This window comes from Phocoena phocoena, chromosome 6 (genome assembly GCF_963924675.1).
Source record: "Phocoena phocoena chromosome 6, mPhoPho1.1, whole genome shotgun sequence".
Lineage (NCBI taxonomy): Eukaryota > Metazoa > Chordata > Mammalia > Artiodactyla > Phocoenidae > Phocoena > Phocoena phocoena.
The window spans coordinates 86,979,957-87,124,135 of record NC_089224.1 but is presented as its reverse complement, the minus strand read 5'-3'; the positions used below and the strand labels follow the sequence as shown (position 1 = coordinate 87,124,135).

Below are 144,179 nucleotides of genomic sequence, written 5' to 3'. Positions count from 1 at the left end.
CCAAAACTTCCATAGGAAAGGAAAAGATGCATTTCCCATCACCCATTCAATAGCACACTATTTACAAGTCTTCTTTTTCAGATTCTTAGCTTTTCTTATAGCTAGGGGATTTTCTGTCTTCACTTTTTCTCCACTAAATATTGAACCTGTCCAGCCTTTCTTTTCTTTGTTTCCAGATCTTTTCCCCATCTCTGTATAATTTCCTGTTCTTATTCAGGAAAAGTTAGCCTGGTTGCTGCTCAAATAAGCAAACCTGCATACCCGCAGGCATCACTTCACTCAGCAAATACAAAGCCCTCCAGTTACTAGAATCCACTCTTCTAGCAAAACATTGGAGAGTTGACTAATATATATTTTTTTCTTTTCTCATTGGCATTGGATACTCTGTATATGTACTTATAATCAATCAATATGAAGTTTTTAGTTTTTAATTTCCAATATTTATTAGAGACAGAAAAGCTTAATTAGAAGACATTGCATTTCATAGATGTAAAATTATCATTCCACTTTTATTTTGGAAATGAAAATGTGTAAGAACTTTAAAGTTAAAAAACACTGTGCAGTTTGATATTTTTAATATGCCTGTGCTATTTCTATAGCCATATGCTTCATCCAGGAACATGGCACAATGGTCAAAAAGCGAAGTGGCATTAATCAAGAATGGCACCTTAGTAAATTTTTTAAAAAATTGCTAAGGAGAGAAAACTGTGATTTGCACATTTCTAATGAATTTGGGCATTATGCAAATAAAACACAGTAGTTCTGGCTTCTGATTTCTAACAAATGTATTCTGTACCCTGGCGGAATAGTTATTGCTTTTGGGTATGCCGCAATTCATTTTTCATTGCCCAAAATTCTGTAGCCTAAAATGAGAGGAAAGGACATCTTTCCTCATGAGGGATCGTGATGACAATTTCTTTTTTTTTTTTCTAAACATCTTTATTGGGGTATAATTGCTTTACAATGGTGTGTTAGTTTCTGCTTTATAACAAAGTGAATCAGTTATACATATGTTCCCATATGTCTTCCCTCTTGCGTCTCCCTCCCCCCCACCCCCCCATCCCACCCCTCCAGGCTGTCACAAAGCACCGAGCTAATATCCTGTGCCTTGCGGCTGCTTCCCCCCAGCTATCTACCTTACTACGTTTGTTAGTGTGTATATGTCCATGACTCTCTCTCACCCTGTCAAAGCTCACCCTTCCCCCTCCCCATATCCTCAAGTCCGTTCTCCAGTAGGTCGGCGTCTTTATTCCTGTCTTACCCCTAGGTTCTTCATGACATTTTTTTCCTTAAATTCCATATATATGTGTTAGCATACGGTATTTGTCTTTTTCTTTCTGACTTACTTCACACTGAGTGACAGACTCTAGGTCTATCCATCTCATTACAAATAGCTCAATTTCATTTCTTTTTAAGGCTGAGTAATATCCCATTGTATATATGTGCCACATCTTCTTTATCCATTCATCCGATGATGGGCGCTTAGGTTGTTTTCATCTCCGGGCTATTGTAAATAGAGCTGCAATTTTTTTTTTTTTTTGCGTTACGCGGGCCTCTCACTGCCGCGGCCTCTCCCGTCGCGGAGCACAGGCTCTGGACGTGCAGGCACAGCGGTCATGGCCCACGGGCCCAGCCGCTCCACGGCATGTGGGATCCTCCCGGACCGGGGCACGAACCCGTGTCCCCTGCATCGGCAGGCGGACTCTCAACCACTGCGCCACCAGGGAAGCCCACATGATTCTTTTTGAATTATGGTTTTCTCAGGGTATATGCCCAGTAGTGGGATTGCTGGGTCATATGGTAATTCTATTTGTAGTTTTTTAAGGAACCTCCATACTGTTCTCCATAGTGGCTGAACCAATTCACATTCCCACCAGCAGTGCAAGAGTGTTCCCTTTTCTCCACACCCTCTCCAGCATTTATTGTTTGTAGATTTTTTGATGATGGCCATTCTGACTGGTGTGAGATGATATCTCATTGTAGTTTTGATTTGCATTTCTCTAATGATTAATGATGTTGAGCATTCTTTTATGTGTTTGTTGGCATTCTGTATATCTTCTTTGGAGAAATGTCTATTTAGGTCTTCTGCCCATTTTTGGATTGGGTTGTTTGTTTTTTTGTTATTGAGCTGCATGAGCTGCTTGTAAATTTTGGAGATTAATCCTTTGTCATTTGCTTCATCTGCAAATATTTTTTCCCATTCTGAGGGTTGTCTTTTGGTCTTGATTATGGTTTCCTTTGCTGTGCAAAAGCTTTGAAGTTTCATTAGGTCCCATTTGTTTATTTTTGTTTTTATTTCCATTACTCTAGGAGGTGGGTCAGAAAGGATCTTGCTGTGATTTATGTCATAGAGTGTTCTGCCTATGTTTTCCTCTAAGAGTTTGATAGTTTCTGGCCTTACATTTAGGTCTTTAATCCATTTTGAGCTTATTTTTGTGTATGGTGTTAGGGAGTGATCTAATCTCATACTTTTACATGTACCTGTCCAGTTTTCCCTGCACCATTTATTGAAGAGGCTGTCCTTTCTCCACTGTACATTCCTGCCACCTTTATCAAAGATAAGGTGTCCATATGTGCGTGGGTTTATCTCTGGGCTTTCTATCCTGTTCCATTGATCTATCTTTCTGTTTTTGTGCCAGTACCATACTGTCGTGACAATTTCTTAATTATAATTGAGGATCTCTCTGAAAATGAGTAAGTGGTATATAAGTTATTTAACTCTATAGTACTTTCAGGGTAAGGAAAAAGTGGGCTCTTTTAGTTCTCCTTATACACTATTTTCAGGTAAAGGCTAGACTATCTGCTATAGCAAACAACTTCATTCTTTCAGAGGCTTAATTAAAGATTTATTTCTCACTTATAATCTAGAGCACATCAGATGGAGAATTCTATTCTCTGTGGTCATTTAGGTCCCCAGGCAAGTATGTTCTCCGTCTTCTAGGACCTCGATGTCCTTTTTTGGCTCCCAATATATGATCAAGAGACAAAGAGAGTGTGTGTGTGTGTGTGTGTGTGTGTGTGTGTGTGTGTGTGTGTGCCCTCGCGCACGCATCTGAAAAACAGAGGGAGAGAAAGGGAAGCATTCGAGGTTTAGAAACGGCCACCAGGACTGGAAGTGGTACCTCACATGTGTTCATCTACATTTCCTTGGACAGAATTCAGTTGCAAAGGCTCATTAACTGTCAGGGGGCTGGGAAAGATACTCTGTCCGTGTGTTCAGAAACACAAATATTGGTGAGCAACACTTTTCTATGCCACAAGGTCACTGTCAAGACACATGAAAGACTCCCCTCAACATTTCCTGGGATACTTGGCAGTGCTAAATCCATACAAAAAAAGATGTGGAGAGGTTTGGTAGTCATTTAGTTTATCACCACCACCCTACAATTTTTTAGCTACCAGAAAAAGAAGAAAGGGATATTGAGATTAAAAAGCCAGTTAGTGGTAGAGTTGCAACAGTAACCCACGTCTCTTGACTCCTAATTCGGCGTTCTTTCCACCATACATACCATGAATCTTCACAGAAATTAAAGTATTGGCATGTGGTCTAGAGATTTGATTTAGAATGGTATAACTCTGGAAGACAAAATGAGAGCCAAGTGGCTAAAGTGAAAGATAAATGATTTATGCTCAATCTATAATATATAGTTGGTCCAAGGGAGAATGGGCTGCCTAGTAAAATAATAAATTTACCATGAATGGGGTATTAAGTAAAAACTATAAGAACATTGTCTGTTTTCATTTTCCTTTTGTGGTCAGAAGTATAAATATTTTATGGTTGTGTCTATAAGAAAAATGTTCCATCCTAATAAAAAAGAAGATCTTTCATGACAATTGCCTGTCTGCTTGATTTTTAAGAAGTCCTTGGTCTATTCATTCTCTCTCATACACACACACATGCACACACACACGTTGAAACTTTATCTGAAGTGACCAAAATCAAAGTCAAAGATGGCCACATTACTCGAGTTGCAGGGAAGATAAATGGATAAAAGCCTCAGTTCTGCCCCAACTCCGTGTTGGTCCTGACCAGCGCTGGACATTTTGCAGGTATTTGGTGCCATCAGCCTCACCAATAATGGGCACTGAGAGAAAAGAATTAACAAGGGTTTTAATTCTTCCCATCCCTCCTCTGGAACATGAAGGCATTATGGTTCTTACCCAGTATCCTTATAAACACTCTGATGAGATCCACTAGCAAGAAGATAAGTTCTTACCTATGAATCTTTTTGCAAAATATACCTGATCTCTCTGGATAGCTTATTTTAATTAAGCCTAGAATTTTATGGATTTATGGAATGCGGATACAGAGGCTCTCTACCAACCTAACAGAATATAGAAGCTAAAAAACCCCAAACTTGAATGGCCCTCCTCTGTGCCAGTCTGAACTACATGCTGTTGGTGCTCATCCCTCTGAACCAGAGCACGTCTTGGTGTAGGAAAGGGGACTTCACAGAGCCTTGTCTAGTAGATTCAGGACCTTCTAGAGCCTCCTATTAAGTTTGTGGCTTCTTTGTGCTTATATTTTTTGCTTATGTTTAGTAAGTTTTGATGCAGTTATGATCTGTGATTTGTGTGAATTTGCTTTGAGAATTCAACCTTGTTTCTTTTAAATTTCAAGCAATAAAGACAAATTTGATTCCAAGATACAAAAAGTGAGTCTCTCAAATTGTAAAGATAATACACTAGATGCCTAAAATGGTATATTCATCCTACTTTGTTCCTTAATAGAGTCGTATAAATGAGATGTCACTCTTTTTATCATCTCATTAAGGAAACGTCACATATTCATGAATTCATAGAGTAACAAAGAAATAACAAGACTTGGGAATTTCGATCAATGATTAATAGGCTGCATGAAAGTGAGTCTGTCTACCATCTGGAGCTACCCATCCCATACAACAGCCACAGATGGCTAAGGAGCATTTAAGATGTGGCTGGTCTGAATTGAGAGATGCAGTAAGTGTAAAATACACACTGGGATTTTTAAGACAGCACACAAAAAAATGAATGTAAAATATCACTATTTGGTCATTTGTTGGAATGATAATATTTTGGATAGATTGGTTTAAATAAAGGACATTAGTAAAATTAATTTACCTTTTTCTGAACTTTCTTTAGTGAATCTACCAGAAAATTTAAATTATATATGAGGCTCACATTATATTTGAGGTTAGCATTACAAAGCATAAGTTACATGGTCAAGCTTCTGGATTAACGGAATAGCCCTACTCGTATAAAGTTGCTACCACCTAAAGAATAGGTGGTAGAGTATAGTGATTAAGAGATTATTCTCTGGCATGGTTCATTGCTCAGCTGTATCACTTATTAGCTGTATGACCTTGGGCAAGTTACTTAAATTTTCTGCGCTTCATGTCTCTCCTCAGCTAAATAAGGATAATAATAGTACTTATGCCATTGTGTTTCAGTGGCTGGCACAGTGTAGGTAGTCAATAAATGCTATTCCTTGTTATTATTACCCCTACACCGGTTCTGCATAACAGCTCCTCACAAATGATACTCAGACCTTGACACAACAGATGCTTATCTCTCTGTTATTTAGAGTAGAAGACAACCTAATATCAACAGTAGGGAAATATTACATATATTATGATTTATTAAGATGCAACAATTAACATAATTATAAATTCTAATAAGTATCCCATTTACGGAAAATTGCTCTTAGAAGTATGACCCCAATCAAATTACTTTGCTTCTTTGTGATTCACTTTCTTCATCTTCGAAAATTTAATAATTAGACAAGACATTTTATTTAAAACATTAAAAATATTGTCTAGCACTAAGGCAAACTAAACATATGTTAGCTGTTAGTATGTAGTTACAAGGAAATGAAATGTAACATTATTAGAGCATATTTGAAAAAATGGGGGAAAATCACTCATTATTACATCTTCCGAAACATTTTTGCTATTTTCTCAGGCTTGTCCATGTATACTCCGATTGTTAACATCATTCTAATTAGAGTGTGCTTATGAACCACTTTGTAAAGACAACTACAAAGTGAGTCTATGCTACAATCTTTACATTTAAAATGTATATACATAGTTCCAAAACATGAAGGAAACAGGTAAACTGCCTGAGTTATTGGGCTACAGGGGTTATTGAATGATTTTCTTCCTTTCTAATTTGGGTTGATGTTGTTAGTGCAATAAGGAGAAAAAGTTAATTCTTAAAACTGATACTGCTAGAAAAGCATTGACTCGTGAAGAATCCCAAAGGACAAAACATGATTTCCTCTACACTTCCTACCATCTTATTACCTATCTACTTGTGAATGAAGGTGGTTAAGAAATCATTTCTTTTCTGATAACACATTTCATGTCAGACTTTCAGAACAGAACTACTGTATTTGAACAACAGTAAATTTGAAAAGCAATTTCAAGGAGACCATTCACTGGAGCAAGGACATGTTTTCCCATAATATTCTAATCTGCCATCATGATTGTTTGTCCATCGAAAGCAAATTAATAAATATCTTAATCCACCTGGCAGCCATTGGTTTCATCAACAGAATGACCTCCATTACAAGTGTAGCTAAAGTGACAGGGCTCTCGTCATGGATAACAGTAGCTGTGTGTAATGACAGATACTGATAATATCTTTTTAAATCATATTCCCCAATCCATTGTAAGCTATCCTTTCTTGATTCCACTTAGCAGGTGCATTTATTATTAAGTCTGTGCTCTCTAAATGGGAAAGGAAATATCCCATAGTGCCCTGCACTGCTTAAGTGCACTATATTTATTATATCATTTAGCTTTAACAATAGCCGTTGAGATAATTATTTGCTTTTTATAGATGAAGACATGAAGGTTAAGCTGACATAGACAGTAAGCATTATAACCAAGGTATTAAAACAGATGCGATGGCTCCAAGGATCCATTATTTTTTCAACAAAAAGATCAATAAGCATTGTTACTTGTGAAATTGCATGATCACATCATTAGGTGTGAATTTCATAGTAAAAATACTACTTTAGAACTTTTAGGTTCACATAGAATAATGGCAGTCATCTTAATCTGGATCTTTCCATATTCTCAAAAAAACATACAGATCAACAAGAAAAATAAAACTACCTATGGCCTACATGTACAGCTTAACTAAGAAAGAATTGTATAAAAATACAATTTATATGTAGGTATATAAACATGCATTTGAAAATTTCAGGGCCTTCTTCATAGTTCATCTTGAAGCTGAGAGAAAGGAGAATACTGGCAAGAAAAAAGACAGGTGAATCCCACCCAGAAATACTGAGAATACACTCAAGACCTCAAATCAGATAAGACTGGAGACAGCAGTCTTGGGAAAACACCACTTCTAGGGGAAAGAGCAATTCTTGGAGGCCAAGTGGTAGAGGGAAAGAATCAAGCAAGCGTTACAAATTAAGCGTCCTACAGAAAAAAATGTGTATCAGAATCCAGAAGCATCAACCCTTCCATGGACAAAAAGGCATCCAACTAGAAAAAAAAAAAAAAAACATTTCACTGTACCAAAAGAAGAGGAATCTCCTGAACAAAGAAACCTAGGAAACCATCCAAATGCTACACCTCTTTTTTTTTTTGCCTTTGTTATTTTTTTTTAACATCTTTATTGGAATATAATTGTTTTACAATAGTGTGTTAGTTTCTGCCTTATAACAAAGTGAATCAGCTATACATATACATGTATCCCCGTATCTCCTCCCTCTTGCATCTCCCTTCCACCCTCTCTACCCCACCCCTCTAGGTGGTCACAGAGCACAGAGCTGATCTCCCTGTGCTATACGGCTACTTCCCACTAGCTAGCTATTTTACATTTGGTAGTGTATATATGTCCATGCCACTCTCTCACTTTGTCCCAGCTTACCCTTCCCCCTCCCCATGTCCTCAAGTCCATTCTCTACATCTGCATCGTTATTCCTGTCCTGCACCTAGGTTCTTCAGAAACTTTTTTTTTTTAATTCTATATATATGTGTTAGCATACGGTATTTGTTTTTCTCTTTCTGATCACTTCACTCTGTATGAGAGACTCTAGGTCATCCACCTCACTACAAATAACTCAAATTCATTTCTCTTTATGGCTGAGTAACATTCCATTTTATATATGTGCCACATCTTCTTTATCCATTCATCTGTCAGTGGACACTTAGGTTGCTTCCATGTCTTGGTTATTGTAAATAGAGCGGCAGTGAACATTGTGGTACATGACTCTTTTTGAATTATGGTTTTCTCAGGGTATATGCCCAGTAGTGGGATTGATGGGTCTTATGGTAGTTCTATTTTTCATTTTTTAAGAAACCTCCATACTGTTCTCCATAGTGGCTGTATCAATTGACATTCCCACCAACAGTGCAAGAGGGTTCCCTTTTCTCCACACCCTTTCCAGCATTTATTGTTTGTAGATTTTTTGATGATTGCCCTTCTGACCGGTGTGAGGTGATACCTCATTGTAGTTTTGATTTGCATTTCTCTAATGATTAGTGACATTGAGCATCCTTTCATGTGTTTGTTGGCAATCTGCATATCTTCTTTGGAGAAATGTCTATCTAGGTCTTCTGCCCATTTTTGGATTGGGTTGTTTGTTTTTTTGATATTGAGCTTCATGAGCTGCTTGTAAATTTTGGAGATTAATCCTTTGTCAGTTGCTTCATTTGCAAATATTTTCTCCCATGCTGAGGGTTGTCTTTTCATCTTCTTTATGGTTTCCTTTGCTGTGCAAAAGCTTTGAAGTTTCATTAGGTCCCATTTGTTTATTTTTGTTTTTATTTCCATTTCTCTAGGAGGTGGGTCAAAAAGGATCTTGCTGTGATTTATGTCATAGAGTGTTCTGCCTATGTTTTCCTCCAAGAGTTTGATAGTGTCTGGCCTTACATTTAGGTCTTTAATTCATTTTTAGTTTATTTTTGTGTATGGTGTTATGGAGTGTTCTAATTTCATTCTTTTACATGTAGCTGTCCAGTTTTCCCAGCACCCCTTCCCTTATTGAAGAGGCTGTCTTTTCTCCAATGTATATTCTTGCCTCCTTTATCAAAAATAAGGTGTCCATATGTGCGTGGGTTTATCTCTGGGCTTTCTATCCTGTTCCATTGATGTATCTTTCTGTTTTTGTGCCAGTACCATACTGTCTTGATTACTGTAGCTTTGTAGTATAGTCTGAAGTCCGGGAGCCTGATTCCTCCAGTTTCGTTTTTCTTTCTCAAGATTGCTTTGGCTATTCAGGGTCTTTTGTGTTTCCATACTAATTGTGAAATGTCTTGTTCTAGTTCTGTGAAAAATGCCATTGGTAGTTTGATAGGGATTGCATTGAATCTCTAGATTGCTTTGGGTAGTATAGTCATTTTTACAATGTTGATTCTTTATTTTAAAGTCTGTTTTATCTGATATGAATATTGCTACTCCAGCTTTCTTTTGATTTCCATTTGCACGGAATATCTTTTTCCATCCCTTCACTTTCAGTCTGTATGTGTCCTTAAGTCTGAAGTGGGTCTCTTGTAGACCGCATATACATGGGTCTTGTTTTTGTATCCATTCAGCAAGCCTATGTCTTTTGGCTGGAGCATTTAATCCATTCACATTTAAGGTAATTATCGATATGTTTGTTCCTATGACCATTTTCTTAATTGTTATGGGTTTGTTTTTTTAGGTCTTTCCCTCTCGTGTGTTTCCTGCCTAGAGAAGTTCCTTTAGCATTTGTTGTAAAGCTGCTTTGATGGTGTTGAATTCTCTTAGCTTTGGCTTGTCTGTAAAGGTTTTAATTTCTCCATCAAATCTGAATGATATCCTTGCTGGGTAGAGTAATCTTGGTTGTAGCTTTTTCCCTTTCATCACCTTAAATATGTCCTGCCACTCCCACCCGGCTTGCAGAGTTTCTGCTGAAAGATCAGCTGTTAACCTTATGGGGATTCCCTTGTATGTTATTTGTTGTTTTTCCCTTGCTGCTTTTAACATTTTTTCTTTGTATTTATTTTTTGATAGTTTGATTAATATGTGTCTTGGCGTGTTTCTTCTTGGATTTATCCTGTATGGGACTCTCTGCACTTCCTGGACTTGATTGACTATTTCCTTTCCAATATTAGGGAAGTTTTAGACTATAATCTCTTCAAATATTTTCTCAGACCCTTTCTTTTTCTCTTCTTCTTCTGGGACCACTATAATTTGAATGTTGGTGCATTTAATGTTGTCCCAGAGGTCTCTGAGACTGTCCTCAATTCTTTTCATTCTTCTTTTCTTTATTCTGCTCTGTGGTAGTTATTTCCACTATTTTATCTTCTAGGTCACTTATCCGTTCTTCTGCCTCAGTTATTCTGCTATTGATTCCTTCTAGAGAATTTTTTATTTCACTTATTGGGTTGTTCATTATTGTTTGTTTGCTCTTTAACTCTTCTAGGTCCTTGTTAAATGTTTCTTGCATTTTCTCTGTTCTACTTCCAAGATTTTGGATCATCTTTACTATCATTATTCTGAATTCTTTTTCAGGTAGACTGCCTATTTCCTCTTCATATGTTTAGTCTGGTGGGTTTTTTCCTTGCTCCTTCATCTGCTGTGTGTTTCTCTGTCTTTTCATTTTGCTTACCTTACTGTGTTTGGGGTCTCCTTTTCTCAGCCTGCAGGTTTGTTGTTTCCATTGTTTTTGGTTTCTGCCCCAGTGGATATGGTTGGTTCAGTGGGTTGTGTAGGCTTCCTGGTGGAGGGGACTGGTGCCTGTGTTCTGGTGGATAAGGCTGGATCTTGTCTTTCTGGTGGGCAGGTCCATGTCTGGTGGTGTGTTTTGGGGTGTCTGCAACCTTATTATGATTTTAGGCAGCCTCTCTGCTAATGGGTGGGTTGTGTTCCTGTCTTGCTAGTTGTTTGGCATAGGGTGTCCAGCACTGTAGCTTTCTGGTTATTGAGTGGAGCTGGGTCTTAACGTTGATATGGAGAGCTCTGGGAGAGCTTTTGCCTGTTGACATTACGTGGAGCCGGGAGGTCTCTGGTGGGTCAATGTCCTGAACTCGGCTCTCCCACCTCAGAGACACAGGTCTGACACCCAGCTGGAGCACCAAGACCCTGTCAGCCACATGCCTCAGAAGAAAATGGAGAAAGAAAAAAAGATAAAAGAAAAGAAGGAAGGAAGGAAGGAAGAAAAAAGGAAGGAAGGGAGGAAGAGGGGGAAGAGAGGGAGAGAGAGAGGGAGGGATGGAGGGAGGGAGGGAGGTCCCGTCCCTATTCTTTTGTCTCTGTTTTTTCTTTTTTCTTTTGCCTTAGCCAGGTACGTGGGGATTTTCTTGCCTTTTGGGAAGTCTGAGGTGTTCTGCCAGCGTTCAATAGGTGTTCTGTAGGAGTTGTTCCACATGTAGATGTATTTTTGATGTATTTGTGGGGAAGAAGGTGATCTCCACATCTTACTCCTCCGCCATCTTGAAGGTCTCCTCTCTACATCTCTTATCTACATGCACATGACACTTCTGTTCTGGGGAATATAAGTTATTTAAAAATTAGCAGAAAATAGCAGAGTACATACATATAAAGTTAACATAAGGAGAAAAAAAGTTCAAATCAAAGCATTTCAGCTAATGAAAATTCTTCCCAAAATACTGACCACAAATCAGAGAAAGGCATAACATTTCAACTAAATTGAATATTCTGAAACAAAATTATGTGCAAATACGAAATTCATAACCAAAGAATTTACAGAAAATAACAGAAAAGAGCTTGTTTGTTGAATGCCTTAAAAAAATTAAGAAAAAGAAAATCTCTAAGAAATTAAGAATAAATTACAAGGTGTACTAGAGAGAGTGGATTTTATTAAACATACAATGAGAAGATTTCAGAGACAAAATAAATAGAGAGAGGATAGTAATAAAAGATGGAAGAATAAGTTCCAACATATTTAAAATTGAATCCTTGAAGAAAAATGAAACAACACAATAAAACTAATGTTTAAATCTGTAGTCCAAGAAATATTCCAAAAATAAAGGAAAATCTGAATCTCTATACATACACAGCCCAGTGTGTAATCTGAGAAAATTTACCAGGAACAATTAACTCTAAGGCATCCTGCTAAAAATGTGGACCTTAAAGTTAAGAGAACAAAATCATCATAGAAAGCAAACAGTTTGGAACTAGACTTACTTACAAACAGCAACATACAAAGCAAAGCAAAGCTGACATTTTATTTTAAAAAAACTCTCAGCAAGAAGTTGTGAGCCAATTATCTTATACCTAGCCAAACTGTTCTTCAAGTGTTAAGATTTAGAAAAATATTTTAAATATACAAGCACTCAGAGAATAACACTCATGAACCCTTTATAAGGAAAGAGCTACATCCAACCAAAAAACAAAACAAAACAAAAAGACTGGGAAAACTATCAAACGGGCTTATTGTCAGATTGTCAGCTTTGAATATATTTATTTTTAGACCCAAGACAAATACAAGATGTAAGACCAAGAGAAAAAGAATATTATGTGAATGTTATAAGTTTGAATGATGAGGAAATAAAAACTGGTGAAGGAGGGGAGAAAGGAGAAGGTATAATAAAATCATTAACTAGAGCATCCAAAATATATAGAAAGTCAAAGGATACCACTTATGCACCAAAAAACAGAACCTTGGAATAATGAAGCAAAATCTGAATGACTAAATAGACAAATCTACAGTTGTAACCAGGGAGTTCAATAATTCATAGAATAAGCAAAGGTAAGATCAGTAAGGATATAAAAGATTTGAATAGTATCAATCAATTTTACCTAATACAAAATTATAGAACAGTCCATTCATTAATAACAGAATACACGTTCTTCTCAAGTGCATGCAGAATATGTACCAAAATTGATTATATTCTGAAAGATCTCTAATTAATGATCTGAGAGGCCACCTTAAGAATCCAGAAAAACAACAGGATATGAAACCCAATGTAAGAAGAACCAACATGTCAAGTTGTACAAAACATTCTATTGGGAATTTTGTTGTGATTGCATCCAAGCTGCAGATCAATTGGGAGAGAGTTACATCTTAATACTGAATCTTCCAATCCACAAACGTGACCCATATCTCCGTTTATTTAGATAATCTTTACTTTTTTTCAGCAATGTTTTAGTATTTTTTGATAAGGGATTCTTAAATATTATTTGGAGTTTTTGATGCTGTTGTGAATTAAATTATATTTTTATTACTTTTTCCAAATATTTGTTATTAGTATCTAGAAACACAATTGACTTTTATGTTGACCTTGTATCAGTGACTTTGATAAATTCACCTGCTAATTTTGGATTGGTGGGGTTTTATTTACAAATTTTTTTCTGTATCTACAAATTATAAATATTTTTGCATATATCATATATTTCAGAATAGACATTTTAAGACTGCCAAAATATTTCCAGAATGCAAACATATGAAAGTCTAACATTTTCATTAACTTATTATAAATCCATACTATTATGTTTCTCTTAAATATAATGCATTTGAAAATACATTATCCCACAAATTGAACTAAATAGTGCACTCCCAGGTGAGACTTTAATCTGAGTTCCAGTTTAAACTCTTGTTATGTTTGGAACATTAACAGAATAGGGAATAGTTATTATCTTTTGTATTTTGTGGGAAGTATTTTAGTAATATTATTTAAGATATTTGATCATATCCAAAGATTAATGATATCTACCAATTTCCATCACCCCCAAGAGTTACATAGGGACTAGAAAGTGTTCAACAGTAGACAATTGAATGAAGAGCAAAAAGGAATCATTACTGAGTAATAAATTCGTTAATAGCCTTAGACTAAAGACAATGAAAAAATGATTACCAATGGTGATATTTACTCCAGTTAAACTATCATTTTTCCTATTTGCATATGTCAAAATTTATTTCTAATGAGAAGGGTTGGATTCACTTAGAATCTGCTAAGTATCATAAAAAAGAATATGAGCCCACTGGCCTAAGTACAGGGCGTAAGATTGACACGTAATACTGTTGCTTAAATGCCAATTCTTAAGTGCAGCACTGGAAGAATGGTTTCAAATACCTCTCAGTTAGCTTTGTGCTCACTCCATCAACGTCCCCTCCCTGTCCACACCTTTTTTATCCCCTTTCTTTCTTCTCTCTTTATAGTCCCTCAGATTTCCTCATCTAGACATTACACATCTCTCTTACTGTTTCTAGATTCTCACCCAATCAATCCACCTTGAAAGAGTCTGAAACACAAGTTGGCCATGCCAGTAACACCCTTACCTACAATCCAAACTCTGTAGGCTAGCAAATCAGGTCTTAGTGATCTGATTACTGCCCATCTCTACAGTTTCTCCTCCTTTCACTCCTTAAACACAGACTTCACAAGATATATCCAAGTGCACAGTTATCCCCCAAGAGATGGGTAGTAGAATTGTCATATTTTCTTTTTTCTGTTTTGATCAAGAAATGTGATTTTTCTCCCTTTTGAGAACAAATACAAAAATGATGTTTCAAAATATATGACAATGACTTTGCATATGTCTGTCAATTTTTTCACTTTCGTCCTTAGAGTTACAATTTTTTCCCTCTAAGATTTTTGTGCGTGTTATGGTTAGGAATTTCCTATTGCCTCTCTAAGGATATACTTGTCTGTCCTAGTTTCTTCCTCAAGAGCTAATCCTTCCCTCAGGAGTGTGGCATTGCCCATAAGCTACAACTATTATCTCAGAGTAAAACAGAAATCATAAACTTGTATAACAGAAAATGCATGCCACAATAATGTGTAGTTAGAGGTTGACGGGGAATTGGTAGACATTGTATTTCTTTGGAGTTACTTGCTGGTGTTTCTGAAAATAACTGGGTTTCACATTTGACCTGCTCAAAGTAATTCAGTCTGCTTAAGAACAATTATTTCAATATACACGAAGCATCCTTGTATATTTTATGATTTCACAAAGACACTCAAAAGAATTGCAGAATTTTAATCACAGGCATCGTCACACTCTTCCAGAGTAAAGGAACTCTAAGCAGTTTCAAATTAGCAACTTCAAGAACACAAAGCCATTCCTTTCTTTTGAAATTGAAGAATAGTTGATTTACAGTATTACAGTAGTTTCAGGTGTAAAACATAGTTATTCAATATTTTTATAGGTTATGCACCATATAAAGTTATTTTTAAAAATTGGCTTATTCCCTGTGCTGTACATTACATCCTTGTTACTTATTTATTTTATTCCTAGTAGTTTGTACCTCTTAATCCCTTTCACCTATCTTGACCTCCACCCACTCCTTTCCCCCAGGTAACCGCTAGTTTGTTCTCTGTATCTATGAGTCTGTTTCTGTTATATCTGTTGATTTGTTTCATTTTTTAGATTCCACATATAAGGGAAAACATTACAGTATTTGTCTTTCTCTGTCTGACGTATTTCACTAAGCATAGTACCCATCCATGTTTTCACAAACGGCAAAATTTCATTCTTTGTTATGGCTGAATTTTATGTATATTCTTTAGCCGTTCATCTGTTGATGGACACTTAGGTTGATTCCATATCTTGGCTATTTTAAATAATGCTGCTATGAACATTGGGGTGCATATATCATTTCAAATTAGCGTGTTTGTTTTCTTTGGATATATACCCAGGAGTGGAATTGCTGGATCAAATGATAGTTCTATTTTTAATTTTTTGAGGAATATTCATTCTGTTTTCCATAGTGGCTGTAACTATTCACATTTCCATCAACAATGTACTAGGGTTACCTTTTCTCCACGTCCTTGCCAACACTTGTTATTTCTTGTCTTTTTGATGACAGCCATTCTGACAGGTGTGAGGTGATATCTCATTGTGGTTTTGATTTGCATTTCCCTCATGATATGGGAAGCTTGGGAAGCTGCAAGTTGCATCACTAAAAAGTTTTTTAATGCTTATCCAGATCAGTCCATCTTAATGTTTATCTCATAAAGGACTTTTCAAAGTTCATTACAATGATTGTTTATATGTATATCTTTTAACTGTTGAACTTTTTGTTTAGCAGAATGGCTAGCAAAGTAGAAGTCCCTAAAATACTTGTTTATTGTGAAATGAAATAAATTACCCTGAGAACTTAGACATAAAATCACCCTCTGAAAGAGTTTACTAAGAATCAACAACAAATTGGATAAGAGAGGCAGGAACAGAAGTGATCAAGCCTAAAAGTAGGTTTATAGATGTGTTTCTAAGAGAAGCTTGGAAAACACTCAGAGCTAATCATGGAAACTGGGATGTGTGCTTAAATTTGGACTGTAACTAAATAAAGCCTGGGATAAAGATTGTCCATGTGCATCTTCACCAAAACTGAGGGCTGAATGTCTCTAGCAGCAGTCCTTCCTCCCAGGGGTCCTGCTGAAGCTGCATTGTCTATTTGGATCAGTACTAGTTTGCTATCACAAGCAAAGGCTGAATCTGGCAGAGCAATTACCTAGAGAAACCAGAAGCCAACTGAGCTTAAAGGGTACAAATTATCATGTTTAGGGATGAAAACAAAGTCAGAGACAGCATCTCAGCTATCAAACCGAGTATGGGGTTGAATACACAAAGGGAAGTAGGCAGCCTAGAGCCATAAAGGCACAGGACAGAAAGTGAAATTGAAGAATTGAAGGAGGGATTGGAAAAGGCACACGAAGATTCTTAACTTTACCTATGGTAAGGGAAAGAGTTTCCCAGATCATTCTTCTCCTGGGTATTGGGTCTGCTGTGTTTAGGTCAGTTGGCCTGAGTTAAATACTTAGTTGTGAGATGAATACTGAGAGCCTATCCTAGCCATCCTACATAATTTATAATTAACCAAACTTGTCAAACCAAACTTTAAGACAAAGAGTATTACCTGAAATAAACAGGGTATTCAATAAGGATAGTGGGGTCAGTTCATCAGGAACACATCAAAATAATAAATGTGCAATGAAAGTGTTCTGTATTTTAATTGAAATGATAATTAAATGGGTATACACATTTATTTATATTCATCATATTTTGCAGTTAAGATCTGTGAATTTCATTTTATATCAAGTTTACTCAATAAAAGTTTTACAAAATAGACCAATTTTCAGCTATAATAATCCTAATAATTTAGCATATGCCATGAAATAGATATGGATGTGTTAAAGGCAGAGGGAAAAGAGAACTATTTTAGTCCTACCTGGAGAGGTCCCTCTGACTCCACCCCCAGACTTTAAGAAACGTGAAGTCAAAGACTTTATGAATCCAGTTTATTCCTATATATCTAATGCCTAGCACAGGGCTGATGCATAACCAATCAGTAAGTATAGAGTATATACTGACTGATCAGGGTGTTCACCTATCTGCCTAGTTTCTTAGGGATAACTTTCTTCAGATTCTTGAAGATAAATTCTGTGCTTATCCTGTGTCAGTGGTCAGGTGGACGTGAGTCCTGCTGTTCGCTGTTTCTGAAATTAGATGCTCACCCTTCATTGTCTTTAAAATGTAGCAGGTTTCTGCACACCTATGTTCGCTGCAACATTATTCACAATAGCCAAAATTTGGAAGCAAACCAGATGTCCATTAATGGATGAATGGATAAAGAAAAAGTGGTATATACATACAATGGAATATTATCAAGGCTTAAAAAAGAAGATTCTGCCACACGCTACAACATGGATGAAACTTGAGGACATTATGCTAAGTGAAGTAAGCCATTCACAAAAAGACAAATACTGTAACATTCCACTTTTATGAGGTACCTAAAGTAGTCAAACTCAGAGAAACAAAGAGTAGAATGGTAGGTTGGGGGAGGGGGAATAGGGAGTTACTGTTCAATAGGTGTAGAGTTTTAGTTTTGCAAGATAAAAAAGTTAGTTCTAGAGATCTGCCGCAAACCTATCTGTAGGGCAGGAATAGCGACATAGATGTAGGGAATGGACATGTGGACACAGTGGGAGAAGGGGAGGATGGGGCAAATAGGGAGATTAGGTTTGACATAAATACACTACCACATGTAAAACAGATAGCTCGTGGGAACCTGCTGTATCGCACAGGGAGCTCGGCCCGGTGCTCTGTGATGACCTAGATATGGGGGAAAGAGGGAGAGGGAGGTCCAAGAGGGAGGGGATATAGGTATACATATAGCTGATTCACTTCATCATACAGCAGAAACTGACACAACATTGTAAAGCAATTTTATTCCAATTTTTAAAAAAAAGTGGACATACTTAACTCTATTGAACTATACACTTAAGAATGAGTAAGGTGTTAAATTTTGTTATGTGATTTTTAAATCACAATTAAACTTTTTTTAAATGTAGCTAGCTCTTTCATGTCTCATGTTACAGAGAATGTAAAAGCAAGTTGCCAGCAAAGACATCTGTCTCAGGTATTTACTTTAGGATAACTTCCTTTACCCACTGACCTTGACCCTCTGTGTTCTTGGTGTCATATTTCTATGATTCTTTGTCTCTGTCCTCCAATTCTCAATGTATGATCCTGGCCCTTTCCCATGTTTTTGTGTCTTTTCTGACTTACTGCTTGTTAGCTGGATCCCCACCATTGCTTGTCCCTTGTGGACTCAGCATACTCCTTTGACGCTAGGAGCACCAGAGACCTGAGTAAGAGACACTGCCTCTATGTGGCAAGGCCTGTGAAATCCCCACTGCCTTGGTTACCCATCCCATCCCTCCAAAGGGAGGTTGATAGAGGATTTTGTATCTGGAAGCAAAATGGGCCCAACGCAGACATGTGATCTTAAATCCTTGTAACAACTGTGTAAGCATCCTTCAACAGAGAACGTTCAGATTGACCAGAGACCTATGCTCAGAGACACCTAACAAGGGTATAGTTCTTGCTATAGAAGAGGACACAGCATGTCAAATGTTCAGTTTTGGAGTCAGAGAGCTCTGAGTTCAAATCCCAGCTCTGCACTTACTTAGAAAACTCTAACCAATCTCTAAGTCTTTCATTTTCACCACCAGCATGGGTGTTATGAAGCCAAGCAGACAGGAATGTGATGAAAATAAAATAACATTATATGAAATATGCACTTAGTAGTCATTGTAACATGGTAGATACTCAATATTTTTTCTTAAATTTTCCTTTTAATTTATAGGGAAGTAAGATCAGGTTTGGGAAACTAAGGTACCTAGGTCAGAGCAGAATCAACAGCAAGCAGTCTCAGCACAGAGATGCAAACATTAGACCAATCTCCTCCAGCCTCCCCCTTCCATTTGACTAAAGTCATTTCTGAGTCCAGTCAATGAGAGGACCTGATTCTGGGATAATCTGGGCATTTAAAATTGCTTAGCATTTATGAAATTCATTGTGTCACATTTTGAGTTTGTAAGTGTTAAGCTTTATTCCATGTGCCTCACAGCCAGGAGGTTACAGGGCATCATTCAGCACTTACTATGCCATCATATAATTCTTGTCACATCATCATCACATGATCACAGGGGGTGAGTGAGGTTTCTAACAGCCTGGCTAAAGGGTTTGTTTCATGGATGAACATCACTGGGGTCATCTAAGGGTTCTCTGCAAGAGTTAATTCCTTCAACCTGTGCCCCAGCCTGGCCATATGGTCCCAGAATCTCTGGGAGGATCTTCCCCAGGCAAATGGCACAGGGTCAATTCACAAAGCCAGTATCTTTAGCACTTGGAGATATAGAATGTAGCTGATTCATTAGACTAGTGGTGTCAGGAGCAAAAAGAAACCTCTAGCAAATCATAGATAATGAAATGACTTTGACACTTACATGCAGGCATTTTATAGAGATTTAAGGCAGGTACAAAAAACAAAGAGAAAATGAAGGAGTCTTTGTCTCTTTACCTCCTCCAAGTCTTGACCAGCTCCCAAAAATGACATGTAACAAAACAAAACAAGCCAACGGCCAATCAGAAAAGTCATAGGACCTGTAAAGTGCTATTATAATACTGCAAATTAATAAAGGAAGCACAAGTATTGTGAATTGGTAAAGAGATAAATAAAAGAAATATGGACTAGCCTAGCAAGAATATAATTCACAAAACTTAATGTGTGAGGCCCTTGCTGCTGTTTTGACAAAGACATGTATTTGGAAGGTATTTTCTTCCTTGGTTTTAGAAGAAATTAAAGAAATGTTAGGGGGAAATAAGCCACAATTGCCCTCCCTAAATAATCTGTTCGTCATATTTTACCATCCAGTGTTTATCTTCATACACCATACTTTAGAGTTGTAATCAGTGTAAATGACATTTTACACTGACAATTCAATTACTGTGCTAACATAGCAATTTTTCCATATGACTAAGTAGTTTTAAAAGTTATTTTCTCCTTTTCTTCATACTTTTATTTATTCTTACTTTAATCTCTCCAGTGAATAGGAGATAGTCCTACAAAATTCAGTGGCTTGCCACATCTGAAAAAATGTAGGGTAGTTGTCAGGGGGACAGGGTGACATCTCTTCCATAAGTAAAAACAAATGATGACATGGTGCATCTTCTCCCACAAAGGAGGAAGCCCAATGCCTGGCAAGCCACTTTAGGTTCTGGAAGTAGCATTTTTATACCTAAGAATACTACTACTCAGGCCCACATACTATAAATGTAAAAACAAAAACAAAAAAACTACCATCTTTGAGTTGGGCCCAGAATAGGAAAATCTGCAACAGAACCAGGTGGTGGTTCAGGAAGTCCTGCCGTGAAGGCAGTAAAATCTGCCAGACTCTACGGTAGGCCACAAAGATGCTGTGTGGAGTTTGTGGCAAATTCCAGTGGAAGAATCACAGTGAAGTCACCTTGGAAGCAAAGACACCTAAGCTAAGAATAAGAAAGTTAATTAATTAGAATTAATTATCTCCACTAAATTGTATGAATCATAGCTTTTAATATGAAATTTTGTCATAAGATTTTTTTAAAGCCCCAGTAATTGCCTTACTGGACCCTCAATCTACATGTCTATTTATTCCTCTGACTCCTACTTATTTCTCAGATCTAAATTGAAATTTCACTTAATCATAGAAGACTTTTCTGACCCTGCCAATTTAAATGATCTCATCTCCAACTCATCCAGAGTTATTCTCTCTCTCATAGACCCTATTATTTTCCTTCATAATAACAATCACACTTGGTAATTATATTTGTGTGTGTGTGTGTTTTATATCTATACCCTTCTATATCTGTGCCTATATATAAGCATCGTGAAAGCCGTAATCATCAAGTCTGTTTTATTCACTGCCATATACTCAGTGCCTAGCACAGTGCCTGGAAATAAATAAATATGGAATGAATGAAAGCTCAAAGACTTCTTTTCTCTTTCGTATGAAGCTTTCTTGTAAATAAATATGATAAAGTTCACCAATTTAATGGAAATGGAATATGAACTTGTTATAATTCTGGCTCTCATGGAGCTTTCATTCTAGTCATGGAGCCTTTTTGAGAATGTAACATCTAAACTAATTATTATCTAATTATTAGATAGAGGCCTATCCTGAAAAAGGGAAGTGGTGGAAGAGAGCATATTATATATAGAGATGTTAGCAAAGGCAAAATTCTTTGGTGGGACCACATTTGGCAAATGTGATGAACAGAGTGGTCCAATGGGTTTAAAGAACATAGTAAGTAGATAATTATAGAAGATGAGGCTGGGAAGGTAGGCAGAAACAAGATCATGTGGGATCTTCCGAGTTTTGGTAAGATGCTTTTACTTTATTGTAAGTGAAGTAGAAGATCATAGCAAGTTTTAAGCAGAGCAACAATACCTAATTCAAATCTTTACAATGCTATTCTTCCTTTATGGAAAATAGGTCGGGATAAAAGTGGATGGAAGGGGCTTCCCTGGTGGCGCAGTGGTTGGGAGTCCGCCTGCCGATGCAGGGGACGCGGGTTCGTGCCCCGGTCCGGGAGGATCCCGCGTGCCGCAGAGCGGCTGGGCCCGTGGACCGTGGCCGCTGGGCCTGCGCGTCCGGAGCCTGTGCTCTGCAACGGGAGAGGCCACAGCGGTGAGAGGCCCGCATACCGCAAAAAAAAAAAAAAAAAAAAAAAAGTGGATGGAAGGAGTGGAAACAAGGGCACCAATTAGTAGACTGTTGTTTCAGTGTAGGAGAAATACGATGGCGTTAACTAAAGTGATAGTTTGGAGGCAGAGAGTCAAGAGAGGACTTAGTATACGTTTTCAATTCTAACATGAATTGAAGGTGGGTTGGTTGTGAGACAATGAGGGAAAGTAAAGAATCAAAGATGATTCCTACATTTTCGGATCAAGAAATTAGGTGGAGGGTGGTGTCTTTTGTTGGGAATAAGGGTAGTTTTGGTTGGAGGCAGAGTCAGAAATCAGAAGTTTTCTTTAGGGCATATGTTAAATTTGAAATGCTTATTAGAAATCTAGCTGGAGATGTCAAGTAGAAGCTGGGTAGCTGAATTTAGAATACAGGAAAGAGATCAGAGCTGTAAAGATACATAAGGAAGTAGTCAGTATGTAGTTGAAATCAAGGAGGTATGAGAAGAGAAAAATAGGGGAAAGAGCCAAGGTTGGTGGCCAAGCCCACTAGTATTTACAATTCATTGGAAGAGGAGACGCCAACAAAGGAGACTGAGAGCAAACCCAGGATAACATTGCATCATAGAAACAAAGAAAATAATTTCAGGAAAGAAAGAGCCATTTAGTTGTCAAAAACTATTAAACACTTGAGTAAAATAAGGACCATTGGATCTGGCAAACTGGAGACCATTGGTAATCATGGCAGAAATAGTTTCAATGGAATAGAAAGAATGGTAGCTCTATTAGAGTAGACTGAAGGAGATAACACCTTAATAATATTGGCAATATCACTACTCCACTCTAATACCTATTCAGCAGATTAGATATTTAGTCAATAAATTCACCATTCATTTATGCAGTCATTTAACAGTTCTCCCTAGCAAGAAGCTAAGATTTCCAGGTAATTAAGGGATGGTCTCTGTCCTGAAGATATTATCTTTCAGGCACCTCATAACTCTCAGGAATATATCATTAAGTTCTGGAAATTTTTCTAATATATTTGTTCAATTTTGTATCTGCCAAAAGATGGTTTAAAATTTTACCTCCCTGATGCTTTATTCAGGAAAAAATGAAGCTAAAGCTTGATTTAGTCATACACCTTTTCAAATTCTTCAGCCTGACAGAGTGTTTTCATTCATTTTATAATGTCTTTCCACGTTTAATATATTAAAAAATCTTTTTATGAGTTTAAATGAAGTAGAGGATAGCTATTCATACTCATAACTTCTTTAACAAGTTTTCTTTATTTGCCCCATATTCTAGTCCTAAATGACTTGACAGTTTGGGGTCAATAACTGACTAAGAATAGATTCTCTTCTTCAATTCACTAGTTCTTCAATAACAGTAGAGGATTCATTACAATGAATGAGTTTCTTAGTGCAGTAATTAGAGAGTTTGATATTGATTTCCCATGCTGTGACAATTGCTGGCATTTCTGTGACAAAAATAACCATTATATTTAGAGAATCCTTTAAATACTTAATGGAAATAGAAGTTTGAGGCACAGATACATCCATTATTATATCAGAAGTAGTTAAAAAATTTTTTTCCCTTTACCACAATCCAAAGATACAGTACTGACTTGAGATACAGGTTAGAATGTTCTTTCATGCTATTTTACTTTCAAAATGGAACTTGTTTATCATTATCACTGATACAGGGTTAGGGTTTTGTTTTTTTTTTAATGTCTATCATACAGAAATTTTAAAAGTGAAAGAAACCCATCTGGTGATCCCACCATCCAGAAATAATTGCTGTTAATATTTTTATATATAATCCCTTGTAAATACTTTCCTATGCTTATGTCTTTAAATTTAATGCCTGAGAATAGATCTGGCTGTTACAACAACACTTCTTCATGCTTTTCAGGGACTACTTTGTTAAATTGATTTTCCTGTTTTCAAAGAAAATGTTAGTTTCTGTAGAAAATTTAAGTGCTACAGAGTAAAAAGAAACCCCCTCACCATCACTACCACTAATCTTATCACCCAGCTGTAAGAAGAGCCAGCATCAACATTTGGGTGGTTATCCTTCCAGAATGCATTTTACATTTGTAGTTAGCTTACATTAGTAGAGATTTTACTGTGGATAATTTCATATAGATTAAATCATATGCATACTATTTTGCAGCTTGTGATATCTTTTTTTTTTTTTTTTTTTTTGTGGTACGCGGGCCTCTCACTATTGTGGCCTCTCCCGTTGCGGAGCACAGGCTCCGGATGTGCAGGCTCAGCGGCCATGGCTCACGGGCCCAGCCACTCCGCGGCATGTGGGATCCCCCTGGACCGGGGCACGAACCCATGCCCCCTGCATTGGCAGGCGGACTCTTAACCACTGCGCCACCAGGGAAGCCCTATGATATCTTTTAATAGAAATGAATGCAGAGTATATGTGCTTCTGTGGTTGTAAGTTATTTAATCAGTCATTTATTAATGAGCAATTAAATTCTTTTCAGTTACTTTTTTTGCTATTTCAAGTTGCAATGAACATTCTTGAACCTTCGCATTTGCACTCTTGTCAGTTTATCTCCTTTTCTCCCTTTAATCTCAAACTAGTTTTCTCTTAAAATATGACTCAGGTGTTCTTGCCATTTAAATGATATGGCTATAAATACATAGGGTGTTAATGATCTGTCTCGGGATGTTCTCGACCCCTATATCTCCCCTTGGTTTTCTTTTCTGAGGAAGTCAGTGGGGTCAGATGGGGTCACAAAGTATCATCTAAATGAGTAAGAAGGAAAATAGGGCATTACAACCCCATCCTGTGAGACAAATGGGTACACAATGAATAATTCCATTTATATGAAATTCTAGAAAATGCAAACAAATCTATAGAGACAGAAAGCCAATCATTAGTTGCTGGTGATGGTAGAAGGTGGGAAGAGCAGGGCAGAGGGATTATGAAGGAGATGAGGAAGCTTTTGGAGGCGATGGATATGTTCATACTCTTGATTGTAATGACAGTTTCACAGGAGTATGCATATGCCAAAACTTAGTAAATTGGACACCTTAAAAATGTGCAGTTATTGCATGGCAATTATAATGACAAATTATTGATAAACCTGTTAAAATATGACAAAAGGAATATTAATGAACACTGAGAGCTTTCAAATATACACAGTTGCTAAATTATCAACTAATATTACATAGTTACATTTTGCTTTTAAATTTACAAAGAACTTTAATTGCATTTCCCCATTTGATCCTCACAACAGTTTTGTTGAGTACACTGGACAGGCATTCTAATCCCATTTTACAGATGAGAAAACTGAGACTCAGAAAAGTTAACTTGCCCAAGATCAAAAAGCTACAATGAATTGGGTCTAGACTTTTACCTATGCTGTGCTGACCTTCCATTCTGTGCAACTTTTTTTTTTTTTTTTTTTTGCGGTACACGGGCCTCTCACTGCTGTGGCCTCTCCCGTTGCGGAGCATAGGCTCCGGACGCACAGGCTCAGCGGCCATGGCTCACGGGCCCAGCCGCTCCACGGCATGTGGGATCTTCCCGGACCGGGGCACGAACCCGCGTCCCCTGCATCGGCAGGCGAACTCTCAACCACTGCGCCACCAGGGAAGCCCTGTGCAGCTTTTATGATATCACATTGTCTTCCCCTCACCGCTTACACCTTTGAGCCCTCATTTTCAGGATCTCTAACTTGATACTGCATTAGGTAGTATACCGATTTGGAGCTATCATTATAGAAAAATCAATACCAAAACATACACAGTTTTTACCACCAAAGAATTTACAGCAGGGACTCAAAGATATATTTGTACACCGATGTTCATAGCAGCACTATTTATAATAGTCAAAAGATAGAAGCAACACAGGTGTCCATTGATGGATGAATGGATAAAGAGAAAATGGTATCTACATGTAATAGAATATTATTCAACCTCCAAAATGAAGGAAATTCTGACACGTGCTATATCATGGATGACCCTTAAGGACATTATGCTAAGTGAAATAAGACAGTCACAAAGGGAAAACCGTTGTATAATTTCATTTATATGAGGTACCTAGAATAGTCAAATTCATAGAGACAGAAGGTAGAATGTGCTTCCCAGAGATTTCAGGGAGAGAAGAATAGAGACATTGTTTAATGGGAACAGAGTTTCAGCTTTGTAAGATGAAAAGAGTTCGGGAGATGGATGTTGTGATGGTTGCACAACAATGTGAATGTACCTGGTGCCACTGAGCTGTACACTTAACAATGGTTAGGTGATAAATTTAAGGTTATGTGTATTTTACTATGGTTTAAACAAAATTTTAAGGTGAGGTTTTTAACATACTCTTTATATTTATTTGGAAACTCAGAGACCTAGAAAGCATGTGTGGGCTTATTACAAAAAAGAATCCCAAAGCGTCAGTTATTTACTTCGTCGCTGTTGTCAAAATGCACTTCTGAGACATAACATAACCTGTTAGCAAAATCAGGCTACAGAGAGCCTATCTCCATACAGAGAGGGAATGAAATATAGCGTATGAACTGTTCTCTGCCTCATGCCTGCACTCTGACTGGAAATCCCATAATTTGGAGCCTAGCTGAATTGGAAAAGTCAACTACTGTAGTTGGTCAGTTCTACCACAATTTTTAGCTGTAGTCGCCCTTCCTGTTTTCCCCTCTTGACTCCATCTAGTTCATTCTCTACATAGTAGCCAAAGAGCTTTAAAAATACATTATGGCATTATGCTAAGTGAAGTAAATCAGATTAAGACAAAGACTGTATAATTTCACTCATACATGGAATCTAAAAAAGCTAAACACATAGAAACAGAGAGTAGAAGGGTAGTGGCCAGGGGCTGGGGGTGGTCAAAATGGGGAGATTGGTCAAATGGGAAAAAAATTTAGCATAAGTTCTGGGGATATAATGTAAAGCATAGTGACTATGGTTAACAATACTATATTATATACTTGAGATTTGCTAAGAGAGTAGCCCTTAAATGTTCTCACCCCCCTCACACACACACACACAATGTGGTAACTAACTAACCTTATTGTGGTAACCATTTTGCAATATATATGTGTATTAAATCATAATATTGTATACCTTAGACTTATATAATGTTATATTCAATTACATCTCAATAAAGCTGAAGGAAATACATAATTTTATGTAAAGTCACTGCCTAATGGCTTCGTATTTTGTGTAGAATAAAATCTAAACTCTTACTGTGTCATATAAGGTGCTGCACCACCTGGTCCTCACTATCTGGTCCCTTTGGAGCAGCTTGTAGCACTCTCTGCCTCTCTAGCATCGCCTAGACCACTGACATTCTTTCTTTTTTTAAACACGTCAAGGTCCTGCCACAGGGCATTTGCACATGCTATCGCCTTGCTTGAAAGGCTCGTTTCTCCACTTTTCAAATGTATTCTTCCTTGTCCTTTGGATCTCAAATATTACTTCTTCACAGAAGTCTCTCCTGAATACTTATTTAACATGGGCCCACCCATTATTCTCTATCTCTGTTCCCTCTTTGTTAATTTCATGACGTTTAACACAATTTGTAATTATGTCATTAGTTGTTGACTCTTTTTCTGTTTCCCCTGACTTGAATCTAAGCTGTTGAAGGGCTGGAACTATATTTGTTTTGTTCACTATTAGCCAGAGCTCCTAGAAGAAATTTGGCACATAAGAGCAAATCAATAAAAATTTGTTGAATGATTGAGTGAATAAAAGCAAAAATTAAATACAACCTAAATACCCATCAATAGAGGAATAGGTTTTCTATAAAATACCATTCTATTGTTTAAAAGAATGAGAGCTATTCCTACATAGTATTGTTAAATGAAAAAAGCAGGTTATATAACAGTGCATTCATTGCAGTAATATTTTTAATAAAAATGTGTATTTATATGTGAGTATATATATACCTATATGTATATACGTGTGTGTATGCGTGTGTAATTCAGAGCACCTACAGAGGAAACTATTAACAATAGCTGAAGAAGGAAATAATACTGTAGAAGGGTGGGAACTGGATGATGAGAGACTTTAGGTTTTTTTTTTTTTCCTTTAATTTTGCTAGAGTGAATTTTTACTTCTGTGAGTACATTCATTTTTTTTGTATAATTTAAAAATTATTGGGTTTCCCTGGTGGCACAGTTGTTGAGAGTCCGCCTGCCAATGCAGGGGACACGGGTTCGTGCCCCGGTCCGGGAAGATCCCATATGCCGTGGAGCGGCTGGGCCCGTGAGCCATGGCCGCTGAGCCTGCGCGTCCAGAGCCTGTGCTCCGCAACGGGAGAGGCCACAGCAGTGAGAGGCCCACGCACCGCACAAAAAAAAAAAAAAAAAAAAAAAAATTATTATATTTTTGTTTTCTGATACCTTTATTTAATATGTTCAATTTAATTTGGGAAATTGGATAATCAATAGGTGTGAAAAGTTACCAGAATCCATATATGGTGCAAATGGGATGCTATATGTAGAGATTAAGTCATTTCAAGCCCCTAAACTAAAATTGTTAGGTAAGAATAAATTGTCAATGTTGGAAACACTAGGGGTAAAATAAGTACACATTTTTGCTCATTCAAGAAGATAAGTTATGTGCTATTGTCATGAGATTTCAGGCCTGAAATATTGATTTTTTATACCAATAACGAATTAATATATTTGAGAGTTTCACATTTTATTCAGCAGTGCTGCAATTGATCATGAAAACAGAGACAAGACATCAGAAGATTTTACAACCAAGAAGAGTTGTGTCCATTCATTCGTACACTTGATCAGCTCTGTCCCATTTACTCAACTTCCAAAAAATAAGCAAACAAAAAAAAAGAGCTTTGTCTATTTTTATAGTCTGTTGGATCAATGTGGGAAGAATGCATATATCCTTTATATAACCGCCAATTCAAACGGAATTGCAGAAATGCAATTCATGATTGATTCCTGAAAGAATTATCACAAAATATAGGTCAGAGGGAACCTCAAGGATTCCATCCCACTTCCAGCATTTGGAAACGTGCACTTTCTCGCCCAGAGGAGGCACAAGTGCAAGACAGCTTCAGGCTCTCAAGGATAAGCATCAGACAGCCTTGTAGACTTTGCAGTTTTGAGCTTGAGGCCACTTCTTTTTCCAAGTTCTGCCTTCAACTTCTTTGCCTTAGGAATTAGAGTCTTTTCCTGCATCACTGTCACCTTTAACATTGTCATCACCAACAGATATGCTTCTTTTCCTAGCCTGGCTGTAGAGTGGAACACAGTCTCCCAAGAACCTACTTTCCTTGATGTTCTGAAAAGAGTGTAGTCTCTGTACCCTTGGGCATGAAACAGCTCAGCAACAATGCCTCAGAGTCACAGGCAGAGCAGGAGTGGTGGAGGAGAGCATCCTATGGTGTACAGGAAAGATGGTGGTATAAAACCATGATATACAATTTTAAGTCTCCATCGGTTCCAATGGGCAATTTCCAGCTCAGTCTGGATGGCCACCAACTCATTAGTGTTGAGTTCCATGAACACAGATTTCCAACAGGCATTTTCTTATTGAGACAAGTTGAATATTAAAAGTATTTTCTCTCAATTCCTGATTATAGAAAGAACAATCTACTTCCTCACTCCATGATCCCTGCATCTGACCATGAAATAAAGACTATTATTCTCTTGAAAGTATTAGGAGAAACTATTCTGGCCTCCCCCCCTCACTCATGCTCCCCACAGAGGGAAGGTCTTAACTGAATGGGAGAAGGTCACCAGGGTCACTGGCTTCTGTAAGGAACATAAAGGTTATGTTCATATATTCATTACCTTCTCCTCTCCTGGCCCCTCCCTGCAGTAAGCCTAGTAGCTGATTATTTACCAAAAATAGAGCTGAAGTTTTGATCCTTCCAAACTCTATTTCTTAATATGTTCAGAAACGTAGAGGAGAAAGGTCTCCATAGAAATATTCATTGCCTTCATGGCTTAAGTCTCAGATTGATGGATGTCTGAGTAATGTGGATGTTTGAGACCGAATGAGGTAACAATACATTTAAGTAATGTTTATTGAACTTAGCACAGAAAAGACACTTACCAAACAAAACTAACAAAAGAATGAAGATAGCTCATATTTATTTAGTGAGCATAAACTAAGTGCAAGATGCACACACAATTGGTAACATACCACATCAATCAAGGTCCTTTCCAGAAACGAAATTCTACTCAGATGGTTTCAACTCAAGCGTCTTTAATAAAGGGACTATTTACAGAGGACTGGGCAAAGTTCAGAGAACTAACCATGGATGCTGAAGCACCCAGGAGTAGAAATAGGCAAAAAGCATTCATTATGATACTTAGGCCTGAAGGACACAAGGAAGAATGGCCCAGTAAGAGCTGGCACCCTGGAGGAGGGGCCGTGGGACAGAAGGAGGAGGGTCAGATCTATTGCCGTAATTTGCCAGAACCAGGACACTTCAGCAGAGAGAAAGCAAAGAAGAAAGACCAACTGCTTCTCCTTTTCTCCTGTCTCCTTTCAGCGTGTTGCACTGACCAGAAGCAACCAGAAACTAGCCAGCCAGGGAGTCTGGGTGATGCAATGTGTAAGGATCAGCCTTAGGGCACAGAAGAGGGTACAAAAGGATAGAGAATGGGTCAGTCAGAGCAAAGAGGGGAGACAGAAAATGGAAAGCAGTCAACACAAATGTGTAATAAGAATTATCTTAATTTTCAAAACTATCTTGTGAGATAAATACAGTTATTCTCATTGTAAACGTTAAAAAAAGTGAGATTTAGAGATGGTAAATAAATTGTTCAATTCCTGAGTCCACAGGCTTAATAACTAAACTATTCTAGATGCAGAGTATATGTCCCAAAATGTTTGCTTCAATAATTAATTGATTAAGTAGGAGCTATATTTGATGTAATTAGGCATGCATTGTCTTTATGAATATAAGCTAATTAACCATAGTAATTATTGGTCTGTAAAAGAGTGATGACTTTTCTCCCCTGAGATACCAAATGCCACTTAATTAGAATTAGGAAACAACTGAAGGAACATTCAGGATTAGAGTTGAAAGGCAGAGGGAGCAGAGATTCACTAGAAACGAACTCTGAAAGGCAGGTTCTATCTCAGGCAGCCAACAGAGCATAAGTCCTCACTGAGTTCCCACAAGCATCTTTCCTCCTCATACCTCCGGTGTGATTTAGGCGAACAGTGTTAATCTAGTGCCTGAGCACACAGTTCATGCCCCGACTCTGAGCTCTTCTATGTGCTATTCCCTGGGCCTGAAATACCTTTCTTCCCTTTCTTTTCCTAATCTTATTTTTCAACTTATTTTTCAAAGCCATCTCCTCTGTGAAGTCCTCCCGAAGGCTGGGGATGTGTCTTGCACTCCTGTGTACTCCTCATGCCTTACAAATAGCCTGAAACATATAAGACACTCCATGAATGTATTTAAATTAATTAAACTAAGGAGAAAATAAGAATTGGGTTCTGAAGATTGCAGACTTTGGGGGAAAGCAATATAGAGAGACACAGGACTAAAATGGGGTAGATATTAGAGGTAGATCAAATTGAAATAAAGAGCCGTCAATAAAGCTAATTTCCTATACAGCACAGAGCTGAACTCTGTTCCCTTGAAACTGCCCACAGCACCATGTGGATGTCTGCTCAGTGTCTGCCACCCAAGGTCTCCCTGTATATCTCTTTGTTACTTACTGTTTGAAGAATTATGCACATATGTTTCTTTACCTTTCTCATCTTTATATTTTATCTTCTCTCTTATAATTTATAGCTAAAGTTGCATTGAATCAGTTTGATCACAAATATACATTATTCCTTCCCTAACAGAATGGCTACATTTTACTTTTATTTTTTAAAATTTTAAAGATCTTACTGGCTTTATTCAATGATTCATGAATCAGGCAGCATCCAACCTAACAGATGGAAAGGAGCTCCAAGGAGAGTATAGGCGGAAGGGAACACGAACAAGGATGTTCTACTAGCAAAAAGTAGATTGGCAGCAATGTCACTTTCCTTTAAGGGATGGGGTCTATCGGGCAGGTTACTTAACTAGAGCTGATTACGCGATTCCTGATTGACTGGTTTAAGATTGCATTTCTGGGAGAGCCGAAACTGTAATTAAGTCTCAGTTTGGTGAGGTGGGGCTTAGCATAAGTGACTCCATTTGGGGCCTGTTGTCTTGTTTCTATCAATCCCCACCCCCCCCTTTTTTTTTGGCCACACCATGCGGCTTGCGGGGTCTTAGTTCCCCAGCCAGGGATCAAACCCATGCCCCCTGCATTGGGAGTGCAGAGTCTTAAACCCTGAACTGCCAGGGAAGTCCCTCAATTCCCCCTTTTTGATGAGACTCTCAGTCTGAGATGTGATCAAAATTTGGCATTGTTACTCCCAGCTACTGCTCTAAAGTTCTCTTAAGCTTTTGCTGAATCTCTGGTGTTTACAGGTCGCTACACTGGGTTCACATTCTTTAAGTCAGTCATTATCTTCATTCCTTTTCTGATGTTCTAGTTTTAGGGAAATCTTTTGCTTGCTGGTTAGTGGTTGCAAACATGCATTTGAAGATTTTGAGAAAATACCAAGCCCCAGGGAAACTACTGTGATTATCATAAGCGGGATAATTCCTAATATCTGGCATGTACTTTGGAGCAGAATGGCTACCTTTTAATATAACCTTTTTATGAGTCATTATTCATCTCAAATTTAACATTATTAAAAGCTTCTTTTGCTCCCAACTCCACCCACCTCTCCCCACACCCAGATTTATATGGAGTTGATTGCTTTGTTAGCTAAGGCATCAGACAAGGCATGGGAAGAGGCTAGGATGATGAATAAGATATGGTTTCTGACACTAGGAAGTTTGGGCTGTAGCAGGAAGAGTAAGAAAAGATGTGCAAGAATTGATCTAAAGAAAATAATTTTCGAGGTGCAGAAATAATTGCTAGGGTATAAAGAGATGAGAGAACTCACTTCTGATAAGGAGAATAGGAAGGGCTACACGAAGAATACAACACCTTTTTATTTTTATCCAGTTTTGAAATTGCCATAGACCTTAAGTTTATGAACCAAGGAGCAGACAGGAGAATGATGGGTTTTTTCCTACCTCTTTTAAAGGGATTAGAAAAGGAATGGTGTTCAAATTTAGGGTGACACTGGAAGAAAGGGGGACACAATGCATGCCATAGAGGGATGATTTATAAAGTTGTTGAGTTCAAGGGAAGCAGATGTTCAGAGCCTAACATGACTCAGGAAAGACATAAATCTCTCCCCTTTCCACCCTGGGCCACTACATTGCACATCAAGAGGTGCCATACACGTCATATTCTATGTACATGTGAAACAGTCAGGAGCCTCCAGGAGTCTTTTTCCTTATTGCTTTCTCATGAAATTTTAATATCACAGATATGCTGTGTGTCTTTTATGTACTGTACATATATCTGTGCTTCACACCTAAGAGAATAAGATTTTTTGTTCCTTCCCTTACCTGCCCCCCATCAAAAAGAACAAATTTTCACCCTCTTGGGAGTGGTATCATCTGTGTTGAGAATGCTTGATGGGAAAGCATTATCTATTCATGTTACAGGGGACATCTTTGTAGACCATAATGTGACTGGTTCTGCTGGAGGGGAGAAACCCAGATCCCCCATACCACTTCGAATCTCCGGAGAGATTAGACAATAATTAAGTGATCCTATGACAGGCAAATTTGATTTTGAGTCATTTTAATTTCAATCTCAAATATTAGGTTATCTTAGTTGACATCTAAGTCACACCACAGGTACTGAGAAGAATTCCCACATCTTTACAAGGCTGATGAAACTTTCCTGAAAGACTGTAAGTCATCCATCACATGGGCTTTTGAATGTGTAGCAGACTTTAATGAGGGATTAAGGCTGCTGCTCGTCCTCAGACTTTCCCACTTAGGACAGCCCCCCTCACTTCCTGATTCTGCATCTCAAGTACCTTCACGAAGATTCATTACTGTCATTATTCTGAACTGGCAAAGACTTTGACATATCACTTTCATTCTCACTTTCCTACGAAACTTTTTCATAGAAGAGGTGAGTATAGAGATTTCTTTTCTTTTTTTTTTTCATTTTAACAGTTTTAAATGAAAGTTGTATACAAGATTACTTCATTCCTGCATCTTCTCAATTGTTTCTTCCTTATATTTGCCCTTTTCCTTTCCTACTTGGCGAGATTTGACTTTACGTTCGAGGATCTTTTTGCGGTCTCTGTCCAGTTTTAGTCTGGTGATAACTACCTTGCTGGGTTGAATGCCCACATGGACAGTTGTGCCATCAGCCTTCTCCCACTGCACTCGTTCAGTGTAGATGACATACTTCTTCCTGTAAACTTGGACTACTTTGCCAATTTGCTGCCCTTTGTAGTGCCCTTGTACAACCTGAACTTCATCGTCCTTCCGGATGGGCATGGATCGGACATTGTACTTCTGTCTCAGCTCTTTAGAAAGAAGGGAAGACATAATCTTCCTGCGAATGTGGGAAGGCTCATCGAAATGCCTTTTCTGGTTCTTGCTTCGGTCAGAAGTCACAAAGGGATTGAACTTCATTTTGGCCGCTAGCGCTTCAGCGATGGCCACAAAAGGGCGAGATTTATTTTCTTGCTGATGTGAATTGTCTCCCAAATACACAGAGATTAAAATGTGAGAGTGGTTATTGTTCATTACAGTTTTATTTATTTTATTTATTTATTTATTATTATTTTTTTTTTCTGTGCGCGGGCCTCGCACTGTTGTGGCCTCTCCTGTTGCGGAGCACAGGCTCCGGACGCGCAGGCTCAGCAGCCATGGCTCACGGGCGCAGCCGCTCTGCGGCATGTGGGATCTTCCCGGACCGGGGCACGAACCCGTGTCCCCTGCATCGGCAGGCGGACTCTCAACCACTGCGCCACCAGGGAAGCCCTATTTTATTTTTTTAATTAAAAAAACTTTTTATTGTAGTGAAGCATATAACATAAAATTTTCCATTTTATCCATTTTTAAGTGTACAAATCCGCGGCATTAATTGCATTTGCACTGTTATGCAACCAATCATCACTATTTCCAAAATTTTTTCATCACCCCTAGCAAAAACTCTGACCATTAGGCAACAACTTCCCATTCCTCCCTCTTCCCGTCTTTAGTAATCTCTATTCTACTTTCTGTGTCAATTAATTTGCCTATTCTAGACATTTCATATAAGTGGAATCATACAATATTTGCCCTGTTATCTCTGGCTTATTTCACTTTGAGCAATGTTTTTAAGTTTTATCCATGTGGCAATATGTACAAGAACCTTTTTATACCTGAATAATATTCCGTTGTATATATATCCTGCATTTTGTTTATCCATTCATCTGCTGATGGACACTTGGGTTGTTTTCATCTTTTGGCTACTGTGAACAATGTTGCAGTAAGCATTGACATACAAATACCTGAGTCCTGTTTTAAATTCTTTGACATATATACCTACAAATGCAATTGTTGAGTCAGGTGGTAATTCTACGTTCAGGTTTTGAGAACTGTTTTCCACCATTTTATATTCCCACCAGCAATGTATCAGGATACCAATTTCTCTACATTCTCACTAATACTGTACTCTCTTTTGTTTTTTATAACTATTCTACTGGTTGTGAAGTGATAGCTCATTGTGGTTTTGATTTATATTTTTTCTGATGATTAATGATTTGGAGCATCTTTTTAAAAATTATGGTAAAAAACACATAACGTGAGATATCCCCTCTTAACACATTTTTAAGTGTACAGCATTAATTTTGTACATAAGCATAAGCACAACGTTGGACGGCAGAGCTCTAGAACTTTTTCATCCTGTGTGACTGATACTCTGTATCCATTGAACAGCAGCTTATTTCCTCCTTATAGTTTTAAATAACATTTTTTTCCATTACGGGGAGTCATGTGTCATTATAGATATTTTAGTTAAAAATTGAAGAGGTTCTGTTTGGGATTGCTAGCCAGATTCTCTGTTTTGTTTTTTCTTCCCATTTTTCAGGTATTGTTCTTTGTAATGCCAAACAACAGCAAAACGCTTTCATTTTTCTTTAATCGAATGATCTGTCTTGAGAATAAATTGGTTTTTCAAGGGCCTCTTCAAACATTAAGACTCAGTGGTCACATTCAAGTTTATTAAATATAAAGAAAATTCTCACATAAAACACAAATCTAGACTCTGAAACCCCTAAACCTCTGACCCTTGGAAGATGTCAGTGGACCAGGTTCAGGTGATAATCTAGAACCATGGCTGATATTTTCACCAGCCATTTGCCTCTTCGATATTAGCCAGAGACCTGGTCTACACCATACCCATCAATCTCCTTTCTTGCCTCGATTTTTGTGACATTTGATTACTATAAGGTTGGGAGATTTTATCGCATAAAGTTTAAAGGACGTGTCCACATTGGAAAGGGACACAAAAGTATCCAAGAAACTCTCCACTTTAAAACATCCAGCATTTCGTACCGTGTTATTCCTTCCTTATCCCCTAAAGACAGTTCTGATTCTATCGCGCCAGGCCTTCAGTAACTTCAAACTGCTGTCAGCAAAAAGTAAAAATTCTGGGCTTCCCTGGTGGCGCAGTGGTTGGGAGTCCACTTGCCGATGCAGGGGATGCGGGTTTGTGCACCGGTCCGGGAGGATCCCACATGCCGCGGAGTGGCTGGGCCCGTGGGCCGTGGCTGCTGGGCTTGCGCGTCCGGAGCCCGCGGCGGGAGAGGCCACAGCGGTGAAAGGCCCACGTACCACAAAAAAAAAAGTAAAAATTCCTTAGCATGACATACAAAGTCATCTCAGCCTCATCCTATCTACATTTATGAACTCATTCCAAGCAAGCCTTTCTCTTACTTTTCCTATGTTACTGGGCTTTTCTAAACTAGACTTTTTTTTTTCATTTCTCTGCCTCTCTGCTTGTCATTCCTTCTGTCTAGAAATTACTTCTCATGCTGACCACCAACAATTAACACCTGACACCTCCCTTAACAAGTGTTTACATAACTAGTCACCCTTCTCTAATGCCCTCATGCTTTGCATGTATCTCCTTCACAGATCTTCTCCAATTTAATTGCAGTTATTTGTATGCAGGTTCGCTCCTGCTAACAGGCAGTCTCTTTTTAAGGGAATGGACAGTGCTAACTCGGTAAAGTGCTTGTGACACTATGCATTTATTTATTTATTAGGCTGAACTATATAAAACTGCTGATATTTAACCATTTTGACCTACAAAAATGACAATACTTATATTAATAATGACCTACCTCATTCTAAAAATACCTCTCAAAATCCTGTCGAAAATACACTGAGACAGACTGTGCTCACCAAACATTGCATTTGAACCTCTATATTTCCTGGCTCCCTTGCTACTGGTTAGGGCCTTACAGCCAGGCCTGGTCAATAAAGCAACAAAAAGGTGAACAGAAGCGTGTCCCTTGGTGGCTGAAACAGTGAAAATAGCATGTGCATCTTCCCAGGTGCTCTTCTCTTGCTGTAATGACCAAAGTGACTGCATGCTCCAGACAGTGCAGCTACATATGGTAAAACTTTTTACCTTGGGCTGGTAACTGACACATGGCACAAAGGCCTACACCAACCTATAAGGTACATAAGCAAGAAATAAACCATGGTTGTGTTAGGTCACTGGGATTTCAACTTTAATTTCTGGCTAATCTTACATACAAACAAATGAAACAAAATAGACAAGGAAATGAGGGAAAGGGACATAAAGATAGAGAAATAAAGACAGGACAAGATTAAATCCAAAGTTTAATAGAGGGATAGACTGGGAGTTTGGGATTGACATGTACACACTGCTTTGTTTAAAATAGATAACCAACAAGGACCTACTGTATAGCACAGCGAACTAAAAAAAAAAAAAAAAAAAAAAGATTAAACCCGAAGTGCCAGCCATTGCCTACAAGAGGTATGATAGGTATTTGATTTGAGCTTCCTTGTGGTCCCCAAAAAAGAAGAAACACCATCTCTTGCAAAGTTCAATGTCTCCAAAAAATGAAAGCTTATAACAGCGCTTTAAATTCTGGATAGATATTGAATGAATGAACTTCTTACTATCATTATTTATGTGTATACCATATATCAGGAAAACAGAGAATAGCAACATTAGCTCTGGAACAATTAAAAGAGTCTTTATCAGAGTGGGGCAGAGAAACCTCTCAACTGTGCTGAGCCTTGCCTAACACTAGATCAATTACTTTTCTGTCTCCAGAGGTATTAACCTTGAATTGCCAATTAGCAAATGATTCTAAACAAAAGGATGCTGATGTTTCGATAAACCACTCACTTTGTGCATGCATCTTTAATATGTTCTTTTTAAAAATACCATTTTAGACAATGTTCAACTGCAGGTTAACAAATCCACAACAAAGGATTTTACATTAAAAAATTCTTAGCTCAGAGGTGAGAATAACACCTCCAATAATTTTGTGAGAATCATAGGTCACAGAGACTGACAGTAAGATATTAATAACTTTATTCTGCAAACTTTTGCTGAAACTAAGACAGTAATTATCTGAGTTGTTATCTCTTCAGTTACACGTTTCCAAATTAAGATATAAAGGCAAAATAGTTATGCACTAACAATATGTGTTTGTATAAGCATTTGAATTAAAAGGCTTGTGAGATTATGGATCATTTTCATTATCTTCTTTATACTTTGCTTTTTTCAAAATATTTAGTAATAAGCTACATTATTTTTATAATCAGAGAAATGCATTTTTAAATATATAAAATTAAAACATTTTGGTGTTTTGATCCAGCCTGTTCTCAGTGCTATCTACCCACCTCTCTTCCTCATTCACAGCCTTGAACTTTAAAGACAGGGATTATATCACACTTGCCACTTAACACCCCCTTTACTACCTCTATCTTTCAAAGCTTGAGGACAGAAACTCTTGTTATAAATAAGCTGGATAGGTCTATAAAATACAAACACCTCTGCATTCCCACTGGCAAAGTTCTTAGAGGAGACCACTCCTAGTTTACTTGTAGATACTCCTGCTTCAGCTAGCGTGCCCCAGCCTCATCCTCAGCAATGCAATGTCCCTGTCTGTTTAATGCAATCTGTTATCTCTTTGCTCAAAGCCAAAATCATTCAAACTCTTTCTATGCCCTTTTTATCCATTACTGAAGCTACACTATTCATTTCCAGAAATGCACCTCCAATTCTGTTACCCTCTTCAAAGCACATGGCATCTCTGCATGGCAGTCAACTTCTCATACAATGCTTTAACAAAGCAGAGAGAAGAATATGAGTCCTTTTTCATATTAGTTGATATAACATCTGGAACACCCATATTTTCATTTGGTGTTCAATAAGCAATTATAAAATCAGTCTATCAATAAGTTATACCATATTACAATAATCTCTTGCTCTATCGGAAACTTAGGAAAATAAAAGGAACACCTCTGTTCAAACCATTAGACCCTCCATGTTTTGGGTAGACAACATTTGTGTGTGTTTCACACACACACACACACACACACACACACACACACAATCCTCCAGATAGGGCTGAGTAGCTCACCAAACAGTCCTCATTTTGTCCTCCTGAATCTCCAGTTTCAGTTTCTCCTGAAGTGTAGTATCGCAAGTAATTTGTCTCTGATCCAAAATAAAGTCTCTATACTTCCAAAGTTCAGGCCCTTTTGTTTCCATTACTCCTGAGAGCCAATTTATCGCTGCTACAAAGGAGCTACCTGGCTTTTCCCAGAAGAAATGCAAAAGACTACATCATTAATACTTTGATAGAAAGAGGTGGCAGTATATTTAGTTCACACATCCTTCTGGAGGGCAGTTTTGTGATAAATACGATGTGTTAAACTTCTGCATAAACTATGACCACCAAATTTTACTTCTAGTAATTTATCCTAAAGAAATAATAGTGGATGTGTGCAAAGTTTGCTTGAAAAATGTTTATTATAAAATTATGATGTTTCTAGAAGAAAATATTAACAGCTTTTAGTTCAAGATTAACAGCTTTTATTTCAAGGTAATATGCTTATGTCTTTTATCTTCTTCTTGATAGGTTTTAAAAATATATATGAATGTTCCTATAATAAAACTGTAATCAGACATAAGAATTCCGTTTTCTGATCTGAAGATAGGCCTTGTCCACAGGCAATCAGCAGGACTCAGTGACTGATTCAAATAATTTCACCTTTCATGTAAGAGTTTTCCCTCCAGAATCAGAAGAAGGGTGTTGTCAACCCAAAATTCATTTAGGAAGTATTCTAAAGTAAAAGAAGGCCACTAACCCACACTGCTGTAACAAGCAGGTTGTTTTAGAAAGTCACTTCCCACTTGAACTGTCTGCATTGGGAACTAATTGGGTTTGATTTACTACGTGTCTCAACAGACCTTCCAGCTCACAGGCTAAGCTGTTAGGTTTGCCTTGAAGTCAGTAAACCTTGGGTCCCTCTAGTTCTCAGTCTGGGCCTTGGGCATCATACAAGCATCATTTACCTTGATTGCCTCAGTCAGCGGCCTTTCCCTTTAACTCACTAGAGCTTCTGGGATATTTTCTTTTTATTCTCCACAATAAAATATCTTTCACAATTGAGATCTCAGAGCCTCAGATAAGAAACCAGTTAAGGTACCTTAGGCCATTTTTCTGTACCTTGAAAAGATATTATTGCTATGGTCTATTGTTTTCTTTCAACAAAATTTCCTCTCTGAGATCCCTGTGTATCTCTTGGTGCCTCTGATTATTCCTGATTTTGAATAGCAGCATTATAAATTTAATACAATAGATATATACTGAGAGTTTATGCCACTATTGCTTTGGAGACCATGTGTGTAAATTGAACTGGTACCCCAAATTTATAAAATGTTACCTTCTAAATATGAGGCCAATGTTTTACTTTCAATATTTATTTTACATTAGAATTGCTACAATTCACTTAAGAGGCAACTTGGTATGGAGGAAATAACCTATTAAACATTTAAGTCATAGGTTGGATCCTGGGTCTGTGGGTTCTAGCGAGTCCCCATAGAAGAAACCCCTATATGAACCATGTAACAGCTTGAAACGTCTCATTTCTGGGAAGGCTTGCATGCTATGTATTTTAAGAGAAAAACATGCAAGACAGTAGTAGAACTACCACTTGAGGAACAGGCACCTGAGAATATCACAAGACATCACTTCTGAAAGTGCTCCCCAGCCATCCTTGGAGGCAAAGCCCTTGCTAGCTAACAAAGTGCTTTATGAATGCCAGAATGTTCAGCAAGACTGGTGGCTCCCTGGAAGTAACTGAGGTTGTAGCAATGATTAGGACAACTTTGGAGCCTTGGGCTATAGCAACAAAGGTATTAAGTGCAGGCCTTCATGGAAGACATACCTATGTGGTCGTTGACTGAGGTTCCCACAGACACTGAACAGAGTTCAAGGAGGCTGTAAAATCATGGAGGTGATATCACAGAGTTTGGCACACAGTAAGAAATCAGCATTCATTTTCCTTCCCTTCTCATTCTGAGATTACTTTATGTCTAATATTTACTGTATAATTTACCAATAGCTTTTCTCCCTGAAGCCCCCAAGAAAAATATACTGCATCTTTCTCTAGAGTTATCAAAAACTCTTCTCTCAGCTGGATACCCTGTTATGTTTTGGGCTAAGAAGTGGGAAAAAATGGCCTTTGGAGTCAGAATACCTGAATTTTTCCTCTTTTACTGTTCTCTAAGTTTTAATGAATATCTGTGTTAGAGTATTTTTCTCTTATATGAAGAGAACATTGATTATACCAAAGCTCCTGAACCTTGCTCCGTCCAGAATATAATGAGAGTAGCTACCGTGTGATTATTGCTGCCATTCTCATTTTTCAGATGAGGAAAATTTGGCTGTTAAAGGTAAAATACAACTGGACCAGGGTCACGTAGCTAATAGGCAACAGAGTTGGAATGTAAACTTCTGATTCTGAAGCTTATGCTCATATCCACTATGCCATACAGCTCCTCAGCAAAGATGGAAACTTATTCTCTTAGGGAACTATCAAATAATAAAAATCGACTGAACCAAAAGTCACCTTGCTCATTAAGAAGTACACACAATATAAAAATGATAAATCAGTTAACTTTTTTTTTACAACCTCAGTGTTCCATGAGAAAACTAAACTCATCAATCTTCCTCCCAACTAATCTTTTCAACATTAATAATTTCCTAAAGTAAATTATGAACTGGGAATTAATTTAATGAGCTTTTCTTCCTAATGACATAAGCCTCATATCATTGTAGTTTCCAAAGCAAATTGCCATTTAAGTTATCAAAAGATGTGGACTGCAGCCTTCTATGGAACTCGGAGTTAAAAACAGAATTTAATAATTAGAATTTATCATTGAAGTGGACACTTTTCATTCTCAAAAAAAAAAGAAAAAAATTAAGTATGTTAACATAGCCAGCAGCCTCATTTCCTTAGCAATATAAGGATGTTTGTTTCTTGTCGTGTGTTACCTGCACCACAAAACACATGCTGCCAATATGAAATATGGCTTGTATACATTTTTAAATACACAATTATAATTTTCAATGAGCCCTGTACAAGAGGTATACTGCTTCATGTCATTTGCATAAAATGTCAGTCAAACTGACAGCTAGCTCACCCTTTTTCTGTCCTTGATGCAGAGCACAGAATGCTAAATCCCTCACTGCCATTAGTGATGACAATCAGAATAAAAATCAGTCACCCACTCTTAACTAAAAGAAGGAAAAATTTAATTACCTCTGATTTGTCAAATCATTTCACAGAGTAACGATACCATTAATAAACCATATTAGGCCTACAAAGGGACCAGAATTCCTACCATAACATTTATGGGCAAGCCATTATATTTGAGGAAGAGGAGGATTAAATAAAAAGGTTTGGAGACTTTTTAAGTATATTAGTACTTGAGAAGGATTAAATAACTTGAAGTATCATCTTTCCTGTACTATTTGTTCATTTGTATTTTAATACCCACTCTGGACAAGATGTTTTGATAATGGGAATGAGCAAACAGTTTAAAAACTTGAGTTCTCTCTATGCTTAGGGATGAGCAATTTGCCACAAGTTTATAGGAGAGGTGGAACTATGATGGTGAGGGATCTTGAAACATATAAGGAACGGCTGAGGAAACTGGATTTACTTAGCCTCAAGAAGATTCAGCAGAGGACATGCTAGATGCTTTCATTTATTTAAAACTGTCATGTGGAAGTGGATTAATAAACAAAACAAAGGCAAATTGTTAGAAGACACAAGGAGGAGACTTCGTAAACATCAGAGTGGTGCATGTCTGCTCAGGATACCGCTGGAAATATCCAAACATAAGTCGAGGCTGAGAACACTATAGGGGGCGAAAGTATTGTACACAAGAAAAAACTAGGTAGATGGCCAGTAATGTTTCTTTCATTTCTTTCAAAACTAGGTAGATGGCCAGTAATGTTTCTTTCTTTCTCTCTGTTCTAGAGCTGAAAAAGACACAGACATGAAACTACCCAAGAATAATTTTAGAAGCATATGACAGAAATTAACAAATGCAAAAGAGAAAAATTCACACTGAGTGTGAAGTATTGTCACAGGCTGGGTTTCTCCAGAAGGTGACTGTAAGGCTGAGTTTAGTTTGCCACATGCTCATCAAGGAGCTTTCCTGGGGACAATCCCTGTAGAAGGGACGGAAAGGAAATAGGATTGAGCAGAGAGAAAGGTCAAGCTAAGAATTAGGACCAGTGACAACCTCCACCTACTCCAAAAGTTTCTCTGGAGCTCGAATACCCCTTAAGAGTTGTCCTGAGTTTGGCCAAGATGGCCAGGCCTCCATACAATTTTATCAGTCATTCACTGGATGTGATTCCCAAACCTTGAGCAAGGTCACTCCCTGCAGTTGAGGTCAACCCTGAAAGAGCAGACAGCTGAAGCCTGTCAGCCAGCAGCACTTCCAACAATTGGGGCCATAGTCCTGCACTGAAGGGAGATCCGGGGGACATATCATAGTGTCCACCAAATCCACCCTTTGTGCAAATAGCATCCAATTTCTCGATAAACAATCTGCAAGCAACTTCCATAAGATTCTAGCAGGCCTCTCTTCTTAAATGAACTTTATAGCGGAGGAAAGTTAGTGGGACAAACTACAGCCCCTGCATCGGATCTCAGAGCCACAGCTGGTACTCATTGTCTCCCTCACAGCAGACCAGCACTCTCCATTCTAGAGGCACCATCGGTAGCAATGTTAGCTCACTTAGCAGTGGTAAGTAAAAATCCATATTCTTGGGCACAAGCACGTACCCCTTTGCACTGTGTGCCTCTTGTGGTCAGGTCCTGTGAACCAGAAGAGTCAGGGATGCGGGGCTGCCGAGGCCGAGGGCACCCAGGTGTTTCTCATCCCAGGATTCCCATGTCGACCCTCAGCCCCCACTCTATCCCCGAGATCCTGCAAGATTGGCTTCCTCTAGAAAGAGTGGTTGTGGCGGCAGCACCGCGGGCTCGATTCTGCCCTTCTCTGAGCCTCCCTGACACCTAGCGCGTCCTCTCCCTGCCCCTCCAGCAGGGCCCGTACTTACTCCCCGCTAAGCTACAAAGCGCACCCTGAGGGCTCCTGTTTGCGTTCCTGGGAAGCGCCACACTCCACCGCATTGCCCCCACCAGGCCCTGGGCCCGGCCCTCACTCGGGGTATTCAAAAGAGGGGAACGTTTGCTGACGGGGAGGCTTGGGAGAAGGAGCCTGCTGCCCTATCGCGGGGTGCCGGCGGTAGGGCTGAGTCAAAAGGAAGAGCGGTGCTCAGACGCCATTCTGGGGAAGGCTCTAGGAGCAGGCAGCGACGGTCTCCTGGGACGAACTCAAGACCCCTCGCAGCTGCTGGGAGGAGAAGCTGCCCCGAGGATGCTCTAAGCCCGTGCTGTTGGATTGCTGCGGCGGCATTTGACCCTGCTAGAGGTAAGCCTGTGCCGCCGCCGGTACCCTGGGGCTTTGGCCCCCGGCGCACTGGGCAGCCTGGAAGGGGATGGACTCCCGTGCTTGCCTGTGCTGGTCTCTGCCGTGACCAGGTCTCAGAGGTTCCTGCCCTCGCACTCCCACGGGGACCAAGCCTTGTCCCTCTCTCTCTGTCGGGCCCATGGGACGGCTACCGTCGCAGTGTGACTCTGACCGTTGGGTCAGGGGGAGTTTGTTGTGGGGAAATCCCTTTGCCATGGTCTTCTGAGATTGCGCGGGTACGGGCGAGGGCAGGAGGGAGAGGCTCTGTGTAACAGTGGTGGACTACGTGCGGCGTGTGCAACAGCGGGCTAGCTCATCAGGGACCTGTGCTTGATTCTTGATAGAGCATTTTTATCATAAAAAGGACTGTTACGGGGCCCACCGGACTTCAGGCGAGTCTGAGAGAACTGAGGTGATGATGTACAGTTGAGGCTGTAGTCGCTTGGTGCCCCGCGGTGAGGTCCTCCATCTCAGCAAGGGCGCGCAGGGAATTGTTTCTCGGAAGATATTAAAGTCTCTGCTGCAGGTGGTATGGCCTTGCTCTATGGTTCTGGGTTGTGAGTATCCCATTGGGAGGTTGTCATAAATTCCACACGGTATCATTTCCCGCAGCTGGTAATGCCACAGGGCCTGCCTGGTTTGTTTTAAGTAGCAAGGCTGCTTCCATTGTAGCCTGGCCTCGCTGCAGAGCTTTTCCTCTTTGGGTCCCACTCAGAGCTTCCATGTCATTTGGTGTACATGTCAGTACAGTGTTCCCGGTTATTGAATGCCCTGGAATCTGAAGAGCCCTACCAGTCGTCGTGCCTGTTTCTTTGTATTGGGAGGTGCAAGATGCAATAATTTATCTTTTACTTTGCAATGTCCTGGAATGCCCGTGCCCACTACAGATTCACTGATGTGGCCTACCCCTGAATTGTTAGGGTTTATCTCCCCCTCTCTGGAGCACAGGTATCTTAACAAGGTCTCTGATATGCTAGCCACTTCTCACTCATCTCGCCCAAATAGCACGCGGTCATTGATATAGTGGATCAGTGTGGTATTTTGCAAGAAGTTAGACTAAGCTCTAAATTTATACTGTTGCCTGTTATCTGAATTCAAACTATTTCTGATCCCCTATTCCGATAGTCATGGGAAAGAGTGCATTTGATAAATCAATGGCTATATTCTGTGTACCTGGGGCTATTTTAATCTGCTCAAGCTAAGATATCCCACCTGGCATGGTAGTTGTAATTAGGGCTATTCCTTGGTTGACTTTGCCATAGTCTAATGCCATTTTCTAGAATCCATCTGGTTATTGCAGGGGCCAGACTAGTGAAGAAAGTGTAAAACTGGCTGGAAACACCAACTCTGTATTCTGTAGATTGTTGAGTGGCGTGCATCTCCATCAGTCAAATGGGATGTAGTATTAATTTTTTTTTTTTTTTTTTTTTGCGGTATGCGGGCCTCTCACTGTTGTGTCCTCTCCCGTTGCGGAGCACAGGCTCCAGCCGCGCCGGCTCAGCAGCCATGGCTCACCGGCCCAGCCGCTCCGCAGCACGTGGGATCTTCCCGGACTGGGGCACGAACCCGTGTCCCCTGCATCAGCAGGGGGACTCTCAACCACTGCGCCACCAGGGAAGCCCTGTAGTATTAATTTTGACTTGCTGTGTTGGAAGGGAGTTTTACAGTATCAGAAGCTTCCCTTTAGAATTTCACACCATAACACCTCTTACCCCACAGGCCAAGCATCCATTGTAGGTGTTGTGCCATTACCAAGGATGCGTATTCTGACTACATTTGGGACCGGAAAAATGACCACTGGTGGGTTCAAGCACCCAGTGAATCCTTTGAGCCAGTTTTCATTTATTACCTGGCCTCTATGTGCCCCCACTTTGACAGATCATGATGACACTTTAGACTTCCAGGCATCAATTTAATTCAGACTCTACCCATCATTCCATAAAATGTTTGGCTATTTACCTTCCCCTAGGACACAATTTTCCTAGCACATAATTGGGTCTTCTTTGTTAATTTAGTCTGAAAATATTTGTCTTTTGGTGTGTTTATACTATTTTCATTTAATGTAATTATTTATATATTTGGATTTTGGCTCACCATTTTCTTATTCTCTTCATCTTTTTTTTTTCTGTTTCTTGCCTGATTTGTGGATTATTTGAATATGTTTTAGTATTCCATTTCAATTTATGTGGCTTTTTGATTGTATGCCTTTATTTAGTTTTCACTAGTGATTGCTGTAGGGATTACACCTAATTTTTCAGTCTACTTAAAGTTAATATTTTACCTCTTCAAGTGAAATGTAGAATCCTTATGGCTATATAGGTGTCTTTACCCTACCTGCTTTATCTTGCAGTTGTCATGCATTATACATAACAGGAAGTTGTGGGGAGGGAATAGGACATGAACAAGAAAGTAAGAAACTAAAGAAGAAAGGCTAGGCAAGAAGGAGCAGTGAAAAAGTACCTAGCTTCTTAATGTTGATAAGTTCTACTAACAGAAAGACAAATTCAATTCTTAGGGATTTTTTTTGGAGAAGTTTTAAATGAAATTAAAGCTCGTGTTTTCATTCCTCCTATCAAATGTAAAATATCTACACTAAACAGGCTCCTTATTTCATTCATCAGTATGCTGCTTTTCAGTTTTGGCCATGGCTAAGAAAGGCTTGGAGGCTGACAAGTTGGGATGGGGGTGGTGCTTTGGAGAAGATATGTATGCTTAAGATCAGAAGACCCATCAAAAACCCCATCAGACAATTTTATAATTTTTGCTTCCAATAGTCATACGTTTTAAAGAACTAAGGAAGTTTATTTTGTATATTTATTTACTGTTTCTGTGTTTCTTCTTTCCGAAGTTCCAAGTTTCCCTCTAATGTCATCCTTCTGCCTACATAACTTCTTTCTTTTAGAAAAGGTCTCCTGGAGACAAATTCTCTTTGTTTTATTTCATCTTAAGATGTCCTTATTTATCCTTTATTTCTGAAGGCTATTTTATCTGGATATAAAATTCTGGGAAGGTAAATTTTTCTCTTTGAACTTCAAAGACATTTTCCCACTATTTTACACCCCTCATGGTCTCTGGTGAGAAATCTGAGGTAATTCAAGTTGGCATTCCCCTATATGTGATATGTTGCTTTCCTCTGGCTAATTTCAAGATTCTTTTCCTCATTTTTAGTTTTTGTAGTGTGATTATGATGTATTCGGATGTAGTTTTCTTTGCATTTATCCTGGTTAGATGTCACCAAATTTCTTGTATCTGTTTAATTATATCTTTCACCAAATTTTGGAAATTTTAAGCCATTGTTTCTTTTCTTTTCTTTTTTTTTTTTTTGTGGTACGCGGGCCCCTCACTGCTGTGGCCTCTCCCATTGCGGAGCACAGGCTCCGGACGCGCAGGCTCAGCGGCCATGGCTCACGGGCCCAGCCGCTCCGCGGCATGTGGGATCTTCCCAGACCGGGGCACGAACCCGCGTCCCCTGCATCGGCAGGCGGACTCTCAACCACTGCGCCACCAGGGAAGCCCGCCATTGTTTCTTAAAATAAACTTTCTGCATTGATTTTTCTCTTCTGTCTTTCTGGGACTCCACTGATGTATATGTTAACTTTCCAATCTGAAAAAAGTTTCAGTTTGGAAAATTTCAGTTGTTCTGTCTTCAAGTTAATTCTTTCCTCTGTCATATCCATTATGCAAGTAAGCTATATGTGCTTTTTGTTAATTCCATTATTGTATTTTTCAGTTCTAAAATTTCCATTTTTTCCCTTCTTTATAGTTTCTACTTCCTTTTTGAGAACTTCTATCTTCCCATTCATTTCAAGAATATTTTCCCTTCATGAGGCATGGTTATAATTTCTGCTTTAAATTGTTTGATAACTCCAGCATCCGAGTCATCTCAGGGTTAGCATCTGTGAATTTTCTAGCATCTGTGAGTTTTATTAAGATTTTACAGGTACTTGTATATCAAATACTTTTCAATTGTATCCAGAACTTTTTGAATATCGTTGTTAAATTCTTCAGAGAATGTTGTTGGCATTTTGTTTTAGCAGCAACCAACCTCGTTAGTTTCAGATGCAAGTCTTGACCTGTATCTTGTGGGCTATAGTTTACATGTCAATGTAGTTTTCAAAGTTTATACAGTGCTATTTGTGCCAGTCTGGGAACTCATCAGTGGTTTAAACTCTAGTGTAACAGCACATCTCAGGTTAATTCCATGCTTATGCAGTTTAGAGGATAAGCCTGCGGCTTTATAGGGATCCCTTACTACAGATCCTTCCTCTCTGTGATTTCCCCCATGCTCTCTGACTTCAGGAGATCCTTTTTGCTGACCCTTTAGCCACTGGGCTGAAGTTTTAGTGTCCTGTTCTGTTATTCACTTCCTTTTATTGGGTCTACCTCAGCAGCAAACTGGTGAGAGAAAAAAGAGAGAGAAAGATAACCTGAATTTCCCCCACACTCTTTAGACCACAGGAACTTCTTTTCTGAGTTCTTTTTATCAGAAAGAAGAATTTTATCTCATAGTTTTAGGTGCCTGAGTGGCCACAACTCCTATACTTGCTATGCAACTGCAGCCTCCTGACTGGGGCTTGCATAAGGCTGGGCTGGGTGAGTTTTTTTAAAACTGGAATTTCCTATGCAAATCAAACCCACAATGAGATATCACCTCACACTCCTAGGAACTCCTTTTATTAAAAAGGCAAGAAATAACAAGTATTGGCGAGGACGTGGAGAAGAGGGAACCCTCATATACAGTTGGTGGGAAGGTAAATTGATGCGGTCACTGGGGAAAACAGTATGGGGTTTCCTCAAAAGAATTAAGAATAGAACTACCATACAATCTAGCAATTCCACTTCTGGGTATTTATTCGAAGAACATGAAAACACTAATTCAAAAAGATATATGCACCCCTGTGTTTATCACAGTGTTATTTACAATAGCCAAGATATGGGAACAACCTAAGTGCCCATCAATGGATATGAACGGATAAGGAAGATATGGTATACGTTTATATGGTGGAACACAGCCATAGAAAGATAAAATCTTGCCATTTGCAACAATATGGATGGATCTTGAGGGTATTATACGAATGAAATAAGTCATAGAGAGAAAGATAGATACTGTATGATTTTGCTCATATGTGGTATATAAACAAGTAAACAAAAAAACAAAAGTAAATAAAACATAACAAAAACAAACACATAGATACAGAGAACCGAGTACTAGTTCCCAGGGGTAGGGGCTGAGAGGAGAACGAAATGGGTAAAGGGGGAAAACTGTATGTTGACAGATGGCAACTTAATTTTGGATGGTGAGCGTGCTAGTGCATACAGAAGTCAAAATATAATGTTGTACACATGAAACTTATATAATGCTATAGACCAAAATTATCTCAATAAAACCAAACCCACCTCCACCCCCAAAAAATTAAATTTCCTGTACAGCTATTCTATAGGGCTCCCTTTCCTCATTCTCTGGACAGAAAAAGAGAGAATTTCTTGGTGATTTTTCTCACAGATTTGGGATGTCTTAAAACCTAAGATCATGGGAGTCATGGGAGAAGAAAAAAACAAAACAGGTGACTCAAAGCTGTATTAGTTATTCTTCATGTATTTTATTTACCTCCCAAATCTGCTTGCTGTTATTTACTTTTGAGAGTTCTCAGTTAGTGCCTTTATGCATTCTGATGAGGGTTTTTAGTTTTAGTAAGTTTGGGAGAAATAGGGTGGATTGTGTTTACTCCATCTTGATGAGAATTCAAACCTCAAAAAACTGAAGTTTGAAAAATTTAGAAATAGATTAATGTGAACCTCACAAGAGAATGTTACGTATTACTAAGTCATTACTATCCTGATAAATTAGGGTCATGACATTTAAGAAACCTAAAAAATAACTGTAAGGAATATTCAATCGTTTTTTTTCTTGTTAGGCCCTTTTTACTTAGCTGGATTTGAATTATCCTGTAGTTTCTCTTCTTCTCATACATTAAATGATTTCATCACTCCTTGACATAATAAGGACTGGAAGTGGTTTGTTTGACAAATGATTCATTTGACCTGTTTATGAATAAATGGAATTGTTTGACATTTCTACTTTAAAGAGTAAAGGTCTTTTAATTTTTCTGTATTATTTTCTTCTTCAGTGAAATGACTTCTTAAATGCCAAGAATTTTAGTCATTTTTGAGAATAAATTGCTTTATAGCAAAAATTGTTTTAGCATCTATATATCATAGTAAATTACATAATAGCATCTACATGCTCTATGCAGAACTTTAAAATTTTTAAATGCATTATAACAAGAAAGAACATTGGCTGTAAAACTACCCCTTGATGATGCACTAAATTCTAAATTGAATACTTTTCATAATAGAAAGGAACAGTTTAACTTTTAATCATGGTCACACCTCCTATAATTTCTACATTTTCAAATTAACATGAATATTTTCATCTTGATAATGAAATTTAAATTAAAAAAAATCTTTCTCTATTCCATCTCTTACTAACAATCATTCTAAGCAAGTTACTTCATCTGTTGTTGCTGCAGCTTCTCTGCTATAAAATTGGAATAGCACCCACCACTTTACATGATTGTTGCTAGGATTCAATGAGGATACAATATCTGTGAAATTGACAGGCATAGTAATTTGTAGTTACTAATGGTTATAATGCGTTATTGCTTCTCCATACTACCACCATATCTTCTCATTATCAAACTCACCCACTGTCAATAGATGACATTTGTGCTATTCTTGGTGTCCCCGGCTGGACCAAGTATAACCCCTCTGATCCCATCACGTGGGTGCTCTTAGTAGAATCCTCGTGTGTTCTCCATTTAGAAGAATGTACTGGGTGAAAACGTTACTGTCAGTTTCTTAGTGACCAGTTGTTTTTAGGAAGGCTATCACGACAAGCTTGGTAATGGTGACATTACCAAGCTGAAATGAGCCAAAGGGACAATTGAATTATTTTCAGGAGTGCAAAGGGAATCATGCATTCAACATATATTTCCTGAACTCCAACTGTATACCAAGAACTGGGCTGAGATCTAGAAATTAAAATGCAGAAAAAATATGCCTACCTGCAGATTTGTGGAAAAATTAGAAATCCCTAAACTAGATTATAAGTCCTTTCAGGATAGGGATCTTGTTTCATTCATCTTAGTGCTCTCAGCATTTAGCAGACTTTCTGACATATGATAAAGTAGTAAGTTAAATTTTTGAGTTAACTTTCATGGCTGATTTTTATTTCTAGGTAGTATCATCTTTAGCATACCCTGCACCACCCTTCTGATCTAAATTGAGTCCCCAGAGTCCCCAGGTATTCCTGTCACAACTTTCTGACAGGAAAGGAATGACAATGGAAATCTCTCCTTTCCTATTTCTATTTCCTTATTGGTACACTAAGACAGGAGACAGACAGACACACAGCGGGGTTAAACACTATAGAAACCTCTTCTAAAGTGGTGCTTTACTTTTTAAAATCTATTTGTATATTTTTAGGGTCACACCCTTTCTACAAAATATAATCCCAATAGTAAAAACTGAAACTGTTTTGAGAGACTCAGGACAGGATTTCAAAGCCTCTTGACTTCTCTCAACCCCATGGCAGTATATCTAAGGAACCCTGTGGAACCCAATTTGAAAACCATCCTTCTAAAGAGGTACCACTACTTGTCATATCAGATGCGAAGAGTGTCCTGTTGAACGGCGTCTGCACAATCTAGCTTTTCTTAAGTGCCTCCCATGTTCTCTTATGCAAAAATCTTGTCCGAACAACATATGATCATTACCCTGAGCAAAAATCACAAATTCTATTCTTTGTTACATTTTCATTAAAATAGTAAGAGTCAGAGGCCTGCCATATAACGAAGGAGTTCGTGATCCTATCTGTCCTGAAAGCAAACGTATTCCTAGCAGCTCCTACCAACTCTTGTGGATTAGAGGGAGGGTCACAGCTCTGTGGAAGATTTGCTTAAGCCTCCCTCTTGATTATGGTTTCTCTAAGTATGTTTCAGTGAGATATGGTAAATCCTATTCTCTCTCCACTTCCTCGTTTTAATCCATACAGCTCAGAGTTCTCATCTCGAAGGGCTCCATAGGAACAAATACAAATAGAGGGAGCAGATTAAGCCCATTGTCTGAGGGAGTAGTGGGAAATAATTGAGTTTGAAATAAGAATGTGGATTAAAATGTATTGCATATTCAAAGGGTTTTAAACTGCTGAGTAGAGCCTCCACTCTGCCCAACCAGGAAGCCTGGTCAGAGAGCCCAGGCAGACGAGGAGTCCGTCTTACAGCCCTGCCCCTGCAGGAGACGCCAGAAGCCCTGCCGGGCTGTGGAGCATGAACCCGGCTGCACCTGAGCAGGGAGCCTGAACAGGCAGCCTTAGAGCCCAACCTATGGTACCCCTTCAATGAGCATCTCTTCCAACACCACCAACCAATTAACTCAGTTCTCTATGGACACTGACCTAATGTCCCACAGATTTAACTCAATTCTGACACTGTCTACCTGGAGATAGCATTAGATTCCACAGGTGAAGGGCTCAGTCCCAGATGACTGCCCCCACTTCAGTTGCCAATCACAGGTTCAAGTCATTACTGACGCTTCTGACTGGCTGGTTATAAATCAGAGGTCCCCACGACCCCCTCCATGGGTTTGATTAATTTGCCAGAGCAGCTCACAGAACTCAGGAAACCAGTGTACTTACTAGATTACTGGTTTATTACAAGAGACATTAAAGGGTACAAATGAACAGCCAGATGAAGAGATACATAAGGTCAGGTATAGGGAAAGGGTCACAGAGCTCACGTGCTCCTGAGCTCTCCCAGCACCTCTACCTGTTCACCAGCCTGGATGCTCTCCCACACACATCCTTTTGGGTTTTTATGGAGGCTTCATTACATCGGCATGATTGATTGGTTATTGAACTCAGTCTCCAGCCCCTCTTCCCTTCCCAGAAAGGAGGTTCCAACACTCTAGTCACAAGATTGGTTCCCCTGGAACCAGTCCTTCATCCTTTGGTTACCTAGGGGCTTTCTAAAAGTCACTTCATTAACATAACAAAAACACATTTAGGGTTCTCGTCATTTAGCAGAAAGGGGTTTAGGAGCTCTGTGCCAGGAATGGGGACAAAGACCAAATACATATTTCCTATTATAAGTCACAGTATTACAAATGCCCAGCCATGGGGGAGCCCAGCCTACAGCTCCATCCAGCAGCCAAGCCCAGGCTAAGGCCTTGCAAATGCAGAGCAAAGCCTGCTGCCTCACCCAGGCAGGCAGCCCAGCCAATGAGCCCACCGGGCCACAGAGCACAGCCTCCAGCCCTACCCAACCGCAGGGTGCAGCTGGAGGCCCTGCCAGATCAGGGAGCCCAGCAAGTTAGCTGAGGCCCCGCCCAAAGACAGGGTACAGCCGCTGCCTGATCTCCAAGTGCAGCCTCAGGTGCTGTCTAGTCATGAAGCCCTACCCACAGCCACACCTGAACATGGAGCACAGCCAATGGCACCACCCTTTAGGGGAACACAGCCGGAGGCCCCCACCCAAGGAGTGATTCTGGAGACAGGAGTGCACCCCACCCAATTACGCTGTCCAGCCCAGGGCACCTCCATGCCAGGGAACACAGTCTGTGACTCTGCACAATAAAGGGTGAGTGTAGTCCAGCTAGGGGCCCTGGCTGACTGCAGAGCATAGCCAGCGGGCCCACCTGACCATGGAGCCCGGCAAGTGGCCCTCCCCCCACCCCACCTCAGAGCACAGGCAGCAGCCTTGCCCAGCTAGAGCCCTGCCTGTGTGTGAATGCTCCCAGCTGACCCATCCAGCATCCCAAGCTGAACTGACTGGTGAGGGTCTTCCCCTGCTGAAGCAAACTTGTAAAACTGGAAGAGGAGATTGCTTCCCCAAATGTGATGAGATGTTGTTCAAAGAGTACAAATTTCCAGTTATAAGATGAATAAGTTCTGGGGATGTAATATATTACATGATGGCAATAGTTAACATCGTACTTTGTATTTGAAAGCTGCTAAGAGAGTAGATGTTAAGTGTTCCCACCACATACACACACACACACACACACACACACACACACACACCAGAACACAAATGGTAATTATGTGAGATGATAGATGTGTTAATTAACCTTATTGTGATAATCATTTTTGCAATATGTACATATATCAAATCACGTGTACACCTTAAACTTACACAATGTTATATGTTAATTATATCTCAAAAAACCTGGGGAAAAAAGTAAATTAAAATATTTAAATCTTTTTATTATGTCCTTACTAGACTGGCAGTTGGACCAGTGGGGAAAAAAATGGAGAAAGCTTGTTGTTTGATGCCTTCTGTAATTCATAATTCATTTCAGCACTTCCCTCCCTCTTTGCTCCTCTGTTCCCTCAATCCCCACTTCCCAGAACCTTCTTCCTCCACCATTGCCCACTCTCTTACTCCCCAACAACTGCTACAATTGATTTCCCTTGGTTTTAATCCTTAGGCTTCACTGGCAACCAGAATACCTAGTAGATCAGTGATAAACCCTGTTGTCCCTTAAGACTCTGAAGTTGTGACCCTCCTTATTCACATCCTCCTTGGCCCAGTTCCTGGGACTGAGTTTCCTTCTTATTTGCTATTCATGTTCTGCTTTCCTGAGAATCGTGTTCTGTAAATGCCCAGGACTACCTCCCTTTCCAATAATGTTTCCCCTCCTGAACAGGTATCCGGGAGCTGACACAGCCTCTGGGTAGATGTGTTCACTCTGATTAAGCTATATTCTCATGATTTGTTCTCCCTTCTTTACTATGTTATACTTAATAAGATGTTTATTAAAGTGAAAAACTTTAGGCAAAAACAAGAGGGCTGAGTCCAAAACACCAAGGATTTGGAAAAAGGTTTTATGTATCTTACGGGGAACAAGATTTGGGAGGAGACCGTCTACATGGTTGATGGGGACTGATAAGAGCTGCTCAGAGAAGTTGGATAAATTGTTCTGTTAGGCATTGGAGAAAGAGAGAGAGAGAGTGAGAGAGAGAGAGAGAGAGAGAGAGAATGTGTGTGTGTGTGTGTGTGTGTGTGTGTGTGTGTGTGTGTAGAAAGAAGGCAAACAGCTAAAAAAGCCCTCAGAGATGTCTTGCCTTTACTTAAACACAGCAATGATTTTTACAAAATGCTACCTGGTACTTTTCTGATGAGAAGCTTCCATACTCCTCTTGTGACTCCAGGGGTTCTGTCGTATCTGGATTTCCCTTGCTGTGCCCATAACTGCCTAATTGACATCTTCAGGTGACAGAATAAGGGCTGTGCACCCTAGTGCCTTCTCAAAAATCAGCCTATTTCAGGGTCAGTTTTTCTAGGCCCTGCCCCACTTCCTGTGCCCTCCTGAACACCTATCTTGTACTGACCCCAGTATGCCAAAACCAGCAGCATTTTATAGCCATGTCAAATGTTTTCACACATAATATAAATGTTTCTGCTCTCTGATGTTGAGCAGGCCATAAAACATATTCAGCATTGTTATTTAAAGTTCAACTTGACCTGAGTCCCAGGTAGGCTGGGGTGAGAAAATTCAGAGCATGAAAAGGTTACTAGTAATTTTTATGGATTAGGAAAGCTCATTTAAGTGATAAATCTGGAGGACAAGAGTAAAAACTATCTATAGATAAGTTATATCATGACAAGACAGTGCACTGAATAACCCTAATCGACATAAACTATGCTACCGTGGAAAAATTTTATTCTTTTTCCCTTAGGACACTGAGGTTATTATAAGCCATATTTCTGAAATATTGTGGGATTTCATTTGTTTGTTTATGCGCTTATCCCCTATTCACACAAAGAGGAGTACAGAGTTTGAGCAAAGGAAAAAGGAAACCGTATTATAGAGGCCACATTTTGAATTCATTTTATTTGAGACTAGAGATAGGTGAGCTATAGGTATTTGTGGTGTCTTGTTTATCTTTGCCAAAAATGGACTTTGTAAACACCAAAGTCTAGTGACAGCTCTAATCTTTAAAGTGTAATAGTAGTTAATTGCTCTGATAAAAAGTTAGGTTCTAAAAATGTTTAGAAGTATGTGAAGCATTGTAGTTACTTTCTTTATTCTAAACCCATACTAAAGAAAATGGATTATTCACAAATTGTACTAAGGTGCTAGGAAAACATAGATGAAAATATTATTCTTGAACTCAAGTAGTTTATGGTCTAATTTTGGGATTTAGAAATATAAATAAATACAGTTCAGAGTCTAAAGGGCTATACTAGAAGAATGTTCAAAATCCTAGAAGCACGAAGAAAATCATGACAAAGCAAGTCATGCGTAAGTTGGGCTTCGAAGAAAGAGAGTTCATCAGGAAGAAGCGCTGCATGAGGGCTGGGGCATGAATGAACATGTGTATCACGTTATGGCTGCAGCGAAGGACCTGGGAGTGAAGGAGGTGTGTGGTGGAGACTGAACCTGAAGCAGAGACCACAGTCACAATATCACTGTGCTTGGATACTTAGTTTGTGCATAATAGAGAATACATATAGTTTTAAAAGAAATACATAATTGGACCATCCTTCATTTTAGAAGAATACTGGAAGTAGTGTGAGCAATGGACTCATGAAAAAATAGACAAAGGACAGAGACATGTTGCAAAGCCATAGCAAAAATCTAAGTAGTAAAATTTACTGTCACATTTAACATATTTTCAGTGTTGGAAAGGTCTTATCAAAGGCAGAATTATATGTTTGCAATTAAATTTATAAATGCTTTGAAAATTATTTAACAAACATTTACTAGATACCTGCATCGTGTAACAGGCATTGGAAAAACAGAAATATATAAGGATGTGCGCAAATATTTAACTATAATGATGTTCATCACAAGGTTACTTACAACAAGATATGGAAACAAAGACCCACAATTAGATTGGCTAAAAATATCTATTTTTCTATTTTATACACACACGAACATATACACTATACATAAATATATATATAGTGTATGTATACAATTTATTTTTTAAAAGGCACATGATTTTTGTACATTTTCTTCCCTTTTACAAAATATCATGAACAATTTCCATAATTATTTGCCATCTGAATGTAAATGCATTCCATCATAGTTATAGCATATATGTATACATGTAACACAATGTAAGTATTGAGATATATAAAAACATGTACTACAATTATGAATACATTTAGTAATATATATAATTTAACATTTTATAGTAAAAGAACATGACTTTTTTTCTTGAACAACATATGTTGTTTGCAGATGTCTATCTGCAAACAACATATGTTGTTCAAGAAAAAAAGTTGTAAAAATATGCACCTTTTTTAAAAAAAGTATATATTCCATACTGACAGAAAGAAATACCAAAAGTGTATACATGACAATGTGAATTGGTTATAACTGGGTAATAACATTGTGAGTGATTTTTATTGTCTTATATGTGTTTTCAATAGTGAACTACATATTTTTGTAAAGAGAAAAGTTTTGACTGGATATAGTCAAAACTTGTTCATCTCTTTATGAAGTTGCAAAGGCCAATAAAACTCGCACAGACTATCTATGACCTATGAATGCAAGGTGAAATGTGAATATGTTTGCCTGGCTATACATGATGGTTACTTATAAACTCTTAGCTATCAATATCTGAATCTTACCTCTGTCCACACTATTCCTGCATTTCTGAATGTTACCTTAGCAATACACCAGAGTTGTTTATGTCAGGCTAAGTCAGCGTGTCCCCAAATTCTTGGCATAGAAATCTTGATCCTAAATCCATATTGCACCAATCTGAACACCATGCACTTAATGTTTAAACGCACACATAGAGTTAATTTGGCCTGTGGAGCTGACTTTTTCTTCAATAGTATGTCAGTAAATTGGGAGCTAAGTTGTTTCTAATTTCATTTTAATACTTCTAATAAAATTTAGAGCCCCAATAAATGTAAGGTACCATAATTATAATAAACTATTATTATAAAGAAATTTTATTTTGCATGAAATACAGATTTGTGACCACTTAAAAATTAGAATGTAGACTTCTAGTGGAAATGTACGTAGTAAACATTACTGTGCTGTATAACTTCTTTGTTTTATGGAACTCAGCTGTGCTTTGTAAGCCTAACCTAATTTGAATTCTTTTCAGGTAGTTTGTCGAACAAATAAAAAAATTAGAAAGAAGGAAAAGCATTTAAGTTAGGCACCACTGGAATACAATTTGGACTATATGCAATTTTAATTGCTTTCTCAAATGGTTATCAATTTGACTGAATGTAGGATTCTTCTTTTCCAACTTTTTTCCATGTAGATTCTATTTAAGTATCTTTTGATATATAATATTGTGAAGGAGATATCAAGGCCAGTCGGAGATTTTTCCTTCATAAGACATTTTTTGCCAAAATGCTAATTAAATTCTTTATTTACACTTAAAAAAATCCATATGTTTATACATTACTTACTTACATTTAATTTATATATTGTTTATAGATACATTAAACACTCAGTGAAACCTTTTAAGCTCAAGCCTTTCTTCACTTCAGGAAAATATTCTTCCCTTACATCTTTATTTTCTAGGAAATTTGTTCCTGACACTTCTTTAGGAAGAGTATTAGGCCCCTTTTGGCTAAACTCTGTTATTTTCAATTACTTATTTTTCTCTTTTTATGTCCTTTTTTTTTTTTTTTGCGGTACACGGGTCTTTCACTGTTGTGGCTTCTCCCGTTGCGGAGCACAGGCTCCGGACGCACAGGCTCAGCGGCCATGGCTCACGGGCCCAGCCGCTCCGCGGCATGTGGGAACTTCCCAGACCGGGGCACGAACCCGTGTCCCCTGCATCGGCAGGCGGACTCTCAACCACTGCGCCACCAGGGAAGCCCTTATGTCCTTTTTTTTTTTCAGTAACTAAAAGAGTACATTTGTTTTCCATAATATTGATTTGGTTTTTCAGACTGAGCTTAACAGTTTCTAATGTAAATTTTTATTTTATTTGCTTTTTAGGATCATTATATTTTTTCGTATCTCATGCAGTTTATTTTTATTTGTTTGCTTCTCAGCACAATTTTATTCCAGGCTCTTCTTTCATTTAATCATATCTTTCTTATTTCATAAAGTTTATTTTGTTTCATAAATATTGAGAGAAAAGGAAGCACCTAATTCCTGATTTTCTTGGTTTATTGCTTTAAAAGTTTTAAAGTGTATTTTCTCTACATTTTAAGTACTTTATTCTTTGCATTTTATGTTGCAGAACCATGTTATACACTATATACTGTTAAGTGATTTTGGGGGGGTGGTAATTTATTTACTTTACCTATTAGAAGTGTCTGACAGCCTAGTGCTTACACATATATAGGTGGTTATTTATTTCTTGGACATCCTCACTATACGCTTTCATTACTCTTAGAATCTTACTTTCATTTTTAGATGGATGGCTAATAAGTTGATATAAATGTGTATGATCAGCTCAGATATGGCTGACTGGGAAACAAAATAGAGTCATGGATAATTGAAGCAGGGAAGTTACATATTATTCACTAGGCTTCTTCTGAGTTGAATCAATTTTCTTTACATAACTTCCTTTGTGTCCCAGCACCCAGGTCAGATACAAACTACGGTGGTTTCTAGTTTCTTAACAATGTTATCCACATAAACATTATTTTTAAAACATGAAGTATACTACATAACAGTATATATACTTATCAATAATATCGATGAATTATTTGAATATAAAAAACTCATAAATACCACTATCCTCTGTGATTTCATGTTTTGCACCTTCCAAATCTTTTATGTAATCTTTCAAAATATTATATAGGAAGAAAGAAAGTAAACATATGTAGTATTCTCCTAGAAGCAATCATAAATAAGGAAAAATGCACATTTGTGTTTTGACCAAGAAAGCCTTTCTAAGACGGCTGGGACCTAGAGAGTTGTATTCCTCCCTCAGGATATAATTTTCTTTCTTTCTACCCAGAGGGCAGTGAGGCAGGCCAGTGGACCATGGCAAAATTGATTCAATATTGTCTAAACAGAGTTCAAAGTATACAGAAGCTATGCTATTCATTGTTGAACCTTAAATAACTAGATGTATGGAAAGCAGCAGAAAACTTGGCATAAAACACTGCCTTGAATTCTTTTGTAAAAATAATTGAATGGCCTCAGAGACAAACTAATGTTCTATGTTTACAATAAGAGTGACATAAAAGAATATCACCAATGAGAGAAAAACAAGTGTGAACCAGTATTGTATCATTCAATTGAGTCTTGTCATAGGCTAAAGTTGATTTGCCTTGTCTAGCTTGTGAGAAGTCTACTATACAACAATGATAGGTGGATTACAATATTTAATTGAGGATGCAAATAAGTAGAATGCATGATGGAATTTCTTCTTAAGCTAATTAAATAGAAAGGTCACTTCCATATCTTGTAGATCAAAAAGAAACCTGCTGAAATAAAACCTTGAAACTTTATGATACTGACACAATTGAAAGGGAATTGCTAATATTATTTAGGAAAGAAAGACTGAAACAGAAGTGGTCCAAAGGCATTATTCTAAAAATAGGAGTGTGGGTGGTGAGGGGGGAGGACTAATTTTCTTTTCAATGTTTAGATATAAAATATAAATTGAGTTTCTTCTGCCCTGAACATCCATTTTTCTTATAATTTAGAATAAATAAAAAATAATTGCAAGATGGTAGAGTAGAAGGACTTGCACTCACTCGCTCTTGCAAGAACACCGGAATCACAGCTAACTGCTGAACAGTCATCTACAGGAAGACACTGGAACTCACCAAGAAAGATACCCCACATCCAAAGACAAAGGAGAAGCCACAGTGAGATGGTAGGAGGGGCGCAATCACAATAAAAATCAAATCCCACAACTGCTGGGTGGGTGACTCACAAACTGGGGAACACTTATACCACAGAAGTCCATCCAGTGGAGTGAAGGTTCTGAGCCCCATGTCAGGCTTCCCAACCTGCGGGTCTGGCAATGGGAGGAGGAATTCCCAGAGAATCAGACTTTGAAGCCTAGTGGGATTTGACTGCAGGACTTCGACGAGACTGGGGGAAACAGAGATTCCACTCTTGAAGGGCACACACAAAGTAGTGTGCTCATCAGGACCCAGGGGAAAGAGCAGTGACCCCATAAGAGACTGAACCAGACCTACCTGCTAGTGTTGCAGGGTCTCCTGCATAGGCAGGGGGATCTGTGGCTCACCACAGGGACCAGGACACTGGCAGCAGAAGTTCTGGGAAGTACTCCTTGGTGTGAGCCCTCCCGGTGTCCACCATTAGCCCCACCAAAGACACTGCAGGCTCCAGTGCTGGGTCACCTCAGGCCAAACAACCAACAGGAAGGGAACTCAGCTCCACTCAGCAGCAGATAAGCTGATTAAAGTTTTACTGAGCTCTGCACACCAGAGCAACATCCAACTCTATACCCACCACCAGTCCCTCTCATCAGGAAGCTTGCACAAGCCTCTTAGATAGACTCATCCACCAGAGGGCAGACAGCAGCAGCAAGAAGAACTACAATTCTGCACGAGCCCGTGGAACAAAAACTACATACACAGAAAGATAGACAAAATGAAAAGGCAGAGAACCATGTACCAGATAAAGGAACAAGATAAAACTCCAGAAAACCAACTAAATGAAGTGGAGATAGGCAACCTTCTAGAAAAATAATTCAAAATAATGATAGTGAAAATGATCCAAGACCTCAGAAAAAGAATGGAGGCAAGGGCTTCCCTGGTGGCGCAGTGGTTGAGAGTCCTCCTGCCGATGCAGGGGACGCGGGTTCGTGCCCCGGTCCGGGAAGATCCCACATGCCGTGGAGCGGCTGGGCCCATGAGCCATGGCTGCTGAGCCTGCACGTCCGGAGCCTGTGCTTCACAACGGGAGAGGCCACAACAGTGAGAGGCCCCCATACTGCAAAAAAAAAAAAAAAAAAAAACCTAAAAAAGAATGGAGGCAAAGATCGAGAAGATGCAAGCAATGTTTAACAAAGACCTAGAAGATTTAAAGAACAAACACCTAGAAGAATTAAAGAACAAACAATTGTTCAGAGATGAACAATACAATAATTGAAATGAAAAATACACTAGAAGGAATCAATAGCAGAATAACTGAGGCAGAAGAATGGATAAGTGACCTGGAGACAGAATGGTGGAATTCACTGCTGCAGAACAAAGAATAAAGAATGAAAAGAAATGAAGACAGCCTAAGAGACCTCTGGGACAACATGAAATGCAACAACATTCGCATTTTAGGGGTCCCAGAAGGAGAAGAGAGAGAGAAAAAGGACCTGAGAAAATATTTGAAGAGATTACAGTTGAAAACTCCCCTAACATAGGAAAGGAAATAGCCACCCAAGTCTAGGAAGTGCAGAGAGTCCCAGGCAGGAAAAACCCAAGGACAAACACGCCGAGACACATAGTAATCAAATTGACAAAAATTAAAGAAAAATTATTAAAAGCAACAAAGGAAAAACACAAATAACATACAAGGGAACTCCCATAAGGTTAACAGCTGATTTCTCAGCAGAAACTCTACAAGCCAGAAGGGAGTGGCATGATATACTTAAAGTGATGAAAGGGAAGAACCTACAACCAAAATTACTCTACCTGGTAAGGATCTCATTCATATTTGACAGAGAAATCAAAAGCTTTACAGACAAGCAAAAGCTAAGAGAATTCAGCACCACCAAACCAGCTGTACAACAAATGCTAAAGGAATTTCTCTAAATGTGGAACACAGGAGAAGAAAAGGACCTACAAAAACAAACCCAAAACAATTAAGAAAGTGGTAATAGGAACATACATATCGATAATAACCTTAAATGTGAATGGATTAAATGCTCCAACCAAAAGACAAAGGCTCGCTGAATGGATACAAAAACAAGAGCCATATATATGCTGTCTACAAGAGACCCATTTCAGACCTAGGGACACATACAGACTGAAAGTGAGGGGATGGAAAAAGATATTCCATGCAAATGGAAATCAAAAGAAAGCTGGAGTAGCAATACTCATATCAGATAAAATAACTTTAAAGAATGTTACAAGAGACAAGGAAGGACACTACATAATGATCAAGGGATCAATATGAGAAGAAGATATAACAGTTATAAATATATATGCACCCAACATAGGAGCACCTCAATACACAAGGCAAATGCTAACAGCTATAAAAGAGGAAATCAACAGTAACACAATAATAGTGGGGGACTTTAACGCCTCACTTACACCAATGGACAGATCATTCAGACAGAAAATTAAGGAAACGCAAGCTTTAAATGACACAATAGACCAGATAGTTTTAATTGATATTTATAGGACATTCCATCTGAACAAAGCAGATTTCACTTTCTTCTCAAGTGCACATGGAACATTCTCCAGGATAGATCACATCTTGGGTCACAAATCAAGCCTTGGTAGATTTAAGAAAACTGAAATCATATCAAGCATCTTTTCTGACTACAACACTATGAGATTAGAAATAAATTACAGGGAAGAAACTGTAAAAAAAATGCAAACACATGGAGGCTAAACAGTACGTGACTAAATAACCAAGAGATCACTGAAGAAATCAAAGAGGAAATAAAAATATACCTAGAGACAAATGACAATGAAAACACGATGATCCAAAACCTATGGGATGCAGCAAAAGCAGTTCTAAGAGGGAGGTTTACAGCTATACAATCCTACTTCAAGAAACAAGAAAAATCTCAAATAAATAATCTAACCTTACACCTAAAGGAACTAGAGAAAGAAGAAGAAACAACACCCAAAGTTGATAGAAGGAAAGAAATCATAAAGATCAGAGCAGAAATAAATGAAATAGAAACAAAGAAAACAATAGCAAAGATCAATACAACTAAAAGCTGGTTCTTTGAGAAGATATACAAAATTGATAAACTTTTAGCCAGACTCATCAAGAAAAAGAGGGAGAGGATTCAAATCAATAAAATTAGAAATGAAAAAGGAGAAGTTACAACAGACACCGCAGAAATACAAAGCATCCTAAGAGACTACTACAAGCAACTCTATGTCAATAAAATGTACAACCTGGAAGAAATGGACAAATTCTTAGAAAGGTATAACCTTCCAAGACTTAGCCAGGAAGAAATAGAAAATATGAACAGACCAATCACAAGTAATGACATTGAAACTGTGATTAAAAATCTTCCAACAAACAAAAGTCCAGGACTAGATGGCTTCACAGGTGAATTCTATCAAACATTTAGAGAAGAGCTAACACCCATCCTTCTCAAACTCTTCCAAAAAATGGCAGAGGAAGGAACACTTCCAAACTCATTCTACAAGGCCACCATCACCCTGATACCAGTACCAGACAGAGATACTACAAAAAAAGAAAATTACAGACCAATATCACTGATGAATATAGATGCAAAAATCCTCAACAAAATACTAGCAAACAGAATCCAACAACACATTAAAAGGATCATACACCATGATCAAGTGGGATTTATCCCAGGGATGCAAGGATTCTTCAATATATGCAAATCAATCAATGTGATACACCATATAAACAAATTAAAGAAGAAAAACCATATGATCATCTCAATAGATGCAGAAAAAGCTTTTGACAAAATTCAACACCATTTATGATAAAAACTCTCCAGGAAGTGGACATAGAGGGAACCTACCTCAAAGGCCATATATGAGAAACCCACAATAAACATCATTCTCAATGGTGAAAAACTGAAAGCATTTCCTCTAAGATCAGGAAAAAGACAAGGATGTCCACTCTTGCCACTGTTATTCATCATAGTTTTGGAAATCCTAGCCACAGCAATCACAGAAGAAAAAGAAAAGGAATATAAATTGGAAAAGAAGAAGTAAAGCTGTCACTGTTTGCAGATGACATGATACTATACATAGATAATCCTAAATACACCACCAGAAAACTACTAGAGCTAATCAATGCATTTGGTAAATTTGCATGATACAAAATTAATGCAAGATTTCTCTTGCATTCCTATACATTAACAACAGAAGATCAGAAAGAGAAATTAAGGAGACGATCCCATTCACAACTGCAACAAAAAGAATAAAATACCGAGGAATAAACCTACCTAAGGAAGCAAAGGACCTGTATGCAGAAAATTATAAGACACTGATGAAAGAAATAAAAGATGACACAAACAGATGGAGAGACATACCATGTTCTTGGATTGGAAGAATCAACATTGTGAAAATGACTATATGACCAAAGCAATCTACAGATTCAATGCAATCCCTATCAAATTACCAATGGCATTTTTTACAGAACTAGAACAAAAAATCTTAAAATTTGTATGGAGACACGAAAGACCCCAAATAGGCAAAGAACTCTTGAGGGGAAAAAACGGAGCTGGACGAATCAGGCTCCCTACTTCAGACTATACTACAAAGCTACAGTAATCAAGACAATATGGTATTGGCACAGAAACAGAAATATAGATCAATGGAACATGATAGAAAGCCCAGAGATAAACCCACACACTTATGGTCAACTAATCTATGACAAAGGAGGCAAGGATATACAATGGAGAAAAGACAGTCTCTTCAGTAGTGGTGCTGGGAAAACTGGACAGCTACATGTAAAAGAGTGAAATTAGAACACTCCCTAACACCACACAGAAAAATAAACTCAAAATGGATTAAAGACCTAAATGTAAGACCAGACACTATAAAACTCTTAGAGGAAAAGATAGGAAGAACACTCTTTGTCATAAATCACAGCAAGATCTTTTTTGACTCACCTCCTAGAGTAATGGAAATAAAAACAAAAGTGAACAAATGGGACCTAATGAAACTTAAAAGCTTTTGCGCAGCAAAGGAAAGTATAAACAAGAGGAAAAGACAACCCTCAGAATGGGAGAAAATATTTGCAAATGAATCAATGGACAAAGGATTAATCTCCAAAATATATAAACAGCTCCTTCAACTCAATACTAAAAGAACAAACAACCCAATCAAAAAGTGGGTAGAAGACCTAAATAGACATTTCTCCAAAGAAGACATACAGATGGCCAAGAGGCATGTGAAAAGATGCTCAAAATCACTAATTAGAGAAATGCAAATCAAAACCACAATGAGGTATCACCTCCCATCGGTTAAACATCTGAAAATCTACAAACAACAAATGCTGGTGAGGGTGTGGAGAAAAGGGAACCCTCTTGCACTGTTGGTGGGAATGTAAATTGATATAGCCACTATGGAGAACAGTATGGAGGTTCCTTAAAACACTAAAAATAGAACTACCATATGACCCAGCAATCCCATTACTGGGCATATTCCCTGAGAAAACCATAATTCATAAAGACACATGCAGTCCAATGTTCACTGCAGCACTATTTACAATAGCCAAGTCATGGAAGCAACCTAAATATCCATTGGCAGACAAATGGATAAAGAAGATGTGGTACATATATACAATAGAATATTACTCAGCCATAAAAAGGAATGAAATTGGATCATTTGTAGATATGTGGATGGACCTAGAGACTGTCATACAGAGTGAAGTAAGTCAGAAAGAGAAAAACAAATATCATACATTAAGGCATATATGTGGAATCTAGAAAAATGGTACAGATGAACCAGTTTGCAAGGCAGAAATAGAGACACAGATGTAGAGGACAAACGTATGGACACCAAGAGGGGAAAGCTGGGGGTGGGGAGGTGGTGGTGGGATGAATTGGGAGATTGGGATTGACATATATATACTAATATGTATAAAATAGATAACTAATAACCTGCTGTATAAAAATAAATTTCAAGAAACACATAAAGAATAGTTAAAATAAGTTTAATGATGTAATTTAAAGTTTGAAAATGAGAGAATATCCAAGTGTAATTCCAGAAGTCCTGCACTACTGTTAGTACTTTCTAATTTTGTTTCATATGTGTGTAGAATGGAAAGGCTGTATGTGGTCTGGGGCATTTTTTGCTTTCTTGGGAAATGGCAAATAGCAGAAGTGTTCAACATATAACTTCCCCCACCATGTTTTCTAAGAAAAGTGATCTACGAACTGATGCCTCTCCCTCTCCAAATAATTGCTGCCTTCTCACTGTATTTTCTGAGTCATACCAACCAAAAAGATGGTGCGGGTTTTAATAAGCTCACTTGGAAACATTTTAATATTAAATAATGTATACATGCTGTAAGAAAACACCAGTTGAAATGGAGTGCTTTCAGCTGCAAACAGGAATTTGTATTAAGAATGATAATTTGGGTGAGAAGCTAAAAACTAGAATTGAAATATCTCTGAGCATGTGTTCACAGGAAAAAAAATGTAAAAACATGAAGACTGCTAATTGCAATTTCAGTGGAATCTGTCACAACCTGCACAAGGATAAAACAGGTCTTTGCACCAGCACGTTAATTTGTTGTGGTCACCTGAAAGATTCAGTGCTAAGAAGTTCCTCCATTGTGGTAGCTGCTACGTTTATAAACTTAATGTGCGACAAGCCTTTTTATCTGGATTATTTGATAATGTTCCCTGTGACATGTTGGAGAACATCATTGCTTTAAGAGATTCTGCAATAACTAGATTAGTTGGCATTATTCTCCCAAAGTTTGGATGTTCTTTTAGAGAAAGAAAGCATTTATGAGTCGAATTCCTCATTAGAATATTTTTACTTAAAAATATTTTTACTTAAAAATATTCTAAAGGTCCAAATTTCCTTCCCAGAGAAGCAGAGGACGCAAGGCTTAGCCTGGGCTGTAGTTCTAGAGACAGGCTGGACCTGGATGTGAGGTAGGAACAGGTCTTTGGGGAAAAAAAAGATAGTATTGGGGAAAAATTGTCCTGTAGAAATACTGGCAAAGGATCTACCTACAAGAGCATGCCATTAAACATCAAAAGGCCAGGCAAAAGTGGGAGAATCAGGTTTGTTAGCAAGACTTGAGCAGATAGGTTCAGGAGGTAAGAAAAGGAGTTGCCTGAGGCAGGTGTGAAAGGATGAGAGGCTCCTGAAAGTGACTTGTTGATTCTGATGCTCTGTTACTGAGACTCTCTCTAAGGCTTAAGAACCTAAGTGGAACCTTATTTCCATCCCGGGTTACTGAGTTAGGTTTGTTGTCATTGTCTGTAGTTTAGACAGAGTAGGAGGCACCAAAAAGTATAGTCTATTTAGTGTGCCTGGAGTTAAAAAGTTAGTGAATTGACAGTTTTCACACCATGAATTCAAGTTTGAATTTATCAGACTTCCACTTTAGTTAGAGACGGTACCTTTGTAATAAAAAGAAAATCAGAAGGCCTAGATAACTTTAGGTGTGTTTCCTTTTCCAACAATATTGCCTAAAATGCAGGAACATCTTTTACCTGCCTTTGTAGTATTTTTTTCCCATTCAGGAACATTTTAATTATGTCTCTGGTTATTGCTCTTGTTAGAATTGTGCTAAATTTTCTAATTTCTAAATGGGGCTACAGCCACATTTGAATAATTTTTGTCCGTTTTCCTTTTATATTTTAGGAGGGAGTTTCAGTTTTATTCTCCTGATATCTGATTAGATTTTCTAGTATCAATTTTCCATTCAAATTAATTTGAATAGACTTTTCTCAATCCAGTCCTAGACTACCTTTCCAGCTTTTTAAAAAATTGAGGTGAAACTGACATATAACATTATATTAGTTTCAGGTATACAATGTCAATATTTGTATATATTGCAAAATGATCACCACAGTAAGCCTAGTTAACATCCATTGCCATACTTAGTTATAAAAATTTTTTATGAGAACTTTTAAGATCTCTTATCAAATTTCAAATTACAATATAGTATTAACTATAATCACCACGCTGTACATTACATCCCCGTTATTTATTTTATAACTGAAAGTTTTTACCTTTCGACCCTCTTCACCCACTTTGCCCATCCCCCACCCCTGGGAACCACCAATCTGTTCTCTGTGAGTTTAAGGATTTTTTGTTTTGTTTTAGATTCCACATGTAAGTGAGATCATATGGTATTTGTCTTTCTCACTTATTTCACTTAGTATAATGTCCTCAGAGTCCATCCATGTTGTTGCAAATGGCAAGATGTCCTTCTTTTTCATGGCGGAATAATATTCCAGTGTGTGTGTGAGCGTGTGTGCGTGTATCACATTTTCTTTATCCATTCATCCATCAATGGACACTTAGGTTGTTTCCATACCTTGTCTCCATATGCTAGTGGGAATAGCGTTTAACATGTTTTCTGTACCTTATATGTTTCAAGAAAGGACAAACATGTACCACTGTCTAATTTTTCTATCATCCTATCAGTTTGATATTATCAATTTCACATTATGAAAGAGGCATAATAAATAGGTTGCATTACATTTGACATTTTTACAGGACTTTGTGAAATTAAAAATTAGACCCAAAATGGGAGAGCTATTCCAGCTAGCTTTCCTTAGTCCCAAAATAACAGGCAGGAAGGGTGTTCTGAAGCTGTCACCTTTCAGGAAGGTGGAGAAGCTTTATCCTACATAAAGTATAGTGGAACAGAGATGTGAAATACTAGTAAAAATGCTGTGAAAAGAACCTTGCCTTTGTTAGAGAATAATGATCCTCTATACAAATTATGTAAGTATATCTTTGATATACTATAGTGCAATCTTTTTCAAACTGCCATTTGAGGATCTCTGGGGAGCAATCTCAGGATACATTTTCAGGTCTGTAATGCCTTCAGTTAAATTTTTGTGCTTTTATTTTGGTAAGTTTAAAAATACATACATATTTGGGGCTCATCTCAACAGCTTGCATATTAAGCATTGCATGGTGATTTCATTTATACTTCTATAAACAATCTCTTTAGCATGAAGTAGAGGCATTTTAATAGGCTATGAAATAAAAGAACCGAGGTGTTCTTAATCTGTACACCCAGCAGGTGATGAGAAAATGACATTATAGCGTGCCGTACAAGGTTTTATAGTGAAGGGTGAGGAAAGTGGTGGGAAAATGATTCATTACAAGATTCACATTAACATGCTGCTCTTCAGAGTCTCGCTCTAAGCATTAACTGTTTCACCGTTACCTGCATAATTAGACGTTATTGAGCTAAACTTTGTTTTTGTGGTGGTTTGTACTTATTTTGTATTTTTTGTTATTTTACAGTTTTATGAGAATGGAAGGCAAAAGGAGTTCATTTCAAAGTTATACATATTTAAGTAAATCTTGTGTGTAAAGTTTTTTTTCCTTTAAATAGTTTTTACATTTTAAAATAATACTTTAGAAACAGTTGTGTAGTTGAAAGATCGTGAGCCTTGGCGTCAGACATATTCAAATTCTGATCTTGCTGCACCTTCACTGAGGAGGTAAATTAACTTCTCTTAGCCTCTGTTTTCTCATCTATGAGAATGATCACAGCAACTTTGTTGTTAAAGTCAGGTAACAGGTGAAACTACATGCAACGTATGCTTGTTTTCTTCCTTTCTTTTCTCTCTTTATCCTGAATCTACATTTTGCCTTCTCACGTTTTCAATAGCAACCCACCAGGGAAGAGCGTAGGCCGTGGATTGGCAGCGCAGTGCAGTTTTGGTTCATGTAGCCCTGGTGGAAATTACTTGAGAGAGGGAGTGGAAGATAAAGCTAATGTATTGGCGTTAAATTATTCATGCTCTTTCTGGTCCCCAGAAGCAGGGGTAGTCAGGGTATGTTTAACACCTGCCTCCTTATGCTGAGCTGGAAGCACTCTCAGGATAAAAGTATTTTTTAGACTTTTCTTTTTCTTTTCTTCAAATTAACATCTGCTGTGGATTTTTAATCCTAAGTAATTAACAATGAAGCAAACTTCTACACTTAAGTTACTAAGGGATTTAAAATTATGTCTTTGATTAAAGTTGATGTGAAATAAAAACCTTTCAACTTTGGAATACAATAGTTTAGACAATTTATATACTTTTCACACCTACAAAAATATCAGTAGAACAGGAAATAACAGATAATAACATATAAAAGGGCTGATACCATCAATTCTTTTAATTCTTTGGAGGAAAAAATCTCTAGCATGAAATCCTGGCTTATAAAATTTTACTGCAACACTTCATTAACAAGCATGGTTACGTGACAAAATCCTACTAGTAACTTTTCAGAGTGAATACGGGTTCATCTATCTCATTCTAGTTAGTTTGATAATCCATACAGTGTGGTAATGGTCTATTCCATCTTTAACTTTTATGATTCCTTATACTCATTTACTAAGCAAATAATCTTTGAGATCAAGGCACTACTAGGTTACGAGCTCTAAAGAGATGCACTCAGCAGTTTATAATCTACTAAAAGAACTAAGATGTGTTCAGTTACTACAACTTTGGACTATTTTTTGATGCCATTTGAAGGGGATGGGAATAGAGAAGTATCCATAGAAGTGGCGACTTTTGAGCAGAATCTTGTGGGTACACTGTCAGTAGGATGGTACAGAGTAACTTCCACGTGGAGAGAAGAGCATGTGCAGAAACGTAGAGATAGAGTAGAAAGCTGTGTTCAGGAGGGGCAGCTGTTGCAGATTGGGTGGGGTAGGGCTCCTTCATAAAGACAGTTTAAGATAGGCTGTGATTAGAGGGCTTAGAATGCCAAAATGTCTAAATAGGGCAGCAGTGTGCACTAGGACCAATATGCAGAATGGAGCAAGAGTGAGCCTTGAGATTTAAAAGAACTTTAGATGCTTAATGACCATCAAGTAACAGAGCTCATCCTATAACCGGGTGGGTAAGTGGTAAAGGATAATACGTGAAGCCTCAGGCCATTGAAGAAAACTCTGGTCCTTAACTGGTGGCAAGAAAAGGGACCGTTTATGCCTACCATTCTGTCACATCTTTAGGGATTAGTAGCCATACTATCGCACTAAACCCTTAGGACTAATCTGCAATCTTTGTTCTCTACAATGGATTTAAATATATCACTCCTTGCTCCCACCCATGCATGACATGTGACATAAGAATCTCACCTATGCAAAATAATGTGAATGTTCTCTCAGCTCCAGGCACAAAGCAAGGAGTATACCTAACTTACAGTTTGTTATATCATAATGGCTAGGAGTATAGCTCTTCAGCTAGACAGTCTGAGTTTAAATCCTGCCTCCACCCCTTTCTACTTAACACAACTTATTCAAGTTTCCTGTCTAGAGTTGAGAATAAATACATAGTTGGGAAGGGAAGGAGTATTAGATAATGTAGATATTTCTTGATGCTAACAACAAAATGCAACAAGTGACAGCTTCTTAAGCCAGTTGCTATGTGGAATCTGAAACTGTATCAAAAGTTGTCCTACCAGGCTTCCCTGGTGGCGCAGTGGTTGAGAGTCTGCCTGCCAATGCAGGGGACACGGGTTCGTGCCCCGGTCCGGGAAGATCCCACATGCCGCGGAGCAGCTAGGCCCGTGAGCCACGGCTGCTGAGCCTGCGCACCCGGGGCCTGTGCTCCGCAACGGGAGAGGCCACAACAGTGAGAGGCCCGCGTGGCGCAAAAAAAAAAAAAAAAAAAAAAGTTCTCCTACCTTCTAACACTAGAATCACTGGTCTTTCCTGTAATTAGAATGGCTATTTTACCCATCCATGATTTTGTAACATCACACATTGGTCACTGGAAAATACCATTCACTGAGTTATGCAGATCTTCAAAATGTTAACACATTTCATAATATCTAAAAAAAATCCCATGTGTTAATATTACTACCAGTGTTATCAGAAAAGTCTTTAGTATTGAGAAGATATCAAGTCCACAATGAGGAATACAAGGTTGCCAAAATTCTAATTTTCATTTGAGAGCTACAATTTTATTATTTGCAACAAAAATGTCAGGTTCTTATGACAGGCTCTCTTTGTTCATTTTTGACAAATGTCTACCAAATACCATAGACTTAATAACTATAGTTTGTCTTAGTCTATCTGTTCAAGTACAAATGGAATTCCATGAAAAGGGTTACTTCAGCCCCCAACTGAAATAACTGCATTTCTGAAAAAAACCATCATGTTTTGATATGTGCTTTATACATAATTCTCATTTTATCACTCACGTTATTGAAGACGTGTACTCAAGATGTTGAGATATAACTTTTACAGCTTCATTAAATATACTCAAGTGAAACTGCCATTTTAAAAAAATTCAAATAAATGGCAGTGAAGAATGCAATCAGTACTACTTGTACAGTGTGTGGCACTGCCTTGATTTATGCCAAGTGACAGCAGTTTTACCTACCATTGCTTTTGCACCATTCATGCAAATATCCAATGTTAGTTATAAGTTCTTTATACATCTTGTACTCAATTCTGTCAACTCTGTACACTGAAAATAATTTTTCCTAGTCTGTGGTCTTTTTGTTATCTTTTGAAGAGATTTTCAATTCAATTTTAATGTTCCATTTGTCTTTTTTTTTTTTTTTTATGGTTTGTTTTTTGTCCTAGGAAATCTTTGCCTAATCTAAGGTCACCAAAATGGTCTTCTAGAAATGTTTTAACTACTTCTGGGTCTATGACTCATTTTTAGTTACTCTTCCTATATGCTTCTTTTTCCAAATAAATGTCAGTACCATCTTTTGAAAAACTTGAAAATGGCTTAACTTTTATAGATGTTGTTAGATTTGGCTTGCTAATATTTTCAGGATTTTTGTTCCTATGTTCATGAGGACCACTGTCCTGTTATTTTCTTGTTTTGTAATGTCTTTGTCAAGTTCTAGTATCAGACAACACTGGCCTCATAAAATAAGTTGGAAGTATTCCCTCCCCCTCTACTTTCTGAAAAACTTTGTATAATTATGCTTGGTGTTATTTCTTCGTTGAATGGAAAAATTTATAAGAGGAACTATATGGGATTGGAGTTTTCTTTGTGGGAAGATATTTCATAATAATTTCAATTGTATTCATAGATGTGAGGCTATTCAGGTTTTGTCTCTTCTTGTGTCAGTTTTGGTGAGTTTTATTTTCCTAATTGTTCTATCTTGTCTTAAGTTGTCAAATTTACTGGCATAAAAATGGTCATAATTTTGCATCCTTTTAAGTAAGGTAAGATCCACAGTGTCAACTCTTCCTTCATTCCTGATATTTGTGATTTGTAATTTCTCTGGTTTACTTGAATGGTCTAATTAGAGATCTACTGATTTTGTTGCTCTTTTGAGAAACAGATGTTGGTTTCATTGATTTTCTCCATTGTTCTTCTGTCTTATACATTGTTGATTTTTACACTTTATTATTTCTATTTATTTAATTTGGGTTTATTCTTATCTAGAAAAAAGATTAAGAGAACTTTAGACCACTGAATTTGTATCTTTTTAAATTTTCTAATAGAAGTTCTTAAATCTATCATTTTCTAACAATTTTTTTAAAAAATTGAAATGATACAAAGTATGAGCCCTGACTATAACAAAATTAAACTAGAAATCAGTAAAATAAAGCTCCCTGGAAAATCTCCAAGTATTTGGATATTAAGAAAAACACTCCAAAAAAAATTCAATAGTCAAAATGTAAATTAGAAAATCTTTGAAGACAATATAATTGACAAATCTCCAGCAAGACTGACAAAGATAAAAAGCGAAAAGACACAAATTACCATTATCAGGAATAAAACAAGGGATATCAGTTTAGAACTTGTAGACATCAGAAGGATAATGAGGAAATGCCATAACCTCTATACACTAATTTGATAGTTTAGATGAAACAATTCCTAAAAAAATACAAGTCACCCAATATGAAATAGAGAATTTAAATAGCCCAATAACTATTAAAGAAACTGTACTCATTTTACCACCCCCCTCCCCAATCTCTAGGCCCAGATGGTTTCGCAGGAAAATTCTACAAAATAAAGAATTCACACCAATTCTATACAACCCTCCAGAAAACAGAAGAGGAAACATTTCCAAATTCATTTTATAAAGCTAGTATTACCCTGAAACCAAAAAGTAGAAGAAAAAAAAAACGAAAAACAAAAAAACCCTACAGAACAATGCCCCTCATGAATATTCACAAAAATCATGATCAAACTATTAGCAAACAGAATCCAGCAACAGCTAAAAACAAATATACATCATGACCTAGTGGGGTTTATTCCAAGGATACAAGGCTTGTTTAATATTCAAAAATTAAGCAATGTAAATTTATAACATTAACAGGTGTAAAGAAGCAGTCATCTGGTCATATCAATGCAGAAAAAGCATTTGAGAAAATTCAGCACCCATCCATGACAAAATTATGATCAAACTTGGAATAGAAGGGAACTTCTTTAACTTGATAAAGAGTATCTACCAAAGGCCTAGAGCTAACGTTATATCCAGTGGTGAAAGACTGAATGCTCCTAATTTGGGGGAAAAGGCAAATATGCCAGCTCTCATCACTCTTATTTGCAAATGACATGACTGTGGGAGTATCGGCCTGTTAGATTACTCCAACATATGGAAGAGGGATTCTCAAGTCTTTGCTTTTGCATTTGCTGTTAGCATACGTGAAATACCAAAACAAAAATACAAGGAATCCTTTCTTCAAATGTTGGTGGTTCTTCCTAAAGATAATTTTCACATGTTGTGCATACTAGTCATCCAGACCTCTTTTAAATTTACTATGTACAATAAATGCAGATGTTTGAGCTGTCAGAGGGGTAGTGTGTAATAGGTTCTGGAGACCAACTACTAAGATTTGTATCTTGGCTCTGCTATTCACTATCTGTATGAACACTGTGGGCAAGTTTCTTAACTGCTCTGCTCAATTCAATTTCGTCAGTTATATAGTGCTGATGACAACAGTTACTTACCTCACTGGATTATTACTAGGATTACTAGGATTAAGTGTGAAAAGGTGTGCAAATGAAAATAGTGTCTGATGTATAGAAAAAGCTCAATAAATATTAGTTACTCATGTTATTGCAGATGTTTGAAACAAATGTTCCCATTCCCCTTAATGTGTTCCCTCTAATCAAAGAATAATGACATTACAAAAATTTAATGTTTGGGGACTTCCATTAGAAAGCAAACAAACAAATAGAAAATTTGTTAGCAGAGGAAACAAAATTAGTACATATGCAAAATATTCAATCCCACAAGTTACTTATAAAATGATAATTCAAATAGCAATTAAATATCATTTTATAACTAGTAAATTAGAAATATTAAAATTAACAGCCAGGTAGCCAGGTCTGACTAGGTTTTAGTCAACAGGCATACTGTATTGGTGACAGTGTGAACTGATGTAATTCTTTTTGGCAAATGATTTGCAAAACATTTGAAAAGAAATATACTTACGTCTATTGCATGTGACACTGGACTTCCTGTAACTCAGCATTTTCAGCTTTGTCTCCTTCTCCTCCCACAGTGGACAGAACTAATTCCATATTCAGTCTTTCCAATGTGCCCCCCAGTATCAGTTACCTGGGTGTTATCTGACATGCTCAGATATGATATGAGGATGAAGGATGAGAAGTATTAAACCCAGGCCAGGAAGTATGAGCATACATTAGGAAAAGGATACCACAAAGGAACTGAGACTCAAGTATTAAGAAATGTGGGGCCAAAATAACACACCCAAGGTCAGATTAGATCGTGTCAGAACTTTCAAGATTTGGAGTTTGGAACACATGGCTCTAGGGACATATTAAGAGATACTAAGAACCATATATAGTATTCTTACAGTGTTTATTAGCGCCATCTTTTGAAATCTTAAAGGAAATTCATGGTTTTAAGCTGGAAAGCAGAGGACACTAAGAAATATAATAATCATCAAATTTTGAGTCCTGGTAGAACAGATGGATCTATTTATTTATATGTATTGGCTCCTATATTCTCACTCACCAAGATTGTTATTTATTGGATTATGAAAAGGCTGACAAAAATCTTTGAAAATATTAGGAGACTTCAGATAAACTTGCAACAGAGCAGCATGCAACATACCTTTCTCCCAAGCTTTTATTAAAATACTCATAAAGATTTTTAAAAAGACAAGACTGCACAGACCAATTACTAAGCATACAGAAACATGATATTCAAACATCATTAGAATGACAGAAATCTTTTAAGATCTGCTTCCCATCTGAGTCTAAATCAAGGATCTGGCATTGTCCTCAAGGAACTAACCACAAATAACTCAGTGCATGCCTAATAGCTTTCTTTGTGTTCCCTTTGTTGGTCCAGCTACTTGCTTTATAATTCTTCCTTACCTGAATGACATTATTAGCAATAGAAAACACACAAATATTACCGTAGGAATTAGCTAATTATTAAAAGCTGATTATCAGCTATATTTATCCTATAATTTAATTTCATCTGTTTCTTTGTAGTTTTGCTTTTACATACAAAATATGTTATCTCTGGCTCCCTAATATATAAAAGACTTATGTAAGAAAAAATATTTGATGACATACATAAAATCACAATCACAGTAATTGGACCACAGTTTACACTAATTCAGAACAGAGGAATTTATGCTCATTTATAAGTGATTATATAAAGGAAGAGAAAATGGGTTAGGTAACAAAATGATTAAATTTTTTATATGAAAAAATTACATGAATCCCAAGTTCTTAAAAAGTTCATGTTTAAAAAATAAGTCAAGGTGAAAGAATAAATTTGTACTTTTTACTTCCGTATGTGATCATTTGGGTCCTTTTGCCTTGGATTTGGTTTCCTTTGGAACTTTTCCATTTTGACACTGAGTAAATCTGGCTACTGTAGAAACACCATCCACAAACTTGGTTTTGAAAAGGACGTTTGCATTGTTGAACATACCTTCCTTTAGGGACACCACAATGAACTTAAGGGAGAAAGAAAAACAGCATAAAAAGTACTTTTTGCAGTATCCTTGAAGAAGTTCACTCTTTATACTGAGGTTAAGAATCATTTGGAGACACTTTGTTATTGCTTTAAATGCTTGGCTCCATGCATATGCACATCCTCAAATGCAAGTACCAATAGTTATTATTAGGCACCTCAATGAATTCTTTCTATACGCAGTTTTAGGAGTCTCTTAATTTTACTTTGAGTACTTCATTACCCAAGTTACTATCTTCTGCTGGTTGGCTGCTTGTTGCTATCTTCTCCAGTTAGTATCACTGTCTTGTTGCTAGCTCTAAATGCCACTGTTAGCTGCTAAAAAAACTGCCACGATAAATACACAGTCTATGATAACTATGGTAAGTGAAGCCCCCCTGAATTGTTCAATGCATTATCTATACAATCATATTTAGTAGCCTTAGTTCCTGCAGCAACAGTTCAATAAAAACAAACTGTTTTTAGCTTCAAGGGTTTTTAAAATCACTTTCTAGGAGGAATGAAGAGTACCCCATCAAGTGCCACATGATTTTATGATATATTTTTCAGGTGTATCCTTGAAACAGTCTTGTTTTGATTGTGTATCTTCTGGCAGCTAGCTAGAGAAAATAATTACCCTAAAAAATTCCAAATTACAAAAAAATTAGATTCTCCCTCATGTTACAACCTATAATTCCAGGCTCTTTTCTTTAATAAGAGACAAACCCCTCTTTTCTTCTATACCCATTTGAATAGAAATATATTTAAAGAGATACATAACACCTTAGTATTCCTCAATCCTGAATATCTTATTTATACTGACCATTACTAAAAAGTAGTTTCAGAAAACAAACTAGAACTATTCTGAGACTTTTTTTGGTTCTTACCTGAGAATGTGTGAAATGAGTACGTAGCATCTGTCCAATATTCTGAGTATGAGAAAGATCCAAGGCTGCATCTACCTCATCCAGGATGTAAATTGGGGCAGGTTTGAAGAGGAGCATGGACAGTATTAATGACAAAGCCACTAAAGACCTAAGAAAAGAAGGCCGAAAGAAAAGCTGTCAGAACTTGATTTTACCACTTTTTACCAAAGCACTGAAGCAAATCTGCTGTCCTGTTACTATTATGAATAGTGCCAATTTAGCTGAAAGATATTTATAGAAAAAAGAATCTTAAGTTTCAAACTTGAAAACTTTTGTTTCATTAAAATGTTCTTTACTTTAGCTTTCCATTTTTCCCTCTCTTCAACAAGTTTTATTTTGAATAAAACAGGTATATGTTCTTATTTCCTGTCAGATAATTAGGATGTTATATTTGGCACCTAACCTTAAGAAAAGATCATATTAGTGTTAATAGTTTTCTCTTTCTCTCCCTAAAACTCTTTTTCAGTTCTTTTCTATATCCCCTTTAACTACAGCTGTTTTTGTTCTAGTCTGGAATGAAGAAATATAACAATTCTTATATTTTTCTTAAATATTTCATTAAAAAGCCTTGTTTATTGTAATACAAATGTTTAGAATTATTTAAAAATAGTATTAAAATTACAGTAACATCTGTAGCACACTTAATTATGTAACTTCAAATATCTCCTGACATGCAGCACTGGAGTAAATAGTCTAATGCTTACTGTATTCCAATAGGGTATTTATTAAGAAACATGTAAGTGAGGGAAAAAAAATTGTGTGCATAAGTAGAGGGGGTCTAGGAAGGTGAAACCAAAATTTCTAGCAAAGGAAATGAATGAAACAGTACAATAAAAACCAAACAAATTGATCTTTACTGCTATAGAGGGTAGCGAGGGTAGCTGAGGTCACTCAAGAAACCTAAAATTACTTTTCAGTGTCTTTCTCTGTACCAAATATTTAAGGCACTGAGCTTAAAAACAACTCATCAACACTTAAACTACTATGCTGGATTATGGTATATCTGAAAATAAGTTTATATCATCTTAATTATGGAAATAATTTTTAGGTTCCAGTAAGAAAATACGCATACATTCTCTATTTTCCTCAAAAAATTTTCTCAGACTTTGGCAAACACAATTAAAGATGCTGTGATCTAAACTGTGGAATTCAACTTTGATTGACAGGCAGCAGAAGCTGTCTTTTTTGACTTAAAATATTTTGGAATTTTATCAATAATGAAAAATAAAGAGTGGACTTCTATTCATAAAAATGACAAAAGATTTCATAAGAGAAATTAACAGGTCTTAGTATTTTCTACATCCATAAGAGAAGAGTTACATGATGGCATAGAGCACATGAGAACAATTCAAGAACTGTGGACTGTACATCCTGCAGGGGAAAAAATACAAAATTAATAAACATCTTCAATTATATTGATATTCACAATTTTCTCTCAGGAGGTTTTAATTATTTGGATCTCTGCAGTTAAGAAGTTAGGCCAAATGACCTTCTAAGTTTCTCTCGATATACTGATTGTCTGAATCAATCACTGTGTAACACAAGCTTGGGAGAAACTTCCCTGAAGCCCAGAACATGCTATTTCCAGTACTCTTCTTTCATTTATGTAGATCCAAGTTTCCATTTGGTATCATTTTCCTTTCACCAGAGAACTTCCTTTAACTTGTACAGTTCTGCTGGAATCAAATTCTTCCACCTTTTGTTTTTCTGAAAAAATATATTGCCTTCAATATGAAGAATATTTCTAGTAGATACAGAATTCTAGGTTGACACATTTTTCTTTTAGCACTTTATAGATGTTGTTCCAGACTTCTGGCTTGCATAGTTTTTTGTTTTGTTTTTTTTAACATGTTTATTGGAGTATAATGGCTCTACAATGGTGTGTTAGTTTCTGCTTTATAATGGTTTGCATAGTTTTTAACAAGGAGTCTAAAGTCATTCTTCTTTGTTCCTTGGCACTTAATATGCCTTTTTACCTCTGACTGCTTTTAAGATTTTTCTCCTAATCACTGGTTTTCAGCAACTTTATATGACACGCCTTGCTGTGTTACTGTATGTGCAGGAAGCAAGTGTATGCGTTTATCTTACCTGGGGTTCACAGATATCAAGTATGTGGGTTTAGAGAAGTCATCAAATCTGGAAAATCTGGGTCCATTATTTTTTTTGTGTTTTTTTGTTTTACCTCTTCCTCTCCCTTTGAAACTCCAATTACATGTATGTTAGATCTCTCAATATTGTCCCACAGGTCACTGAAGCTCTTTTTGTTTTTACAGTTTCGTGTTTCTAAGCTTGACTTGAATAGATTCTATTGATATGTCTTCAAATTGAGTCATCTTTCTTTTATTCTGTCGAATCCGTTGTTAATCTTATGCAGTCAACTTTTCCTTTCAGGTATATTTTTTATCTCTAGAAGTTCCACTGGATTCTTCGTTGATAGCTTCCAAGTCTCTCATCACATTCTTCTTTTCTTATAAATAGCTAATGTAACTCTTTAACCTCCTTGTCTGCTAGTTTCATCACCTGTCATTTCTGGGTCTGTTTCTCCTCTAGGTTATGAATCATATTTTCTCAATTTCTGTCTAGAATCATATTTTCTCGATTTCTGTCTAGTAATTTTTATTAGATGCTGAACACTGTGATTATGTTGTTTACAGTCTCAACGTTGTTGTCTGTCTTTAAAGCATGTTGGGCCTGCAATGAACCTTTGCTAAGGGGTGTCTAAAATAGCCTTCACTTAAGGGGTAGTGCAAATGTAATGCTAATGTGTAGCTCTCTGGGGCTTCCCCAAATTCTAATCTGTTTCCTTCATTTAGTAAGACTACTGGGCTTTGTGTGGGTTTCCCTCCCTGCATCTGCAGTCAAAAAATTGCTCCTAGGGAGAAAGCTAGGGTAAACAGTGGACTCAGCATTTTTGTTTCATTTCTCTCAGGTATCTCCTGGGTTATCCATTTTCCAATGTCTGAAAGTAATTGTTTCTCATGTTATTTTGTCTAGTTTTCTAGTTGCTAATCCTTATTTCTACTTTATTGCCTACTATGTTAATCAAATGTCCTAACTAAAATTTGTAGTCTCACATATTAGGATACTTAAATTCTACATGCAAAGATAGCAAAGAAAATCTGAAATAAAATTGGGAGGCAATGAGATGTTGGACTATAATAAAGTAAGAGGATTACTGCAAAGGGATTAGTCACTCACCTCTGACCACCACTAAGTTCAGTTAGGTTTTCTTTCCAAGTATTTCCTAAGGCAACCTTAAACTCCAGACCATCCAATACATTTTGCCCTTCTGGTGGTGCAAGCATAGCATTAGCACCGGGCAAAAGAGTGGAAAAAATAGATCCAAAGTCCTTGTTCACCTGGATAAAAAAATGATATTAAAATATTAGAGAAGGTTTTCCAAGAAGAATCAAATGATGATGTGTATATACGCAAACCAGCAGAAGCATTTTGTTGTCTGTTACCCTAGCTCTGAGGTTGGCAAGTTATGGTCCATGTGACAAATCTGGCCATGCCCGTTCATTTATGTATTGTCTATGGCTGCCAGCAATATAGTCTAGTGGTTGCAACACAGACTACATGGCTCTGAAATACTTATCTGTCCCTTTACAGAAAGAGTTTACTGAGCTTTGCTCTAACTTCCAGGGGAAACTAGAGGCTATACCTCTAACTCTACCATGAAGTTTTGATACAACAAAAGGCCATGGTTGCCGGAATCCTCAGAGACACACAATTGGATAATATAGGAGATTGAACTTTCAGCTGGAGAAGAAAAACAAAAACTCTTTTTGGCATAAAATGTTCTCTTAAAAAATTTGTTTTCTGTTGACTGGTATGGTAAGGCCTGTGGTTATCAGCTAACTTTAAGAAGCCTAAGATCAGGGTGAAGTCTAGGAGAAAAAGAGGCATGAAATCAAACCAGATCTGTTAAAGGTATTCAGTGGTTCTTTTCTATGCTTCTTCTCAAAGCCAAAGAAGTTAAGGTATCAAGGGACAGGAACAGGATTGAGCCCCAAAAGAAAAAGGCTAAAGAAGCTATTTGGCCTATTTCCATAAAGGCTGAGCAGAAGATCACACAGAGATTTAGGACCAATATTCTAGACTGTAACTGAGTAATTTTTGTGCATACACACTTGATCAATGCCTTGAGAATTCAGCCATCTGTCTTCAAAGACATGACTAATAATCTTAGAGAGTTCAGCAGACAAAATTGAGAATGTATACATGCATGCACACATGTACACACACACACACGAGGATTTGACATCCATGTTCTCTAGGGAAATCTCCACCTTCAAGTATAAAATTCAAGCGCAAATACACTTTTTATGAATATTTGTAGTAATAAGGAAATCTCCTAGACATAAACAGTCTCCTAAATATAAATTTACTAAGGAACACATATCTTAAGAACAACTGTACACATGCTAATATCCTACACAGAGAAAGTAGATTCTAGTTTTATCTGGGATAGATTTCCAGAGCTAGGCAAGGTTCATCACAATGAGGAGAGGACTGCTGTCTTTTCTAGGAGAATGACAGAAGATAGCATTGTATTTATAAACACCCTTTTCTTTTTAAAATTTTTTTGACCAGGCAGGAGAGAGGCAGCTCAAAACTAAGACTACTAAATGCTACTAAATCCCAAAGATGACCATGGATCCTGGATCCCATGTGGAAATTCCTCCAAAAGGGAAAAGACAAACTTTCAGCTAATGGGTAGAGAAGAATACAGATAGGAAATAAACTGAATTTTGAAATTCCAATAAGGCTAAGAAGGAAACAAAAAGGCAAAAAACACAACCAGTGCCTAAAATACTCTGGCTTTGTTAATCAACTATACTTGAAGCCATAAGGAAATAATGTAATGCTGATAATAATAGTACCTACTTCATTAGGTTACTTTGAGAATTAAGTGGGAAAATTAATAGGAGAATAGTGCCTGACATATACCATAAGCACTCAATAAATTTACTTGCTTTGGGAGAACTTTAGAGACTGGGGAAAAATCAGTTTAAAAGATAAATTTGTACTCACACTAAATCCAAGAGCCGTGGGGAAAACAAAAGACAGAATCTCTCAGATCTAGTGTTAAATCCACATATTGTGCAAGAATAATGGGGCCAACTTTCTGCAAGCATTTTTACAAAGACAAATACTACAGGGAGACTGAACACTGAAAATAAGTTGTAGAGCAGGAAAAACAACGCAATTGAAAGACACAATTGTTCTGCCATTACCAAAAATAAAGTTCCTGAAGAATTAAAAAAAGAGGTAAGGTGCCAGTTAAATCCCCGAGGCCCAGGCCTGTTAAAGTACCAAACAGCAATAGTAACTACGGAATCTTTTGAGGAGGAGTCTTTTTCTATGGTAGGTATAGGAAAACTTCACAGAAGAGGCTAAGGAATTATCCTAAAGGAGATAAATCTATGCAGCCAGGGAAGTAGAAATAATAGTAAAGAACCTTGAAATCTGCCAAAGTTGTCATAAAACGAAATAAAAATGGTAACTGGGATTCTGTTGCATATGAATCCTGGAAATGAATATTGAACTTCCTTGTTTATTACCCAGTTCTACTTCTTAAAAAGCAACAAAAGGCAATTTTAACTTTAGTTCTAATTAGGAAAAGAGAATTCCACTTTTTCTACCTTTTGATTGTTATGATATTAGGCTATTTCACCTTTCTAAGCTTGTTTCCTCATTTGTAAAATAGAGATAATAATTATCAAAGTTATGGAATTAAGATAATTCATGTAAAATGACAGAACTGCTCTTAACTATAATTATATAAAATTAATATTACTTTATAATTATGTAATTATTAATCTAACATGTATAAAAATCCTTTGCTAAAAATCTAAGAATGCCTAATACTTATGAATTCTGAAATGCAATTAATTTATAAGTGGTGAGGAATACACAATCTTGCTATAGAAACATTCTTAGAACTAATATTTGACCTCTGTTGAGTCTGGGCAAGAGAAACTGAAGAGCTAAGAACTGAAGGAGTCCTTTGGAGAGGTTTTCCAACAGTTAGAGAGAGTTTCCCCAATGTGAAACAGATAATGCTTCCAGTTTTAAGCAGAGGATGCGTGGGACTATAGCAGATATTTGGAAGAAACCTTAGATACTGTCCAATATTAGAACCTATGATCTCATAAGAAGGAAAGAGGGTAAACAGTAACCCAGACCCGGCAAACGATGTAAGAAGGAAACATGTAGAAAGAAATCTAGGAAATTAGAAATTTAATATAGCTTAGGAACCAGAGAAGTAGACTATGAGAGCATGATGGAATGACACAACTTGTCTTTGCAAATCAGTAGTAAAGTCCAAAAGGACAAAATGCTTTAAAAAGCCTACAAGATTTTAATTAAGGTCTGAGCTGTGCCTCAAACAAAAATTAGCTATTTCAAATTCATCTTAGAGTACAACCCTATTAACTTTATCTTTCATCCTTTCCTCATACAGAATAAATTATACAATTTTTGGTTCAAATACCTTTTGCCAAGCAATATTTAGGGCTTGGTTTTTCTTCTGGTCAAGGTCTTCTATAGTTGCAAGGATTTTGGATTTGTCATTTTCTACAATTCTCTTCTTCTTCATCAAGTCATTATACTAATAAGATAATAAAAGGCATACTTAATTGGGAAAACACAAAATTTTCTTTATATTCTAGAATTCAGTCAAGAATAAAGAGATTTCAATTTTCTTACATGCAATATATACAACTCCTATTTACCAAAAAGACATACTACATTGAATTATAATGTAAGCCAAATTAAGGAAAGTAAATATATCATCTATATGTAAAATTCAATTACTATAACTGAGAATTTATAGGACAAGCTGTTGAAATATTTCGACTCCACTAGTATTCCCTTACCTTCCTAGCAGCCAAGGCAAAAAGGAAAATTTGTCATATGTAAACTCAAAAGTAGCCCTGCATGCTTAAGAAGCAAGGTCAGTCTTAGCAGTGACACAAATAAAATTTTAATTCTTCACCATGGTGTATAAAGTCCTACATAAATTGGATCTTATTTATCGCTGAATTTCTGGCATCACACTCCTCCCCAGGCTCCAGCCATATGGTCACTTTTTTTCAGTTTCGTGAACATAATAAGCTCACTGTAGCCTTATGGACCCTGCATTGTTCTTCCTCTATTTCTGACATAACAGGTGTCTCAAGTTTCCACTCAAACATCACATCTTCAAAGTAGCCTTCCCTGGTTAATGTAGAAATTTACTGAAAAAAATTCTGAGGGAGGCAACAGAGGGAGAATAAACCATGAGCAGCAGCAGAACTTTCTAAAAATCCTTTTAACTTATTTCTCCTCAAAGCCTCACATTTCAAGGAGCTTCAAATTCTCCCTGAAAAACTCCAGCCAGTCTTGCTAGTTTCCTTGCCATCCCTCTCCTTTGTGGAGAGGAGGTTTTAGGAGCTTGGCCATATTTTTATCCTATTCCTTGCTAATTCCATATAGTTTCTTATATGTGGTGACACAAAATATAACAAAAGGCCAGCTGCTGATCAACAATAGAGCCTTCCTCTCTGGTAAGGAGATGGGAGTTAGTAAATTCTTTTTAAAAAAATATTAGCCCCAGTTATCATTATCTAATGAAGCAAACAAGTAAAAGTAAACAAGTTTCGTGATGTTAAGCAGCTCAAATTCAGACAAAATATTTCCTTTCCAAAAAGATGCCATGTATTGCAAAGGTTTAATGGAGAAATGTAAACCAGCAGGATCATTTTATAGAGATCACAGCAGGTGCATTATTAGACGGTTCAGCATCTAACATAGATTCTCTGTAGACACTGATGTCAATAACAGTTTACAAAAACCTGTTACCAAAAAATTTGTTAAAAGTCATTAAGCTCGTAAGTATTTCCATTTTTAAAGAGCTCTCATTAACTCTGCTATACAAATTCAATCAGAATTTTACCGAATTAAAGAAGGTATAATATAAAATTACTCAGATTGCTATTTCCTATGGAGCCATCAAGAATAGGAACTGCTTTCTCCTTTGGGTTTTTCTAGGGACATGCAGACTATAAAAGGTAGGGGAGATGGATAACATTATCAAGTAACTGAGAGCATTAAAACAGAGAAGACACTGCTGCATTTACAGATTAGTAAAACAGTGTTTATGTATATAACAATCTTAGCCATTTACTTATGTGATGGCTCCAGCATATACTGGAGTCAAAGGAAGACAGGAGTTATGGAGTGGCTGACCGTGAGGAGGCAGACAGGACACAGGTGTCCCCCACTTTTCAGAAGTTTGCTTTACACCACTACTTTTACAAGAAAAGGTAAAAAGCACAAATAGTGTTCAGCATGTGTTTTGCAGTGAGCCCTTAGAGAAGCAGCACACACCCCGAGCAGGGAGAGTGGCACCATCAAGCTCCTCACAGGGAACAACACTAAGCATCTCAGCATTAAGCCGCCAGAGCTTTGAACTGTGTCGATGAGCATCTGTGCTTTATCTCAGTTTATTTTATGCATCTGTTAGCAAGATGTGCCCTAAGGTAATCGCTTCTTTGCTTTATACCATTTCACAGGAATAGTTTCACAGGATTGGCGCTACTTTTGGACAGTGGGGGAAACCTGTACTCTATTTTTCAAAATCTTTCAAAAAGGCAAGTGAAAGAAATGATAGAAATGTGAAGAGCTAACATGATCAAAAATGTTGTTTTTATTTACACCAAAAATAAGAAAGGAGTTGGAAAAGTCATTCAAGGTAAAACAGAATATATAACTGATGATGCAAAAAGAATGAAATAAAAGAAATAACTGGAAAGGGAGAAAGGGAAAATGCAAAGAAAACAAGTTATTAAAAGCATCAAATAAAAGATTGACTCTAATAATCGCCTCAGGGGTCATATGAAGCCATCAATGCTACTCATATTCTGAAGTGGCCAAATAGTCATAGCAAAGTGACTTACCCGCTCTTCAGCTTCTGTCAGTACATTCATAGCTCTCATATTGACATTTCTTCCTAGTTTCTCCTTCATTTCTTGCAACTTCTGAAGTCTCTGACCAGCTTCTTTTGGGTTGTTAGTTTTGAAATCATAGGTGCTATTGGGTTGCCCAAAGAGGTGTTTCTCTGCATTAATCCAGTCATAATCTTTCAACATTTTGGACACCTAGCCACATGTGATAATGATAATAGAATGATATCATTGCCTACAAACCTTTATTTAAAAATTAGTTTCTTAAATATTTACTGATTTTAAACCAAACATTTTGGAAAAAAATCCCACAATGACACATTTGGAAAAAATGAGATTCACTGTTGACAGTGGACCTATATAAGTATGAATATTTTTACCTGGAGGATAGGTAAGAAACTTGAGACTATATAGAAAAAGATTTTCCTATTACTCAAGCATGAGAGTAAGAGCCAACTCAAGAGAAATAGTTACAAAGTGTGTGTGTGTGTGTGTGTGTGTGTATGCACACACATATGTAGAACATCTCCATTATAATGAAATATAAGTCAGATGAGGCTCCAGATTTTACCAAATTCAATCTATTGCTTCAAAAAAACAACTTGTGAAAGTTAAAAGTCTTATAAGAAATACTTAAGTCACAGATTTGGTAAAATCATGAAAGCCTAATCCTGAGTGATATCTAATAATTCTTCTAGAAATTATAATCTAAGTAAAAAACTGTCCTAAATATTGACTCTATCCCCTTGCCACCCTCTTTTGACAAGGCACAGTAAAATACTTCTTCATATAATATAACCAATTAAAGTTTTTAAATTATAGTGCTTAAGGAAGACTTTCTTCTACTAGAATTGTTCAAGGTTGGTTCTGACTGGTAGAATCTAATCCTTTTCAATCATCCTTATTAGTTCCATAGGTACAGTCTCACCACTAGAATCCAAAGTAAAATAATCATTTCTTTCCTGCTGATCTGTAAGCTCTATGAACACATTCTGTGTTCATTCTTATATCTTTAGTGCCTGGCATAGTATGCAATAAATATTTGACAAACTATGTATTTCAAAGAATCCTTGACTTTTTAGCAGTTCCACTTACAAGTCCTTCTTTCTACCCCCTTCCCTAACTGTAAATAAAATCCCCTAGCAATCACCAATACTAGCATTTTCAATTATAAAAAAACCATTAACAGTAATATTAGCATTGGTAATAATTCAGTGAATCCACTAATAGGAGGGTACTAGGAAAGCAATACTAATAAAATACTAGGATATTATGACGTGGCCATAAAAAAATGTTTTTTAAAGTTTAAGTAATGAACCTGAACAGATACTCATGGCTCTTTCAGAGAGGGTGGAAAACTGTTTTTTATGTTAAATCTCTTGTGTTTTTATGATGTTAAAAAGATTTAAAAGGCACCAAACTGTTACACACCAGTAAGAAAACATGCTGAGTGAATTACTAAGACCATATAAATGCAATCTCTTAACTAAACAACGAATTTCTACAAAACCATGTATTTTCTCTAAAGTACTTAAGGCACTGTGGCACATGAAAGAAAGAAACTTCAAGAGTAACCAAAAAACTGTGGGATAACTTCAAAAAGATAACTGCTTGGCCAAACATCAGATTTCAAATGAGGCTGCTAAAACTGACTATAACCGACCCTCATAAGGACATCCAGAAACCATTTAAGACGTTATTTTAGAAGTTGCCTGTGTATGTTTCTCTGTGAGCTCCCTAAATTCAACTTGCAATAAGGTAAATACATATTATTACTACTAACACATTAATAACTAGTTCTATGAGCAACTGGGGATAAAAACCAGTCATTTCCATAGGAGACCACTCAATATTTGGTTAAAAACATCTTGGAGATGGAATAAACTCCTGAAATTAAATTTAAAAATAAAACATTTTTGCCTCTTGGTGATTGCTGAGGAGCAGTTAACATAGTTGTAAGCCTCAAAGTTATGTTACACAGTAGTTCTGCCATTTATAGTAAGGTCTTCATTGAGCAGTTTACCAGAATATTTCAACACAGAGGCAAAAATTTGATCAAGGGTTAAAACGAACAACACAAACGTGCCTTTGCAGCAGCATCTTCAGCTTCCCGTTTATGTTTGCTGATGTTGTGGTCCAGTTCCTTAATTTTAAGCTGAGATTCATTGTTTTGCTCCTTATGTTTTGCTACTTCTGCATATTTAGCTTTAACTATGCTGTCTTGGGCTGTTATCACTTCTTTTTGCTTGGTCACCTCTTCTTGAGCTTTATTTACTAACTCCTGAAACAGATCATTAGAAGACAACATATAGCAAGGTAAGGTGGAGACATTTTTAGTTTACTGAAAGATCATCTAACAGACTTCTGGGCAAGATGGCAATGTGATTACAGACAGGTAGTCATCTAACCCTCTACATTTTATATCCCCATTAAAATGACTAATGAATTTACAGATAAGTGAAAACTTGTATTACCACTAGAAAAAAAAAAAGGATGGGATGTACTGTTCATGCTGAAAGCAACAATGTTTCTGCAAGAGACAGTGTAACTGGGATCACCTTGGGGAGGAGGGACTACTGGAATCTGACCTGTGAGGTCTCTCAAAGAAGTGGCATTTTGGGGAGTTTACAAGATAATATGACAGACTCCCAAATGACACTTATTAGGAGGGGCAAAGAACAGGGGTGGAAGCAGGTAAGCTGGCATTTGTTCCTTTCCCTTCTACAGAAGTAAGCCATAGGGACTTTACCAGTGGCAATAGAAAGTCAGTGTTTGGGTCTAGCAGAGGGATCAAAACGGAGATATGGAAGAGGAAGAGAAACTTTTTTGAAGAAATGGATCTGTGGCACAAAGAAAAACTTCTTGCTTTGACTTTTACTATCCCCTACCTCCCGAGGTTGAAGTTATTCAACCTCCAAAGTGATAATTACAGCTGGGATTTAGTCTATCAACTCTCACCTCCTCCCCCTCAAACCTCTTTGCTAGATCTTAAAAGTCCTTCTGGTAAAAAGATATGGTCACAGACTCACACAAATGTCTGAAAACAAAAAAACCTAGCTCAACTCAGATTTAGGTAGAGGGAAAACAGATAAGTAGAACAACCTGCTAAAAGACTGAGGAAGAATAGATCTGTGTAAGTGATGAAAAGCACCAGTAAAAATTTAGGAATTTTTTAGGCATGCTCATTAGAAAACAAGATCATTTTGAGCAGTAAACAATATTTGACATTATGGTTAGGTTATGAATGTGCCATAAATGCTTTAATTTCCTTATAATGTTTTATAATGTTTAATTTGTCTCACTTAAGGTCCTTTGCAGGAGGAAGATAAATCACAGCATTCAGCTAAAAAACCCAAAACAAAAACCCATGACAAAATCGTGTTTATGAAGAAGATTCCCTCATGCCTAGAGGTTGAAGATTGCATCGCAGGTATGACTGTTTCAATCTTTACAATGGTAAGAAAAAAAAAAAGGAAATCTATCACTTAAGATTGAGCAAAAATAAAATTTTACTTTTGTTTGAACCTAATTAGTTAGTAGGCAATTTCTCTTCTTAGCGCCCTGAGAGTGTCCTTAGTTACTATTATCAGCAAATGGAAACAATTTAGAATGTAAAGCCTTAAAAAACAACCTTTACAAACTAAGTGATCCACTTTATAGTTTTCCATAAAGAGAAATGGATGCCCTCTTTACAGAAATATGTACGTTTTGATTTTATCTTTATTTAGATTAAGGAAGAAGTGGCTTATTTTACTTCCACATTTCTCTTTAGAAACATGACATCTAATTTTTAAAAATTCCACATGATGTCCATGAAAGATGGTAGAAAATATGGAGGAATGAGATGAAAAATGAGATTAAAAGACAAGTCAGAAGGCAGAAAAGAAACTGTAGAAAATGTAATCAGCAACACAAAACACAAAGCTGAAAAGCATTTCTATCCCCTATCTTCAAAAAGAGTAAAGAATTGTTATTCTGCTATTGGTTTGATAAATAATGTGTTAAAAAAAAACAAAAACCCGAATTTAACCACAAACAGAATGAAGAGGAAGGAACTACTTTCTAAAACACTGAACGCTACAATTAAAACAATCATCTCAAGGGAAAAACAACAGAAAATGTAAAAGCTGATGACAAAAGGCAAAAACACACTTTAATGTAGGCAAAATGGATGGAACTCCCCTGTTAAAAGCTGCCATATTTTAGTTAACATGAAGATCAATGATATATTACTTACAAAAACAGTATCTATATAGCCACACAGCAGAAAACTTAAAAATGAAAGTTATATTGAAAAAACAAAAGTGGGTACACTTTGTACAGCATAGTGACAATATTTAATAACACTACTGTATATTTGAAAGTTGCTAAGAGTACATCTTGAAGTTCTCATCACAAGAAAAAAAATTCTAGACTTATTGTGGTGATAGTTTCACAATATATGCAAATATTGAATCATTACGTTGTACACAGGAAACTAATATAAATGTTATGCTAATTATATCTCAGTTTTAAAAAGTAGGAGTAGAAATAATATGAAATAAAACAGAATTCAAGTTCAGAATTTAAAAAAAGGGTTAAGAGGGTATCCAGTATTCATGAGGGACCATTTCTAATATTTGTAGATAATAGAAATGTCTTCATAACATTTGAAAGCCCCTCAGTCCCAAATCCACCCTTTACTTCCTGCTTCTGAGATGGGGACATTGCTCCCTTGCCAGGTGCAACAGTATGAAGCCTCATCAGTAAAGGATGCTATAGGGTCACTGTAGAAGGAAGGGGCTTTACTTCTTGGTCCAATGTGCTTTTCTCAAAGGCAAGCTTGTCATGTGCAGGGGCTAGCAGCTTTCATGGCTTCCCCTGGCATCCCAGCATGTCCGCAGGCTGGGCACCTCCCCATGGCACCCTGGAAAGCTATTTCCCAGCAAGTGCCCCTGTGTAGCACTTTCCTATGCATGATTTCCCCTAGTACTCCACCAAACTCCACCACCAGTGGGCCACAGTTATCTTCTACAAGTAGCTGTGGTTCTCAGCCCTGCAGGTAAAATGGGGCTCCTTTCCAGATTTGTTCCTTCCAAGGGTGCACTGCCTCAGCCTTATGGGTAACGCTGTTCCCTGTATCTGCTGTTCGTATAGTCTTTAGAGTTTTCTTTATCTCTTAGCAATCAATGCTGCATCATTCCAAACTCCTGTTATAGTTAATAATTTTTATTTAAACTTTGCCTGGTCAAATTACTGTGTAGTTTTTGTCTTCTGAATAGACCTGGACCAAAACAATTAGTAATATTATTTCAGGTCTCTTTCTGGATTGGTACTCGTAATTTTAACTCATCATGACAGGAGTGAAGAGACCATAAAGTCTCTAAAGACCTCTAAAGTCAAACATCTTCAAGCCACCATTTCAGAATTAGATTAACATTTGTAATTTCTCTAATATGGTTAGTAAATCTTACCTTATTTTTAGCCACCTCAGCTGCCATTACTGCAATCTGACCTTCATAGGATTTGATAGCTTCATTTACAGCTTCAAGCTGTTGTTCATTGGATGCATGCTCTCTCTTGAGCTCTTCTAGCTCCAGGGTGATAGCTTCAACTTCCTATAAGAAACACAGCATCTAGGCATTCAACAGGATATTAACTACTGAAAAATAAATACATGCGTGTCAACAAAATTAGTAAGATTCTCAAGCAAGACCCATAGCTTAGTTAAAAAACTACCAAAACATGTAAGCTACTTCTAAAGAAGAAAGGGGAAAGGAAATTTATTTTTCTATATTAAAAAAAAAAGGGGCTTCCCTGGTGGCGCAGTGGTTGAGAGTCCGCCTGCCGATGCAGGGGACACGGGTTTGTGCCCCGATCCGGGAGGATCCCACATGCCGTGGAGCAGCGCTGGGCCCGTGAGCCATGGCCGCTGAGCCTGCGCGTCCGGAGCCTGTGCTCCGCAACGGGAGAGGCCGCAACAGTGAGAGGCCCGTGTACCGCAAAAAAAAAAAAAAAAAAAAAGACAAATGTACATACAATTTTTAAGGGTTCAAGGAACTTTGTATAAACTATATCCTTTATCCTTTTATTCCTATAGGGATAAACAATATACAGTTCTACATAGCAGATAAATTAACAGAGGTAAAGCCTTTTTAAAACAATTATTCAGTGACAAAAAAATTAGTTTCTTAATTTTCTTCTTTCCCATTATAGCCTTTAGTTCTTTAGAAAATACTGTGCAAGCTATGAAAGAATCATACGGTGGGTTAAAAAAAACAAACAAACAAAAACTATGAACAAAAGTTAGACTTAAGTGAAACTGTACAGAATAGTGATTGAGCCCAGCCTCTGTAGACAGAAAAACGCAGGTCAAATTCCAGCCTTGGCACTATCCAAAAGATATAATCAGATATCACCAGTCTATGATCGAATAGCACTTCGTAAATATAACATGCCTGGTCTTACATCATTCTTTCACAGTGTATGTATGTTCACAAAGATGATCAAACAGAAATATCAACAGTGAATCTCTGATACGACACAGCTCTGCGTACATGATATGAGCTTTGGTCCACTCTTGAATGAAACATTTACCAAAAGGCAACTTTGCTCTTTCTCCAAAATTAGCAAGCCAATGCAACCCCTACTCAAAATTACATAACAGTTAATTCCAGGGTTTCAGAGTAACGCATATTTTAATTTGACTCATAAGATGTGTAATGTGTCTCCTAAAGAAGTACATCTCACTTTTGGATTTTGTGATAAATACCGATGAATAAGGCCAAGGCCAACCAATGGTGCTCTACCACCTTCAGTTCTATTCTGATGTTCAAAGATTAGTTCCATTTCAAAACAAAGTTATTACCTGTTGTTTTTCTTTCATTTTCTTGGTAGAAGCATCTGCTTTAGTTTTGGCACAATCTAGTTTTTTCTGTGCATCCTTCAGTTCTCTCTCTCTTTCAGCTTCTGCGTTTTTCATTTTATTCTCCAATACTTCATATTTTTCTTCTGCTTTTTTTTGAATTTCTTTGGTGTTTTTTAAGGTCTCCTCACTTTCCTCTGCATCATAAAGCAGGTAAATATGCCTATGTGAGGTCTTCCAACAACTATTAACAGGTATAGATATTAATGGCTTACAAATTCAACTTTTAATAGAAGAAAAGGTATGGAAAGTTGGAGCCAAGAGTTTAAAAAAAATCAACTGTTCTAACCTTATTCTAGAAATGGTATATTGAAACACAGATCATGCCTAAGAGCCATACTTGAATTATCTAATGATCTGTAAAGAAATTATTTCCAATCACATGAAATTGAGTAACATAAACTTTACCTACAACTTAACTTATAAAAAGATCACAGACCATCTTTTTTGGGCTTCCCTGGTGGCGCAGTGGTTGGGAATCTGCCTGCTAATGCAGGGGACACGGGTTCGAGCCCTGGTCTGGGAAGATCCCACATGCCGCGGAGCAACTGGGCCTGTGAGACACAACTACTGAGCCTGTGCGTCTGGAGCCTGTGCTCCGCAACAAGAGAGGCCGCGATAGTGAGAGGCCTGCGCACCGTGATGAAGAGTGGCCCCCACTTGCCACAAGTAGAGAAAGCCCTTGCACAGAAATGAAGACCCAACACAGCAAAAATAAATAAAATAAATAAACTCCTACCCCCAACATCTAAAAAAATATATATCACAGACCATCTTTTTATATGACTGTATGCTTCCTAACATCAGAACTGAGTGTGTAACTATGGTATTTTTATTTTAGTTATAAGAAAGCTTACAATTTACTTCATAAGCAAGCTTACTTAGTGTTCCTTCCTCCTTTATTTTTATTCAAGGAATCTTTTATTAAAGTAGAGAAACACTGTGAGAACATATCTAGGATGAAGCATAGGAAACATATTACCTCTAAATTTATAAATTTAAAAATAAAAAAGTAAGATAGAACGAGCATGTGATGGTCACAACTGACATACACTGTTAAGCATTAGGACCTAGGTACAATATAACCCTAGAAGCCATGAATAGACAATTTCCTATACTACTTTTCACTGTAGAGATGTCATTCCAAGAAATCAAAAGAGAAATAAAAAAATACTTTGTCACAAATGAAAATGGAAATACAACATACCAAAACTTACATCACATGTAGCAAAATCAGTTCTAGCTATGAGTGAAGTTCATAGCAAAGTTCATAGCAATAAATGCCTACCTCAAGAAACAAAAATCTCAAACAGCTTTACACCAAAAATCTGTTGTGTTTCTATACACTAAATAATCCCATTTACAACTGCATCAAAAAGAAGAACAAACAAAGCCCAAAGTTAGTAGAAGGAAGAAAATAACAAAGATCAGTGTGGAAATAAATGAAATTGAGACTAAAAAGAAATAGAAAAAATAATTAATGAAACTAAGAGCTGGTTCTTCAAAACTGCCAAATTTAGCTAGACCTAAGGAAAAAAAGAGACTCAAAAGTCAGAAATAAAAGATGAGATGTTACAACTGATACCACAGAAATATAAAGAATCATAAAAGGTTACTATGAACAATTTTACACCAATAAGCCAGACAACCTAGAAAAAAATAAATTACTAGAAAAGACAACCTATCAAGAATCATGATGAAACAAAATCTGAAAAGAGATTATTAGGAGATTTAGTAAGTAATCAAAAACCTCCCAACAAACAAAAGTCCAGCACCAGACAGCTTTACTGGTGAATTCTAACAAACATTCAAAGAAGAATTAATACCAATCCTTCCTTCTCAAATTCTTCCAAAAAGAAGACAAGGAAGAAATTATTCCAAACTCATTTTGTGAGGCCAGCATCATCCTGGTATCAAAACCAGACAAGGGGGCTTCCCTGGTGGCACAGTGGTTGAGAGTCCACCTGCCGATGCAGGGGACACGGGTTCGTGCCCCGGTCCAGAAAGATCCCACATGCCGTGGAGCGGCTGGGCCCGTGAGCCATGGCCACTGAGCCTGTGCGTCTGGAGCCTGTGCTCCTCAATGGGAGAGGCTGCAACAGTGAGAGGCCCGCATACCGCAAAAAAAAAAAAAAAAAAAAAAAACAAGACAAGGATGCCACAAGAAAAGAAAATTACAGGCTATTATTCCTGATGAACACAAATGCAAAAATTCTCAACAAACTTTTAGCAAACTGAATTCAACAATACATTAAAAGGATCATACACCATGACCAAGTAGGATTTATTCCAGGGATACAAGTATGGTTCAACATCTGCAAATCAGTCAATGTGATACATAATACTAACAAATGAAGGATAAAGTCATGGTCATCTGAATAGCAGAAAAAGCATCTGAGAAAATTCAACATCTATTTATGATAAAAACTCACAATAAAGTGAGTACAGAGAGAACATACCTTAACATGATAAAGGCTCTACATGACAAGCTCACAGCTAACATCACACTCAATGGTAAAAAGCTGAAGGCTTTTCCTCTAAGATCAGGAAGAAGATAAGGATCCTTGCCTACTCTCCACTTTCATTTGACATAGTGTTGGAAGTCCTATAGCAATTGGGAAAGAAAAAAAATGCATCTAAACTGGAAAGGAAGAAGTAAAACTCACTATTTGCAGACGACATATTATAAATAGAAAACCCTAAAGACTCCATCAAAAAACTGTTAGAAATAATAAGCAAATCAATATATAAAATCTGTTGTGTTTCTATACAATCCCATTTACAATTGCATCAAAAAGAAAATACCTAAAAATAAATTTAACTAAGGAGGTGAAGGACATGTACACTGAAAACTAGGAAACACTGATGAAAGAAATTGAAGAAGACAGAAATAAATGGAAAGATATTCTGTGCTCATGGATTGGAAGGATATTGTTAAAATGCCCATACTACCCAAAGCAATCTACAGATTCAAGTCAATTCCAGTCAAAATTTCAATGGCATTTTCCACAGAAATAGAATAAACAATCCTAAAATTTGTATGGAACCACAAAAGACCCTAAACAGCCAACGCAATCTTGAAAAAGAACAACAAAGCTGGAGGAATCATACTCCCTGTTTTCAAACTTTATTACAAAGCTAGAGTAATCAAAACAGTATAGTATTGATATTAAAAACAGACAGATCAATGGAACTATTGAATAGAGAACCCAAAAATAAACCAACACATACATGGTTGATTAATTTATGACAGAGGAGTCAAGAATATACAATGGGGAAAAGACAGTCTCTTTTATAAATGGTGGAAGGAAACTGGACTTGCAAAAGAATGAAACTGGACCACTAAGACCATACATAAAAATTAACTCAAAATGGATTAAAGACTTGAACATAAGACCTGATACCATGCAACTCCTAAAAGAAAACACAGGTGGTAAGCTCTTTGACATAGGTTTTGATGATTTTTTTGGATTTGACACCAAAAGCAAAAATGAACAAGTGGGACTACATATCAAACTAAAAAGCTTCTGCACAGCAAAGGAAACCATCAACAAAATTAAAAGGCAAACTACTGAACAGGAGAAAATATTTGTAAATTATATATCTGATAAGGGGTTAATATCTAAAATATATTAACTCATACAACTCAATAGAAAAAACAACCAAATCCAAAAATAGGCAGAGGACCTGAATACACATTTTCCACAGAAGACATACAGACGGCCAACAGGTACATGAAAAGATAGATGTTCAACACTAATCAACAGGGAAATGCTAATCAAAACCACAGTGAGATATCACTTTGACCATTAGAATGGCTATTATCAAAAAGACAAGAAGGGCTTCCCTGGTGGCGCAGTGGTTGAGAGTCCGCCTGCCGATGCAGGGGACACGGGTTTGTGCCCCGGTCCAGGAAGATCCCACATGCCGCCGTGCGGTTGGGCCCGTGAGCCATGGCTGCTGAGCCTGCGCGTCCGGAGCCTGTGCTCCGCAACAGGAGAGGCCACAACAGTGTGAGGCCCACGTACCGCAAAAAAAAAAAAAAAAAGGGCAAATTACTAGAAAATTATTAAAATATTTAAATTGAAAAATATTTTTTAAAATTAAAATATTTAAAGTAATTAATGCAGATAAATATATAATAAACACAAAAGCTGCTAAATACCTAAAGTAAGGTTATCAGTAGAAACAGATTAGCACAGAATGTTTTTGTCTTACCAATGATTTTTTTAAGAGCATCTAATTCTTCCTGTTGCTTGTGATATGAGCTTTGCTGAAGCTTGGTTTGTAATAAATCTGCCTCCTCAGTTTTCATCTCCCACTGCTGTTTTAGTTGGCGATACCTTAAGAAAGAGAAGTTTATAATAAATGACAACAGTTTTTCTGATGTTAGAGACATGCTTTTAAATAACAGGCTCTTACCCAAAACAAACTCATACAACATAATATAAGATGCCACTGGTTAGAAGACTCGTTTTGATAACTTCTGCATTTCTGAGGCATCAATTAAACTCAAGTTTGACTTGGTTACTGAAGGTAAACAACCCTAAATGACCAAGACCAATAGTAACTATCCAGAGAAGTATTCTTAATTTTAGAAAATACTAATAATCTTTGAATAAATAGGTTTCCTTAAAAATAACTCCTCCCACTGATCCTTATCAAAAAGAAAAACTCCATAACAGCTCCCCATCACAAAAATAGAATATATAACAATTATATAAAATTTCAAAAATTTTATCTATTAATCCCTAGCGTCAAATGTTAAAAAAATGTTCCCTACATTTTGTAAGGAGGCTGGTAGTTTAAAATGGCACAGTACTGAACTTAAACATTTGCAAAGCACTTTTTTTGCAAACCCTATAATTCTCCCCCAGTTCTGGATGCTTCAAGTTATTTCTTTGGAAGGTATTTCGCTAATTCACCTGCAGTGAAATTTTAAATTACAGTAAATTCAAAGGTTGCTTGTCACTAGAAATTCATGAGGTTTGAGGAAAAAGTAAGGAAGCAACTTATAAAACATAAATACTCCCTTGAGTATTCTTGTCTGAGACTGCTTGACAGCATAATTTTAACTTGAGTCATTTTCCAACTCATTTAAAAATGTAAAGTGTAGAAATGTGCAAAAAAGATATAAGCTATTTTCCTGATATGATCTATGAAAGAATGGCTTTAGTTGACCCTTCCACTCTCATTTTTCAAAATCTACTTCTCTTCCTTAACCTCTGGGCCACAATTAGTCTACAAGACAACTCTGCAGAATAATGATCCAGTATTGCTCAACAAAGTTAACAGTTCCAAGCCAAATGTGACCACATACTCATTGCCTTGACAGAGCTTCCATATATCAGAGAAATCTTTTTGTATCTTTCTCACAGAAAAAGTTCATTCACTTTATGGTTAATGTATGTTAATGAAGGTAAAAGGCAGGCTTTACATGTATATAATGTTTGAAAGTGGGCACTTTGATACAATTTACATCTTCGAATGGCCACTTTGACTTACTGTAGCAATCTTTTCCATATAATACTGTGTCCCAAAGAAGTCTTGGTACCATTCTAAGTTTTGATGATTTCAGAAGATGAATGCCAGAAGTTTACCAAAAAAAAAAAATCACTTCAAGTGTTTTAAAATTATTTATTTTTGGCTGTGTTGGGTCTTCATTGCTGCACATGGGTTTTCTCTAGTTGAGACGAGCGGGGGCTACTCTTCACTGCAGTGCATGGGCTTCTCATTGCGGTGGCTTCTCTTGTTACGGAGCATGGGCTCTAGGTGCGTAGGCTTCAGTAGTTGTGGCTCCGGGGCTCTAAAGCACAGGCTCAGTAGTTGTGGCGCACTGGCTTAGTTGCTCTGCGGCATGCGGGATCTTCCCGGACCAGGGCTCGAACCAGGAAAGTCTCTCATTTCAAGGTTTTTATCTCTCTCTCTCTTTTTTAAAGCTTTATTCAGTATTGTGAATTCTAAATAAAATGTTTCTTTTTTTTTTTTTTTTTTTTTTTTTTTTTTGCGGTACGCAGGCCTCTCACTGTTGTGGCTTCTCCCGTTGCGGAGCACAGGCTCTGGACGTGCAGGCTCAGAGGCCATGGCTCACGGGCCCAGCCGCTCTGCGGCATGTGGGATCTTCCCAGACCGGGGCACGAACCCGCGTCCCCTGCATCGGCAGGCAGACTCTCAACCACTGCACCACCAGGGAAGCCCTGATTTTATCTCAGTTCCCATTTGCCATCTTCAGAGTGACTAGAAAAAAATTACAATTAAGCTCTCAAATACTGTACTTAGTAAGTTTGTGGCATTTATACTCCTGAAGCTTTTACAGCAAGTAAGGACTGTTCTCCTGGATAACCACACGGCGAGTTCACTCACATCATTCCGGTATTTATTCAACAGTCTTCTCAGTAAGGCTTTCCCTGCCCACCCCATATAAAATTTCAACACCTCTTTCTTTGCCCTGGAAAGTTCATATCTCCTTTACTATTTTACTTTTTTCTTCTTAGAACTTAGCATTATCTAACATACATTTTACCAGTTTACCTTTTTATATTGTCTGTTGCCCAGCTACACATATCAAAACAAGATGAAGAGGTTTATATGTTTGACTCCCTGCTATATTCCCAGCTCCTCGAAGAGTACTTGGCATGAGGCACACAACAGTAAATAACGTTAAGTGACAAAAAAAGGTTGCATTAAATAGCATAGTACCAATTTTGAAAAAAAAAAATGGCATACACATATTGTGTCATACACAAAATATGTATCATACACAAGCAGAAGTAATGTTGAAAAGTATGCATACATACCTATATCCACACCCACACAGAAAATACACTGTAAGTAAGCACTTTAATTCTAGCAGTGACTTTTGGCATGAACTTGTTTAACTTCTCCATAGGAAACTTAGCGATCTTCAATATCTACAGGACAGCCATAATGCTGCAAAACTTAGTGCAGACACCCGATCGATGCTATAATATTACATTATTTCAAATCAAGGACTCAAGTATCCTCTGGCATCAACCTCTAGAGTATCTATGGATTTCCTCACTAATCCCAGCAGAATGTTAACAGAGTGTATCTCAGCAGAAAAAGGGGAATATTTGGCTGATTTTTCTTTCCTTCTTTTAATTAGCTTTCCCCAATTTCTTAAAACAAAACACACTATTTATGTTAAAATAAACTGATAAGTTATCAACTCACAACTTATTCAATAATACCAAGGTTATTATTAAAAAAAGTCAGAAGTATTTCTTTTATGTTTTGTTTTTGCGGTACGCCGGCCTCTCACTGTTGTGGCCTCTCCCGTTGCGGAGCACAGGCTCCAGAGGCGCAGGCTCAGCGGCCATGGCTCACAGGCCTAGCCACTCCGCGGCAAGTGGGATCTTCCCGGACCGGGTCATGAACCCGTGTCCCCTGCATCAGCAGGCGGACTCTCAACCACTGCGCCACCAGGGAAGCCCAGAAGTATTTCTTTAAATAAAATTTTCTTTCATCTTCTACCATGCAAATCTTTGACCAAGAAAATTTTTAAATACAGCTTAATCCAATCAAAGTCTTACTTTTCAGCAGTGTTTTTAAGACCTGCTAATTCCTCTTCTAGAGCCCGTAGCTCATTCTCCTTGATTCTCAGCTCATCTTGAACATGTTTGAGTTCTTGAAACTTGGTTAAAATAGAAGCTGCCTGGGATCGAGCACCTGACAGAGGCAAATTGAAACAGGCCTTTGACACCAAGTTACCACGTATTTAGTAAGCAATACAAACTTTTCTGAGAGAATTATACTTGAAATAATTCAACAGCCATTCTTTAGTAAGTTTATGAAGCTACAGAATTCACTTCATCATTTGAATCTTAGGGCATACATACTTGATAACAAATACTTCTAAGTAGATGTGGTGGATTATTTATTCAAAATAATCATTGCCCTTGCCTACTGGGCCCATCCCTCCCAGGTCCATTTCCCTCTCTACTGTCATCAGGCTTAGCCATGTGCTTTGCTCTAGCCAACAAGGGAAATGTACCTCTTCTGAAAGGAAGCTTTAAGAGGCAGCACATAATTTACCATGTTTTCCCCTTCCCTTCCCATGAGAAAAGTATGTTCACAAAAGGGACTTACTTCTCGGTCAGCCTGGCTCCCATAATGAGAATAACATGGAGCAGAGGCAAGTGACCCACAGTTAATGTAGCATAATTATGGAATAAACTTGTAAGCTACTGAGATTTGGGAGCTGTTTATTACTACATCATAATGTGGTCTAAACTCGATGTAGCAGCGTAAACTGGTTTCACCTTACGTGCACTATAACTGTCTGGCAGTAACAGGCTGAGGTGTTAGGTTGGCAAGAAAACTCCAGGTTTGATGGGAGGATGCAAACGTCAATTAGCAATGCTATTGTGAGCACTTTGTTTATATGATATGGGGTTACATATTTGCCATCTCTTAAGCAGGAATTTTAAGAACCTCTAATTCAATGAAATCTAAAATATTTCTTCTATTTTAGATATTTAAAAATATTTGGTCTCTATCTTCCAATTGCAGATGCTAGTCATCTTGTACACTGGGGAACTTGATACTATATCATGGAATTCATTATATTGGCTGTTTTCTCGGCCTAGAAAGAAATTAAAACACTTGATATCTCAAGAGGCATCCAAGTCTCTTGGTTTGGTTAAAAGCACAAACTCTGTAATCAGAACACCTGAGTTCAAATTCTGAGCTCTGCCACTTACCAGCAAGTTACTTAATCACTCTATACCTTAGTTTCTACAACTGTATAATGGAGATGATAGTAATGTCTACCTTATGGTTGCTATAAGGATTAAATAAGCTAATCATTTAAAGTCCTTAGAATAGGGCTTTATAGAATGATAGAAATGTTCTATATTTGCACTGTCCAATTACCCACTAACCACTTGTGGTTACTGAGCCCTTGAAATATGACTAGTGCAATTAAGGAAATTATTTTAATTTTATTTAATTTTAATTATCTTATTTTGGTGTAAAGAGCCACATGTGGCTAGTAGCTACTGTATTGGACAGTACAGTCTTACAACACTGCCCAGTACACAATAAGTACTATTTAGTGTTTGTTATTTATTACACGGTCACTTGACACGGATTTGGAAACTCAGTATTGCAAATATTAGAACAAGAAATATATGGTCATTATCTCAGAATTCCTTACTTAAGGCATTCAGGCAGATTTAATTTTTTGTTTTACTTTTGACAGGAGCAGTAACATATACACAAATTAGAAGTTAACATGTTTCCTAAAGGAGAAGTGGGTTAGTTAAGCTACAAATGTACTGACTAAAAATACTTCATATCCTAGTGACAAGAATATCTTAATAAGACAAAAAGCAAGAGAAAATAAATGGGAATAGACGTAAGATGAATAAGAAAAGCTATAGGACTGATTACTAGCCTATGAGTTCCTTCAGGACAATGACAGTGTATAATTTCTCAATTAATATTAAGCACCTGTCACAAAGTAGGTATTCAAAAGAAAACTCAATCTTTTGATTAGGAATAAAACACTGGATTAACTCATTCCAAGCCCAATATTTCCTGTTTAAAAAAAAAAAAAGCCCCCATCCTATCTACCACGCAGAATTGTGAGGACAAAATGATATAAAACCTACCTCCACTCAACGTCCCGTGAGGATCAAATACATCACCTCCTAGAGTTACGGTTCTAGTCATTATCCTTTTATCGAAAGCTACCTTTTTTGCATTATCCATATTGTCACAAACAAATGTTGTTCCAAAGACAAATTCCATTGCTTTCTGAAGTTCTGGTTTGTATTCAACCAGGGAAAGAGCCACATGAACATTATTAGGGCCAACCTGGGGGAAAACAGTTGTCGGGATACATATTACTCCTTTCCTTTCAAATATTATTTTATAAAATAGTAAGAACTGCCACAACAGAAACTGAATACCTATCCAGCACTACAACTCCTTTTCAATTTTCTAAAATGCTATAGAAAACTCAACACTTTTAGAAAAAAACAATTCCAAGTTTAAACACTGAAAAATCTAAGTAAAACACTTAGCTAGAATACCAGTCATTATGAGAGTTTCGATCAAGCAGAAGCCACTACCAAGTTTCTAAATTCAAAGTGGATTATTTGAACACACTTTTTTTTTAACATCTTTATTGGAGTATAATTGCTTTGCAATGGTGTTAGTTTCTGCTTTATAACAAAGTGAATCAGTTATACATATACATATGTCCCCATATCTCTTCCCTCTTGTGTCTCCCTCCCTCCCACCCTCCCTATCCCACCCCTCTATTGAACATCCTTTCTTAATTAAAGTACATCAATTTCTGGATCAACACAATTACATAAAATGTTTTGCTTCAGTTATTAACTTGGTTGTTCCAAACTGAATACTTTTTCATTCAAATAAAACATGCTAAGGCAACCACCTGCCAGTTACAGAAATAAAAACAATGGAGTAAAAAAAATCTTTTTAAAATCCTTCAATCTTTTATTTTGATCCAACTGTCTTTTCAACCTTTGTTTATAGTGTCTACCTCTGCCCACATTTTTAGAACAACTTAGCATACTTTATGGAGCTTAGTAGTAGCAGAAATCATGATGAAGGCAGCTCTATGTAACATATGTTCAGCAGTGTCCTCTGACATAGCAGTTACCATTAAATGGGTCTGGCTGAGGGATCTGGGTAGAAGTGCTCTTGTTGTTACTTAAAACCCCAATTGACTTCTAACACTGGAACTTGACATAGGACTAAAATAACTTCCAAAACCTTCTAGACTCTAAGGTGATTTTTCTAAGTAAAGGATGTAAATACTAACCAAAAATACCACCTTTCAATTACTCTGTACTCATCTTTCTTCTTCTGATAGTAAACAATTTTCATTGAAGGCATCTCAATTTCAAGAAATATACTATCCATTTAGTATCTTAATTATACATGCATTTTCAGGTTTCATAGAATTTTCTTTTCAACTCATGCACTTGGAATGCCTGCTCAATAACTGATATCACTGCTGAATGTTATGATTGGCTTCATGTTTTTATCAAATATTATGCAACCACAACAGCCTTTTAAATGTATTTCCTTGTACTCATCTGTTTACTAGTAACCACACCACTTTAGATCTATCTCAGCAGCTGACTGCATATACTGGTTACCTGCTTGTATGTTCATAGGTTGGTAAGCAATCTAGAAAAGCTCTAATAGAGAAGCATCTCTGCAAGATGGATGGATACCTTCCATAACGGTTGTCACTGTAGTCAGTTTAAGTGTGCCTGGCATGAAAAAACCTGAAGAATTCTTGTATTTATCTATAAGCTCTATAATTCTATTTGGAAATCAAAACTTTAACATTTAATGCCACCTGATAGTCATGTGACTTAGGTTTAAAGACATTCTAGAAGATGGCAGAGTAGGGTGACGTGGAACACACCTCCCCACAAATAGATCAAGAATACATCTACAAATGGAACAATTCTCACAGAGCACCTTCTGAACACTAGCAGAGGACCTCAGACACCTGAAAGGACAAGAAAGATCCCCATGTAACCAGGTAGGATGAAAGAAATAAAAAAGAAAAGAGGAAGTGGGATGGGATGTACCCCTTGGAGAGGAGCTGAAGGAGAGAAGAGGTTCCCACACCTGGGGAGATATCCTCACCAGTGAGGAGATCAGATGGGACAGGAGGGGAGCTTCGAGGGCTCAGAGGGAAGTACAGCAACCAGTCTGTGACAGGCAGGACAGAGTGAGACCTACACGGATGGTCCGTGCCACAGTCGTGCGTGCCCCAGCCTGAGACACATGTGGTGGTACGGACAGGGGCTAGGCGCTGGAATGTGGGGTTTGGAGAGCTGACCTGGGGAGAGGACCACTTTTGTCTGCATGGAGTCAGCCTGAAGGGATAGGAGCAACCAGGAATGTTCGTGGAAGAAGCCCCAGCTACCACAGAAGCAAAGCGCTGTTGTTGAGCGGTGTGCGGACAGAGCCGCCACTGCAGCCTCTTTCCCCATGCACTGGCACCTGCCGCTGCAGGCACTACGAGGGGCTCCCGCCTGGGCAGCCCCCACATCCTGACCACTGCCCTGGCCCCCTCCCACCTGGGCGGACCCGAGCACCTTGACCGCCGCCCTGGCCCCCTCTTGCCTGAGTGGCCTCACAAGCACCAGTCACCACTCTGGCCCCCTCCTGCCTGGGCAGGCTTATGTGCTCAGGGCAGCCTCAGGAGCAGAGGCTGGTAGGTCTGAGCCCCAGGGGCCATGTGACTAAGGAAGAAGAGCTGACGTCTCTCCTTGCAGCTTTGTCAACCATGGATTTACACCTCTGCTGCCGGCTTTGTAAATTTACCACCTACAGAATATCCAAACAGACAACGAGTGCTCCTGCAGCTGAGACAGGTCTGCCTTTAGCAGCTGTGGGCTTTGTGCGGGTTGAACCAGGCCAGGGTCTGAGTTGCCTCCATAGGTCCCACAGCAACTCCATGTGCATGACTGCTGCAGTCCTGGCACCTCACTTCAGTGGATATGCATTGGTGGCCTGGTGAAAACAATGCTTTAGAGACACCAGGGCCAACTGCCAGCATACCCACAGTTAAGAGGGGACGAGAGCAGGGCCAACAACAGTGTACTTTGTGAGCCAGCACAATGGGTGGAAAGTGACACAATAGAGCACAATCACAGGTGAACAACTCCAGAGGAGGAATACTCAGTGGTTTCTCTCCCAGTGGGAGAGAAATCCTGCCTACCTCACACCGCAGATCAGAAACACAGCTCAGAAACAGATCTGGGGGCTTCTACTCCAACAACTAGGAAGCAGACCCTGCCCCTGACGGCAGTGACAACCACAGAGGAAAGTGGAGGCCCTGCTCAATATCCAGTGCAGGCTCTGGTCACCACAACACTGGCCACTGCCACCGAATGAAGAAAAAAGAATGAGAAAAAATGAGGACAGTCTCAGAGGCCTCTGGGACAACATTAAATGCAACAGCATTCACATTATAGGGGTCCCAGAAGGAGAAAAGAGAGAAAGGGTCTGAGAAAACATTTAAAGAGATGTAGCCGAAAACTTCCCTAAAATGAGAAAGGAAACACTCACTCAACTACAGGAAGCAAGGAGAATCAATACAGGATGAACCAAAGATACCAAGACACATGTTAACCAAACTGACAAAAATTAAATACAAAGAAAAACATTAAAAGTAAAAAGGGAAAAGCAACAAATAACATAGAAGGGAACCCCCATAAGGTTATCAGCTGATTTTTCGCAGAAATTCTGCAGGCCAGAGGCATAGAAAGCCCAGAGGCATGATATATTCAAAGTGATGAGAGGGAAAAACCTACAACCAAGAATACTCTACCCAGCAGGGCTCTCATTCAGATTCAACAGAGATCAAAAGCTTTACAGACTTTCTGCAGGGTTTTTATCATAAATGGGTGTTGAATTTTGTCAAAGTTTTCTCTGCATCTATTGAGATGATCATATGGTTTTTCTCCCTCAATTTGTTAATATGGTGTATCACGTTGATTGATTTGCGTATATTGAAGAATCCTTGCATTCCTGGAATGAAACCTACTTGATTATGGCGTATGATCCTTTTAATGTGCTGTTGGATTCTGTTTGTTAGTATTTTGTTGAGGATTTCTGCATCTATGTTCATCAGTGATATTAGCCTGTAGTTTCCTTTCTTTGTGACATCCTTGTCTACTTTTAGTATCAGGGTGATAGTGGCCTCGTAGGCATACAGGGAACTTTCCTCAACATAATAAAGGCCATATATGACAAACCCACAGCCAACATCATCCTCAATGGTGAAAAACTGAAACCATTTCCAATAAGATCAGGAACAAGACAAGGTTGCCCACTCTCACCACTATTATTCAACATAGTTTTGGAAGTTTTAGCCACAGCACTCAGAGAAGAAAAGGAAATAAAAGGAATCCAAATCAGAAAAGAAGAAGTAAAGCTGTCACTGTTTGCAGATGACATAATACTATACATAGAGAATCCTAAAGATGCTACCAGAAAACTACTAGAGCTAATCAATGAATTTGGTAAAATAGCAGGATACAAAGTTAATGCACAGAAATCTCTGGCATTCCTATACACTAAGGATGAAAAATCTGAAAGTGAAATTAAGAAAACACTCCCATTTACCACTGCAACAAAAAGAATAAAATATCTAGGAGTAAACCTACCTAAGGAGACAAAAGACCTATATGCAGAAAATTAAGACACTGATGAAAGAAATTAAAGATGATACAAATAGATGGAGAGATATACCATGTTCTTGGATTGGAAGAATTGACATTGTGAAAATGACTCTACTACCCAAAACAATCTACAGATTCAACGCAATCCCTATCAAACTACCAATGGCATTTTTCACAGAACTAGAACAAAAAATTTCACAATTTGTATGGAAACACAAAAGACCCCGAATAGCCAAAGCAATCTTGAGAACGAAAAAAGGAGCTGGAGGAATCAGGCTCCCTGACTTCAGACTATACTAAAAAGCTACAGTAATCAAGACAGTACGGTACTGGCACAAAAACAGAAATATAGATCAATGGAACAGGATAGAAAGCCCAGAGATAAACCCATGCACATATGGTCACCTTATCTTTGATAAAGGAGGCAGGAATGTACAGTGGAGAAAGGAAAGCCTCTTCAATAAATGGTGCTGGGAAAACTGGACAGGTACAAGTAAAAGTATGAGATTAGAACACTCCCTAACACCATAAACAAAACTAAGCTCAAAATGGATTAAAGCCCTAAATGTAAGGCCAGAAACTATCAAACTCTTAGAGGAAAACATAGGTAGAACACTCTATGACATAAATCACAGCAAGATCCTTTTTGACCCACCTCCTAGAGAAATGGAAATAAAAACAAAAATAAACAAATGGGACCTAATGAAACTTAAAAGCTTTTGCACAGCAAAGGAAACCATAGGGCTTCCCTGGTGGCGCAGTGGTTGAGAGTCCACCTGCAGATGCAGGAGACACGGGTTCATGCCCCGGTCCGGGAAGATCCCACATGCCACGGAGCTGGTGGGCCCATGAGCCATGGCTGCTGAGCCTGTGCTCCGCAATGGGAGAGGCCACGACAGTGAGAGGCCTGCGTACGGCAAAAAAAAAAAAAAAAAAAAAAAAGGAAACCATAAACAAGACCAAAAGACAACCCTCAGAATGGGAGAAAATATTTGCAAATGAAGAACTGACAACGGATTAATCTCCAAAATTTACAAGCAGCTCATACAGCTCAATAAGAAAAAAAACAAACAACCCAATCCAAAAATGGGCAGAAGACCTAAATAGTCATTTCTCCAAAGAAGATATACAGATTGCCAACAAACACATGAAAGAATGCTCAACATCATTAATCATTAGAGAAATGCAAATCAAAACTATAATGAGATATCATCTCACACCAGTCAGAATGGCCATCATCAAAAAATCTATAAACAATAAATGCTGGAGAGGGTGTGGAGAAAAGGGAATGCTCTTGCACTGCTGGTGGGAATGTGAATTGGTACAGCCACTATGGAGAACAGTATGGAGGTTCCTTAAAAAACTACAAATAGAGCTACCATATGACCCAGGAATCCCACTACTGGGCACATACCCTGAGAAAACCATAATTCAAAAAGAGTCATGTACCAAAATGTTCATTGCAGCTCTATTTACAATAGCCAGGAGATGGAAGCAAACTAAGTATCCATCATCGGATGAATTGATAAAGATGAGGCACATATATACAATGGAATATTACTCAGCCATAAAAAGAAACAAAATTGAGTTATTTGTAGTGAGGTGGATGGACCTAGAGTTTGTCATACAGAGTGAAGTAAGTCAGAAAGAGAAAGACAAATACCATATGCTAACACATATATATGGAATCTAAGAAAAAAAAATATGTCGTGAAGAACCTAGGGGTAAGACAGGAATAAAGACACAGACCTACTAGAGAATGGACTTGAGGATATGGGGAGGGGGAAGGGTAAGCTGTGACAAAGTGAGAGAGTGGCATGGACATATATACACTACCAAATGTAGAATAGATAGCTAGTGGGAAGCAACCGCATAGCACAGGGAGATCAGCTCGGTGCTTTGTGACCACCTAGAGGGGTGGGATAGGGAGGGTGGGAGGGAGGGAGACGTAAGAGGGAAGAGATATGGGAACATATGTATATGTATAACTGATTCACTTTGTTATAAAGCAGAAACTAACACACCATTGTAAAGCAATTATACTCCAATAAAGATGTAAAATAAAAAAAACAAAAAAAAAAGCTTTACAGACAAGCAAAAGCTAAGAGAATTTAACAGCACCAAACCAGCTTTACAACAAATTCAAAAGGAACTTCTCTAGGCAGGAAAAAAAACCAAAAAGGAGTCCACAACTAGAAGCAAGAAAATCACAAATGGGAAAGCTCACCAAGAAAGATAAACATAAAGTAAAAGTTGGAAATCATCCAGACACAAATACGATATCAAAACCAGCAACTGTGAGAAGAGAAGAGTACAAATGCCAAGAAATGGGAAATGCATTTGAAGTTAAGAGACCAGCAACAGAAACACTCATAGATTTCAAAATCAAACTTATGGTTACCAAAGGGGAAACGTGAGGGAAAGTGATAAATTAGGAGATTGGGATTAACATATACACACTACTATAAATAAAACAGATAACTAACAAGGATCTACTGTATAGCACAGGGAACTCTACTCAATATTCCATAATAACCTATATGGGAAAATAATCTGAAAAATAATGGATATATATATATATATAACTGAATCACGTAGATGTACACCTAAAACTAACACAACATTGTAAATCAACTATACTCCAATAAAAATTTAAAAAATAAAATAAGGACATTTAATACTACAACTTTAAAATATCAAAGGGTATTTTAGTCTTCCAACATTTCTATTCTCTCTCCATCTAATTTCACAAAAGCCAACTTATTCTCTTTGGTATCTTAACTTTTTTAAGCATGGTATCACAATAAAATTTTGTGCTTTGATATATGATTTAAATCGCTATTTACTTCAAAGGACAAAGCTAATGTCCTGTAATTAAAAAAAAAAAAGTAAGATGCAGATAAAGCATATAAAAAAGACTTACAAGATTCTGAGCAACCCTCAGAGTTTCTGGAGCAATACATCTGGCTGAAATTTTATTGAGTGGAATTATAGTGTATCTACGCTTCAATTCCCCCTTTTCTAGTAGCTTTTTTCCAGTAACCTAAAACGTTGTGCATTAGAAATGAAAAAAATATTAATGACAGAACATTTAAATGGAATGAGTGCAAGTTTAGGAATCCATAATCAAATAAATGCTGAATGCCTACTATCCTGAACAATCAAAATTCTAAGATCGATAATATGCATTCTGGGCTCCTGAGTTAGCATTACTCAGCCATAATAAAGAACGGAATACAATTAATCAAATATAATCAATAACATAATTAAAAAATCATTAGCTCTATAGTTTTACCCTGTAAAGATAAGCATCCAGCCTTAGGAGAAGCTTAAAACATCAAGAAAGTACCCAGTTCTACTAGGAACACATGATTTTTCAAGCTAAACAGCAATTATAGCTTTTCTTTCATGAAAATCAATTTACCTCTGTGTCTACTACAACATTGTAGAGTCGGTCCCCAGCCACCAATTCTAAAGCTGTGGTTGCAGAAGTATCTTTCACACTAAACAGTGAAGCTACAAGTCCTTTCACACAATTTCTATTCCAGTTCTTCTCTGGATCCCTAAAACAGAAAAGTGGACAAAAATTAATCTTAGATAAGAAAATAGAAAAAGTTGTACTTTAGTAGTCAAGAGCTCTTTCTGACAATAAAGTAATAGCACAAGAATCATATAGTTTTAATGGAACAAAAATTTTCAAATGTCTCAGATGACTAGCCAGCTACAGGCATACCTTTTTTTGTGTTTCACAAATACTGCTGTTTTTTGTTTTGTCTTGCTTTTTACAAATTGAAGGTTTATGGCAACCCTGCACTGTCAGCTGATAGTATTTTTTAGTAATAAAGCCTTTTTTAATTAAGGTATGTACATTGGTTTCTTTACACAGTATGCTACTATACACTTGACTATTGTTTTAAAATCAATTGAAAGATCTTTCAGTATATGTTTTCAATGTAACAAAAATAACTTTGATGTTCTAATCTTTGTAATACATATATTAAGTACTCCATGAAAAAAGAACCATATAGTAAAACAAACTGTAAAATGTTAATGTTTACAGTTATTTGATATTAATGATATAATAACTTTAAAGGAACTTTCCAACTGAGATTAAATTCCCCTCATTTTGGTTTTAAGATTAGTGGCATTAGTAGCCTTAAATTTCACAAGAATTTCCCCTGCCTACAAATCTGAAACATTCAATAAACATTTAAGGAAAATATATCAATTAAGGAAAAGCAGCTTACAATAACTTTCATACAAAAATATATCCTGGTTATTACCATTATGTTAGAATTCAATGTTTAGCTCTCTTACCTGTAGGCAAATCGAAGATTGGGAAATCTGGCCAAGAGAGCTTCATATGTTTCTTTCAATCTACTGATATCACGAGATAGCTGCCTGTGCCTTTCCAGAAGGCATTCCTCCTTGTTTTCTGAACAATAAATCATAAGTAAATTGAAACCAAGTTTTAAAAACTCAAATATTCTACTGCTTTAAGGAAAATATTAGTAACCTCTATTTCCAAAGCATTTCTAAAAGCAAAATACAAACTTCTGGTAAGTATTAAATAAAAGCATGCTTGACATTCAAATTTCTATCAAGTGTCAAGTAGACATATTTCCAACACATAACACCATTTTCATGCCAAGAAACAACATATGAATTGGATACCTACTAATGTAGAAATATATAAATAACATTTTTGAGTTTTCAAGTGAAACTTCAGAGTGACTAAAGCAGGAAATTCTCAGTATTGAGCTTTCAAAAATTCAAAGGGTTGATTTATACTTATTTTTTGTGACTATATTTATAAATAATTCCTATACTAATATCCATTAATATTAATGGGATAAAATATTTCCTACTTGCTATTTCCTTTATTTAAGGAACTTTCTATCAATAATCACTACTTCCTAATGATTTAACATCTTTAAAGACCAACCTTCATAATTTAGCTTTTTCATTTCGGCTTCAAGTTTTTCTCTAAGTTTCTTCACAGCTTCTAAAGCTTCTTGATCCTTCCTATAGCCACCATCCATCTTCTTAATTTCTGTTTGTTTAGTCTTTAATTCTTGTTGGGCATGTTTCAACTTCATCTGAGCCTATAACAGAAAAATGTAACAAGACTATATGAGGCAGACAGTGCTAGTGATAAAATGGCCACAGATTCAGATTGCTTTAAGAGACATCAGTCTTAAAAATGTAACTGTTTGGTCACTTGGATCAATACCTCAGTAGATCATTTCCCAATGTTTTCACCTCAAAACACTACTCAGAATATAAATGAATAAAAGCTCCAATCATTAAATAATTTGCAATTTAAGTCCATATTTTTAATATTTATAAAACTGATATCAATGAGCTTAAAAATTATATCAAAGAGTAACTATCGGGGCTTCCCTGGTGGCGCAGTGGTTGAGAGTCCGCCTGCCGAAGCAGGGGACACGGGTTCGTGCCCCGGTCCGGGAGGATCCCACATGCCGCGGAGCGGCTGGGCCCGTGAGCCATGGCCGCTGAGCCTGCGCGTCCGGAGCCTGTGCTCCGCAACGGGAGGGGCCACAACAGTGAGAGGCCCGCGTACCGCAAAAAAATAAAAAAAAAAAAAAAAAAAAAGAGTAACTATCATTAGCTGGTTAAATTAAAAACAAAATAGAAAGCTATTTCTATCACTTTCTTCCCTCCTTTTCCACTTAGATATGCATGTTTGTATTTATGTATATTTGTGTCGTATAATTAACTGTACAACTGTATTGAACAATGAGAAATAAAATTATACAGGAAAAGGAAGCTAAACTGACAGAAAAATTTAAAAACTATAAGTCTGATATTTAAATGCTAGTTTATATAATTGAGCACTATTCCTTAAAACCATGAACTAGTATTCTAAGATCTAAATGACTGTATACTTCCTTTAAAACTGGATGGTGGACTTTTCCCAATATAAAATAAGCTAACAAAAAAAAACTGACCATCACCTTTTTTGTGACCATAAGCTTCGAATGAAAAAGTTGCAAATATATAATAGAAAACCTTGAATGGGATTAATACACACACATCTGTGTATATTTTTAAAGATGAGTCCTCCATTAAAAAACAAATCAAAGAATGTGCGTGTGTATATATACATTTTTTCTTTCTGCCATCAAAACTCCTGCGTTCATAGGACTTCTAAGCTGTACAACTATCTAAACAAATATGAAAACCATTTTATAGATCGAAAAGCCATTGAAGATTATGAAATCAGAGTAGGGAAACCAAAGACTGGAATGGGGGTAAATGGGAGGTAGAGATACTTCCAAGGAGGAGACTACAAAGTTTCAGAAACAAAGTTTTAAAGAACTAAGTGTGGTGGACATAGAAATGAAGACATTTTTGTTTTCCTGTTAAAGCTTAAAACTTCAATTTTATGTCAATAAAATAGCAAAAAGATGAAAACAAACTAACCTCAAATATTCCATACAATGCTGAAAGCAGAACAGAGCATTTATGGCACTTATAATTTCAATTAATCTATAAAGGTATTTTACGTTTTATAACATCTTAAACTAACATTGTCAACAGTTAGCAATCAACATATTTGAATTTCATTGTTTTAGGTGCTTAAGAGTGACAGAATATAGTAAACAATAAAAAGTTCCTTGATATTGATCTGATTATTTTCAACATTTTATAACAACTGCCAAAGCATAATGTGAAGGAGCTTCTCAAAAAAAAATGAAAATAAAAAAATTTTTTAAAACTGCAATCACATAGTGCTTACTGTCTATTTACCTGTTTGGCTTCTGTCTGAACTTTACTTATGTCATTTTTACAGGCCATCATTTGACCAGCAAGAGTTGCTTCTGCTCCATCTTCATTACTGGACAGGCCGGCGGAAACAGCATTGAAGTGCTGCTGTGCAGCAGCCAAGGCTTCAGCATCTTTATTACTTGCTTCTTGAAGGGCACTCAGCCCATCTGTCATCTTTTTAACCTCTTTTTCCTTTGCTGCTAAAGTTTTAGAATCCTTTAGGAAGAGTTTCAGATTGGAAAGTATTATATTTTAGAAAACCATACATTTTCTTAAACACATATACCTTTATGTCATCAAATTTCACAGCAATTTGAAGTGAACATGGTAATTTAACCATCATAACTTTATACTTTATTCCCATTTTGAAATTCAGCCTTTCTCAGTTTTTAGGATAAATGTACCTCTTATCCTAATAATACTTTCATTCCGTATGTTATAGTCAAATCTGGGAGACAGTGAACTAAAACATCATTGCAAATTTAAACAAACCACTTGAAAAAACTAAAAATCAAGTTCTAAACCTATAAAATTGAAATAATAACCACCCTACCCAAAGCTTCAAAGTAGAGATTTTAGGATTAAGAGCATGAATAGGAAAATATAAGCTATTAAAGGCCATAAATTTAAGTGTTAAATAATTATGGGAACAGCATTACTAACACTTAACACCTTTTAAGTTCTAGTAACCAGGTATCTAATGCTATGTAAGATACCAGCACTGAAAGAAAAAAAAAAGAAAAAAAAAATCTAGTCATATTTACATGAAAGTGACCAGAAATTTTGGCTCACTTAATTCATGATTCATTGGATATTTATTAGATATGTACCAGGCATTATTCTAGACATTAAAGACATAGGGTCCTCAGGGAGCCTACATTTCTAAGGTGGAAGACATAGTAAACAAATAACTAGAGCAAGGTAAAGGGACAAGGAATGATGGGACTACTGTTTTAAGAATGATGAAGGAAGCCCTTTTGTGATGATATTTTGAGCAGAAACCTAAATGAAACAAAAGGAGTGATCATGCTAATACTAGGGGGACAGCATACTTGGCAAGCTCTGAGAAATATGCTTGGGTGTTAGAGGAACTGTGGTTGGAGCACAGTGAGCAAGTGAAAGCAAGGTAACTATTAAGGACACTACTGAGTATCCCTCCTGGGAGGTGATGGGTTCAACCAGGTTAGCAGTGAAGGAGGTGTGAAAAGTGGCTGTATTCTGGATATACTTTTAGAGTCAACAGAATTTGTTGATGAACTAGATCCCATAGAGTTTGAGAGAAAAGGGAAAATTCAGGAGGACTCCAGGTTCTGGAGTGAACAGCTAGGTTAATAGTGGTATCATTTACTTACATGAGAAAAATTCAGTAACTCAGGCAGGTTTGGGTAGGTAGGGAAAATTTAAGAGTTCTATTTTGGTTATGTTAAGTTTTAGACTTCTAAAGTCATCCATATAAAAATGTCAATTAAATAGCTTGACAAATGAGTCCTTCAAAGAAGGAGTCAAGGCTAATTATTGATTTGAAAGGCATCAATATATAGACGGTATTTAGGGCTATAGGGCTGTATGGGATCACCTAAGAAATGAGTGTATATAAAAGAAGTCTGAGCACTAGCCCTGGGGCATGCCAGCATATGTATTTTGATTTGTATTTTCAACCTGGATTCAAGGTTCATATATTCAACTATCAAACCAACATCTCTACTTAGATGTCTAACTGGCTCCTCAAGCCTATTATCCTCCACTCAACAAATGTTAACCATATTTCACACTGTCAAAGACAAATCTCTGGAGTTACCCTTCAGTCCTTTTTCACAGTCAAAAACCAATCTGCTGGTACTATTTACAACAGCCAAGACATGAAAACAACTTAAATGTCCATGGACAGAGGAATGGATAAAGATGTAGTGTGTATGTACACACACACACACACACACACACACACACACAATGCAATATTACTCAGCCATTAAAAAGAATGAAATAATGCCATTTGCAGCAACATGGATGGACCTACAGATTATCATACTGAGCAAAGTAAGTCAGAAAGAGAGACAAATACCCTATGATACCATTTATACGTGGAATCTGAAACATGACACAAATGAACATATCTACGAAACAGGAAGACTCACAGACATAAAGAACAGACTTGAAAAAAAAAAAAAAAAAAGAACAGACTTGTCGTTGCCAAGGGGGAGGTGGGTGGGGAAGGGATGGGTTGGCAGTTTGGGACTAGCAGATGAAAACTATTATATATAGGATGGATAAACAACAAGGTCCTACTGTATGGCACAAGGAACTATATTCAACGTCCTGTGATAAACCGTAATGGGAAAGAATATGAAAAAGTATATACATATAACTGAGTCACTTTGCTGTATAGCAGAAATTAACACAACATTGTAAATCAACTATACTTCAATTAAAAAAAAAAAAATCTACTGGGTCTGTCTGCTGGACCTATCCTTAAAATACACATAAATTCCCACAACTTCTCTAATATCCCAACTTCTATTGCATTTATCCAAGGGCTATCACCTGGACACCTACTACCTGGATTCCCTGTTTCTTCCATTTATCTTTAGTTTATCCTCAAAACAGCAGTAGTCCTACTAAAATATTAAAACGTCATGCTTCTGCTCAGCCAACTCCAGCAGCTTCCCATGCCACTCGGAATAAAGGTCAAAGTCCTTCACATGTTTTGCAAAATCACATGTGATCCTACACCCCATTACCTTTCTGCATTTCTACTACTTAGTGATAACCAGCTACACTTATCTCTTTACTTTTCCAGTACCTTAGGCACTTGGGGCAATTGCTGTTCTTTTGCCTGGAACATCTTTCCCCACAGCCTCCCAATTTATCTACATTGTTCTCTGACCTCCTACAGGTCTTTAATGAAATACAGCCCTCCCAATGAGACCTTCGATGGCTACCCAATTTAAAATCCCAAACTACACCCCCATCCCCTATACTACAACCCTCTGCACTGCTTTATTTTCTCTCCACATCAGTTATCACTATATAACATGATATTTTTCACTTATTTATCATCTTTATCATCATTTCCCTCACTGGAACAAAGACCCACAAGGTGTTTTGTCCATTGCTACATCCTACCCCAAAGAATTACCCTTGATCCATAGCAGACACTCAATAAATATTAACAGAATGGATAAATGTATACTACTAGAATTAAATTACACTTCTTGTTTGCTTACCTCTACCATATTTTTTTCCAGCTCTTTGCGTTTGTTCTCTTCACTTGCCAGATTTTTCTTCTTGAAATCAAAGGCACTCTGAGATTTAGTATTAACTCGCTGAGCTTCTGCAAGAGCATCTTCTAAAGATCGGAGTATACCTCCAATTTCCTATAATCAAATGCACAATCAATGTACTTAAAAATTTGTTCATGGTGCCCTTTTCTTGTATAATTTCTACATAAATTATTGACTTTTTATAAGCTATTTCATTATTATACTTTAAGGTTAAGAAATCGATACAGAAGACAATGCCCAGTAAATCTTAAATAGTTATTGTATAATATATAATTTAATATCTTTTTCAGAGTGTATATTCTATTCTTACATATATGCCTGACCTTATCTTTTCTTTTTTCCAACTCTTCTATTTCATGACTAAGTGCTTTTATTTTTTTATCATTTTCAGACAATTCTTCTTGAAGCTTCACAATTTTATCCTGCATTTCTTTTAACTCCTCAGCTGAGCGTTCTTTGGTATCTTCAGCCAGCAAAAACTGATAAGCAATATATAAACGACTCAAATGTTCTATTTCTCTCATTAGCTTTTGGTACTCCAGGTAGGAAGATCTTTCCTGAAAGAGAAATCACCAGTAAAGTATAACTCAAAATTCATATTTTTAAACAAATTTGGAAAGAATCAAAATACAGCAACATGTATAAAATTTCCCACTACATGATATAATGGATTTTGTCTTAAACTGAGTGATCATGGATTATAAATTTTAGAAAGCTTTAAATAACATTAGAACTATGGTTAGATAGCATAATACCATCTCTAGTGAATGTGGTTATTTCTTCTCAAATATAATCAGGCAGTTGGGATTAACAAAGAAATGCAGACATAAGATTCACAGACTGGCAGTAATAAGAAGTCTATATAAATACAACCTACACAACCATGAATGATGCACTATTAGATGTACTTTGTAGTAGTATTACCAAGATGCCCACCCAACATTCATTCATGTAACTATAAGTATTTGCTCACACATTACTAAACTTGATTCCCGTTAGGACCTACTGGGACAAAGTAACAAAATAACAAAAAGTTCCTAACTTGAAGAAACAAATTCAGGGTGATTAAATGACCACTCCATATTTTTAGATTTAGAAAGAACTTGTCAAAATCAAACATGACATCTAGGTTTAAACTCGTGATCTAGTGTTTTCTACTAAATCATACATACAAAAGGCAGAACCTTCAAGATCACAATTTTTCAGTTTTTCCAATAATGTCTATGCTACTATATGGATTCAGAAGAGAGCTTGAGAAATATCAAACTTTAATCAACATTTAATAAATTCCTAAATACATAATTTAAAACCAATGTGCTATAAACACATTCTTTCACTGAAACACTAATTACAATGTCAGAAGCTGCAAAGATTATAGAGAAAACAGTCATCTGTTTCAATACCTTTCGTTTACCAATTGCCTTGACAGCAGCAATTATAATGACAGCCCCGTTTTATCCGAGAAGTTATTCACTGTACCAAGAAAAGTCACTGAGAGGGCCATATCTTTATGAAATATTATTCCATTCAATTCTAAATGTACAGGAAAATTTAGACTTCTCTTCAACAAAGAATTAAAATCTGGCATATTTTCTGAGATTAAGACAGGCAATCTATTTACAAAACCATTATGACTTAACAGATATGAAGTACACTGTCCTCTACAAGCAGAAGGCTAAGTATGGACTACCAACTCTAACGCCTTATCTCATGCGCCAGAATAATTCCTGAGAAGTGGTACATGTTTCATCCCCATGTGTATGATCGTGGATACATCACCAATTTTGAGAAACATTCTAGCTGGCTGTCCTCACATATATAGTACATACCTCTTTTAATTTCTGAATGGTTGGAGTAATTTCTTCTTCAAGTATCTGGAAAATACAGGAAGATCATATTTTTCAGTATGTGAAGTACCATTAAAGAAATTTAAAAGGGAGAAGTAGGATGTAAGACTAAGGAAAACTGAACTAAGGCTGGGCGGAGCGGGGGTGTGGTAGAATTTCCCTTTTTACAGCAGAGAAACTCTAAATGCAAAACTATTCTCTTCTCTCAAAATATTTTATATAAATTTAATTACCATCTTAATTTCTTTCAGCTTAGCCTCCTTTTTTTCTATAGTCTTCTGGGCAGCTATCTTTTTGTATTCATACATCCTGGTTCCAGCTGCTTCTTCTATCATGGACAAAATCTGGAAAGACGATTGTATTAATGTTTTAAGAATCCAAGACAATGAGTCTCATTGGAATTTACATTAAGGATATTATTTAATGCCTTAACCTAAGTATCTTAACAAAATTATGGATCATAAAAGTTAAGTACATAAAATTGTGCATATTAGCTAATAACCCTAACATTCAAGAAACATTTCTGGCCTTCACTCCAATTCTAAAATCAAACTTTATGCCATGCTGAGGTTCCAGAATGCATTTCCTTTAAAACTGAAACCAGTAATTCCTTCCTCCTCTTTTCCTTCAAATATGAGTCTTAGAAAAAGTAAAGGCTAACAACATTCAGTTTTCATTTTAGAAATTTCTACTTAAAATTGTTCCAAGTGAGACTTCAGCCATTTTGTTCCTACAAGGATGAAGCATGGCCTAACGTCTGCATTCCAACTGTGGCACATGCTTTAAGAACTTGGGAAAGTAACTTAATTTTCTCTGTGCCTCTGTTTCTTCTTCTGCAGAGTACTGATAATATCTCACAACATTGCTGAGAAGTAAACATTAAGTAAAATAATTCATGAGAAGTACTCTGAAAAAGGCAAATATTAATTACAATTTTGTAAGTAGGACAATTTTGCTAGCACTCCTTTTTCAGAAGCTTCTAGTCACCATCAATCCCTATCTCAAGAGGATTATTTCTCTGAAAACCATTTTGATTTCTATGTATTTGACAGGTTTTGAATTAGAAGTTTTCCCTTAAGATGTTATCTAAAGAAAATAAGCATGACCTATGGTCAAACCAGACTAGTATTATCAATTATCAGTCATCTTCTTAGTTCTTCTCCATAGGAAAAAAATACCAAAAGAGCTTTTGCTCTTATACAAAACATTCATTCCTTCGTACCAACTCTTCTCAAGGGGGCTCTAAGAGAAAATTAAGTCTTAATGTCCTAAGCAATCCATTGTATGTAATGAATTAATTTCACTCAAATCTTTTTCTATAGGCTGACATGGAACACCAGTTGAGAAAGGCTACTTTATAGAGGCAAAATTTCTTTTAATACTGTATCGGGCACATAAAATTCCTAGACATCAGTCTTGGCAATGAGTTTTTTTTGGATTTGACACCAAAAGCAAAGGCACCCAAACCAAAAGTAAACAAGCGGGACTACATCAAACTAAAAAGCTTCTGCACAGCAGAGGAAATCATCAACAAAATGAAAAGGCAACCTACTGAATGGGAGAAAATATTTGTAAATCATATATATAAGCGGTTAATAACCAAATACACAAAGAACTCATACAACTCAATAGAAAAAAATCAAATGAAAAAAATGTGCAGAGGGTATGAATAGATATCTTTCCACAGAAGACATACAAATGGGCAGCAAGTGCATGAAAAGATGGTCAACATCACTAATCATCAGGCAAATGTAAATCCAAACCACAATGAGATATCACCTGTCAGAATGGCTATTATCAAAACGACAAGAAATAACAAGCGCTGGTGAGGACGTGGAGAAAAGGGAACTCTTGTGCACTGTTTGTGGGACTGTAAATTGGTGCAGCCACTATGAGAAACAGGATGAAGTTTCCTCAAAAACTTAGAACTACCATATCCAACAATTCCACTTCTGGACATTTATCTCAAGGAACCAAAGACATCTGCACTCCCATGTTCACTGCAACATTATTTGCAATAGTCAAGACATGGAAACAACCTAAGTGTCCACTGATGGATGAATGGATAAAGAATATGTGATATTTATATATATAAATAAATTAAATAGAGTATTATTTAGCCGTACAAAAAGGAAATCCTGCCATTTGTGACAGCATGGGTAGGGCCTCGAGGGCATTATGCTAAGTAAATTAAGTCAGACACAGAAAGACAAAAACAGTATAATCTCACTTCTATGTAAACTCTTAAAAAAAAAAAAGTGAACTCATAGATACAGAGAACAGATTGGCGGTTGCCAGAGGTGGGGAAAGGGTGGTGGGCAAAATGAGTACAGGTAGTCAAAAGGTACAAACTCTTAGTCCTGAGGATGTAATGTATGGCATGGTGACTACAGTTAGTAATACTGTACTGCATATTTGAAAAGTGCTGACAGAATAAATCCTAACAGTTCTCATCTTAAAAAAAAATTTTACCTGTGTGGTGACAAATGTTGAGTAGACTTACTGTGATCATTTTGTGAGATATACATATATTAAATATATGTATATATATATAGAATCATTATGTTGTACACCTGAAACTACTTTATGAATTATATCTCAATTAAAAAAAATAATTTTTAAAAAATTTTGCTTAATAAGGTCCTAAGACTTTTCTTTTACTTCTTTTAAGGATTCTCATTTAATCCTCAGAACAGACCCTGAGGTAAGGATTATTGGCTCCAATTTATGGATGAGGAAAGTAAGGTTCCGAAGGTTTGTTACATAACTTAAAAAAAAAACGGGGCACAGTGTTAAATATTAAAAAACAAAACTATTTCCTCTACTTATCATTCTTAAATGTTTCCAAGAGTTTTAATAATGGAAAAAATTATGTTAAAAAAATTGATTACCTAGAAGATTAAGACAATATCGATAATTACTATTTTTACTGTCCTTAAAGAGTACTCTTACCTCTGGAGGTTTCATATTCAACACTTTTGTAATTCGGCCCTGAAAATAAAATTGGCAAACTTACTATGATAATAACAAAACATAGAAAGAATAACCTAAGACATACATGTTTATCTGCACTGAAGCTGTTGTATCCTAATACACCAATCTTTTGGGAGTTATTTCTTCCACCTACATGAAAAGATGTTTCTTTTATTATATTTGAGACCAAAGGTAGCTTATAACTCTAGAATTTTGTTACCCACTTTCTCACGAGTGATACAAATTACATGTTATTAAATGATAAAGTTAACTCGACCATATTTCCGAAACAGTTAATATTAATGATGTAGAAGTCTCCAATTCTAAGACAGGTAAGTATATAAATTAATGTTAGCATAATTATTGAACATTTCTTGATTTTTTGGAACAATGGCCCTCCAAGATAAGTCAAAGAAAATTACTTCCAGACATTCTTCAAAATTCAAATGTATACAATATACTAGAACACGTAAGTACAAAAAACTAACCCACATTTCTTAACAGGTGCCCAAACAGCAGGCTAATAGTAAAATGAAAAATCCAAACAGAAGCACTTCTCTTATAAGTTAAAAAATAAAAGATGTCAAAACTATTATGAAAGAGATATAAGACCACAAACGAAATACCTGCATGATGAGAAAGTGAGGGTTGTTAACATTAAGGCCAACAGAACAAAAGAGATCCTGTACTCTGGTATTGTTTGCATTTACTCCATTGATTAAATATTTATTTCTGCCACCAATAACCACCTAAAAGGGAAAGAATTTTAAAAGATATAAATGAACACACACATCTTGTGCTATGATGATAAATTCCCAAAAACATTATTTTCCATGTTTGTTCTGTTCAACTAATGGTAAACAAAATCAATATAGGGTAAATAATAAAGAAAGTGTGACATGGTCAAAAAGAATATGAGACTGAGTCAGGATAATTGGCTTCTAATCCAGGGACTTTTACTAACTAGTTACGTAACCAAGCACAAGCCTCCTAACCTCCCCTGCAGTGGATTAGGTCTCTAAGGGCCCTTCTAGCTTCATGTTTCCAAGTATGTGTAGATTGTAGTTTCTATCCCTGATCACCCTCTGTCTACAATTTTCCATACTCAGAGGTTAACCCCTCTTCCTCCAGATCTGACTTCCTGTCAGATACTGAAAATGAAAGGCAAATAGTTTAATATCAATCCCTGTCAAGATGCTAAAAGGGATTGGTAAAAGACATGACTGGTAAATACTTGAAAGAAAAAGAGTAACCATGGAACTTCGGCATGGGTTTAATAGGAACAACTTATACTAGATCCCAGCTTGTTCACACTCTACTACAACACTTGCATTATCATTTTTTGGGTATGATTGTCTCACCTATATTTTGAGGTCCTTAAAGACAAGGTATGTTTCTCATTCTTTCTATCTGTATTTCCCAGTGCATTCAACAATGCCCAGCACACATTAAGCACTTAATATTAAATAAATATTAATTCACTCCTTTTCCCTGACAGGATTACGAGGGTGGTAGATCATTTATTAATATATTTGAACAACAGTCCTAATTTACCCATAAGTAATTTGAGACAGTCTTTATAACAAAATTATGGTGAAGATACAGGCATATGGATTGCATGAGGACAGGAATTTGGGGTAGATTAGTAGCAGACTTACTTAAAATCCTTAAAGGGTTATTATTTGATCGATGCTTAATGACAGAGAACAGGATTCTGTCCCAATCTAGTCAATCCCCCGCCCTTTTTTTTTCCAACCAGAGGCTTTCATTAAAATAGAGAGGGAGGGCTTCCCTGGTGTCGCAGTGGTTGAGAGTCCGCCTGCCGATGCAGGGGACACGGGTTCGTGCCCCGTTCCGGGAAGATCCCACATGCCGCAGAGCGGCTGGGCCCGTGAGCCATGGCCGCTGAGCCTGCGTGTCTGGAGCCTGTGCTCCGCAACGGGAGAGGCCACAGTTAGAGGACCGCATACCGCAAAAAAAAAAAAAAAAAAAAAAAAAAAAAAGAAAAAGTAAAATAGGGAAATCTAAGTTACATAGTGCTAAGTTGGAGAGTAAATGCGAATTAACATAATTTTTAAAATAAAATTTTGACAAACTGAAAACATTGTCTGACTATAATAAAAAAAGATTTTAAGGGACAGATGTAAGGTCCTCCCTTGGTTTCAAAACCTGCTTAGATACAGAACTGGCAGTCTGTGGCTAAGTAATAACACATGAACAATTTACAGTGATTTTTAGTAAATCAGATATGAATTCACAATGTATCATGAACTCTCCAACATCCTATTGAGAAAAATAGAAGTAGAGTACTTAAAATGAAAGAAGCAACAATTCTGCTTAATCCTGTCGTAGCTAGACCAATTCTGGTATATGTAATTTGAGGTGCCAAGCATTAAAAAAAAAAAAGATATAGAAACCTGGAGCAAATTTGTATTCAATTCAACTGAAAGACCTATAAACAACTAAATATCAACTGAAAGACCTAGATAGAGAGTTAGCTTAGGAAACAGACTTACAGAACACTTAAATATTGAAATACGGAATAAATTAGATTTGCTCTTGATGCTCTCAAGAAAATGCGGATTAATGTGTAAAACTTGAAGACAGCACTTTGGCTCAATATATAGGAATAACTTTCTAATTAGACCTTTCCAAAAACAGAATGGGTTACCTGAGAACATAGAAAGATCCCAAGAGCTACAGGTGTTCCAGCACAGAGAGAGAAGACTCAAGTGTGGTTCAAGATTTAAGCATGGTTGAGTGCTTGGACTGATGGATTTCAGATCCCTTTCAATCCTCTTGGTACACGGCGGAATTTGCATGATCAAAATTTAACATAAGGAAGATATTCTTAAGGAATCTAGTCAGTATTTGATCCATCAATTTTGCTCATAAACTTTCTCTCTCCAGTAGTCACATTGCCAAAACGCACATCAGACCTGCAAGTTTCTAGGTAACCAAATATTTAGTAGCCACTCACCTGCCTTGTTACTGTAATTTCATCATGAATCTCAAATCCTAAAGGACTCTGCTTTTTGTCAGAATTATCAAAGGTGATTGACACGGAGGCTTTGGTAATACCAGCCTGCCCATTTTTGTAAACTAAATCTTGTAAATTAGAAGCCCGAACCTAAAATAAAGGAAAAGTTTCAGTTATAAAACCCCATACTACGCAAAATAGCTTCTTGCTGTCGGAAAATCACCCATGTAGTATCCATTAAGCAGCCAAGGATAGGCAGTGGCATTCATAAGCAAGAAGAGCAAAGAAGATGGGTAACAACCGGAAATGGGCACCTTTCTCCAGAGGACTTTTTCAACCCTGAAGAGAACTGTTTTCTACTCATTTCTTAACAAAAGCTCATTTGAAAGATTTAAGGAAAGACAGTGTCTACGAATTTCACTATTCATCCAATCCCATTAGAAGGTCCTGAAAAGACATTATAATGGGGGGGGGGCGGGGGCAGGGATGGGGTGAGGGTACAACTCTGGAATGAGAATGCCTGAGTTTCAGTGTTGCTCCAAACATCTTAAGAAGATGAACCTTAGGCAACTCCTCTAAGTTTCTATTTTCTCACCTAAAATATGGACTTTAAAGGACTGTGGTGAGGTATAAGATATTTAAAGGACTGTGGTGAGGTATAAGATATTTCACATAAAAATGCAAATGAAGAGGATACTGGCAATAGTCTCTAAGTGCAATGAGGTTTCCCTCGAGGCTCCTCAAACTTAAATTCACATAAATGAGAAAGTTTACACTTTACCTGAGACAGGTTGGAGATGCCCAGCAAAAAGCAGATGGAGTCCAATATGTTGGATTTCCCACTACCATTTAAACCAGTGATAGCATTGAAGAGGGGGTCAAAACCATTGACTTCAGTCCTCTGAGCATAGGACTTGAATCCCTCAAGAATGATTGACTTAATGTGCATTTTCACTACTGACTCCGACAGGCAAATCTCTGCTAGAAATCAAGCAAGCCACAAAGCAGTTCTGTACAAAACAAATAACAACACATAAGTGGAATGTAAAACTGGAACCATAATAAATGTAGAAGACTGAAACATAAGAATGACAGCTCTATAGAAATAAAACAGCCACTTGCCAAGCTACTTCCTCTGATGCAAAGGTATCTTTCTTTAACTTAAAAATATACAGGCGTTAGTCTCTAGTTAGAACTTAATTAAACCATTAATTCAACCTGGAAGCCAACCACTTACTTCTCCAGGCTTATCTTCCACCGTTATCATACTCTAGGTAACGTAGGCTGATTATTTCACACCGCATCCCCTTTGCCCATAATGCCCTTCTCCCGGATACTGGCATGGCTCACTCTCCATTCCAACACTCACGTCTTTGCTCAAACGTCACCTAACTGGGGTCCTTCCTGACTTCCCTATATAAAAGAGCACCTCTACCCACCCCCTCGCTCTGCTTCCTTTTTCCTTCATTGCACTTAAAGCTGACACTAAACAGTACTTATTTACTCGTCTATCCAACCTATCACAGTGTAATCTCCGTAGCATCTTCGCCTACGTCCACCGCTGTATGCCGGAATAGTCCCTGACTCGAGGGCGCGGGATGGGGGCGAGGGGGGGTTCGTAAATATTTATTAAATAGATAAACCCCCACATGAAGAGATGAAGCTTTTTGCTTTCACTCAGGCTCTTTCCTCGCCTCACCAGGCCTTTCTGTCAACACTTCCTCGCCCTACTTCAATGGCAAGAACTAGCCATTCTGCCAGGAACCCCTTAGAACTAACTTTAGTCTGAGGTCCCTTGCTCCTCGGCTCCCCAGCCCCCGACGCCCATCTCCGGCCAGGAACGCCAGGCTAGGCCCAACCGGCCGCGCGCACGCACCTGCCTCACCGCTGCGTCAGGCCGCCTGGGCTTGCGGCACCCACAAAGCTCTTCCTAGTCACTAGGGCGGAGAGTGGGCCAGCCTTGCCCGGCTTCGGGCGCTAAGAAGCAAACCCCACCATAGCGGCTACAACACTCAGCCCGCGCTCAGCAGCGGAGAGGAACTATTTATGCCTTTGAATTTAGGCGCGAGCAAAGGACCCCACCTCCTCTGCCTATTTCATTGGCTGGTGCCTCAGAGATGCCTGACTTCCATTTTTCTCTTCCATCAAACAACCAAAGTGACAGGGAGATAGAAAAGAAGGTCGCGACGGTGGCGGCTCCGGGAAAGCGACGGCTTGGGCCTGAGGACTAAAGGAGCTGGTGGCATACGTTGAGCTCGGCGTCCGGCACACCTCGGACAGCCCCGCACCTCCGCCTTGGGGCCTCGCGCTCGCCGGCCCCGCCCCGCCTCAGGCCCGGTTTTGCGGCCGCTGCGTTCGGGAAACCCTGCCTTCCCGCGGGCCTGGGGGGACTCGCAGGTGCCGGCTGCTGTGTGGTCTGTGAGCAAGGGAGGCAGGGTGGCTTCCTACCGGTCTCCTCGCTCTGCTTCAGAAGCCCCGGAATCTCCCCATGCTGGCGCAGATTCATCAAAAATGGAAGCTGCCCCTTGTTGGGACTTGGGCAGCGCCGACCGAACTTGTGAGGACTGTGGGTCGCGGTCTGGCTCCACCCCTCGCCGGCTACATCTCGGGTTTAGCGTCCGGAAGGGACGATAGGCTCGCAGCCAAAGCTGTGCAGCGCCCAGGGGAGAAATTGAGTGGGGCCGATAGTAGGTGCTGGACGAATAGGAGTTCCCCTCCTTTCACTGAAAAGCTGTAGAATGATAAGCAATGGCAGAACTAACATTTCAGAGAATTTTAGGGGGAACACCTTGTAACAGCTGATATTTATTGTGTTTCGTGTGCCAGGCTGCGTTCCAAGGGCTTTTAAAAATCCTCGTAGCAACCCTGTGAAATCCGTGATATTGCTCTCATTTTACAAATGAGCAAACTGAGGCACAGGTTAAGCAACTTATTCCAAGTAGTAAGCGGAGCAGCGGAGATTTGTTCCCACGCAGTCTTGCTCCAGAGCACGTACTCTTAAATAGTATATTTACTTCTCTTCGTGTATAGACTCCAGTACTAGTAATAACAGATCCTGTTATCAGTGTGTACTTTTCTTTAAAAAAAAAAAAAAAAGGCCAGTTTACTCACAGTTAAGGATATTGATACTAATGAGTTTGGAAGGGCTTGGCTTCATAGTGCACTATGGTGCTGTCTATTCCTAGGTGATGTATAAAAAGATGGTTCAGTCAGTATGCTGTTTTAGGTTGTATATTTAAAGTTGTTTTCTTCACCCCGGGTTGGCTTTGCAATATTTAATACCAGTCAAACTACCAAGAATTACCAAGGATGAGCCAGTGTTTTGAAGTTCTTTCTCTACTTAAGAGAATAAGTTTTATGAAGTTTTTTGTTTGTATAAGAAAGAATTCATTTGTTTACTCTCATCCCACCCACTTATATAAGTCAATCATTACAGGCCTAACATCATTTAGTCAAGCAGTTATCTTTGTGTACTGTGATTCCTTCATCTACACTCCACAGCTCTTCACTTGTACTGATTCATTCAGTCTTAATATACATTTCTTTTCAACTCTGTTGTCTTCATCACTGTGAATAAAGAATTTTAATTTGCCAACAATCCCTAATGCAGATTTTACCAAGTTGTGAGATAAGCAGTTCTTTGGGGTGAAAGTGTAAGTGTTAAGACAGACATTATTAGCCTTTGCACTATTTTAATTAGTTAATAACTAGCTGATATTATTTAAGTCAAATGGATAAAAAATATATGCAAATACACTTGCTGGATAAGAACTTCTGGGTAGTTATAAAAATAAACATCTAACTACTACTAAAAGTAATTATTAAAATGAAAATTCCTTATAAAAGGAGAGATCTAGAGCAATTTTAGTCTTAGAACACGTCAGAAGCACGAAGGAATTTCCGTTAGTATAGGTGGACTTGAGGAAATCACTAATGGCTGACTTACAACTGGCCCCTGGGATCACCACAGAAAAGTAGAGAACACCAAGGCACAAAGCCGCTAAAACCACTCTAATGTGGAGAGGTTAGGGCTGGAAGTAAAGATAGACTGTAGGGTGGATATACTATAAATAGAGCACTGTTCTTGTTTCATCACCGTGTATCAAAAGCTTTTGAAAGCTTTAACACTGGCTGGCTAGTGTAGTCTTTGTCCTTATGTAGAAGGCAGCAACCCAGCAAGGACACTGATAAAAGCCATAAAACAAGACCTAGGAAAAAGACTTGGTCTTCTACTCTTCCAGGGCATTGGCAGGGACCGTCTTTCCCTGGGTGCACTTTTCTAATTTTGGAGTCCTACAGTAGTTCTTCTGTGGACCTGGGTGAATCCTCTTTCCCTGGAATTTAGGACAGAAGGAAAAAACTGAAAGAACTTTACCTTCATTGCAGAAATAAGGAAAGGTTGATTCATTTTGTTGAGAGATTAATTTTTGGTTCAAGGGGATGAACTGAAGTTCACATTGCAAAATTGTATTGAGTAGCAGCACATTTTGAATACACCAAGTATAACCTGTCTGACAAACTTGGAAAGAAATACAGCTGAGCATAATTTAAAATGAGGAATAGAAAAGGAGGTGATTATATTCATTCACTTGTGGGATCTGCTTGGACACATTCATTTTCATTTCAATGACAATATTCTTTTCAATACTCCATGTTCTGTTTGGTGCCTTGTGAAATCTGCCTGTACTTTCATTATGATTTCTATTATTTTGCCTCCTTAGTCAAGTTAAATATCTTTATCTTCTCTTTCAGGTACTTCTACTATTTCCAGCTTTTGAGTTCCTAACTCTTACTGTTTACAGCACTGGCTGACTCTTACTCATAGTGATGTATTTCCTCCTGTGGTGCTGTTCTGGGATGGGGTTGTTTTGTTTATGGGAATCTGTTATGCCCTGAGTTGTGAAAGCGTCCTTTCAGACCAGTTACACATTTGTTTCCGCCAGGGTTCTTTGACTCTTAAAGATCTGGGTACATTTGTAAATGATTGTTTCTCAGTTTGTGGTTCCTGAATAATACAGAAATTGTAAATTTATATCTGTTGCAGGTCTGGGGTTTTGATTGCTCAGGAGTCATCTTTTGTTTTATTCCCCTATCCAAAGCTCCAGGCAAAGAACAAATTTCCTTGCCTCTTACCCAAGCTAGTAGGTGGAGTTTTTCCAATCCCAATGACTGGCAGATCTTTAAGGCTCCAGGTTTTACCTAAGGGCCTAGTTCCAGCTCCTCTGACTCAGTGAAGCTCAAGGGCCAGTGCTTGTGCATTAGAGCCCAGCCACTGGCTTCTGAGCCCTATAGCCAAGTGTAAAATAAATGTTGGAGGGCTGCCTGTCAGTGCCTGCTCTTCAAATTGTCTCTGGCACTTAGGATTTTCTAAGTGTTTTTTGTTTTTTGTTACCGTGCTTGATATATGGTTTACATGCCAATAGTTATGTTTTACCCAGTATTCCTATGAGTTTATAAAGGGAATTTTAGTCAGCCAGGCTAGAGGAGGTCTTCCCATTGACCTTTTATGAAGCACATCAGGGATCTTTGTTTTGCTCCTGCTGAACCTTGCTTTCAGTTTCTCACATTCCGCATTCAAATTAGCTTTTCCTAAAACACAGAGAAAGATGTCTGGTACTAGAGCTTAAGAAAATATTTTCATGCACTACTCATAAAATCCAGTGTCTATGTACTTATTTCACATTTTTTCAGTTTTTCCAGTTCTCCTTGGCTTTTATCACTTCCACACTGGTTAATAGCCAACGCTACTCATCTCATTGCTCTTCTGCTTTGCCACACCCCTTCCATTATGGGAGGATTATTCATTCCCCTTTCTCAAATATCATTCTCATTTCATTGTTCTCCCTCTCACAGTGGTTCCTTATTACTTTTTATTTCAAATCCACAACATCTGCTTGACCTTCGTCTATTGGTTTCCTTTTACTACCAACTCAATTCTTACTAGATTTCACTCTTAGATTTTTTCCCACAAGATCTGCCCCTCTGTAATCAACGTTTCCTTTCTGTTACATTATTCAAATTCCTACTTAAATTTCTACTTCAACAATACTTAGCCACCAGTCTCTGCCCTCTCTAATGTCCTACAAACTATATATGTTTCTGTATCAGAAATATGATATCTCTTTACTCTGTATAAACTTGGTGAAAATTGCCTACAGAATTAATTCTAACCTCTTTAAGGTGGCATGCCTGGCCTTTCATAATTTATTCTCAACCTGCTTTCCTAGACTCATCTCCTGCAGCTTCTTCCTTAGATTACCATGTCATTTGTTGTTCACTACTGTAAACCAAGCACCAACTAATGACAAAAAAACAAGTGTTCGATAACTTTTTAAATGGATAGATGAATGAATGTATGAATTCAATAGGCATTTATAGAATGCCTACCTTATTCTGAGAATTGTACTATGTTCTGGGATACAAAGATGAATAAGATGTGGGCCTGTCCTCAAGGGAGTCCATAGTTGAATAGAGATGACATGTATAAAGACATTAACCAGAGGAAGACTGAAAGGCATTATAAACAGAATAGATTGCACAGGCAAGGGCATAGAAGATAAACATAATGTATGAGGCAAGAAGTAGCAAGATTTAGTGTAGGAGATACACAGAAGCCAGATTATGGAGCATTTTATGTGCCATCTTAAAGAACTTTTTGTCATCCCTGAAATATTGATGTTCTCTTTTTTGTTATCTTCTTTGTATCTTTGCCCATGCTGAACTTGAAATGCTTATCCCTTCTCCATATCTACCCCCATGTGTATTTCTACGGATACTTCTAACCCCAAATCTTATCCATTTCTGGATGATTTATTTGCAACCTCTTCTGTAATCCCTTAACCCTTTATCCAGACTTTTCTTCTGACCTGTATTGCTATTGTGACATATCTTTGTGACATAGCACATAGTAGACAATATTGGTTGAATATGAATACATTTAGGAGATTCATTTGCTGCTTTCTGATCAAGGTAAAGGGAAAGAATAGATTTAAAAAATAAAGACTTGGAAAATATTGAATTATATGACATAATCCACAAACTAGTCAATATTATAAGATTCAGCAAGTTAAGAGTGGTGATTATTTCATTGATCTAACACTGAAAATTTTTTTCAGCTTGCAGTGTTCTTTTTGTGTAATACCACCAGCGACCACTGTGACATTCATAAGGCTGAGGAATCTATCATGATATGAACATTACAGCTTTTGGTTTCACGGAGCTCTCAGTGCCATATACTTTCCTCAGTCCTGCTCTTTTGACCCGTAAAATAAAAAATAGGTTGGATTTAGCATAGGTAGTAGTGCTGAGCAGGGACAACAGGAGGAAAGTTTCCTAATTGGGCTGGTTGGTGGCGTCTTCTTATTTATTATTTATGGCTGTGTTGGGTCTTCGTTTCTGTGCGAGGGCTTTCTCCAGTTGCGGCAAGCGGGGGCCCCTCTTCATCGCGGTGCGCGGGCCTCTCACTATCGCGGCCTCTCTTGTTGCGGAGCACAGGCTCCAGATGCGCAGGCTCAGTAATTGTGGCTCACGGGCCCAGTTGCTCCACGGCATGTGGGATCTTCCCAGACCAGGGCTCAAACCCGTGTCCCCTGCATTGGCAGGCAGATTCTCAACCACTGCGCCACCACGGAAGCCCCACGTCTTCTTTGTATAGAAAGAAATGTTGCCAGCGATTCTGCTTGGAAGACTAATTTAGAAGAATTTTTATTTTGTATATTTTTATTAGTTAATGGGATCTAGAAGTGTAATAACCTGGTGAGAATTTCTCTGCAAATGGCAATCAAATTAGTCTTATTCATGAAACTCACAAATAAGCTATAATTCAGCATTTTATGTCTGGGGAAAATAAAACTGGGGTCATGCTGTTTAAGAGGATAAGGGGATTTAACGGAACACTGGGGGATTAACTGGAAGCTTAATTATGATTTAAATTAGAGGTCAAGCTGTGCAATGTGTTTTCTTTCTAGGGGAAAATCTTTGGGGAGATAGAGTATGCTTGTTTAAAGAAGAAACAGAAAGCAAATGAAGAAACAGACTGCATTTTCTGTTTTTCTTTTAAAATTTCAAGCTGCTGTAAGTCAAATTGCCCCTGAATTCCTGATGATGGCTGTTGTGAAATTTCTTTGTTTAACTTTCTTTGTGTTATTCTTGCCCTCTATTCCAGAGCAGTTATTTTACTTGACAGTAACAAAAAGATGTAGGCGGCATATCTGCCAGCAAACTAATATGGAAACTGGAGAATAAGGTATTCTCAACTCTTCTAGAATTGTGACATCCTATCATTTTAGGCTGACTCACATAAAATCAGCAACTTCTACAGAGGGAAGGGCCCTGGAAGAATTATAGCCACTCATTTTGCAAATGGAGAAATTAAGGCTTCTGATGATTTTCATAAATTTATTCTTTATCTCAAATAAATTAAGGTCTAATGAGGAAATAAAATAGGTATATGAATGATTTTAATTCAAAGTATAAAGAAATTGCTTTCCTGCAAAATAAAAATTAAAACAGATTATCAGAGGTTGACTCTGTAGGTAGCATTTTTACTTGTAAAATAACAGTTAGACCTAACAGCCCAGACTTTTACTCTCTGACATTTCCCTCTCCCTCTGACAAATACCTCAATAAGTAATAGCACAACCACCATGCAGGATTCAGCTGTGGGTGTGGATAGAGTCGGGTGGGGAGTGGGGACAGAAAGCCTGAGAAGGAATTGAAATGATCTGTTCTCCCTTTAAGGCTCTGAAATAAGGCCAAGTCAAGAATGGAACATTTAAACAATCCTTGACTATAACTTTAAGAATAATATTGGGGAAACAATCAATAGAATATGGTGAAAAGAGAGAAGACTCTAACTTACAAGACACAAAATGGGTCAACAAGATAGTCTGGGACTCACAGGCATAGTGTCATCTGTGTGGGACCCCAGAAAAACAAATGGCACTAGAGTGTCCCATCAGAATCCCTCCTGTTATTCCCCCCGACCCCACCATCTTCCATCCTAGTTTCTCTATGCCTTGCTTGAGAAGCAACCCTACAGTCATTCACTTAAAGGACCTTTTCCTCATATAAGGCAAACTTGTAACACAGGATTGGTGCAGAGTCCCAGGGAAGCCCAAAAGAAGAAAAAAATCATGGCTGTGGACATCATCAAGAGATACATCCTCAGAGGATTTTCCTAGATGGTATTTGAGCTGAATCCTTAAGGAAAAATATGCCTTTGACAGTTGGAGGTAGGGAAACAACAGTCCAAGTGGACAGATCATTTGGGGACAATACAAGGAGGTAATGGCTTTGATAGGAGATAACCCTGTACAGGCTTCCAATAATTTTACTAGCAATTTATACCACTCTTATAGCGGGTGCTGTGCCATACCACGCAGAATCCTCCTTCGGGTAGAGGCATGAGATCCTCCAGTTGCCAGGAGTTTTGGCTGCTGATTGCTTACAGCTGAGCCTCTTCCCCAGCATTGTCCTCCACAGAAGGAAGTTGCCCAGCTGAAAGTTACACCTCCTCTTCTGTGTTGGCCCATATCCAATGACTTGATGCAGGGACACAAAAACCCCTTTGCTTCAACCAGGACAACTATAAAGGGCCATCTGAAGAGCTCCCCATGCCATCAGTTGAAGCCTTGTGACTGCATCGCAGTGCGGCTTCTCCCTCTGGCCAATTCTGCTTTCTGCACTAGGTCACAGGTGTTCTGCACAGCACTCCCAAATAAACCTACTGCACACAAATCTCTGTCTCAGTCTACTCTTTGGGGAATCCACCTAAGATAATGCCAGATAAAATTTGGGATACTATAGGCTATTTTAACAGAATTTAATGTAGAGTTTGGAAAGCCTAAAGTGTGCCTATGATCCAGTCATTAGAAGTGCTGACTCGTGGTCTCTATGGTAAAAAGTTGGCATCTCAAGTTAAGTGCTGAATTACTAAACCAATTTATATTCCACTGACAAAGAACTGGAAAGGAAAGAAATACCTGAGCTGTGATTCTTCTGCTCTCAGGCTTTGCCAAACCCATCAATCAGTTCTGGTCACTAAGCGTTAAGTGCTCTATCAGAATGGCTATATCAGGAAGTTATGCTGTGGGGAAAAAAAATAAAAATTACCAAGGGCTTAAAAAGAACGACTTATTTCTTGTTCATGCTACATATCCATTGCAGAGGGAGGAGGCATTTCTTCTTTTCATAGTCAGTAAGGAAGCCAGCCTAATGGAGCAGCCACTACCTAGAATCTTGTAGATACCTGCTAGAGGGAACAAGAGTTCTGGAAGTGCCTAGAACCAGAATTTAAAATGCTCCATCCAAAGTGACACACGTCACTTACACTCACAATTCACCACAGCTATTTATGACAAGGGGCTCAGGAAATGCAATCTCAAAATGTGCCTGGAAAGGCACAAGGAGAAGGAGAGAACTGGACTATTTGGCAGGCTGTACTAGCAACTAGGGGAAAATCTTGGAATCTAGAAAATCAAAAAAGAAAAGAAATAGGTTAAACTGATAGTTGAATTTTCAACTTTCAATTAAATGGAAAGCATCTTAGTAGTAAGTACTCACTGATCCTTTATTATCTTTCAAATTATATTTGCACTGTTGGATTTTATATTTATCTATTTTGAAAACGTGTTAGGTATCTGCTATTTACGAAGTGCTATGATAGTTACTCTTAGGGCACAACACAAAAAGAAATCTCTGGATCTGTTTCTTTAAAGACATATCTAGTTGGAGATATAGGCATTCAAATTATATAGGGGAAGAAAACAAAGAGAAGACGGGATGCGGGGCAGGCCGTGTTTAGTGAGTGTAAAAGAGGCTAACTGTTAAGTGCCGAGTTTCCAGGTTTGAAGCTGGAGTGGACAAAATTGTGCCTTCTACAAATATGCTTGAAAATAGCCTGCTGATCTGAGCTATACAGAAGGGCTAAACAAAAGTAAATGTTACATTATCGTTTTTAAGTCCACTTCTTGATTTCCATTCCACCCCTTCCATTCCAGATCCTTTATTTATATTTTAAAAAATTCCATAGATAATGCCACAAATGTTTGTGTGGTTAGGACAAATGATTGTGAACTGAAAGGTGACATCATTGCTCCTTGAAATTAAGAGCCCTGCTTTTTTGGTATTCTGTACAGTCCCTTCCAAGTTAATGATGATTTATGGTGATAATTATAGTAAGTTGCTCCTCTAATGCCTAGTTTACATTACTATTAAAGTTATTTCCACAACATGCTCATGAGTTAGGTTCAGGAAGTTTTAATAAAATTATTCCCATACCATAGATAGAGGAATTGAGGCCGAAAGAAGTAAAATAATTTAATCATAATTGCAGTTATCTGTAGCTGTGAACAAACCACCCTAAAACAGTGGCTTAAAATAATAGCGCTCATTTCTTTGCTCACCCGAGGGTTGACTAGGATCAGCTAGTCAAGGCTCACCTGGGGTCTCTCGAGCAGTTGCAATCAGGTGATGGCTGGGGCTAGGTCACCTCTAAGGCTTGACTCACATGTTAGATACCTGGGCTGGGAAGTCTCTAGCATCCAGTGTGAGAGCCATTTGGGCTTCTCAGCCATAGCTCTCTCCGTGGTCTGCCTACATGGACTCTCCACATTGGGTGTGGGCCACCCTGGGAAGGGGCGTGAACTGGGGAAACATGGTTCTCTGCAACTGAAGCAACCCCTGAAGGTGGTGACAGCTGAGGATTGTCTGCCAGTAGGACTCCCAGCAGCTGAGGCAACAAGTTCTTCATTGAAGGAAGATTACTTACACCGGTTCCAAATCCAGTACCCTCCCATTTTGTCACCCATCTCCACTGATGTAACACCACTAGTCTGTTGACATTAATAAATGTTAATTGTGAATTATATAGTGAAAGTAAATAATCACACTGGGACACTGTTAAACAATTACATAGCACTCTGCATGTACATCTATTATGGGAATATGCCATACCTTACTAATTTGTAGGTATCAATGTGAGCACATCAACATTAGCACTCAAATCTTGCTTGCTTCAAGCTTCCACATACTCCTCAACAATTCTAGGTCCTTTCCTTTCAGAGTAACCATCCTCAAACACATATGGGAACACACAAGAGATGGGGACATACGGATTATGAATCAGTCCAGGCAGCCACTTGCTGTCAGCCTATATGTATTGCTCCAGGCTGCACTACCAATGCCCCTATCCCTAATTCCATGCTTGTTGCAGTGGAGATTCATTGCTGGGCATCAAGCTCCAGACTCCTATATTCCACTGCTTAATCAACATTTCCATTAATATCAAGTCAGCATCTCAAATTTACACGTTCAAAACCAAACACTTGGTTTTGCTCACTAAAAAATCAAAAAATTACTACATTTCAGTAAATGGCATAACCATTCTCCAAAACCTAGAAGTCATTCTTGATTCCTTTCTTTCCCATGCTGTGTATGAATACCTAAAATTCCATTACTTATTTACTCATCTACTTGTTTATTTCCTATCTCCTCCTCCTAAAATTTTAGTTCCACTAGGTAAGAAAATTCAGATGTTTTGTCCCCTAGTGTGTGTCCAGCACTTGCAAAAACTTAGGACTATGACTTACATAGAGGTAAGGCACTAGGCAAATATATGATGAATGAATTTGTGAAGAAATTAATTAGCTAATTCATTTCTGTTAACTGAGTCAGGATTCCACAACCACCAGCCTCAAAAATTTATAGAAATGCTGCTCCAAGATGACACATCTCTGGTCTTAGCAGAGATACCTCTCACTGACCTTAGAATCAGACCATTTTTACCACCACAATTTATTGAAAACCAGCCACTCTCAAGATTTGCTGATGTCACAGCCAAGGTTGCTAGTATAATAGGGATTTCTCAGCAGCTGCTCCGAAACTGTTTCGCCCTTATTTTAACGGCATCATGTCCAGTGATCTATGATGGCATGAGCCAGTATTACTGCTGCCAATATGCATGTACTTCTGCACTTGTGAAGTATGTTATGTTCATTTGTAAAAAGAGGTGTTCTACAGCAGAGTTATTTGGGTCCCAAATCATTACTGAGTCTAGTGAAACAGACCTTTCAGTTGACACACAGCCCTCTTTATTCTCTCTGGACGTATACACAATCCTCCCTGGGTTAGCACAGATACAAATAAAAACACTGAAAGGGGCCCATGTCTTTTCAGACCAATTCCTTCTACTCATAAAAACAATTCTCTTGCTGAAAGGCTATTGTGCCTTACCATAGTCTGGCTCCAGTTTATCAGAGTCCATCCTTCTTTCCTTCCTTCTCTCTTTTTCTCCTTCCTTAACAAATATTCACAGAACACCTATCCTGCTAAGTACTGAGGAAAGAAAGATGAATTAGTCTGTAATCCCAAGGTACAGACATATACTTGGAAAGATGAAAAAAAATTGCTTCATTTTATGACAAGTATAAGTTCAAGCTACAAGGGGTTACAAAGATAGGAGAGGTCAATTATTATTGAGTAATTAATAAAATCTTAATTCAGGAGGAGAATCAAATTGTGTCTGGCAATATGGTTAGGTTTTTTTCCTTCAGGGTGATGATGAGTATTGGAGGTGAAAGGAGAAAAGGGGATACAGGCAGTGGGAGCAAAAACACAGATAAGCAAAAACACAGAGGCATGGCCTAACTTGTGACATACCGTAATGTAAGTCAGCCTAAGTTGGACACCCAAAGATTTGTCTTTGTCTTCAATTAAAAATGTGTTATGGTTCAGATATAAACAATTCATACAGGGGAGAAGGCATCCCTTTATTTCTCTTTTATAAATTTTTCTGATGGATACTAAGATTGGAGAAACAAAGATATTTTAATAGTAGTTATCTCTGTTTAATAGGATTTTGTAGCTAAGTTTTATTTTGTCCTTTACAGTTACAATTAGAAGAAGTTAGTATGATAGTGGTAGTGCCACTTGCTAGCAGTATGACACTGGGCAAATAACCTCTTTATATTTAATTCTTCACCTTTGTCTTATCTGGAAATTGATAGCGTTGAGCCAACTTTTTGAAGATCCTTTCCTGCTTTGAAATTCTGTGGCTGTAAGACTCGACAGGGGGTAGAATACTGAATGCAGAGGACCCGTATAATATTGAGACTAAAGTCCATATTTACACAGTATTATTTCTAGGAACACATTACAAAACCCAGTTTTGCAAATGCCAATAAAATCTCAGAGGAGAAACTACAACAACTAAAGGGAGTCATTTTGGAAGAATGGTATAGGAAAAATAACATTTTGCTAAGAAGCAGAAGGACTGGGTTACAATCTATGGTTTGCTAGTTTCTCGCTGTTCTGAGAAAATGCTTTCCCTCCCTGATTCCCAGTTGTCTCTCCTGGAATAAATGAGGCTGCTGGGAATTGAAGAGGTTAATGTATCATTATAATGATATATCATTGTAATGTATCATTATAATATCAGACAAACTTGATGCCACCTGGAAGATCAAAATCAGAACAGTAGGCAAAATAGACTTATCACTTTCTGGGGGACAGGAGGGCAAAATCTGTGTCTCCTGGACTGTAACACAACACGTACCAAAGGTGTCTCATTCCAAAGACAAGAGGAGCTTCTCAATATATAGACTTTCTAGGAGAACTTGGGAGTGGAGGGGTAAGAATGCTTAACTACTGATTCCCAGGCTACAAAATCCCAAGAGCCTTGCCCTGTGAGATCTGTATGTTTATTTGCAGAGGATTCATCTGGATATAGTCAGTCTTTAACCAATCAAACATTCCTTCCATATGGGAGCAGAGAGAGGTCCCATTCTCAACATTCCCAATTTCTTCCTCTCACAAAATAAACGTCTTCCTTGCTGCAAACCATGGTAGACCAACTGGTATGTTTAATCATGATCCATGATCTTGACGAGGAGTATGGCAATTACCATAGTTGAGTACTACACTGAGGTCTGAGTTAAGAGACCCATTACAGGTGTTATTATATGATAATAAGAAAGCACATAACTTATTATAGAAAGAAAAATGTGGAGAATGGGAACTCTCAACCACAGCAAATGAATTGTGAACTGGTAATATCTAGTCAAGTCAAAGGAGTATATTCCCCATAACTCAGCAGCTCATTTTCTAGCAGAGAGACTCTTCTATGTGTACAAAAGGAGATATGTCCTAGACTTTTTGGCAGCATTGTTTGAAAAGGGGAGGAATTAGAAACAATTGCAGTGTCCATCAACAGGAGAATAAATAGTGTGATATAGTCATAAAATAGAATGTTACAAAAATAATGCAGACAAACCTGAGCAGCACATATTAATATGGATAAAGCTCCCAAAGCAATTTGAAAAATAATACCTAGCTATAATATGATACCATTTATATAGTGTAAAATTCTGCAAAATCATAGTGTATATTGCTTAGAGACAAATACAAATGGAAATATTAGAAAACCTAACTATAAATGATACACGTTGAGTTAATGAGAGTAGATTACCTGTGGGAAGGAATGAAGGTAATGGAAATATGAAAAATTTTAGAGAAAACCCCAAGTATAACTAAAGCAAATATGGAATAATGTGAGAATATGGTAAAGCTAGGTGCTGAGCCCATGATTTTTATTATATTATTCAACATTGTTGTCTGAGTTTTTTGAACCACTTCATAACTTTGAAACACTAATTTTAAAAGCTTAAATATTGTATATAGAACATTCAAACTTGCGTATTTTTTTTTACATGTATGAAAATTGCCCTTGACCTGTATAAAAGCTAAAATGTCAGTCAAATGTTAGAAACACTGAAGTGCCTGCTCAGGGTTCTATAGAAACATATAAATCTTTAACAGGAGGTTAATTAGGGAAGTTTCATTATCATAGGGGATTGTATTGTCTTATTGAATGAGAGAAATTTTATTCATTTTTATGAGTCAAATCTGGGCCCTGAATTTTACTACATATATAAACACATGTATATTCAATTTTCTCTTGGAAATACTAGTTTTTTCAGATTATTGTTTCAAAGCTCTTTGACAAAATAAGGTGGTTTCTAAAACTGTAAGTAAAGTCAGCACATTTGTTTGGCTACCAAACACAACGTGTGCTTTATTTCAGCAAGTAAAACTCACGAGAATGCATTCTCACCATGTCTGTCTAAGACACGTTGAGGCAGTGAAGTTCGAAGGTGTTATGTTCCTGTAGATTTCTATTATAGTAAAAATCTTTGAAGCATGAGAAGCATGAGAAGCCATACAGATTTTCTCACAGCATGTGATGCAGAATTTATATACTCTATTTTCTTCCCATAAAAGAAAATCTATTGCCAAAAATAATGGTCCTGATCAAATTATATATTGAAAATGATCAAATACCTCCTTTCAAAATTCCCACTTTTTATATGACATAAAAATATAAATTAGGAAACAGAAGTTTAAAGAAAAATGGTTAAAGTTGTCATGACTTTTAGCATCAATTTTTATTTTGCTATATATTTTACATAACTTGAGTTAAATATAATTTTGAGGCAATAGTGTATCTATTTAATTGCATATTTTTATTAAAATGTTTTTTAAAAATCTTTTTCAGAAAGTCTTCTAAATTATATATTTCTATAATCCATTCATTTGGTATTTCTTGTGGACTTTGTGCAGGGTATGGCAGGCCGATATGTGTAAGGAACACGTAACCTAGCATGTTGAGTATACATATATATTTAAAGCATTTGCTACGTACTTTTCAATCAGATATCCTATTTCTTAACAGCTCTGAAATGTAGATATTCCCATTTTGCTGATTTTGGCAGCTCTTCCCTTTAAGAGGCGGACTCTATTT

General features: G+C 37.5%; 1 protein-coding gene and 1 pseudogene across 1 annotated transcript; both read right to left on the bottom strand.

The window, feature by feature from the left end:
- Nucleotides 1–33,994: 33,994 nt before the first annotated feature.
- Nucleotides 33,995–34,432, bottom strand: LOC136124548 (large ribosomal subunit protein uL24 pseudogene; annotated as a pseudogene).
- A 43,936-nt stretch (nucleotides 34,433–78,368) lies between these two features.
- Nucleotides 78,369–128,330, bottom strand: SMC2 (structural maintenance of chromosomes 2). The gene is made up of 24 exons (XM_065878582.1): nucleotides 128,163–128,330; nucleotides 127,382–127,531; nucleotides 125,028–125,150; nucleotides 124,381–124,419; nucleotides 121,662–121,772; nucleotides 121,411–121,455; nucleotides 119,905–120,138; nucleotides 119,525–119,674; nucleotides 116,283–116,516; nucleotides 114,454–114,613; nucleotides 113,826–113,943; nucleotides 112,933–113,071; nucleotides 112,432–112,551; nucleotides 104,940–105,144; nucleotides 102,858–102,993; nucleotides 99,523–99,647; nucleotides 95,248–95,441; nucleotides 93,854–93,997; nucleotides 90,487–90,681; nucleotides 88,395–88,595; nucleotides 85,949–86,065; nucleotides 82,648–82,808; nucleotides 79,411–79,558; nucleotides 78,369–78,527 (listed from the first exon to the last, which is right to left on the bottom strand). Exons 1-24 carry the CDS (start codon nucleotides 128,328–128,330, stop codon nucleotides 78,369–78,371), a joined length of 3,576 nt encoding a protein of 1,191 aa, XP_065734654.1.
- Nucleotides 128,331–144,179: the final 15,849 nt, after the last annotated feature.

Excerpts from the sequence above, each read along its gene's own strand:
- SMC2 (XM_065878582.1), bottom strand. The coding sequence starts at position 128,330 with ATGCACATTAAGTCAATCATTCTTGAGGGATTCAAGTCCTATGCTCAG. Across the intron at positions 125,151-127,381 it reads AAATTACAGTAACAAGGCAG|GTGGTTATTGGTGGCAGAAA; the intron begins GTGAGTGGCTAC and ends TTTCCCTTTTAG. Across the intron at positions 121,456-121,661 it reads AGCTGAAAGAAATTAAGATG|ATACTTGAAGAAGAAATTAC; the intron begins GTAATTAAATTT and ends TGTATTTTCCAG.